The 144,179-nt window shown below is 45.1% G+C and overlaps 1 protein-coding gene across 1 annotated transcript; it reads left to right on the top strand.

Annotated features, from left to right (window-relative positions):
• Positions 1-49,290: 49,290 nt before the first annotated feature.
• Positions 49,291-114,088, top strand: LOC148056556 (uncharacterized). The gene is made up of 6 exons (XM_087750322.1): positions 49,291-49,561; positions 100,128-100,280; positions 104,978-105,051; positions 107,875-107,999; positions 109,188-109,289; positions 113,966-114,088. The coding sequence occupies exons 2-6, from the start codon at positions 100,246-100,248 to the stop codon at positions 114,086-114,088; spliced, it is 459 nt and encodes a 152-aa protein (XP_087606448.1). The 5' UTR covers positions 49,291-49,561; positions 100,128-100,245.
• The last annotated feature ends 30,091 nt before the right edge of the window (positions 114,089-144,179 follow it).

The following is a 144,179-nucleotide window of genomic DNA, read 5'->3' as shown; positions in this document are numbered from 1 at the left end:
CTTCATCCCTAACTCAAATTCTTGTCTTCTGTGAGAGGAGAAGCAGACAGTTTTATTGTTCAATCATCTTCAACGAAGACCCGCCAGGGCAAAGCAGAACAGGATAGTAGTTTGGTTTCTTGCCAAAGGAGTCACCTATAGATTTCTTGTGCACAACTTTTTTTTTTCCTTCTCTTAGCTGCTCAAAGCACGTCCTTAAAACAGGCTCAAGAGATCTTTAAGTCTAAACAATAAAAGACCTATTACTTACCCAGGAGACCAACAACAGCTCTCAAGGGTAAACCTGCATTAATTATGTATTTGTGCATTTGTACGTTATGCATTTAGACAGCATATGCGTTATTTGCTGAATAGCTGGTAATGGCTGTGAAGGAGTTGTGATGATCTAGGGTAAATATGGATGTCTGAGGATTTGAGGTGAAGTGGGCGACACAGAAGCTGGTGACGGAGCACCAGGCATCTCACCTCCCTCGCCTGGCTGAATTGTGCCCGCTGATATTTTGTCAGCCTCAGGGTGGTGTAATCATGAATGGTGGTAACAGAAAGCCACATGCTTTTGCTGTTAAGGTCCTCAGATTGTTTTGTAGCCAGAATCTGCCCTTTCAAACCCAATAAACTGTATTTAGTTTGGTGGTTGCAAAAGAAAGGAAGGCTTGTTTGCGTGTGAGTCCCTGGAAGATAGAAGCTCTTGAAAATTCAGACTTTTTCTTCCTTATAACCACAAATGTAAATTCTCTTCAAAAAAAAAAACAAAACACCAACCCAAAGCATATATAGTGCTCCTGTCTGAATGCAGTGCTTCCCCTTTATAGAAACAACAGAATTTCACAAAGGATTACTATCAAATGTTGCTATCTCCTGTGCCACCAACCTGCATGCCAGAACCAGAAATCGAACCCAAACCCCAGCCCGGTGCCATCAGCTGTGTTGCTGCTGTCACAAATCTGGATTCAGCAGAGAATCTCAGAGAGAAACCATCCCTCTGCAAATCCACCTCTTCCTCAGGGGCCCAGTGGTGGGCAGAGAGGTGCATTTTGGCCAGTCCTTCCTCCCTTCATTTTGCACTAAAAGGTGTTTCCAACAGAGATGCTTGCTTCCTGCGTGCCTCTTTTACTAATATTTATTCAAATGCAGTCTTGTAAATATGAACTAGATGGTTTTATGTGGATAACTTTCATTAGTGACTATGCGCAGCTATTATATCAGGTAGCAGTAAAATAGAACAAGCAAATCTGAAAAAATTAAGATCCGTCAAGCATTTTCATTGATTCTCTTCTGGAATCAAATTTGCTGAAGCTACATAAAAGTGGGTTATTACTTTTCTTGAATAGTGTGTGTGTATGTATCTCTTCCTACCTTTCTTACAGCTGGAAGCAGTTCCTTGTTTTCAATAAAGCTCTAACTTAACGAGTTACAGTCATTAATGATCACATTTATCATCCCTATTTCTCTCTATGGACCTGATACTCTTCCCATTAGAGCCAGTGAGCATTTACACTTTTGTTTGCAGTTTTGACTCTGAGGAATTTTCACGGACGTAAGGGGTCTCATATCACAAGGGTTGCTTGTATGAGTTAAGCCTAATGCATTGCAGGATTGGGTCCAAAGATGAGACGTGTTCTCTGAAGTCCTGAATCAAGAAAGTATTTCCCTTAGAGAGGCACTGAAACATATGTCAACATGTCCCTGCAATCAGTGGGATTTAAAAGTGCTTAAAATTAAGAATCAGCTCAAATATGGATGGGTTTCAGGCTGTTCTTAAATGCTTTCTTGAACTGCGGTTTGGATCTGCGAAGCTTTACACTGAACTCATAAAAAATAATTTTGGTATATTCAACACAAAATGCAGTCAGCTGAACACGTTCACCAAGTCTGCGGCTGCAATTCCCTATTTCTGTAGGAAGAGTATTTGGTTTGTTTTAACTTGCAGGGTATCAGGTTTGGTTTTGTTTTTAAATCTTAGTCTAGGCGCTTCAAAATGAAAAAGTTCAAATTATACAACTGTGCAAACAGCATTACTATAATCTGCATAAAGATGGGTCCGGAAGAGCTGTGGTATTAGCAATTCATTAATATGCAATGAAAAGCTTATTTGCACTTTGTCTAAAAGTAACAGTAACTTCAGTTTTTGTCTCATTTGCATAAATGATAGAGCACAAGACTAAGCCACTCCAATAATAGTCCTTAATAGGATAATACTTTAAAGATTTTACGTATAGGCTACTGAACTGTCCATTTAGGCACATTTAAGTTAACATACAATATACAGCTAGGAGGATCATGTTAAGGAATGTGCTAATTTACTGAATCTAGTTTCCCAGGCAGCGTTTACAGAGGTCATTTTTCATGAACTACTGTAGTCACTTAAATCATAATATTTCATAATAAACATCAAAGGCTACTGTACGGTGGGGATCATAAAAAGGCAACAAAGCTGCCCTGTGCTCGTACGTGCCTTCAGCCTGGACCGCTGCCTGGCTGGGGGAGCATCGTCCCTGCTTTTCAATCATGAGAATTTTAAACATATTTACAGCTTCATACCAGCAAAGCTCGACATATAATGGTGCTTGCTAAACCTGCATTAATGACCAAAATAGTCTTCCCTAGAGGTGCACTTGCCCTCTAGAAAATAAATCCTTTCCTCTAGTAGATAAACAGCCACATCTTTGCTCACAACAATCCTGCTGCTGAGAGTTGCAGCGTGGTTCTGGGAAAAGCAGCGTCCGAAAGCTGCTCCCCCTGTGCTTCTCCAGAGAGATATTTGTTTTTTCTTAAACTTGTGCTTATAATCCTTCAGTGCTTTTTGGGATCGGACCCACTGGGCTGCCAGCGCTGCCAGAATTGATCCCCTTCACCCAAACATTTAAGCGTTAAGCATTTAAGCAAAACATGCTTAATTTTAATTTTAAACCTGTCCTTAAGCCCAGCTGGCTTCACTGGGGCTGCTCGTTTGCCGAAATTGGAGCCCATCCCTGCTCCATGCTGGAATGGGAGAAGATGCTCAGGGTTGAAACGGGCTTTAGACAGGCAGCGGCCGTAGGGGGATGGATCGAGGACCTTCCCTTTTCCCTTTCTTTTTTAGCAGAAATCCCATCATATTTCAAGGCACACACCGACTGCTCCCCGATGGCTTTAGGCAGCTTAACCTGTGAATTGCCTGCTAGAAAGATCCTTGCCTTTTCCTCTGGTACTGGCCCCTGCGGCGGGTGCACCACGGGATCACAGCCCTTCTGCGCTTGCTCTGTTAGCGTGAAAACAAAGATCCTTGTAAATGAGACATCGGTAACAAAAGGAATCACACCGATCTTTCTCAGTGCCATTTCCCACGTGCATTTAAATGGTGGAACTTGAAGGAACTAAGCTGAAGGTGTTGCCTGTTGCAGATGCAGAGACAGTTGTGAACAGCCTGTTCCAAAAGCGTAGCAGCTCCATCTTCCCTCCTTGCCTTCCCTTCCCTTGGTCCAGCAACATTTCAGCTTCAGAGCTTGATCCTGAGCCGTGCTGGCCACCCATTAATGTCAGAGGCTTCGGAGCTGCTGATGGGTATGGTTATGTCCTTTTAAGCAAGGTTTTCCTCTCAGAGGGGATTTTTACTGATACAAATCCATTGATTTTTGTGTGTTTGGCTGCCGAGTTGCATGTGAGAGCCTAATCAAGCCTAAACGTCTCTACCTTTTATAATACTAGCAACCTCTCCGTAGATGAACTCTGATCTGAAATATTCATTTTGGTGGCACATCTTAATTGCATTGCAATTATTTCTGAAGTTACTCTGAGTGCTTTTCCTTTGCTGCCTCTACATTTTCCATAGACTCTTACAGCATTCTTTAAATCAAACGGTGCTCAGATACCATGGTGATGGTTGACCTTATTATTATGGGTGACCTCTTTCTTTTGGCCTCGGACAGCAATGGCTGACAATAGAGAAGAGCATTTGCTGTTTCTGTGTCAGGATATGTGGGTGTTTTACAGTCCGCATGCGAGATGGTGGGCGCAGATTAAACTGTGGATTTTAAATCATAAAGCCTGAAGAATAAAAAAGTCAAATGTGCAAATGCCATTATCAGAGGCTCAGCTGATTTCTTGACACTGCCATCAGCATCCCTGACATCACGAATTCCAGTTACAGGGAAAACAGATTACACCATTTTTGCAGGGGTGGAATATGTATCTGCGGAGAAAGCGATGTGATTTTCTGCCTTGGCTTTGTGTGTGTGCAAGCACGTACTGGGTGGGGAAGGGTTAGATATTCAAATCTTTTGCCTCTGTAGCATAAACGTCTTGATTTAGTCTTGTATAAAAAAAATAGGGTAGGAAATTCAGCCTGCAAACGTGATCTCATAGGGGTGCCTGTCAATTCATTTTTCAAAATAATATATGTATGTGTACACACACATGCAAACACAGGGAGATGTTTCCCTTTGGACTCCAAGATTTTCCTTACTTTATGCACAACATCCCTGGTCAAGCTCAGGAGAATAAATTGTAAAATGCTATAGTGTGGATGGATCTATAAACCAAAAAATCCTTATTAGAAACAAAACAAAAAAATAATAAACTGAGTCAAATTTCTGATGATTTTATTTCACCACGGGTAGGGTTTGGAATTTGCAGCCTGAACCTTAGAGACTCTGAGCTGGAGAGCAACTGCTAAGCTGGCTACCCAGCAGCCAGTTACACTCCTGCTTTGAATGTTTAAAGATCCTCAAAACAGAATGAATTTTTCATCTATCACTTCGGCAAACAATCTGGCTCCTGTGTGCTGAGGGGATGAATAGCCACGCGTGTGGGATCTTAATGGAAAAAGACAAGAAAGCATGAAGTGATGCTTTTTAAAGAGCGTGAGAGGAGCCCACCTCACTTGCGTTTCAGGAGTTAGATGTCAAGAATTGCGTTTTGCAACAGCATGACTTAATAAATTTTTCCTTTGCCGCCTTCTGTGATGTTGTCTCCTGCCCCAACAAAGGGCTTTTCACTCGGCGTAGTTTTAGGTTGCGGGATTTTTCTTTGGGTTTTGGAAGATCACACCTGATTTAAAGAGGCTGTGACAACGCCTATTGAGCTACTGCTCCCCTGGCTCGTCTTTCATGCGCTGCAGGAGGCTTTGATAGAGCACGTCAGCTCGTATCTTCCTGGCTGCAAGGCTGCGAGGAAGGTGTCCAAAAGATGGACCATCTCCCAACTCCCTTCTGTTGCAGAAACACAGGCAAGAGAGGATATTTATAGAAAAGAAAGAGGCTCTCTACAGTCCCCGCCACATTTCCTACTTCTTTGTAATCTTTGTTCTCCATATTGTTGACCACGTATCAGCTTGGCTTCTATTTGTAGCACTCCGATTGCTTGTAAAAATAGCACATTTCCTATTATATTTCTTTTATTTTTCTATTTCTGTTTTATCTTTATGCTGTCAAGGTTTTAAAATTAATTTCCTGCTCCTAGCACACTAAGTATTTAAAGAAATATTGCTAGATCAATGTGACTCTTCAAATCTGATCTGTTTGTTGTCCTGATTCAGAAGTTCTGCACACACACACTGGTCCTTAGCCTGTAGTCAGCCTCTTTAATATGGTTTCAGGAGTCTTGTTATGAGAAGCTATTGAGACTAGAAGTAGTGAAGCTCACAATCACTGATAACGCATTTAGAGGTAGGACAAATGTGCCACTCAAAAAAAAAAAAAGTTATCAAGGGAAAAACATGTGGGCTAGAATTAACTGAAAATGAGTTATTTGTACATTACATTTTAGGGGAAAAATCTTTTTAAAAATTTATGCAAAAATATTTCAGCTTTGCATTTTTTTTCCCCTTTGCTGTTCAGGAAAAAAGGGATTCAGAGGAAAATGAGAATTCGGGGTGAAAAATTCAGAAACTGAAATATTGTGAAAATTTTTCATTCAAAACTGGCTTTTGGAGAAGACTGCTTCCTTTAGAAAAGGCCATACAGGAGACATTTTAGCACCTTTAATTTATGTGCCACTCCCCTGGAAACAGATTTGGGGCTAATCAAGCCCTGGTCAGCGGTGCCAGAGCTGACAGTATTGAAATGTTGATTCTCGCACTGATGTGGTCAAAGACAACAGTAGTTTTCAGGGTTTTACTCTGTACAACTGTTCAAAATATAACTTTAAAATATTTTTTACCGAGTACAAGGACGAGGAAGAAGAGACACCTGCGAGCCTTATGGGTGTTTCACATGGTGCTCTGTCTTATGGATGTCCATGCAGGAACGCTCAGTCCCACCATCACACCATCCCCAGCCATTTGTGCCCAGTACAGCACATAGTCTGAGGCAAAGAGAGAGGAACTGGTGTAAGGCACAGGGAGTGATGGTTATTTTGATTGATTATATAGCGTTGGTCCAACCCCAGCACTGCCTACAATCTCATCATCTTGGCTGCCCTCATGCGCTCGACATAAGGTGTCCACGGCCTCGATCAGCCCGTGCCTCCAGGGAGATGTGGCTCTGCCTTCCTCAGGGAGATACTTTTGTGGATAAGAGACTTCAGCTTGCCTGCAGAGCCCAGGTTCCCAGAGGTTTGCGCTTGGAAATTATGATGGCAGCGTTGCATACCCCTTTGTATTCAAAACCCCGAGTGAAGTTGCAACTCATGCCACTGGTTCAAAAAAAAAAAAAAAGTTTTAGACTCTAACCTGAAAAATTTGAGTTGTTTTGAGTTTATTTTTTGGGGTTTGAGCCATAGGGCCACTTTTTGGAATAGTTTGTAAGGCCTAGGGAGCAACTTGGCTGTTTTTAATAAAGCTGGAAAGCTGAGATTCTCCCATAACACCTTTCCAGGAGCTGAAGTCTGGAGAGTATTGCGTGATGGTATTTTGCAAGAAAATCTTGACCATCTTCAGCAACGAATTGGCCCTAACTGTACTGCTGGAGTCACATATACACACACGCAGGATGGTCACTCGATCATATTATAGCTGATTGCAAACTTGACCACAGATTGAGCAATTAAAAGTGTTTTGAGGCGGAGTTAACGTTGTCACTGTCCTTCTCCTTGTATGTAGTGCAGGTCTGCTCAGTGGAGACACCTTGTGCTGAAGTCTCCACTGTGGATGAAGTTATCTAGGGACAGATGTCCCCCACCAGCAAGATGAGACTTGCTGGGAGACAAGGGAAAGAGAGGTAATAGCAAGCCTTCAGCTCTACCTCCCTCAAAACCCCCAAATATTTAACAATATCTCAGTACCCGGGACAACCTTGGACATTGCTGTCTCACCATGAAATTTCCAAAGGTAACAAGACAGGATAGCTCAGAAACAACTGTTGTATGTGTTTGCTGCTATTTCCCTGAGAGTTTTGTTTTGGCAAGAGGGGCACGGCAAGCTCATCATCATGAAGATGACGGAGACATAGTCTCTGGCTTGCCCGGTCTGGAGAAGGTGCTTGGACGCAGTGCATGGGGTTTGAACCCCAGCTGATGTAGGCAAGGGTTTGGTCCAGTAAGGCCCCAGGGCTGACAAAGCCCTGTGAAGAATTTGCCCATTACAGAAATACTGTAGGACCATGGTTGCATGCTAATCTCCAGAGTAAAAACAACTGAGAGAGAGTTGGGGCTGGAAGAAACATGTTAGTAAAGAGGGGAGGTAAGCCCCAGAGCATGCTGTGACTGGCGTGGTGGTGGGTACCGGAGCAGGGATAGTGATTCATTTAATTACCAGCAGCCTCTCTGGCTGCTCTGGCTTACGCCAGCGGCTGTAGAGAGCTACTTGGGGCAGTAAAAGTTAATGGTACATGTGGCTGTGCAGGATGGGGCTTCTGGAGCAGCTTTTCTTGGGAAAGCTTGCTTTTACGCATATGTTTCTGCCCTCACTGTTTTAGTCTCAACGCTTGGAAAACAATTTGTATATTAAAAGCTCATGCTGCAAAAATACACCCAAAAAAACAAGTGTGAGGCATTAGTATCCCCTTGTCATTGCGTTTTTATGGTTTCACAAATATACGCTGCCAGTCTTTAATTGCAGATAACACACTGCAAAGCAAGGAGGGATATCCTTGGTATGTAATAGCTGGCCAGAATTAGGCAATAGCTTTGCCCCACCCGCAGCACCCTCGGTGATTTCCTACAGTACTCAGTACAGTCGTCGGTATGTGTGGTGCATTAGTTAAGTTAATTACAACAGCACAGAGATTCATTGCAAATTGTTCCTAGTTAAAACTGAAAATTCACTGGAACAAGGAGTGCTAATTATATTCCACTTGTTACTGCTGTGTCTAGTTAATATTCCAACAGCTGCTTTGGCAAGATAATGATGGCTCCAGCAGAAATTACCGAACAAATAGATTTTTAAATCAGTAACAACATATTTACCAGGATTTTTTTTTCCCTCTTCATACACAAAGTTAAGCCCTGCCAGAGTTGAGCATTCATATTCACTGAAAAGTAGAGATAAAAAAAATCAACATTGCCATTATTGTGTTAATTTGGCACACTTCAAAAAAAAAAAAGCTAAGCAAGAAAATATTATTGATAAATAAAGGTTTCTGTCCTCTTATAGGGGTATAGCGCTCTTCTCGGGTTCACAAAACCCAGTGTAGCTTTTTGGTTGACCACATGCATTGCAGAAGGCAGCGTCGAGAACAGCACGAGTGCTGGAACCTCACGGCGGACCGTTGCAGTGCGGCACGGCGGGGATTTGGCTGCCGCTCGCCCAGGGCTGCTGCCCACTTTGTCACTGCTGAAATGCGCAAATGGATTTTTAAATTGCAATAGTGGCAACGTGGCTCTCTTACTGCTCTTACTAATGGAGTTTAGGCATTCAACAGGGACTTGGGAGAGATGGTTTCCAATGCCTGCTTCTAGCGCAAAGTTTCTTGAGTAACCTAGAGCAAAGTCTTTCTTATCCCGTGGACCTTTACAAAGCATGCAGACTCGCTGCACAAATCATCGTGCAGATCTTGCTCTTCCTCCACAGTCTGAGTAATGAAGTTAAATGCTTGTGAGACCTTGTGAGGCAGAGCAATCCTTCCATTAAAGCTGCAGAACCATGACATGGTAAAGGCAGGAGCCACCTTCTCTGCTGGGGAGGAGCAGCGGAGGTTGCTTGGGCTTTGCTTTGCGTGCAGTCATCTTAACCCACAGCTACACTCTTTTAGGCAAAAGTTTCAGGTTGCATCTAACACAGTAACACTTTTGACCTGAAACAAATCATTTCTGTGTCTGAGACAGCAGAGAGTTTCAGGACTTTTGAGTGTCGACACCTCTGCCTGTAGAGGAGCTCCAAGCCTCCTGCAACTGGACTCACAAATTGCCCGTGTGCTGCAGCTCGGACTGGCGCTGCATCCAAGCAGTGAAGCACAGCTGCGTTTCAGCAGGACACGTGCACACGATCAGCCAGCTTCTGTGCCTGGCTATACCCAAGACAACTCATCTCCAAAGTTTCCAGATTTTTATCAGTAGAAAAGCATCTGCCTTACAGAGGCGTGTAAGACACCACCACCTCCATCCTGCCCTCTGAGCAGCTGAGACACAGCAAGGTGGAGAGAACCACCTAACCTCACACTAAGGCAGTCACCTAACCGAGGGGAGAGCTCGGGTTTTGTCACTCCGCCCATCTTGTGCATTTATCGCTGGGTACACATAGTAGCCTCCGCATATGAAAAGATGCAGGACATTTTTAATGAGTCGTGAACAAGTTCAGCTGGTGCTGAATGTTTAAAATCAGAGGCAAAACAAACATGCTAGAGTGTCTGGGGTTCTTTTTAATGGATAGCACAGCTTCTGGTTTATTATTACGGCTATTACAGTTTGCAGCTGCAAAATGATCTGAAATTTCAATAGCAGCATGCCTCTTCATGCTGCTACAGGAACGTATATGCTCCGTTGTATAAATCGACATGCACCTCTCATCCAACCAGGCTGGAGCTCTGGATCACACCATTTTATAATTCATCTCCCGAAAAGGGGAAGAGATGCGCTTTAACACCTCGGCTAACAAGGGGGAATGTTTAGCAATGCTACCACTGAGCGAGCCTCTACTTTTCGAGGGAGAGCATGCAGCAGGGCTGTCCTGCTGGAATTACTTACATTTTCAATTAGTTTTCTTCAGAGAGAGGATTTTCTTCCCACTTAGTCATAACACCAAGATGTGTTAAATAAATTCACTCTGGGTTGTTCCTTGTCTGGCAAAATAATTTGTGAATCAAGGTGGGGGGAAAAAAAATCTAGTTAGCAGCAATTGAACATACAAAGTGGGGTGACCAGTAACTGCTGCTGAGCCAACATTGATATATGTCCTATGGTGTCTTATGGGAGGTTTCTAATTGCAATATGAGTTTGGTATAGTAACCTACTGGGAGAAGGGGAGAACGCAATTGCTTATCAGTTTATCATTACAACCTTTTATTAAGGTTTTTTTTTAATTAAAATGGAGCGACAAATGTACACTCTTATCCCTATAAGCAATCTTATCTAGTGTGACTGCTGCTATATTAGTGAACTAAATCCTCTTGATTACATTGGATGTGATCTTATGAAGTATGACAGGTTTACATATTAATAACAGGAACTGTCTGAATAGGCTGTCGCATGACCCTCTTCTCTGTGGCTCTCCACCAGCACAGTTTTAATCTATTTATCTCAGTTGCTTTCCTCGATAAGCTGTCATACTCTCAGGAAAGTGCAGTTGTCCCCATTTCACAGACGGGGAGTGGAAGCAGAGTCCAGGAAAGAGCTAGGACCAAATCCCCAGCTCCAGGACTTTGACCACAGCCCCTTTGTCCCAGGAGCTCCAGCTCGATCCCTCCCTCCTTTAGCGGTGCGGAGCAGGAGGGACCTTTTTTATTCTCCTGATCTCAGACTGAATCTCCTGGTGTTCCCAGCATCAAATTTCTGCTTGCATGAGATGAGCAACCACTTTTGTGTAGTCACCTCTGCAGCACCAGGAGCGAGGGGGCTATTCTCCTGGGTGACTTGCCTGTGCAAAGGTGTGCCTAAAATGGGTGTGCAACCGAGTTTGTGGGCCCGGGTAGCTACATGCATACAACTGAGATGACAAAATGAGAAAGGGTGCCTAAGTAATGGGACTGAAAGGGTACACTATATATCCAACTTTATCATCATGAACATGGGTTTTGTATTACGTAGCTACAGGCTCTTTATTGAAATATTTTTGACTAGCATTGCTCTGACAGAAGAAAATGAAGGTCTGTGGCATGATGAGACTGTTGAAGGATGAAGAGGGCTCTTGTTTGCTAGCTCGTTTGCTCGCCTGCTTTTCCTAACTCTGAATTAGGATCCCCTTTAGGCCAAGGGAAACCGGAGTTGCTCCACAGCCACTCAGGTGCTATAAATCCGTGCAACTCCAGAGGTGCGGAGGTGTAAGAGCCATTCGCTTCCAGCTTAGCTTTACAGCAAAAAACCACATACTATCCTACTGTTTCCAGTCAGTGGCCCAAATTCTGCTCCCCGCAGCGTCGGTGCGGCGTGCTGAAGTTAACAGAGTTGTTCCAGATTTGCTGCAGCGCGGGATGGAGCGGCGTGCTCCTGCGGAGCTGGCTCTGCTGCTCTCGGGAAGCTCTTAACATCTGCGCCTTTTATGACAAGCCAGCAGAATCCCTCCAGAGCTGGTGGGCTTTTATGGCAGACAAAAAATCAAAGCATTCTCTGTGGGTTAAAATTCAGAAAATCTGGAGATACAAATGAATGAAAAGGAGGCATGGGATGTGCGATGCAGTTTAACTATCATAGTGCCCTCAAATCATAAATGCAGCTAGAACCGATCTCTGAAATCCTGTAGACCAACATCAAGCCAAAGAGAGTCCCAGGCACTTAGGGCTTCTGTGATTGTGTCTAAATTGGAGTCTGAATGTCTCTTCCCACTCACAACTCCGCACTGCAGAATTGTTCCATTAATGCTCGATTTCCGTGTCATAGAAAGTTTGGGGGAGGTTGTGTTCTGTTTTACCCTTGCAGGTAGTGCTACCTTGCTTTGTAACTTCCATTTACTTCTCTTCATTGCATTTAGAAGGTCAGTTAATTACTATTTCTGCTTTAATTCTGTTTTGTTATTTCAAACTTCACCTCCTTAACAGGAGGCACCTGCCTTAATAACGATGTTTCATTAACTACAAGCAACTAAAAGAAATAGCCTTATTTCCCTAGAAATTCCCTAGCTATTACAATGGTTCTCCACACATGTTTATATGACTTTTATAATTCCTTTCAACTGGGCTAGTGCAGAGGACCCATGGGGTACCTGGAGGACCAGCATTGGTCTTTGTAGTCTAAAATACATAAGCAGTGAGGTTTGCTTCCTGTGCAAGGAAAAAGATGCACAAGAAAATGTCCCAGAGAGTCCAGAGGAGAAAAAATAAATCCGTTCCCCAGGGAAACTGAAAACACTGGTGCCCAATGGCTCATCCAGGTCTTGGTGGGGGGGTTCAGATGGTGCAGCTTGACCATGGTGTTTGTTATCTACTCGCACCAATGATGCATCTTACCAGTTGCCAAACATTTGGACACCTGGGAAGTATAGCTGCTTAGATAGTTGGTCTAATATATGGTTTTAGAAAGAATCTAGTTATGGAAAAGTGGGTGTTAAATAAATCTAACAATAAATCTTCTGTACTGAGATTTGAAAATATGTCTCTACCTGTGATAAAAAGCATCAAAATATAAAGATCATTATAAATAATCAAGTTCAAATGAATGTTTTCTATACTTGGCATAAAGTTAATGCAGAACTGAGGCTGTTTCCTTCCATGATACCTCCTTCACTTTAACAAATAACCACCAAACGATTAATCTAAAGGGCCTCAGATGCCCCAGCCAAACAGTTGACGTGAATAATGGTTATGGCCTCACGTAATACACAAGGATCATAAACAGTTAATCTTCACCAAAAGGGAGAGTGAAATATTGTTTGATATCATTTTTAATAAAGAGAATAAATTAGGCTTTAAATATCATAGCACATCTTTAAACGCTGGTTACAGCTCCTGCACGCAGAGCGAATTAGCAACTGAATAAGTGTGTCAGGGGTTATCGGCTGAATTATTACCTCCCAGTCCACTTTGCATTATACTGGCCGTTGTGTCCATGGTAGCTAGCAAGCTGGCCACCTGCTTACGATGGCTGTACAGATAACCAGCTTTGTCTGATGAATTAAAATGGTGGCTTTAATCTTGTAGTTAATTCCTAATTCCACTAGTAACATCAGTCACGTGAGAGAGGAACGCATTGTTCTCCTCTGTTTACTTATTGATATTTTAGGTTTTGATGATGTCCAGTCTTCCCGCAATGGCAAATTTAACTCTTCAGGTCTGGCCTGGAAATGCAATAGCCGCGGTGTTTTATTATTCACCGTAAATCCAATGTTGGCAAACAAAAAAGGAAAGGGTTAAAGTGAAATGCAGTGCACGCGTCCCTTCCCTCTGGCTGTGCATCAGATTGAATTCTAAGAAAGATTGATGGTGGGCTTTAAAATTAATTGCAAGTACAATTGTTATTATTAATACACATGCATATAGATCTAACAGCACTACGCGAGTCTTAGGAACAACTGTGCTATGAGAAGGTAAATCAGATGTAAATGCATTGTTTGGTTCGATTTATCAAATAATGCCCACCTTTGTTATAATACCACCTTGAAGAGCAAGAAATAGTCATTAGAGCAGTGGATGCAATGAGGCTGATTATGTTGGGGTTTACGGCAATCCGTGAGATTGCACAACAGCAGTTGTGAGAAGCGGTGTCGTTCCTCCTTGCACAGGATTGTGATTTGTCGTACTCTGATCTATCCTCCTGCTTTAGGATCTCCGCCGTCCCTGTGAGCAACCTCTGTCAGCACTGCTAGAGACTTACAGTGCCTTGGTTTCCCTCTTTATAAAACAGAGTACTTCATGATCTCACCTGGCAACCAGTGGCCACCAAGCCATATACGAACTAATATATAACTCAAACTAATGTTAAAACTATAAAGATATTTTCCCCCTTCTTTTCTAAAGAGAAGGACAAACACTGCTGGTATAAACCCAGATATCCTGGTATAAACCCAGAATGTCCCTGTGGAGGCCACTGGTAGCGTGATTCATTGCTATGACCAAGGATAAACCACAGCGTGGTGCAGAGCCCCCGGCGTGGCTGTGTCTGAGCCGCCTCTGGATTCAGGAGCATCGCCGTGCCCAGGCAGCATCATAGCTCGAGCATGTCACACTGTGAACACAACCGTCCTGCTGCTGGGAGTCAGGCTCACAATTCTCCACGGCATTTCTGTGCACGGTTCAGGTACAGCCACTTGGCAGTAGGACAGGGATCCCCGCACCGTGTCCGTGACTTGCTCCAAACCCAGCATCCTCCCTGCCTTGTCCTCTGCGAAAAAGCCCATGAGTGAGGGGGGACTCCACCATCATCCAAGTTGTACTGGCACTGAAGGCAAATCAGTTCCTATATTTCTAATTCCTGCTGTTCACATGCCTTATTAATTACACCACCTAAAGCATATTTCCAGAAATATACACATTTCTCTTTTGAAAAGAATCCTACATTTTGCTCTGCATGGTTAAAAAAGGGGAAGAACTTGAGCATATCAGGAAAAAATAGAACCGGAATGGTTTTCTTTGTCAAGAATTATTTGATCTTTTTATTTTTGAGGGGGAGGAGGGAAATCCTAAACTTTGCATTTCAATGGATTTTTTTATTATTATAAATCCATCTGTGCACACACACACACACACACAAAAAGTCTTTTCTGTTCTGTACAAGGCACAATTTAAGGCAGCTTTCAGAAATAAAAGGCAGAACAAATGTTATTGTTATTCCCAATATACAGATGTTTATTCTTATCTTTTTCCCCCCTTTTCCTTTCTTTATTTCTACTACTGTCTTTTCGGTGACATCATAAGTAGGACTTGTCTCTTTATCATCTTGCAAAGACTTTTGTTTTCTGGGACAGGAGCCTATTATGTCGTCACACGCTGGAACAGTAATAATCTCCCCCCTCGCTTGGAAGTCTTAATAGAAGACAATGAAAGAAACCATATTGTTTTCTGCTGGCACTAAATAAAGGAAGCAAGGGAATCTGAAAGGGGGAAAAATTACACGAGAGAGGCAGTCACTCTGGCATTTTGCTTTCTAAATTAATGTTTGGGGTAAAGAGGGAGAGGGTTTCCACACTTAATAGACAAGGAAGGACATCTTAATTGCTAGGTCAGACACCAGGCTGAATGGCACGTCAGGTGAGAGGACCTGATCCTGGAAGGAGCTGGGCACCTTTGGGGAAATGAGCTCTGCTCCTTGCTTTGCGGCATCCAGCCGCTACGGTTTGCCTTCAGCACAAGGTGACACTTTGTAGACAGAGTTCATGCAGCCTCAGCTATCCAGATGCTGAAGCACTTGAACAGCTCCAGTGCTGGCCTGTCCTCTCCAGCTGTGCTCCACCTCCTCGCAGCTGGATGAGTGGGCTTTCAGAAAGGTGGAGGCTCTTCTTGTTGCTTTCCAGGTCCTTTCCTGAAGCAAGAGAGCTGACACAACCTTGCCCCTTGCTTTTCTCTCAACAGCCAGTGTCCAAGGGAACATCTGAAAAACTCAGAAATATTTTGCCTGTACCTTTCTCACGGTCACAGACACATACCTTCATCTGAATCTGATGTTATTCCTACTACAGGGCCTAAACCTCCTCTCCAGTTTCTGGGATGCTCTCCTCTTTGACTTTCCTTTAAGGAATAAGGGAGGGCTCAGACCCTCAGGGTAGGAACAAGCCCTGGAAGATGCACCAGCTCCAAAGGGCGATGTCCATCTAAAGGCTTATTACCCTGCAAAGGAGACGCTTGTGTAAGTTATGATGATGAACATCTGGGTCATTGCCTAGCTTGCTCTACCTTCTCCTTTCTCCCTTTGGTTAGACAGAGATGCTTTCTTGAGAAAAGAGGGTGATGCTGCAGGGGGAGAGTATTTTGAATAGGCAGGACTTTGTCTTCCTGTGGGCAAACAGACTAGAACTACTGAAACAAAAGCAAATCTTTTTATTTTTTCTTTTTTTCTGTTCCTCATCTATGTATTAGGAGACAAGCAGATAATCCCCTTACTTACTGTAACACGGTGCAGCAAAGAAGGCAATATAATAATATCATATGGGAATTCAATGTTCTTCACACCATGGCTGCCTCTTTGGGAGTTACTGTGTCTAATGTGTTATCTCTTTCCATCTCTGGTTTTCAGACATATTGAAGTGCTTGAAAGGAAGGATAATGTATACAAAATAAATGTACGTTAAATTAATATTGTGACACAAGAGTGAGCCTTGAATTCCCCTTCATGAAATAAAAGCCATAGGAAGAAAGTTAGCATGTATGGGGCCAGATTTTCTAGGATAGGTTTTGCTCCAGCTGGAGAGACCTTGTTGTGAGTAGGGCACCAGCTGGGAAGGAGAGAGGTCTGTTCTCTATTTCTGTTCCTGCCATTGACCTGCTCTATGACCTTACCTCGCTTCTTTATTTTCTCTCTCTGGCTAAAAATATCGGTTCACCTAAAAAGCAGCTTTTGCTTCTTGTTCTTTTGGAGCACAGCTGGGCCGTTGGCCCTCAGAGCTCTCTACTCCCATATAAACCCCTGAGCAATAATTAAATTCCCTGGTTTCACCAAGTCTGGGGCTTTTACATGGGAAAAACTAGGCAGTGCTTCTGTTCTCCTCAGTCATAGATTGCAAGGGTTGGAAAACAGCAGCACAGAGCATTGTCAACCCTATCACTGGCAATCCTGCTTCAAAAGGGAAACCTGTCCATGACCTGCAACTCCCAAAGTACTATTTTTTTTTTTTTTTAAATCTAATGAATCACTCATATCTATAGATTGCATTGAAAATATCCTCCCAGGCAGCCCCATCAACACTGAAACTCATCCCTTTAAGAAAAGTGCTCCCAGAGGAATTTTTAAGGTGCTATCTAAAGTAACGTAGCACTCTGATAAATGAGCAGAGTAACATTTTCCATTGAGGTAAATATTTTCCAGTAAGTTTGCTGTGTACATTCCTGTATCAAATAATGTTTTCATGCAAAGCTCTTAGAGAAAGCAAGGTCTTTTATCTTAGAAAGGTAATCTCTTCTAAATTGGCCCTAGCTCTGCTAAGACTGTGAACGATAACAGTTGCAAACCTTATGACTCGGAGCGTGTTGCGTGGGCTGGATAGAGTCACAGTGCACATTTCTGGCTGGGAGAAGATGGTCACAGGTGCTTTTCCAGAGGCAAAGCTGCATGGAACAAGGCCTCTCTCTTTATTCACAAAATGCCTTCCTCCCCTGTCTCCCTTCCTCCCCAACAAGCGACATTTTTCATCCTCTTCGTGCCTCCAGCTTGAATTCTGAGCACTTTTCTCAAGGGGTTGGCTTCCACTTGCAGTGCTGGGCAGCTTTCTCTCTCCTGTGATGCCATTGCTTCAGCCTGTTCCTACCCCAGTGCTCAGAAATCCTCCTTCTCCTGGTAATGCTATGGGAAAGGCACTGTTCCTTTGAATCCAGAAAAGGTAGAAATCCTTGTGACATTTCAGTAAAGCCCTCTCTGAGAAGGTTTGTTAACGCAAGACTGTCCAGCTCTGCCATCTCAGAAGCTGAGAAGTTGTCAAATAAGTGGTAAATCCCACACAGGGAGAAAAAGGCATTCTGGTCGCGAAGTCCAGTGATACAAAAGCATGGATGCGTTTAGTAATCTGCGTGTGGTGTCTTCATCAGATATCCCCAGAACGGTACATGTCACAGGCTTGTCCCTTTTGCAGGTAAAGCCCACTCATTGCTTTGTGCGTGCACACACATTGCAAGCAGTGACAGCAGAAGTCAACTCAATTGCTCTTAAAAGAAGTCCTTTATAGTTGGTGGCACAAATACACAAGGCATTCATTGACTTTCAGACATGTTTTCTCATAAAAGAAGTCCGCATACCCTGTCTGAACACTGCCCTGCCTTATTAACTGTCTGCAATATCCATGCAGGATTGCAGTTTCAAGCACTTGTGATCTAGGTCAGAACTGCAGAAAAGTCCAGCTCCAGATCTGATGCATTGATAATAATCTGATTTTTCCAGACGACTTCCTGGCATCTAACACACTCCTAGTGAAGTGCCCGCTCTGTAACCGGCACCCAGCCTGCTGAGTGCTGCTGAAAAGCTGGATCTGCTGATACACACCACATTTATTTGAACACCTGGCGATCTGTGACTCTTAAATTTTATAAAGACTCTCTGACACTCCATCAGTGTCCTCATTCATTTTGTCTTTTCAGTTTACTAACCAAGCATCTGTTTCTCCATCCTCTTTTCATCTCTAAAACCTGCCCCTCAGAGAGAGGTTCTTATAGACAAGAAGGTCCTGGGTCAAAACACCTTGAAATGGTGTACGTTGGACAGACAGAAAGTTAAGAGGCATTTTGGGTTCAGAAGAGATAGAAGGTGTTTTACTGGACTTTGCAGAAAGCGTTGTATTTAGCCTGACTGAGGTTTGAGATATATTTGCCTTTTCTGAAGTGGTTCAGTCGCTCATTTCTGTCAACTACCAACTGTGTCCTTAATTCCACTGAAGTAGAAAAGATGTTGCTAAGATCAGCTTTTGGTCTGTATCATTAAAGCTTTTTTAAAAGCAATTAAATTGCATACTATTGTGAAAAAAGGTGTAGAGCAGAAATCACCCCGTAGTGTTGTCGTGGCAGAATGATTAATGATTAACGGTTCCTTCCCTCTGCCTCTTTAAAGTGGTGCTGACTTTCGAAAGGGTGGGTTTTAGGCTGAGAAAAAATATTGTCAAAGGTCTCAGCACTGGCAGCGGCATTAGCATCTTGTTAAATTGCCAATAACATTTCAGCCAGGCTCTTCTTTTGATTTGCTTCTGGTCAGCAGAGAAATGAGTGCGAGGTGCAAAGTTTAGGCAATGCTGCCTGTTGGGTGGTGGAGGCATGGGGAGATGGGGGTCGGTGTGCCTGGAAATCCCACCTCGGTGCGTCCAAGTGCTGGCTGTCACCTCACACCCCTGTAATCAGATATTACCCGGATCACACTGATGTCACCAGAAAGTTGAAATGAGCGTAAGACCAGAATTGCTGCTTTGTAGATCTTGTGCCTCTTTTCTCCTCAAATATACAATTTCTTAGTTACATTTAGCTAATATGAGCAAGCTACGCATGTTAACATACTGGTGAAGACAAAATAAATTATAGATCAGGGAGATCACGATCTCCCAACCTCATTTAAAACTTGCTGCCTTGACTTCTCTAGTTTTACCTTAGAAACCACAAACTCGCCTTTTTTCCACGCTCCATATTCCAGTCTCACGTTCAGGTCAGTGCTAACCCCAGACCTGAGCTCAAATAAATAATCTCTGTTCTTGTAGATGTGATCCAGTGGAGACTGTGACATTTAACTTTTCGTTATGGTAACTAAGGAAACTCCCACAAGCTGATGTCCTACCAACTGCCTTTTGTGCTCGTGCAGTGACAGCCTTGGCTCTGGGATAAGAACATTCCACCCTCGTCTTCAACTTCAGAGCCAGCTTGGGTGGCTTTCAGGGCAACACGTGGTTTCCAGATGCGTCTGTTCCAATCTGAACAGCTAGAAGGGACTGACATTTGATTTTAAATTGGGCGTTTGCCGAAACAAAGAGCAGAAAAATCGCTGTCCAGATCTAGCTCCAGAGTAGAGTTGTGACCTTCTTATATATCAGCTCGATCTGCCTGGAAACAGCCGTGTTTTTCTACTCCTGCCTCTTTCCAGAAAGCCAATTTGTGGATAAATTATGCACCAGGATCAGGACATAACCCTTGGCTACTGTTTCAGACATTTATCCTCTCCCAGATCAAGTGATGCTACTCAAAGACATTAACTTTCCCCAGCTGTCTATTACCAGCCCTGCGGGTAGGAGTGATGGTATGTGCACTCCCTAATCCACTTCGGGCAAAATCAACCAGGTTAGTTTAAACTGCCAGCGACTGCAGGTAGGAGATGGATGACCGCGTGGAACTGATTAGGGAGCACTCACACACTGTTGGCAGGAAGGAAGGAAAAGCTGGAGGCTGGTAAAATCTTCAATCAGTTCTGCAGTTTGCAAAGAAATATCTTTTTGTGCTCTTAACTTGCGCTCTCAGCTATTTTGGAAACGTTCTTGCATGAGGATGAAGTGGTGCATGGAGCCCGATGCTAACTGCACAAACACAGCCTTGTGATAGCCGGTGTCTGTAAATACGTGAATGGGGCTTTCCAGGAAAACTCCCTGCAGTGAGCACTTCTCAGAATCATTTTACCTTCTCTCTCTTTTGATTTTGTTCTTGAAATTAGAGAGGATATCTCAAGGACAGTCTCTGAAATGAGAATGAGGAGGAATTTTTTTGTACGGGGAATATGGAAGGAACTATCAGGAGAATGATATCGGGGTTTAAAGTGGGGTTAATGATGGGTATTTTGCTGTGGATGGTGGCGGCCAAGAAAAGCTATTCATGGGAGAGCAAGGACACACAAAATATCTGACTATTAGTGTAAGATCAAAGGAAAATAAAAAGCTTAGAGAGGAAAATCTTTGTCTGGAAATGATATATGGGCCTGTGGATGAAGGCTGGCCTCCAGAGGTAAATGTGCAGGGAGCTGATGGGGATTATCAAAACCTGGGGAAAGATATCAAAAAAGATGGAGAAAAGCATTGCCAGCTAATGGTAGAGATTTATGGATCTGTTATGAATCACATTGACCTTATGAACCACCTTTCTCTCTCCCCAGCACCTCCTTTGCCCTTCCTCTTGATGTCCCTTCATTATTAAAAATGCGTGTTTCCATCCTCAATTTCATACATGGGAACACAGTGACAATCAGTCCCATTAGTCTTTGGAGCTCCAAAGACGTCGGCTGAAGGTTTGAACAATGAGCAGAGGATGCCAGAATCCTTTCTTTGTCCAGATTGCAGCCATCACTGCAATCCTAGGAACATTGTCCTTGAGCACTTGCTTAGTTCCTGGCCCTAAGGAAGGTAAAAACCCAGCCTGAAATACAGCCCAGTCTGGGAGAGCAGGCATTTATGTGACTGCGGAGGGATGCCAGCCTGGGAGTTATTATCCCCTGCCCATCCCTCCACTTGCAGATTTTTTGCATTTTCCCAAACGTCAGGTTGGTTGACAGTCCTGGAGAACAAGGGACAGAGAAGGTGTTCCCTGTTGGAAAAAGGGAGAACAGAAAATGTGAGAACAAATTCACAGTGTCAAGAAGTAGGAGGAAGGCAGGGATAAGGAAATGCCTAGGATCTTCCAGGGACGTAGGGAGGTACAGCAGAAAACTCTCTTCCAGCTGCTTTCCGTCAGGCAGGTAAAATATGGGGAATCTCCTATTCCAGCACAGGTTTTTGAATTGCCTGTTGAGTAAATTGTGGTTTTCCATCCCCATTACTCTACTGGTAGCTATCACTCATAACACAAATATACAAAATAAATTAATTAAAAAAAAAAACTTGTAATGATTTTTCCCTGCTTAAGTTTTCAATTACATCAGCTATCTCATACTCATTAGAAAGACATGAGCCCATATTCATTAAATGCAAAACTAACTTTCCAACAGCAAAAAGGCTTGGGTGAAGAGGGTAATGATTTAATTTTCTTCATTTCAGAGAATTACATCTCTTATCCTGGGGCAATAAGTCTGTAAATGCAGACAAAGTGCTGTTTCAGACTCAGTTTAAGTTCCTAATTTGGTGGAGCTACTTGGTAGGAAAGCATGAGTAAGGTCCAGGCCCCCATTTTGTCTTTTACACTCGACCAAAGCAAAATAAATGTTAAAATTTTTCAGGATTCCAGATAATATTTTCAAAAGCGACCATCTTCAGAAGAGTATTTGTCTATATTCTTCTATATTCATCCCTAGAAATATTAGACCATGTTTGTAAAGATTCTTCTCTGCCTGAAAATTCATATAAATGTCTAGTGCAACGTTCAAAACTTGTGGCATTTATCTGCTGTTAAAGAAGACATTCAAGAGCTTTCAAAAATCACAGTGTTCCCCTATGCACCTTCAGGTGCCCAGATATTTCTAATATTGCAGTAAAAATTAATCTCTGAGTGTGTAGATGTGGTTAGTCCCTGTCTGTTGGAGAAGGAAGGACTTCAGCCACAAGTAAAACTTTAAAAACTATAATAACGATTTCTTTAACTTGCCTGAGTACATCAGGTATTTAATTCTCTTTCGGTTTTAGTGTAAACTGCATCTAGATCTGTGAGACTTTAAAAAAAAAACCTCAGTACTAGGGGACAAGAAAAAACAGCTGTTTTTTCTTCTAAAGATCTGCAAAATCACATACTAGCTTCCGCATGTAAATAACTGAAATGGAAAGTTTGCAACTGGCAGAATTTTGCCCATGAGAATAAAAAAAAGCACAAATCAGACGGCATGGTTATGCATCCCCTGAAGGCTCCCTGTCCTGGCAGTTTCATGAACACAGACTGTGTGATAAGACACACTTGCATTTCACCTGCAAAGTTGCCAGTGAAACTGGCTTTCGTTAAAACAGAAATATCAAAATACAACAACAAATTTCAGATATGTATCTACCTTTATGGAAAGATACTATCTCAAAGCAAAAAATCATTAGCTGTGTACTTGGTCTTTTACATAGTATATGTGAGCAAATGTGTGCTGCTCCTTCCCTGCGTCTCATTTTGAACCATCTGAACTGGAGCAAACAGGGAGGGTATTTTCAGTTCTAGTGCAGTCGCTTTGCAATGACCATTAGTATCGTTCATTAAGAGGTGAAAGTGGTCATACAGTGCACCAAGGAGAAATGTCAAAAAAACCTACTCATTTTGCCTTTGATAAATCTTGCCCCAAGTCTTGAGCATGAATCTCTGTCTTCTGGATGTCAGTAGGGCAAAGTCCCTTGGACTTGACTTAGGAAATTATTTGGGGAAAAAAAACAACAACAACAAAAAAATCCTAGAAATACATGTCTCTAAGACATCTAATATGTTAGAAAACTAATTTGTTGATTGACTAAAAACAGAAGTTAATTTCTAACATGTGCACTTAATTGTGTATGTTGCTTTTTATCATCATGGATATTCAAGGTATAGAAAAATAGTTCTGGAACCATTGCCCTAGCCTGCTCACCTCATACATTATGGTCACATAGGAGGACTGAACAATTGCATTCCTAGAAAATATGTTTTTATCAGTAACCACTGATAAAATGGATGCAAGAAACACTGATTAAGTGTAGGCCATGCCCCAGAGTCCCAAAACTTATAACCTACACAAAGTATATGCTTCTTCTGTATTTAGTCATCAGATATCTTTGATAACGTGAGACCAGAGGAGACATATTTGTTGTTTACTAGGTTAACGCTGTTTTCTAACACCACTTACACCCATACACATCTTTGGCACGATTGTTGTTGCTCCGTTTTATAGAAACTGTGGTGAAAAAGTTTACCAGTTTATAAAAGGCCTCTAAACCAGTACTGGCCAAGCCTACATGCCTTGGCTCAGCTGTGCCGTAGCATGCAGTCCTTCGTAACCCCTCTAAGCTAACATCTTCCCTGTTTGTGGGTCCTCAGAGATACAACTGTGACGTTCCTGTTTGCCTAGTGCTTGCTATAGCTGGTCAAATTACTGGGAAAACCCAGAATTTCCAAAATTCTTACTGGTTTTAAATATTTTTTCATGTATTTCTTCAAAGTTGTGTGTGACTTTTATGAGATATATCGGAAAGCTTGCTGATTTTTTTATGGACTGAATCAAATCATGAGTTGAAATGAAAAATTTTGATGGAAATGTCACAATTGTTTCGGCAAGAAAAATGTGGCCAATGCCAAAATTCCAGGCTGAAAAGCCATTTGTGTTCAAACAAAAAAATCTTTCCTTAGAGCCATTCTGGGCAGCTCCCCGGATCAGGTTCTTCCCACCTGACTTCCTCTGTAGCTCTCCAATTTTTTTCCATTCCCTGTCCAAACTAATGAAACAGCTGCATTTTTATCAACTGCTCTCTCCACCCCAGAGACAGCTGCATTTCACTGGAGGGAGAAGCAATTTTTATATACAGTGCCACTTAGAGAGCCTTGCTATAGCATGTGATGTGGGGGCACCACCTAAATGCAAGCTCAGGACAGCAGCACGAGCTGTATTTCGACAAGCCTCTATATTGCAGTAACTTGCCGAACAACATCTAAGTGCAGATATTGCTTTCAAGCTAAGTTTTTCTCTCTTGAAGTTTTCCACTCTGTTTAATAAAGGAGCAGCGTCAGGTTTCTCATTTCTCTTTTGTTGGTGGTGGCTACAGGGCTCTGCAGGCAGAGCGATCGAGAGAGCAAAATGTTCTGAGCAGCAGCTCAAAAGAGATGTGAGTTTTCTTCTAAAATCTGGGTCCGTGTTAATGCATAAAGATCAGCTCTAGTTCCAAAATAGCTACACGGGGCTTTGTGAAAGTCGGCAAGCTCCGGCTGTGAAGTCAGCCGCCCAGCATGGACCGAGTTAGAGAGGGGTACGTGGAGCATTTGATCATTTGGCCTTTTTCTTATGTAGCCATAAAGATAAAATACCCTCACACCGCTCTAAGCCTATCACAGGGCAAACTAAGCTGGGCAGCTGGGGCAGGATTTGCTTCAGTTTGCAGAAACCTTTGCAAACAAGAGAATTAAAACCTTGTTCGCATCCCAAGTGCGTGGCCTGGGCTTCACCCATTCAATGCCGTTAAACCTGCAATTTGCAGCTTAAACGAGGCAGTTTCTGTGCAGAGGTGACTTCTTCAAAGCGGGGCAGGACACTCCTCAAGGAGGACCTCTTTGATATGATTTCCTGAATGAATTTTTTGAAGTTGTTTTTAGGCAGGATTGTGTTCAAATTTAGAGGTCAGATTCTGAGTTTCAGCAAACTGCCTGGGTTTGGTTCTCTGGGGGGGGGGAATTGCTCAGTGGAGGATGTTGTCCCACGTGGGGATGAGGATGAAGGATGTCCTGAGGGGCAGAGAAATAGCTCGAGAGACCTCAGGCTAAACTCCCTGCTCTGTCATAGCCTCCCCAATGGCCTCAACTCCCCTGTGGAGACCCAGGTCACAGCTCCAATAACTTGGGGTATTGGAAAACACCTCCCTGGAAGGCTTTGTTAGGGGAACCACAACTGAATTTTTGGGCTGTTTGCTCTTCCAGCAAAATGAAAATAGTGAGGGTTGCAAAGCAGAGTCCATATAAAAGTCTGCCAAAGAGCCACCTCCAAAAATGGTGGGAGTTCAGAAAAGTGGGTTTTGTGGAAATAGTGCAACAAGTGAGTCACCTCCGTCCTCCCCAAGAGAAGAGACTAGTGCGGGTCTAGATGAAGGCAGCAATCGCAGCCCAAACCACCTGCCCTTGGCTCACGGTGATGAACATGGGACCATTTTGTGCCCTCCTTTCTAATGAGAACGACAACCTCCGCCTTCCTTTCCTGAACACAAGCCATTCTCCCAAACCAGTTTACAAACCTCCTCCTTTCCCTCATGCAGCTTTACACAGCACTGAGTGTGGATGTTTTGCAGCTCCCCCAAGCATCTCCTGATTTCTGCGGGAGAGGACAAGGGCGCAGCGGGATGGGAGGGAGGGAGGGAGGGAAAGAGGGAGGACCGCCAGCCGCAATTCGAATCTCATTTCCAGCTTCTTGCTGGCAGTATCCCGTGAGTTCCACATCACGGCAATCTTGACATAACCTTGGAGGAGAGTCAAGCGAGAAATCCCAAGGCAGCCTGTAAACACTGGGGGAGAAGGAAGGGGTGGAGGGGAGGAAAGAGGACGCAGCCTTGCAGCTCTGTTCTCTGCCTCTCCGCATTGGAGACGTTCGTCCTGGGTTTGAGAAATGAAACGGTGCTGGGAAGGGGGGAAAGCAGTGGTTGTAACTTCTTTAAAAGTTATTTTGTATGATTCAGGGTAGTTGGTTGTCATTTATTGTAGCCTAAAGCATGAAATGAATTTTGGGATATAGGCCTGTGACTAGAGGATGGGCTATTTCTCCTTGTTAGAAACATATCCTTATGTCTGCAGTAACATTTTTTTCCTCTGAACGACTGTATGCTGGTTGTAAATCTCAGCAGAAGTAGTGCAAGTCGGAAAAGAGCAGTAGCGAGTCCATTTTGTTGCTGCATTTTGGAATTAAGACCAAATTTCAGTTGTGCTTATTTTGGATCGTTACTGTGCAGTAGAGCGGGGGGAGGCAGGATTTCCCGGGAAGTCCTGCAGGACCAGAGCAAAGCAGCCTCCAAATGACTGCCAGAGTCTGAATTGTGCTATTTAATTCCAAGTAACTTCATTTCCTTCACCAAACTGACTCCTGAGCTAGCTTCTAAAGAACACCTGAGATATTTAAGAATATATATTGTAAGTCCTGGATCTTGCAACTGATAGCAAACAGGAAAGCTGCCATCTGACTCTGGAAACCCAAAGGGTATCCCCAGATGTCAGCTGGACCCCACAGCGCTGCATTTGCCAGCAGCCACAGGGTATCCCAGATTAATACTGTAACACGAGCACAGGAGCTACGGGAACATGTTGCATTGTCACATTGGGCTAGCTTTGCAGAAACATCTTTCTTTCAGACTCATCCGAAGTCTCCACACTATGTGATTTTAAGTATGATGATTTTTCTGTCAAAAATAAACTTTGCTCTCAAAATAATTAGCACATCATCAGATGGAAATAAGCCTCATCTTGAGTGAAAGAATGGAGTTATGTGGGTTATTTTTAAATAGCACAACAATATATGCTAGAGAAAAAAATCGCTTAAATTATTTACATTATTTACACTATTCTCCTGAATGGCATCTTCAAAAACATGTTTTTAAAAAATGGCATTATTAATTGAAGGGTTTATTTGAAGAGTATTTTTTGAAGTTTTTGGAGAGCTGGTTAAATACTGAAAATTACCTCAAAACATATCACAGAATTATTTGTCGTTTTACTGGGTTTTAGATCCTGTGTAGAGTTTGGACCAGTGTAAGCTCCTTCCCGGGGTGGGCGAGCATCTCCTCATGACAGCGGATCCAGGGCAGTCAGACTTCAATAATGTGGGGAATCAACCATCTGGCCCCAAACAAATCGACTTACAGCCTGATCCCCCAGCCCTTCCTGGGTGTTGTTTTACCCGTGAGTAGCCCCAATGCATCTACTCGTGCGTGTAGGAAGGTGCCCCACGCGCAAGGAGGTCACACTGGAAAACATTGCGCTTGGAGATGGAGACTGGGTGAGGGACAGTGTTAAACCAGACGGTGTTTCACGCCGTGGCTTATGCCCATCAGCAGGGTGTGGAGGCTTCAGCACGAGGTTTGCTGGCAAAAACAATCATTTCAATACTCAAAGCTTGTCCCCTCGGTTTATAAACCAAAACTCCCCCGTGTATCCCTGGGACAGACGCGGGGCTTTGGGGGGTACCTCCATCTGCGTCAGCCCACTTCGCAGCGAAGGACGAGCAAGACGGGGTAAGATCAGGCCTGAGCTCTGCGCCGAAGCCTGACCCTTTGTTTCGGCGGTGTCTCTGTTGGTGACAGATGGTGATGCTGTCCTGGTGAATTTGTTACCTTCTCGATGACATGCAATATGTCTGCATCCTGACAGTGAGAGGAGAGACTCCAGCTGTCCCTCCAGTAATTGACAGCAAGGAGCTGTTTTCACTTTTGACAGAGCTAAGAAGCATTAGCATCATATTGGCTACTAGGAGGGGTTTTATTATTATGTTTATCATCTGAGAAAAGTCATTGTGATGTGGGACTGGGTGGTTTGTTTTTTTTTACAACTTTGCTCCTGCAGCCGCCCAGTCCTCCCATTGCAAACTGTCGCATGCTCCAGCGGAAAAGAAAGGGAAGGAAATGTGGGCTCCAGCCACCTCGTCCCCAAATGAGCCCCGCTCCTCTCACGCTGATGGAAATGACAAAATCCCACCTCCTTTCTTCAGAAGCAGTGGGGGAGGCAGGAGAGGAAGGACTATTTTAGGATAATCAAAGTGCAGAAACTAGGTTGCCGAGGTTAGTCGGGAAGAGGTCCTGTACCGTTTCTTGCATGGCTGATGCTTGCTGAAGTCGCTACTCTCTGTCAGAGTTTGAGTCAGATCCTCTGCTCTTTGGAAAAGAGAAAGAAAATAATCTTGCTTTTCCGTGGGTTTTAGGCTCTGCTGGATGGCATTCTGGATGATTTATGTTCGGTTTGCTTCCCTTTCGCTCTTCCTATCTCGCATACATACCCCCCGCTAGCAATAAAGGGCACCTCTCCCATACTCTCATGGACTCTGCAGCAGTCTTCACTCTATAATAAGTCCTTAATAAGATTGGGGGAGTAAAATCAACTCTGAGCACATAAGTCACAAAGACATCCATACAACAAAGATTCCTCCCTAAATTAGATTGGAGCTGACCTAAAACAAAGGTTGAGTCTCACTGCAGATCTAGCAATAGCAAGCTACTGAGACAAGCAGTCACTTCAGAAAGAGCTGAATATTTCCCATTGGTCCTACCAGATGTAGTTTTCTGCGTGGAAACCACGCGTTGTTACACTGCTGAAATGATATCGGAGCAAATAAGCCATTGCCATGAAATTTATTCAGGGTATTCACACGATCATATCTATTGTCCTCTCGGTGTCTTCTAAACAGAGAGGTAAGGGTCACCCATGCTTTGGGCCACTCTTATGTCTTCTGTGTTCATCTAGCACCTATAGCCATGGGACACTGGTCCTGTACTGGAGGGTGCTGATATCAGAGACTGGTGTTTCATGCTGGATTAATGAAAATCTAAGCATGAGAAAGCAACACAGCCCAGCTAAAGCGATCTCAAAAAGCAAGGTTTCACCTGGCACGGTGACCAGCCCAGAGCTGCTTGTGTATTTTCTGGTCCGTGGAGCGGGGTGTTAGCACGGAGAGTGCACTCACTGTAATGAGGAAGGCAGGAGTAATGAATGGTACATGCTGCACGAGCAAATTTACCTCTGCAGGAGGAACCAGAACTTCAGCTATCTCTCAGTGTTCATTCAGTTCTCATTTCAAACTATTTCAAGACTGGCTATGATATTTGAATATTATAATCCCACTATTTTCACTGCATATGTGGCTTTGGAAATTCCCAGGGAATTTTTAAAATCTCCAAAGTGACTTCTGTGATTTCTGAAGAAAAAATAGTACAAACAAATAAGATACACGGGTTCTGCCAGGTTTACAAAAAGTCTTTTAAAGTTTATTGAATTGTAATGCTGAATCTTTCTTTAAAGAAACATGTCTTCAACTCTCTTGTCCACAACCAGGTCCTTTGTGAAAACAAATCCACAAAGTAAAAAATGCAAGAAGTATTTGTCAACTCTGATTTGTTATTAATCCAGGCATTTTAACAATAGTTGCTACAATACTTTGCCAGTTTCTTCAAATGAGGATTGATTTTTAAGTCTCATTGAATACCTTTGTTGAAAGGTCCTCTTCCCAGATAGCTTTAATTATGCAAGGATAGCACTCTGATGCGAGGCTGTTTGTGCTGACTAAATTCTGAACTTATCGATCTGAAAGCATGGCACTGACCTCAGAAATTAGCTGGCTTGGGAGCAACATCAAACTCCTAAACTCGTATTGGTGTTGACACGAGTGCGTGACAAAAACCCAAGCCAAGTTAGTGCTACACAGTAAACCCAATTGCTGGTCCTGATTTGGGGCCAAAAGCTTGACTCATACCTTGGACCAGAGTTTGGAGGAGGGTAAATTTTACTTTCCAGCCTTTTCATTCAGTAATTCCTGAGATCCAAAGCTTGATGCAAAAGAAATGCACGTATCCATATCTGTACACGCCGGGATGAATGACTGCTGCTCTGCATTTGGGTTTAGGGGCCAGGACCAGGACCCACCCAGGGGTGCAGAGCCCCTGGAAAGCCCGCTGCCTTGTTTAAGAGTGAAGTAGGTGGTTTAAAAGTGAAGTAGGTGGTTTAAGAGTGAAGTAGATGGATGCCATGGAAGCCCCATGCTATCTGTCATGTGCCTTTAAGAGCTGGTATTAAATTATTCCTATTCCTTTCCATACCATGAGATGTACTGCACCTTCCTGGTTCCAGTTGTGAAAGAGAGTGAGGGAGAGGGCACGGGACCAAGAGCAAGGGGGGAATCCTCTGTGTAACCAGTATTTGTCAGAAATGGGAGTAATTGCTGCTCTTTGGTGTGATTTATTGAGGTAACAAAGGTTAATAACAATGCCACTCAGTCAGTTTATTCTATTCATTTTCATGTCATTACAATGTATCAGGCACGGTGCATGTTGCAGCTGGGGTAAGGACTGCGTCTCTCCCGGAGAGATGCTCCTTTCTTCCCCCTGTCCACCAAAGCCCGTTGCCGGGGTGGGCTGGGGGCTTGGAGCCTGGAGCCGACCTGGAGCATATCCGCACAGCGTGGTCATCACAGGTGTCGAAGGACTCTCTCACTCTTCACATCTCAGAGGCCTGAAATTTTAAACAAATTATGGAAGGAGCTAGCATGAGTAGAAGTTAACGTGGGGCCGACGTATCAGAGCGATGCTTTGCTGGAAGCACGTAGGAGTGAGGGCAAGAGTGGGCAGTGAGGGGGTGGAAAGCAGCCTGCGACAGCAGATATCCCCACGGGATGCCCGAGGGATGGACGGGGCTTCTGTGGGAAGAGGTGGATAATGCAAAGGAGCCGTCTGTCATGCTAATGTGGTAGCGAGAGGAGTATTCCTGGGTGAGCTTCCCGGTCTGCTCCGAGGGAGCGGGAAAGGCTTTACAGTGGGATGCTGCTGCCCCGGCCCCTGGGGCTCTGCTGGGGAAGCCTCTTGCAAGGGGAGAAGAAGGAGGGGCAGGAAGGTGGGCAGGGCAGGTTGGGATTACTTCGTTGTTTTGTTTAGGATTTGGCAAAAGCCAAAAGCCACAACTGAGAAGTCTGGAAGTGAAGGAAGCTGGCACTTCAAACTAAAGAGATTCTTTGTCTGTTGGTGAGGCTGCCACGACCCAAACCCTCACCCCCTCTGCCCCCGCCTACACAAATTTGTATTTATGGTGTAGGGATTTAAAACACACTCCAAGCTGAGCCTTCATTTATCAGCAGCTTTCACTGAAACCTTGTTCTTACCACAATCTTTTATTACAAAGAGCTATTTTAGGTGGTCACAGTATCTTCTCTGGGCTTGCAGAAAGAATTCATCAAGGCTTGGAAACTTAATGGCAGTGTGATTCCCTGCTTTTCAGGAGTGGGGGCTTGCTGCTGAGTTGTGTGCAAAGTACTGCAGGAGATGCAAAGGGCCAGAGTTTCCAGAGTTGCTCAACAACCACAGGTCCCAGCAAACTCAAGCATTTCCACAAATCAAGTCAGTGCTGTAAGAAATCCATCAGACCTTTTTTCCCCCAGCACTGAGTACCAGTGTCCACATGTGGTCTGGCCACATACACAACCGTGAGCTTAGCCTGGGTCCATCCTTCAGTTAACCTGTGCTCAAATGTTTGCGGTCTTTAAATCTCCACGTCTCCACCCCAGATGAATGGGTGCATGGGCTGCTCTTTGTGTGAGAGAGGGTTAAAGAAAACCCAACATCTTGCTACAGATCATCCCTCCCTTCCACCCACTTCGACGCTGGCAATCTCACTCTGTTCTTTCATCCAAGTGGGCATCAGCACCAGCCCCATATTCATAAGTGTCAAGAGGTGTTGATGCACACTGCATACGGCAGTCGGCTGCTTTTGCCCACCCCGGAGACTAAATGCCTCGCACCTCCACTCGGCTGCTGGGACTTGGCTGGCTTTCAGATTTTAATTTTTAGAAGGACTTTGAAATTTTTCCAGCTCGCGCTCTGCTGTTTTTCACCGCTTGCTCAGTGAGGTACCTGGGCTGCTTTGTTCTCAGAAATGCATTGATAAATTAGCAGCCGCAAGCTGTGGCAAACGCTGCTTTTCTACATTGTTTTGACCAATCTTAGCTCCTGTTATAAGGTATGAGATGGACAGCAAAGGACAGCAATGCCTCAAAGTGCTACAGAAGTGTCCATCTAATTGTCCCTGCTACAGTTTAGGGGAGAGGACATGGATAGAGTTAGCTGGAAAACAGCAAAGAGAAAGACAAACCTTCACCCACCGTGGTCAAAGTCCTAATGCCAATGGTGGAACATCCAGCTCAGGTGTCAGCTCAGCCCCCAGCTGTTCGAGAGAGGTGGTCTCGCTCAGAAATCCGCCTGCTGCAGGTTTTCAAAAGGGTCCTGTGACAGTTTTTGGTATTGAAAGAATTTTTGGTGTGGATGAAAGTTTCTTCAAACATTTTTGGAATGCTTTGGAAGTCCTTGAGTATTTTCTTGATGTTTTCTAACCCTTTGGGGACAGGCCATCAGAGTGCATGTTTGTTGATATCTCACAGACATGACAGCAACCCATGGAGGAATACTGGAGCTAGTTAGCGCTGCCTGACTTGGGACTGAGATCAGAGCAGTAAGAGCTGTATGCAGATCCAAAACTCAGCCAGGAGTAGTTTGGCATATCACGCAGTACAGAGAACTGTGTTTTTACAGGTATCTAAGCTAGCTCATTTAAATCGTGGTCTGTAAGTCTTTGCTTCTTTGGGGTACTGGCAGCACTTCATGACTAGATCCAAAGTTGTCTGGAGAATCAAGTTTTTACTCTTCCAAAAAAAAAAGTCTCGCAGTAGTTTCCAAATGTATTGGGTTGTGAAAGGCTAGGACACAGTCCAGGGTTTGCAGCACTAACCCATGAGGCTCTAGCACCTGAGATCTCTAGAGAGGAAAGCAGAAATCTGCTGACAAACCTCTTGCTCACCCATCAGCCCAAAGCAGGTCCATGAACTCATGCTGTTGCAGAGTCCCAACCTGTGCTGATACCATCAGGCCTATGGTGACTTTCTATAATGCCACTAAACCAGCCTGTGACACGCTGGGTGGGATTCAGTTGCCTGAACATAGGTGTCTCTTGGGGTTGGAGGTGCCCTGAAGTGTCACCAACTGCAGTTCTGATGGGTGAAGGTTACTCATGGCTCCTGTGTCGTATTTGCCAGTCCCTCGAGGACGACTTGGTTATGCCACAGAGTATAAAATAGCCCTAAACCTCCATGTTTGGAAGGCTGAATGCAATTGAAGGAGCACAGGGGGCCATGGGGGTGGCAGGGTGGGGGTCAAGGGGAGGAAGGTCCTTGGAGCCAGAGCATGCCGCTTGCTTTGCTTTGGTGTAGCTGTGTTGGTCTCATCCATCATCATCCTCACATTTGAGGCAGATGCCTCTCAATCCTGAGCCTCTCCCACTGTCACGCCGGCCATTTGGGCCCCACTGCTGCATCTCCTGTTAATCCCTCAGCATTTGAAACCCTCTTGTCCTTCTCTCCATTTCCAAAGCTGTTATTTGCAGTGCTGTTGCAGCCTCTTCGCACCACTCCTGCTCTGCCCCACTCTCCCCATCAGTCCTCAGATATCACCCCCTGTTTTGCTGCAGTTCAAGGCAGAATTACTCGTTTTCAGCATGGGACCCATTGCTGGATCAAGGCTCAGCGCCTGTCTGGGGAGCTGGGGCTCTGCCGGGTTTCAGGACAAGAGATGTTTGTTGCACAAACCCATCCCTCACTTCAGGTGCTACACGGCACCTCCAGTCACTGCTTTCAGTCGAGAAGCCCAAGGGCTGAATGGACATAAGGAAGCATAAACTGAGGGTGGTTTTGATCCTTTCCAACATTGCTTTGCTTTTGGATCTTTGTATGTCCATTTCCCTTCTGCAGTACTGTGAAACTTTTGCCTTCAGATACCCCCCAGTTCTCCAGAGAAAGGAGAAATACTTTTTCTTTAACCTCATGGAAACTCTCAGCCTCTAAAACATACCCATGGACATATGTTTGTCTTTCCTTTAGTAGGGAAGAAAATAATTTCTCTCTCCCCCTCCAGGTCCCGTAGCTCTTGCATTTGAGCAAGACCTTGGGCTGGAGCAGGATGAGTCCCACTGACCCAAGCTCAGCTCACAAATCGCTGGGTTCCTCCCAGCCCTCCCCCATCTTGTAACATCAAGGTCTTTCTTCTTTGTAGCAAGGTTAGGCTCTATATGTCTTAACCATATGCCCCAAGTGAGGAATTCATTAGCATTCATTATGCATTCATAAGAAACAAATGGGCAGAGGAGTGGGAGGTATTGCAATTCGTCTCAGCTGCTCCTTCACACCCGGCCTGGCGGGAGGGGCACCCGCCGAGCGCGGGCGCTGGGCCCCCGCCAGCCCCACCTGCCCCCACCGCGCCGGCCCTTGCTCCGCTGCACGCACGCGCGCACAACCAGCCACCCGCCCTGGCACACCCGCCCTTGCACACCCACCCTTGCATGCCGCCCGCCCTTGCACACGCTTCTCACACCGGCGGGTGATTTACAAGTTCTCAGCTGACAAGCCCCGTCCGCCTGCATGAGTTCCCGATCGGTTCATTTAACTCTACAACATAAGCTGATTACAGAGGGAAATGGCTGAAACATAAATCTGGCTTCTTTCTTTTTTCCTCTCCTTCCCCCCGCCCCCCCCCCCCCCCCCCGTGGTGGTAACACCTCACTTCCCTCCCCTGCTTCATTTCCCATTTGTTCCCCACGCAGGGAAGCCAAGGCAGACGGCTACGGGCACTGCCATCCCCCGGGTCCTGAGACATCCTTGCATGGAGGGAAGAAAAGAAAATATTGGTGGTTTTAAACAGTAACGAGCGTTTTTCACTGTCTCAGAGACACAGGGAGCGAGTCAGCTCAATCCATAGGTGTAATCAGTATCTGGGTGAGAGTCTGGGTCAAAATAGAGTTAAACAAATACATTGTCATAGGGTAATGTCCTAGGGCACGGTGCATGGTGCAGGAGAGCCCTTCGCCCAGCTCTCAGCTCGCGCTGGTGCAAAGAAGCCCTTGCTTCAAAGGCACCAATGGCAATAGCAGTTGTGGGTTATTTTTTATTTTATACCTTCTTTACACTTGGGAATGACAAAAAGGTTTCAGCTACCTGTGAGAGCACAGCTTGAAAACACAGGTAATAGCCAGGAGAATGGTGAAATGAGCTCTGGGTCATGTCTAAGCAGCTCCAGGATCGGGTCCAGCATCTTGCTGCAGGTCTCCCTTAAATGTGATGGGGAACACCCACCCAACCCGGGAAAAACTGTCTGAAGGGAGAGATGGTTTCCAAAAAGCTCCTAAAGAGAAACACAACGCGCTCTGTCTCTGTCCAGGATTTGGGCTCCCAGCTCACTCAGGAGGAGGTTTTTGAACGTGCCTGGGTTTCGGCTCGTCATTTCAGAGTAATATGGACCCATTTCGGTCTCCTTTGACAAAGCCCATCCCCTGGAGCAGGAAAACGCCGCTAACGCTGCCACCTGCTACTCTGACATTTTTTCAGTGCATCTACTGAGCAAATCTAGAATCCAACCCAGGGAAAAATTTATAAGTCTCATCTGATGTGTTCAGAGATAAATTCCTCGTGTCTTTGGCACCCGAGCATCATCTGGGACCCCTCCATGGTGAAAGACAGCTCTTGGCTAGAGCCGTTTCCGCTCTTTGCTGTGCTGCTGTGAAGCCCAACTTGCCTCCTGGTGGAAGGTCTCATTACAACAAGGATGGTTTCCAGCTCCAGGAGCTATCAGAAAAAGCAGGACATGAGCTGCAAACGCCTTCAGACGAGCCTGACAGGGAGGCGGGTGACTGGCATGGTGCTAAACCCATGGGTTTTTAGCTGGTGGCCCAGCTCCATGCACACCATTGCGGCAGTGCATGCTGCAGGAATGAGACGTCCACGTCACGTACACTGGCATGGGGGTCTCCTAACCCAGCAGACCCCAAAAGCAAAGCAAACAGAATGAAAGAGCCCACAGCCCTGGGAACTAGTACGTCTGCTATGCTAGCGATGCTGCGGTTCTCCCCACAAGCTCTCCTTTAGACAATAGAATATTACAAAATATGTCTTACAACAGCAAAAAAAAAAAACGTATTTATGGGCCTTTATCCTGCTGAATGAGGGCAGTAGCCAAGCACACAGGTTCTGAGGAAGACTGCGTTAATGCAGCTCAGTGCCCAGCTGAACTTACAGATGCCTCACACAAAGGTTCACATGATGTTCCACCAGGTGAGAGGGCTTTGAAGTGTATTTTATTCTGTAATCGGAGTAGAGGTTTTCCTTCCTGAATCACAGTGACACAGGCATAGCCGCGCACCCCTCCTCCCGTCCTTGTTGGTGATTCCCCTCGGTTTGCCAAATCACTCTTCTCCTAACCAGCACCTTTAAATTGCCTTAGACATCACTGCCACGTACACCCCTGTCCTTCAAAGGTGGTAGACAGCTGTAAGCCAGAAACGTGTTAGAAATGCTTCTGTGATGAGTGCTTGTGCTCCCCTTGTGCACGGGCATTTTTAAAGCAAGGAGCTGCCAATGAGCAGAGATCCTCGGAGGGTTTCAGAAGTGCAGGTAATGAGTGGAAATTTCAAGCTATTGAAAATCCCAGCAGGTCTCTGTGCGTCTCCCACCTCCCACCCCCAGGCTCTCCACGCTCCCGCCCGTCCGTGGCTTGGATGAGCCTGCGCAGGCATCCAGAGCCACATTTGACTGCTCCCTGCACGGATCACTTACGCCGCACGTACAACCTCCAGCACAGCATCTCTGCCATAGCTAAAAACTCATCTTTCTCTTTTTCCCCAGCTCTGCTGTCAGAGCGGTATGTCTTCAGACTATAACCTAGAAATAGCTGTATCTCAGCCGCTCTCTTCTTGCAGGCAGGTCTTCCCTTGTTTGCTTTTTTTTTTTGCATGAAACAAACTTCATCTTTGACCTGGAGGGAGCTTTAAAGGGTTGGTAACTGCTCATATCTATAAACTTCTAACCAGTACACGGCTCTGGCTGTCTACCTGACTCTCCATCCCTGAAAGGGCATAAAGGCAGGGAACAAGCATTTGCTTTGCAGCGAGCAGAGCTACTCTCCAAACAAACACCGAATCAGAGCTGTGTGGCCCCCTCATTAGCAGTCTAACATCAAGGACTTTCATGCAGCAAAATTAACTATTTTTTGTAGGATGTTTAACAAAAGAAGAGATACTAATGAGGTTAGTTAAAGGGTGGCCCTCTTTCATTAGCTCTGCTGGGCTAAGTCTGCCAGTGAGGAACTATCAAGAAGATTGCTTTTTTTAATTACTCTGTTAATTGATATAAAACAAAAAGGACGCAGATTAGTTGCATGCAATTAGCAAATTAATTCTTGGCAATTACAGACTTAATAATGGAGTACTTTTGCTGCTGTGTGTTGGATTCCGTGGCCTATATTCATTGCCTGTATCAGCTGAATAATTTATTTTTTATTTATTTTTAAAAAGGAACAAGAGTTAAATATAGACATGCAAACGTTTCTTTGGAATTCTCTCAATAGCACGATGAGGAAGATAAAGGGCATTTTTCACCTTTGACCCAGCGGGAGCATCTGTATCGCCTTGTGAACACCGAAGCCTAAGGTGATGGGTAACACAGCACTGCCAGATAGATGCCTCCCTGCCTAATTCTGACTCCTGTGCTTATGACTTCAGTGAGACAAGAAGTTAGGCACAAGTTTTAGTTTCTTTCTGAATGGGGCCGACAGGCAGGAATATTGGAAATCAGGTCCTTAGAGTCTAAGCTCAATCTAGGACTCTTCCCAGGCTGCAGCACTCTGGCAGAGCAAGTAGGCTGAAAAATACCCCAGTTCTCCTTGAAAAGTCACAGTTTTGGGGTGATTGCTCTTGAATGATTACAGCAGAATAATGACAGTGGCAAATTCCCTGTGTGATACACAATCACCTGGCAGTTGGATGCTCTTCTCTTTCCTGGACACCGCAGGAGGAGGAGGAGAGCTGGCAGACAGTGAAGGCGTCTGGTAGTGCTTCTCCATTGACCTTGGGTGGGCAAGACGTTGGGATGGAGAGACAACGGTATGTCCCCACGCGAGGAGTGAATCAGCACTGAGACTGAAATACCTCACTGTGTTTGACTCCAGACTGGGTGAATTTTATGTTATTTAGCATTCAGACTGAAGGTCTTGTTGGGTTACAGTATTTTGGAAGAGAAGGAGAAAGCAAAGCAGGTGCGAATACCTCCCCTGAAATCTGCCCTGTTGCAGACAGGCTGGGCATTTCCATGAACCACAACGGCAGCAAGCCAGTTATCCCTGCCCGCGAGACTCTCCTTGGGCCTCCGCTTTCCTCCCTCTCTCTCCTCTGTTTTTTTTCCACCTGCGGCTTTTCTTTCCCAGTGAACTTGCGGAGAGGTCAACAGTCATGTCCATTGCTTTGCTCCTATTACTTTCCATTTTTCTTATTTTACTTGAGACTGAGCCCATGTATCTGCAGGCTGATCACAGGCAAGCAGGGATCAGGGGGAGAAAGGGTCTTGGCAGCAAGACACACACACAGAAACAGAGATGGACACATACACATGGGAAGGCTTAATCCACAGAAGTTTGGAGGAGGAGAAGGATTTTCTTTCAGATTTTAGTCTGCTGGGGATCATCGTTCTGGTCTGTATTCAGAGAGCACCTAGCACAGCAAAGGGCCATGGTGGGGGCTCCTGCTTCTTTTTTCAGTCAAATTAGGAGTAGCATTAATAATTCCTTTTTTGGATTGTAAAATGTCGGTGAGGCTGGCTGTGCAGCACAGGTAACAGAGAGGTGGCAAACAAAGGAGTTCATATCCAGTGTGATTAATTTACAAACTGAAATAGTGGTAGTATGTTCCGCGTTTCTCACTGACTCGTATCTTTACAGGGTGTATAATACAATTCAGCTCCTCTGGTCAGCTGTCAAATACTCAAAAATGTCCTTTCTGGCAGTTGAGAGACCATATTCTGCTGGGTAATTGCTTTGACTCCGTATATTAAAACAGTGAAAATAGTCACTGAAGAGGATATTAGTGCATCTATTTCTTACTGTACAAGCCCTTGTCTTGTAAATGAGGGGAGGAATGAAACCCTCTGCGGAGAAAGGACGTGCAGGTACGTGTGCAATGAGAAGTCATGGGGAATCTCTCATGGGAACAAACAGCCTTGCAAGGTTTCACTGCAAGAGCAGGAGGCTTTCTGCAGTCATGCGTCTCCCTTCAGCTATTTCAGAGCTTCCCAGGCTGAAATCTGCCTTTAAATCCTTATTTGGAGAATACCTGCTAATTTCATTGTTGCTTTTAAACTCATATTAACAGTGTTTTTTTTCTTTAACCCATTCCTTTTGCTGTTCGCTGCTGTCAGGAGCTTTTAGCCAAGAATATATAATTTTCATGCATATAAACAAGGCTGTATCCATCTTATTTCTTCTAAAAACCTTTTTAAAAGTAAAAATATCGGACACACTGTAAGTGACTCTCAGGCAAGCAAGATCTTCAGGTGTGTGCAGTGTTTTGCTTCACATGAATTCTCAGTATTGATAGGGAGGAAGAAACCTGCAAAGGGAACAGATAAGATTCACTCTTAGAGGACTCATAAGCAAGAAAATAACCCAGCAGCCAACAATTAGATAGTTTTCTTACAGCTTTCCAAGCCCAGAGTTTATTTCCAAAGCCTCACTTCCAAGTACCAGTTTCTCAAAGCGTTGTTTAGCAATGAATTGCTGATCAGTTCAAACTTAAAGCACTGGCACCACGAGCATTAACATACAAGATGGGCATGCCGAATGTAACCAAGCCAGTGAGCACCATGACTTCTCAGGAAGCATTGAGCTTCTCCATGTTTCGAAACAGTTGTAAAAATCAGAAAGCAAAAGCCTGAAAAGCTAGCTGTAAAATGAAGTCAGGGACTCCGTACCCAAGTGCTAAATGTTTGCATCGCTGCAAATCTGGAATTTTCTCCACATTAATTGTAGCAGCTATGAAGCTGGGCAGTAGGAATGCACTGAAGCGTCTGCAGAGAGCCAGTGGCTGGGAATTGTCAGCACAAATATGTGATTGCAGCTTGAGGGTCGGATCCTGCCTCATTTCCCGCTCCAGCCAATCTCTCTGACCTGGAGCAGGTTGTGACCCTCATAGTTTTGTTTTCCCCCAATGCAGGACCCCAGAGCAGAGGCTTTTAAAGTGCCCATAAAAACCCTCCACTGAAATTCAGCCCCTGTTTGAGGTGTAGGGAGAGCACAGGCAGGACTGAGCTGTGACCTGGCCCCAAAATGTTCTCATGGAAATTGCCATGGACCAGCCAGGGAGCTTGGCACCGAAATGAAGGCCATGGGGCCCATACCAGGCACCATGGTGGGGCTCTGCTTCAGGCAGAGCCACCAGTACCAGTACCCGGCATGTTTGTCCTCCCTCCAGCTGAAATGTCTTTTTTCCCCTCCACAAGGAAATCTGGACTTTGAAGGCTGCTTGGTAGAGGTTTTTGAGGAAGCAGCCACACGGGAAGGCAGCTTGCTGCGTTGTGCTTTAATTTTGTAGTGTTTTCTCTTTCCTCCTCTCACTTGTCTTTAGTACACGGCAAAGCCCAACTATTGTTTAGGATATATTCCTTCCCATTTATCCAAGCTTTTCAAGGGGAATTATTCCATGTAACATGTCCTCTTTTCACTCACTATTCCTTTCCTGCAAAAACATGTGCCTTGCTTTAAATTCTCTTCTTTTTTTTTTTTTTTTTAAATGAGACATCTTGTTTATTTTTTTCCCCTGTCTTTTCTCCCCCCTTACTGCGGCTGCTTCTCCTGCTGGTGCTGCATTGCTGGTTGCCAGAGAAATGTTTTTCTTTCACTTTTATTGTAATTTATTGATTTCTTTCCCCCTTATGGGCTCAGAACCTTTTGCTTCTACCAAATAAGGCACTAGGCATTAACAACATACTATACACAACTTATAGTTAAATTAAAATAATGAGGGCATGCTCATGTCAAACACAGTCAGTTAGAACATGAGACGATGCAAACCACATAACAGAAGCCAGCAGCATTATCTGTCTGACCTCTCCGTCTCTTCCCACACATCGAGGACATTTTTTCTCACACTTCTGAGGGGTTTCTGCCTTTCCTTTGGCTCCGTAGCCAGCAGTCCCGCCTGCTCCCCTCTCCATGTGCAAACGGGTTGTGATTTGCTGGATTCAATCACTGCTCCCTCTCCAGAGGCTCTAGGAAGGAAAGCCAAGAGCATTGACTTCAAGGAATTTGCCCCATCTCCTCTGTTTCTGATGTAACGCCCTCCCAGCCAACGCTCACATTCCTCCAGGAGAACTTCAGTTGTTATTTTCAGGGAACCTCTACAGAACTGGAGAAATTTCTTTCCTCTCCAGCCCTTGCTCAGTGTCCATGGAGCTGTACCCTGCCTCTCCTGGGCTGCTTTGATTTCCGCACCCTTTTGCAAAGCGTAATCCCCACATGTGCAAAGATCTCTATACGATGATCTAGGAAGGTACGATCTTCCCCATTGCAATTATTTTGGTCCTGATTATCTGAGATGATGCTCTCCCACAGATCCCATTGGCTTCAGAGTTGCATGGGCTGAGATCTTACAAAATGCAGATTTTTGGGGACTAACTTCCCCAAAATCTGTCCATTAGTATCTCTTCTGAGCTGACTCTGAGCTTTCAGAGACCTGTGTTCACATGGCACGTAGACTGGAAGCTAACTTACTACAATATACTTACTATATGTTTGGCATTAATTTAAATGAGAAACGCAAAGCTTAGTCAAAGATTTCTATGGATGGTGTCACCTTTCTACCCAGCCGCCAACCTGTAGATCCCTTCTGCTGCTCTTCCCTCTCACCTCCAGTCTCTTGACACAACAGCAGCTGTGTGTGCATCTGGTGGTGCCCAATAATGTTTAGGCCAAAACTCTTCCATAAGTAGTTTTTGTTTTTTTAAGCTGAGAAAAACACTTGTGGAACGGGGTGCTGCTCTGGGGTTGGGTCTCCTCAGCACTGTCATAGTAACAATTATTTATATGTTGGTTTTTCCAGATTTTTTTTTTCACTGACTGCAGCAGGACTAAAAAACAAAATCAGAAAACAAGCCAACATTCAAAGTATCAGCATCTTTTCTGCAGATTTTTTTTTCACGTACACAAACCTTCAGGGATAGAAAGATGCATTTGCCAGTTTGTTGAGATATACATTAGTCTTTGTAAGTATAGGTTCAAGAAGCTATGTCAGATCCTCCAAGTTTTTCTTACACCTACGACCATATTTCATCAATAAATTTGCTATCTAGACAGTACACAAAACTAAAATTGGACCAGCAGCTGACAGCCTGGGGACTGAGCTAGGGACTGTCAGAGCTGGCAGTGTCTGCTAATTGAGTTAAAGGAAAGACACCCTTTTTCTTAACCAGGAGAGTCTGAAACATTTTCTGGGGTCAGGCAAAATGGGATCCCCCCCAAACACTTACCAAAGGGTCTCTTTTTAAGCAGCAAGACAGGCTTGGATGCAGGTATCCAAAAGCTTGCATGGTTCAGACTGTGTTATTTGCTTTTTCACAGTCAATAGGCAATCGCACATGACAACAAAATATTGGATCTCGCCTGCAGCGCCGTATAGCCTTTTTCTTTAATGTGCCAGCACTGAGAAAGAAACTTCCACAAGTTGTGCTTGATTGTGTTCCACAATCACTGCTGGTCAAAAGAAAACTTCGCTGTAGCATGAAATGCGAAGTGGCACCTTAGATAAAACTAATGGAGCTATCATGGTCCTAAAAGTAACTCTCAGGGCACCTTAAAGGGATTCGTTTCTTCACATTCAGCCTTCCTGTCTTGCGGGGACATTTTTCATTGCTTGTCTCTCAGTCCCCATTTGGACTCGTTGTTAATCATCAGGCACCGGGACTTCCAGGCATGTAAGAGCATGCTTGGAGAAAGCTTGGACAATGCATCATTTCAGGTGAGGATAATACTGAGCTCATTATGACCTTGAATATACTGCGGATAAACATACTGTGCAGGAGGGTTTGGGGATCTGTTCTTGGAACAAGAGTTCAGCTCAGGCAAGATATCGGGAGTGCTGAAGGAGGCACCGCAGGCTTGCAAGATCCAGATGAGGACAACGGAGGTGTAAATCCAGTGCAGGTCAGCCTCTGCCTCTGAACCCAGCGCAGAGCTCACCCCTAAAGCTGCCTCTGCCAGGCCAGAGCAGAGGATGGAGTCCGGCCACGGTCCCACATCAAGGTCCAAACTGGTCCAACAATGGTGGATGTGGCTTGACTAGCTCACAGCTTATCTTTAATATGCCAGAAGCCCCTTCGTGAAGAGAAGAACCTGATTGTGGAAATGGAAGCGGAAACATCATTACATTTTCAGAGTAATGAGCTAGGCCCCCACCCTGTAGCTAATTAAAACTGTGGAAGTCTTATTTCAGCAGTAATCAACCTAAATCTTAGCTACAAGCATAGCAAATATATTTTTCAGTGTGTGTGGCTTTGCTTTTCTGTTAGTAAGTGAGCAGGGGAGGAGATAGTGTGTTTTCTTCCATGGCAGGAGAAGCTGATTTGAGCTTATTCCTTGACGGTGCAGGTGATGCGGTTCCTACAGGGGCAAACGCAGTCATTCTGCTCTTATTTAGGTACAGTCACCAAACATGGAGATATTTCGGTGCTTTGGGTTTTCAACCTGATCTAGGATGGGCAGATGCTTTAAAAATAATAATCAAAAAGATAGAAAAATAGGTAACTCATCCCTCTTGAGCTTCAAAAGTGGGTTGGTTCAAATTTTAGGTACCTTGTTTCTTACTTCATCTCTGTTGCCTGATCTCCCCAGCTGAGCCACATTAATGCAGAGGCTGAGATCCCCTTCCCAGTATTTCTAAATGGATGGAGGAATCCTCCTGAGGCACATGTGAGGTGAAGATGTGTAAGAAAAACCTCAGTTTTGTATTCTAATAAGAATTAGGCATCCAGATCTCTCAGACAGCTTTGTAATTTCAGACATGAAGCACAAAGGGATCTTCTCCCTGGCTCAGGGGCATGACACACTCTGTGGACCTGGCACAGAACTGTTCCGGTCTTCCCCACTCAGCAAATTATGGTTTTCTTCCTCAAAGGCTTAATTTTATTTATATCATGAAATATGGAGTTGTGGAAAAATCCCGATCCTTTAGAAAGCTGCAATACTGGCAGGCAGGCAGATGCTGCGTGTGCTAATAGGGAAAAGATAGAGCGACCTTTTTCTGCTAGCTTTTTTGGAAAAAAAAAAAAGGTATGTTCAAACCACTAAGCACACAAACGTCTACACACACAAACCCTCCAGCCTCTGCACATGCATTCACCAGGGGTTCAAATTAAACTCCAAATTGTGCAACTGTGATCTGTACAGATTAGAAGCGGGCTTAGATTGCAATTAAGTCAAGGGAAGTCAAGAGCTTAGATAACAATTATCGTTTTTTCCTATTTGGAAGAACCAATTGGTAAAAAAAAAAAAAAAAAAAGAAAGAAAAAGAAGATTAAAATACGCTATATCTGTGCATATACGCTAGTAAATAGTCATTAAACAGTTCCATCCTTATTGTACAAATGGCGATACTATGAAATATTTGTAATTAGGAACACAATTTATTAAAGCTACACTGTCTTGGCTTGGTGCTGTTTCACAATCAAATGCAGTTCGGGATTTTGCAGCCAACCATTTTTAATCACCGGAGCACTTCATTTTTAGTAAATCCAACCCTAATTTTTGTTATCCCCTGCTGGGCTTTACTTGAAAAAAAGTTTAATTTGGTTGAGATCCCCTCAAAATCATCTCTGCTTAATGCCTTCCAGCCTTCTGCAGTCTGTCTGCCCGTTTTGCACAAAACATACAAGCAAGCAGTAATCAGCAACTATACCCAAGTCTTGCATTAAATGTCAGTTTTGTGCTTTGAGATTTTTCATGTGCTTTTTGCAAAGTGTGTAGCAGGATGCAGCCCACATAAAAAGAGAGATACAGCAGAAAAATAGTGTTCATTATTGGAGAGAAGTAAGTAAATGATAAGAGATGATTTAGAGATCCTGAATGTAAAATGCATGATCCAAACGTTCAGAAATGGACTGCTCCTAGACTATTAGGAGTTGAAGGTCATGCCACATGTCATTGGAAAGGTAATTTTCTCTAGATTTTGAAATAGGATCTCAGATTTGACCTATGCCCTCTGTGTCAAGAACATCTGGGCGTCCTTAATACATCTATTCCTTTTACTTTTTTCCTTTTTCCTTTGTTCCCAATGCTGGAGGACAGACTCTGGGTTTGAAGAAAGAGAAAAAGAACTACTGAGTTTCAGTTTTAGCATTGCCATGGACTGTCTGTGACCCTGGACAAGATATTTCATGCCTTTTAGTCCCCCCTTGTCATTAAGATTCGTTTGGTATAGAATAGAAAGCTCATGTTTAGGTCTCAGTACTTGATTAATTAATGCTCCTAAGACATTTTGTCATCCTCACATGAAATAAGTTACTCACAGTGCATTCAGAAGTGCTTCCATTGGTTTAACAGGTTTGGGAATGAAATTTGTTTCCCATAAATAAAACAACTTTTTTTCCTATCAGTAGGAATTGAAGTGTGATCCCACAGGGTGCAAAATAGTATGAATAATTGGAAATACTTTTATCGGATACTTTGCTCTACCTTTGGAAACCAGAATTAAAACGGTCTTCTCTTAAAACTTCTGCTCTTGTTGAGCTCAGCTAGAAATACAGATGTTTACTGCATCTGGAAGCCAGGCCATCATTTGCTGAAGTCAAGCATGCAAAAATGTAGTTCCCTTTGAAAAATATAGGTGCCTATGTGCTTCATTTTCCCTCACCTTTAGATAGGGAAAAGTGAGTTTTATCTATACAGACTATAGGGTGAAAGGAGGAAGAGAAAGCAGAAAAGCTTCCAGGCAGTCCCTGCAGACACCTTTCCCCAATATTTTGAGACACCCTCTCCACATAAGTCACAATTTCTGCTTCTGTGCAAAAATCCAGCTCTTCACAGTACTTGGGTTCCTGATTTCCAATGAAGTCTTCAAGAACTAGAGGCCAAAGTTGCTCCAAGGCTTGAATTAAAATCCTTTACCTTCAAAAAGATCTCCCTTCACACCATTAGCAGTGCTGCAGTGTAAAGAGGGCAAACATCCATAAAATAAATGTTTTTGCAAGAGTAACAGCAGTGTTTGAAGAGGGGGGAGCTTACTCTGCTGGTGTTGGGCATTTGCACTGTGGTTGCTGAATGAAATCAGGGGAGCACTGCACTGCTGATCAGCCCTAAAATCATCAGTGCTTCATTTTTGCTTTAGCATCAGCCTTGTCAGAGTCCCGTCTGAACCGGCACGAGCCTGGAGAAGTGCCAAAGCAGAGCCTCTGCTCCTCCGGGGATGCCCTTCCCAACAGCCTGGCCGTCACTGGGCTCCTCTCCTCAGCTGCTGCCCCTTCAGTTCTTGTTTCTGTTTATCTTCTCCTTATGAATGGAGCCGAGCTAATCAGCTCGATGGCCAGGATGCGTGTCGGAAAACACATAAAAGGATTTAAATCCCTTTCCCTTCCTTCAGGAAAGCTTTTCCCTGCAGTGGGAAAGGGGTTGGTGCTTCTGACTGCTCCCGTGGTGCAGGAGAGCAGGGGGATCGGATCGGTCGTGATACTCGGGGGCAGAGCAGCTATTTGCAGACACGGGCTTGGGGTTCATGACAAATTCCCAGCTAAACATCCTGTCTAAGGTGAACTTAAAAACAAAGTCATCTTGCAAATGGTTCCCCCAGCAGGTTGAGACATGCTGTTGAGGATAATGTTAACTCCCTGCAGTCTCAGAGAGACAGGGAGAAAGCAGCTTATTTCCATATCTTAATTAAAATTTCCATTAATCCCATCTGAGGCCTCATAACTTCAAAAACTTGGACAAAAAAAACCAACGCTTATTTCTGATAAATATTTTAGACTAATTGTTCTGAGGTAGCAGACATCTCTTGCTGGTGAATATCAACTAGCCATGGGTCTCGCGTACTATTTAAAGGTGAACCACAAGGGTTTTGTTTGTTTGTCCTCTGAAAATTACTGAACATCTTAAATGCCAAAGATAGGAGGCACAGAGAGCAAAAGCACTGGGCTGAGCTGCATAGCCGTAGCTCATGTAGGATTGCTGTCATTGCACAGAAACACAGTTCTGCAGTTTGGCGGCTGCTTTCATGTCTCGCAGGCGCCTTCCTGCAGGCTCCGAGCGCCGGTGCCTCCCGGACACAGGGAGCTGCCGGGCAAAGGAGCTGCTAGCTCAGGACAACATCTCTTCATGATGCTCTGTGCTATATCTTTATTCTCTAAGATAGAAGGGTGTTTGTATGAAAAGCAGATGAGAATCAGGGACTTGAAAGCAAACCACACAGTTTCCTCAGCCATTCAGCTCCCAAAGTACGAGCCCAGAGGAACTGCTTTTGGAGGGGAGGCGCGGGATTTGCCACGTGCATCAAGGTGGAGAAGCTTATGTCAGGGGAGGATTTGAGCACTTGGGATGGGACCTGGCATTGCCTTCGTCTTCTGCCCCATCCCAGGGGCCACGGGCTCCTGCTTTTCCTTACATGCAAAGCCTCCATGTGGGATGGAGAAGCCACCGCTCCCTTGGGCGTTTATCAGGAACCCAGATGAGATCAAGACTTTTCCCTCTGTGGAGGGAGAGAGGGTTTCTCCTCCTTTAAACCAAGATCACAAGCAATACCTAAACACCTTCTGCCTTAATTCCTCCAGTCTTTCTATCTTCCCATAGCTCCTGCAGCTTTTCCAGCAGTGATCCCAAACCTTCCTAAAGAGACAGAAGAAAGAGCACAATTAATGGCAGTTTCAGTCACTTGCCTGGCCACAGGAGATGGCTGAGAAATAGCAGCAAGATTTAGAATAGGTAAAAGAAAAAAAAAAAAAATCAAGGATTTTCCTTCGCTATTTAAAATCATGCTTCTGCCCTGTTCCCAGCTGACTGTTTTTAAAGTCTGGGTTAGAGAGGCTGGAGTAGCATTGCTGGTGCTTCTGATCAAAATGAAATCTAACATTTTGAATATTTTTTAATTATTATTCAGCGCACCCAAGCAAAGAATTGAAAACATTGGTTGGGGATTGCCTGACAGCAGGACTCTGCAGCCTCTGCACTTCAGGCAGGTCTATAATTAGAGCCTAATGGGGCAAAGGACCCCTTTACCCACCTCCAAGAGAGCAAAGTCTGCATGTGCTTAAGGGTTGCTTCTCCTGAGACCCGAGCCTACAGCTGGGCTGTTGAGTTCAAGCGTGGCTCTGGGATCTTCAAGGATGGGTGGTTTTCTGTTCGCATCTTTGTCGACGAGGAGGGGGAGAAAAGAAACAATACATTGTCCCCTGCAGCAAATTGGAGTTGTGCATCGTAATTATCTAAAAACTCTGCTTTACCAAAGAGAATCCAAGAATAATGGTTGTTTTACATATTAGCAAAATTTTCCATCCAGCTCATGACTGTAACTATCCCAGATCCAGCAGCCCTGGAGTCACAGCAGTGCCACAAAGAGTGTCTTTTTGCAGGGATTTGTTGTTACCCCCTCAAACTCCTTCAGAGGCAACTGGAAAGCTGCAAGTGAGGAGGAGACCCAGGGTCACCCTTTCTGCACCTCTGCCACCGCAGGCACTGCGGCAAATTGTCACTTGTGTGACAATCAGAGGAGCCTTCCTAATGCATTCACAGAAAGGCATCCAAACCGCTTCGGTAATGCAAAGAGATTTTTAGCGTTAAAGCACTGGCTTTGACGAAGTGGAGAGAAGCAGGCGAGGGGAGCAGAGTGCTGGGAGGCAGGGCCAGCGGGAGCCTGGGGGACGATCGCCAAGAGCCTCGACTGTCCCTTTTGCTCGGTGCTAACATCACCAGAGCCCAAAGCCCATCTTCCCCATTTCCCCCTCTGCTCGCTTTCCTCGCTGCCCAAAAGTGGGGCGCTGGTTTGGGATAAGAAAATATTGGTTTAGGCTTTGTGGAGTGCAGATAGGTTTGGGGATTGCACAAAAGTGGGCATCAGTTGTGTTGGGTTTGGGCTCTTTCCCACATACAACTCAGCCTTGTAGACAGCTTAACAAATTAATTTAATGATCTTCCACTTAAAATTAAGTTATTAAATATTAATGTATTAATTAATTTAATCCATGGAAAGAAGCATTTATTAGTGTTTGAATGCATGCAGTAGTAAGCAAAATGTATTTGGTTTCTGTTGGGCGCCAGAGTGTATTTGGAGATGCACAGAGAGGGCTCTCCATCCACGGCACTTTGCTGCACAGCATTTAAGAGGTTTAATGGCTTTTCTGATACCTAGGTGAGAAATGAACCAGGTAACTCAGCTGAAGCTGAAAGCTGCAGTGGGAAGGATGGGGATCTTCTACTGGGGCAAGACTGGGAATTTGTGTGTAACCTCCCATACGGCATGGCTGTTGGCGTATGGAAATGTGAAAGGGAAGAGCTCCTCTCCGGCTTTGCACTTATCGTGTAAGTGGCAGCCAAGGAGAAGAGCAGCCATAATTAAACCGTGATGTTGAGCCCTGGTGCCCCGGAGGTAACATCCTCGAAATGAACTGAACATTGAGAATGGCAAACTGCAAGGGACGTAGTGACAGATTCTCCGTGGTCGTAGATCACCTCTGAGTGACAGAAAATTGGACAGAGATCACGAGGAAGGCAGGAGAGAGCATTGGGGACGGGGGAGGAAGTGGAGAAAACAACCATTCCTAAAACGAGCCTAAAATCTGCCTGGTTGCTAGGGAAGTCGGACTCCTGGTAAGTAATTTCAATTTGTACCTATATTTATAACAGTATGAAGATACGTTTTATAATCTGTGTAATAAAGAACCTCATCAGCAACTTCTCAAAGAAACTTGTTATTACGGAGAATGACACTCTAATTGCCTCCAGACATTTAGCTTGTCTAGTGAGTGAAGTAACCTGATAAGCTATTGAGCTATTAAGTGATGTAGAATCAATTAATGTAGTTAGATAAGAAAGTAATACCCTACCTAGGTAAACTAAGTAATATGTGTCAAACTAGTCACTATTAATTCAGGTCCAGAAAACCATAGTAGACCAGTATAATTCCCAGTAGCCTTCATAAAATTGAGGAGGTTGTATTTTGACCAAAGAAAAGTAGTTTTCAAAAGATCATTGATGAAAAAAATAAAGACAAATACGGAATTCATTACCATGCTTATTTTCTCAAGAATATTTTCCATATCTTTAAGACATAAACAACTGAATAACAGCATTGCAGAGATAGTTAAATTATAGACACTGACTTCCCAAGTCTTGGAAAAAGAGAGAGACATGGGGAAAACACACTGTGAGTTTCCACGCCTGCACGGGAATGCACGCAGGACTCAGATAACCGGGTGTGCAATTGCCTGCATCCCCTCTTGCACGTGCAGGCTTGCACGCACGGCAGTGGAGAACAGCTTACACATAACCGTTAATGTCTCAATACCCTTTTAGCTTAACAGCAGAGTAGGCTTGCATGACGTGGTGAAGTTGGGCTGTTAGCTAGTACGGCTGACATACGGACAAGGTGACAGATGGGGAAGGGTCACAGTGCCTTGTGTAGATACAAGCAAGAAACGTGTGAGGACCTAGTTCTAGTCCCAGTTAATTTTGTCCCTGTCTGATCTAGCTTCAGGTGTGATTATCTGGAGTGTGTTAGAGCGGAGGAAAGGAGAATGGGTGAGAAATTATCATCCTGTCTGTCTCGCTGCTGCTGCAGGTTTCCTGTCCTGATATATTGTCTCTCTAGTTGGGGAGTGCAAAGGGAGGTTAATGAATCTTAAAACATTTGCAAGTGGCACAACGTAGCTCCAAGCAAGCCAGGGTATGTGGGAAAGCGAGCGCGAGTCCCCAGGTCTGCATCACTGTGCTAATGTGCTCAACGAGAGCTAATTAGCCCTACCTGGGAGCGTACAGCACCGTGGGGATGCTGCAGCACTACCGACTCCGGGGCTAGCTGCCCTGCCTCCAGCCCCGCTGTCTCCACACCCCTGTTTTGGGGGCTTTCCTTCCATCTTCTCAAGTTTTCAGAAAGAGATGTTTTCGGCTATAAAATTACGATCTGATCTAGGTCTTGCTGTAGGGATTTGTTCTCATCCAATTCTCCAGCCTGCCTAGTTATGTGCAGCATTATATACCCTGCTGCAGTACTTGGAGACCCCTGCAGTGCGTGGGCCAGGGTTTAGGGCTGAGTCTAGGAACATTTTGAGACTTTCTCCCAAGATCAGGTCCATTAAGGAAAGAGCGTTGCTATGCATGTCTTGTTTGTACAGACTTTTTGCTCCGCTGAAGGACTCAAGGCAGTGTGTCAGAGGTGGGGGAACACCTCCAGGTCCTGATGGGACAGCTGGCATTAGTACAACCTGCCGTGGTTAGGTACCAACCTTGCTTAAAGCTCTTCAAAAATCCTCGGAATGGCTGTTTGCAACTTTGGAAACTCACAGTCCTTTGGAAATCTGAGCCCAAAACTGTGGGGGAAATTGCAAGCTCTTGCTGGAAGCTTTATTGTGTGACTCGATGATCTTAAGGGTCTTTTCCAACCTAAATGATTCTGATTCCATGATTCTGTGCTGTGGATGATCTTATGACGGAAGAATATTTGGGGAAAAAGCAACATTAACATCCCTAAAATGTCTTCCTTCCAGCCCATTACATGAGTTCCAGTTACATTACATGTAACCACATGGTAAACTTGATATTCCTTTTGTTTGAGATCTTCTGTAAAGGACCACAGCAGTTCCCTATGGACCACAGGGCAGCAGTAAAACACCGATCAGCTGTGTTAAATGCAGTAGAATAAAAATAACAATAGTGAATATTTTAGTGCTTCAGCTCTAGCATTTAGATGTGCTACAGGATTTGAAATTTTGTTTCTGATCTTCTTTAAACAAGAACAACTCAGAGCCATCTGAACTGATTTGCTTAATGTGCTGTTCAGCATTCACGGCGTAAATTGAATTGTTAGCCTCTCTGCCTTTGCATTTGAATGTTTTGTTTCTAATATTACCAGCAGAGCAACCGTCCCTAACTGAATTGTTCTCACAAGTAATGTTGATGCTTTGCACTCCCACTCACTTGATGTCATTGTGGCCACTGACAAGAAGGTGCCTGTTAGAGCGAACGGGTTGAGACCAGATAAGAGGAGAGAGAGTGACAAATCAGAAATATCTCATTTTTCATCAGAGATGTTCTTTATTTCAGAAAATTCTTTTTGCCAATTCCCAGTTACTCGCTTCCTGCGCTTCCGACAGAAACGGGCTTGAGGTTGCTTTACACAGCTTGTGTGCTACCCCTCCCTGAAGCCATATGAGAACCAGCCCAGTCAGATCGCTGACCTAAAGCTGGTGGGGACCTAGCCTGGATGCGTCTGCACCTTTGCATGCAGTGTAGAAATGTCCATCATGAAGTTTTCTCGCAGCTGAGCATCAGCCCCCATGGCGCTCGTGTGTCCGCACAGTCTTTGTGTGCAGTACTGGGAGGGAAACCAGCTCACCCCGTGCCAGCTGGTGCAGATTGTCCACGCTGCTGGAAACCAGTATCTTCTGGGGTGGGTGAGCTTCTCCCAGGTCATCTCGGGGCCCATATGGAGCCACTATAGCTCCGATATATATATAAATATATATATAAAAATATATATATAAATTTTTATATATCTATATATATAAATAAATATTATAAATAAATATTACTGTTTTTCTGTACATTGGACCTGAAATAACAGAGGAACATGCAGCAGCTTGAGAGCTGTGGACTTCTGGAGAGTAAAGGCAGGAGTTCTTTGGGGAGTCTGAGCCTGCAAGAACTTGTGGGGCTGGTGTTTTAGTGCTGCTGTGGGCAGAGGGATTTCAGAGCGTGTCTCTGATGCAGACATTAGCAAACAGCTGGTGCCTGGGTCCCTGTAAGCTGGATCTTGGTCACAAACCAGCATGGGTGCAGCAGAGCCCATCAGGGACCAGAGCCTGGGGATGGAGAAGGGGGTAGTCCCAGTGACGGTACAACCATACCTGTCAAGAGCTGAGAAGCAAAAGGAGGGGCTTTGCAAGGTAAATGTAAAAGCTGTAGGAAACAGCGAGGAAGACTGAGTACAGGATTTTGGATATAACAGAACTGAATTTGTCACTACTAGATCTCAGCGAAGTTTCAGAGAACTATTACCAGAGAAAGGGAAAGGTAAGACTTGGCTCTGGGATCCTTTGAATATGAGTAACTGTTGTGACCTACGTGGTGTTCGGCCCTTTCCAGAGTTTGATGTTTCATACGTAGACAGTTGCCAGGGGAAATTTTGCTTACACCGTAATTTTCCATTTGCTGCTAGACTTCAAACAGATGAGTGCAAACTGTTCTTTCTGCAACTCAGGAGATAATTTTGCAGTCAGTGTGAACACTGCGAACCTTCTATTTTTTTTCTCTAATAACAGTTTGGCAAATCAAAGTGTCTGTTCAGTTAGTCAGTAAAAACACCTAGGAACCATGCAAAAAAATATGCAGGCGTAGAGATGAACTCTGAGCTGGCTGTGTCTCAGATTAGATATTCTCAGTGATTGGGGGTATTGACCATTTTTTAATTTATCTTGTCTGCATTGAAACAGAAGTGTCAAAGATGACTACAGAGGAAAGAAAGTCACACACACATATTTTCTAAGTACTTTTATTTACACAAATTCCTTTGCCATATTTTCTGACATGGTAAGGCAATGGTCACCAAGATAAATTCAGAAATCTAGCCGCTACTGAAAGGAGGTCAAATGGGGAAAAAAAATGAGAAAGAGAATATTTGTGCTTTGTAGGGTAGAAGTTAGGGAGACATGATTGCATTTCTTGCCTTTCAATTAATTTCCATTTTAAACCAACAACCCTGATGGTGGGACAGCAAGTAGGAGGTAAGGATTTTCCCAGTGAAAGATTTTTAATTAGTTAAAAAAACTGGTAAATTTTCAGACAGTCACCCAGATTGGTATATCCACAGTAAATAATAGCAATGAACTCTCCCCCTCTAGTTATGTCTTGCATATATACAAGCACATGCAAGCCCAGGTTAGCAAAACCACACTTTCTTTTGTTCTCTTTGTTCCCTTTGTTCACCATGCAGTAATGAAAAATGACAGCCATATTTATTGTAACATTCCTCCAGGAATGCAGAGATAATTACCTGCCCTTAGCATGGGAGAGGAGAACGAGTGTGATCTCCGTCTCCTTCCAGCTCCCTGGAATCCAACCGATGCGCTGGCATGAAATGCGAAGTGGAGGATGTCGGGAGCAGAGGAGATCTGCTACCTTGAGAGGTTGTTTTTAGGGTTCAGATTTTTGTCGTTTGCAAAAGAGCACCTGAGAAGAGCTCAAAAGCCTCTGTTAAAACGTGACTGCTTTGAATTCCACCAATATCCTCACCCGTTTCTAAAGAATAGGTCTCTGCGTGTTCATTTGAAGTAGTCTTGACTTTATCGATGATGCCCCTGTTTTCATGTGGACTCTTGCAGGGTCTGCCCAGGCAGATCTGACTTCAGCCCTGGCCATTTGAGCAGTGAGCGAGTCATTCCACTTTCCATTAAAGAAAACCCAAACTTCATCCTATGTGCTATTAAGAGGGGTTGTGGTGTTTCTGAAAAGTACTAGATGAATAAGCATTGGAACTGAAAACCTCTGATCTAACCAAAAATAAAATCATTTTGGTGCTGTAAGAGTATGTGTGACCTGGTTCCTGTTCACCCCTCTGGGGGGTGTGGTGGCAGTGAGCTCAATGATAATGCTACAGCCTGTGCATAGGAAGGATGGGGGACCCGAGCGTGCTTCCCTTCCCACCGTGCAGATGGCCAACCTCTCCCTGCGGTGGGAGCCCCGGTGTCAGGAGAGCTCCTGCTTCCCTCTCTGCTTCTGCTTGTTTGGGGAAACACCCCTGGACGAGCATTTCCCCATAGCTAAGATCCAGTGCAGAGACTCGGGGGGGACTATCACTTTTTCTCTTTTGTTCAGCCCTGTAGGAACAAGGACAACCTATCCCAGTGAGGTCCACTCAGGTGACTAGGTGCCTCCCTGTGGTTTTTAATGATTGTTTTCTAATATGTGTTCCTGTTTAATGGGAATTTAAAAACAAGACCTATTTAGCCTTTAATAAGAGAAATCTTTTCATATCTTAATATTTTTGTCCTCTGCATTTATTTCCTCACTAGCTGGGATTTTTCAGGCTGATTATGTTTTAAGGTATTAAAAATATAATCCATATGATATATTAAAATATAATTAAAAGTGTTATCATATTTTCAGCAGTGTGTTATGCCTAGGGAGATTTTACAAGTGTGAATACGTTTTTGCATCACCTGCACTAGTGAGGGAGACCAACTGACCATTGCTAACCCTTCTTACTGATAGGGAAACAGAAACAAAAAAAGAGGGGAAGGATTTTTGATGTTTCCAGGTGTTTCACCTTCAAACTGTTTTCTTTCTGATCCAGAATGTCTCCCAGTGGTACAGCAAAAGGAGATAAGGATTAAGTTCATAGCCTGGATTGCCACGTTTTTCAGGTTGTGATAAAGTTGTGGCATGGATGCGTGATGGGGATATGGGTGGCCCAGGGATGTGGAGCGGGAGCTGTTTCGCATGGCCTAATCCCCTGCCTGCAGGAGAACAGCGTAGCCTGTCCGTGGCAGAGCAGCTACTTTTGGTGGTGGCTCGGGGAGCAGAAAATGGTTGCAACACAGCCCTGCATGTGGGAATGCACGGCTTAGCGGGGCTGCGCATTCAAGAGAGTCCTTCTGGAGACCTTTCTGTGCTCAAAAGGACCCCTTTACCCTTGATATGAGACCCAACACTCTACCGTCCCAAACTGGGGTGGGAAGTTACTGGAGAAGCCCTGATCTTGGGTGTTTGTTGTGATTGCGCCCTCATGGCCAGCTGTAGGCTGGATCACTTTGCAGGGAGTGGTGGTTTGCAGGGTACGTAGCATAAGCCAGGCAGAATGGACATGAATTCTGGGACTTGCAGCTGAACTCCCCAGATCCCTGCCCATCCCTCCTCTCCATCTCTTGGCTCTCCAGTGCCATTTTTCAACCATTGGATGAGACGGGGCGGTTTGCAGAAGGCTGATATTCGTGATGCATAGCAGTGAGTGGGAATGCTGGTGACATGTGGCTGCAGGGAGGCAGGTGGGCATTCACTGCTGAGAGGGTCCAGCAGTAAATTTTCTTCGTGGGGAGGAAATGGGAGGAATCGCAGTTCACAAGTGAGTCTTGAGCTGGAGGTATGTTGGTGCAAACGAGATTGAATGGCTAATAGGACTGTTTCAGTGGAAGGCCCTCAATCTCTCATCTTCTCTCTCCCATACCCAGAAGGCATTGCCCTGGGAATGCTGCAAACCAATTTATTTCTGAGCTGCCTACAAAGAGATGGAGGGTTCGGAAATGGAGGATTTGATGGCTGAAGGATGAGTTGGGGGGTGGCATCACAAATGACACTGGTGCAGTCAAAGAGTTAAGCTGTTGTGGGAAACTCTGCTCACATGAGAGTTAGCAATGGGAAAGTAATTAAAAATAAATATAATCAAGGTGTCCAAGTGTTTTAGGAACCTGATTCTCTTTATTCCTCCTCTCCTCTTTTTCTCTGTACCCCCAGGAACTACTTATGTTCCTACAGCTCATATTTTCAACAATCTTTAAACAAGTGTTTAATGGGATTTATAAAAGCACCTGAGCAGGTTAGACAGGTTATAATTCCCACTGATTTCACTGACCTCTCTGTAAATGGGACACAGGCTCCTATATCACACAGGCTTATTTGAAAATATTACTCAAAGTATGCCGGAAAATGTTAGTCATATTAGATTTGTGGTTTAAGTTCTGGGAGGTGCTATCAGAGTTGGACTGATGCATAGAAATATAAACAAACATAAGGGTGTCTGGGTGCCTGCCTGTGCGTGTGTGTGTATAGTCTTTATTGGAGACTGAAAACCTACTGCCTGCTCTTTGGTTTTCCATTTTAGCTGGCCTATTATCAGAGATTTCTGGAGTGTTAGTTTCATAAGTAGAGGTTATGATACATTGCAGGCCATCTCTCCTGCTGGGGAGCAAAATGAAGGTTTGATAATGAGATCGCCCAAAGGCAGATAAGAGCTCTAGCTTGCTGAACAGTCCCTCAAGGTTTCCTGTGATGGCAAAAAGGAGGGAATGCAATTTATTATCCTTCCCTCCTTGTACCTTCCCATTGTTTGAGAAGTGAAAGCAACAAACTACACGCGTTCAAAATAAATAAATTAATAACCAGAGCAGGAGACCTGGTGCGTTGTTGTTTTGCTCTGAAGAAGGTCTGTGATTTACTCTAACACCATGAAGGAAGTCTCTGAACTCCAAATCCTGAAATCCCACTTAAAGGACAGGCTCTCTCCCCCTCTCCTCCCTCCCTCTCCCCGCTAGGATGGATACTCTAAAATTGAGTCAAGTGCTTTATCTTGATAGAGGATGGAGGATGGCTCCGTAACCGCTGCCGATAACCTCCCCATCTCCAATTCTGTTTGCTCTTCTTTCATGCTAAACGTTACAAAGTGCATTACAGTAAAGTGAAAGGTCAGATTTAAGCTGTAAAACACGGAAGATTCAGAGCTGAAGTTGCCACATCATTAAGCCACAGCATCTTCATGCTTATGTTTTCTAGCACATATGGTATATAAAATCACCTAGTGTTTCACAACCCTCTTAAATAATTAGGCACAACAGGGTTTGCTGGGTGACCACCTGGATAAAGTCAAAACAGTGGCATCTGCATCAACCAGATGGGAGTCTGCTCCTCGCTGCCATCAGGAAATGGACAGCCGACTTCCACTCGAGTGAACCAAAAGCTGCCGTCTTCCAGATAAGAAAGCGAAAGGAGCATTTAGGAGAGAGCAATAAATGTGTCTTCCTTCAATTTTCAGGTTAGCGAGTCTCTACTGAAACCAAAAGGAAGAGATCCTCTTCCCCAGCCTGAGAAGCAGCAGGGAGGAGGCAAGGTAAATTTGTACCTACTCAGCAAACCACGTACCTGGCAATGGTATTTTGAAGGCAGGTTGAACAAAGGCTTGTATTTTTATTTTTTTCTGTCATTTAAAAGAAAAAAGTGGGGAAGGGAGAATATTAGCAATTTAGGGCGAGGCTCCATTAGATCAAATCAGTGCCAATGATAGTCACTTATTTCCTCCATTTCATAATGATTTACTCTATAAATTAATGTCCGCCTATTTAAACACACTCAGTGATTCAGTTCTGGGTACCATGGCAATCTGTGACAGGGAATAGGGCTGAACCCACCAGTCATATGGCTCTCCGTGCTGTCATTATGCTATATGTGCGCCGACACTATGGTAATGGGGGGCTATGTGAGAACGTAGACAGATATTATGCAAACATATACTGACTTAAGTATCAATCTGTCACTGGTGTAACTCATTGTAATGGCTCCACCAAAGTCATTACAGAGTAATATGCATTACAGCATGTTAAACATCTATCATGGGTGGAGGTTCAGAGAAGCCATGAAGAAGCTATAAGAAGCTACCAACATCCAGATCTGGAAGATATTCATATGTCAGGTTTCAGTTCAGCAAATCCTTAGCAGAGCGTTTCTTTCCCCCCCCCCCTCTTTCCACTCCAAAAAGATGAATCTGAAATAACTAGCTTACAGCTTTAAGAAGAAAAAAAAAAAGAAAATCCTCTTGAGCTTGTATGTATGAAGCACATGCAAGTGAACTGCAGCAGTTAAATTCAAATCTCTCTCTCTTTCGTAGACATACGCACAGGCAAAAATAGGGTTTGATAGTGGGAAACCTTTAGCCTGACTGTGCTGCACAGCGGTTTTAGGATGTGATCCCTTCCCCTGTTACCTTTAGAGTCACTCAGCCCAATTTTGTGGTAGAAAACCTACAGCATGAAGTACACACCTGGGACAGACATATTACTGTTCTCTGGAAGGGTTAATTCTGTCCAGATCCAGGCTAGTCAATCTGAACCTGTGTCCCTCTTCAGCTGATCCACGTCCTCTGCCCGCCCCCACCTGGATGGTGTATTGGCACATCCATAACCTACATCAGTCCTTTCTCCAACACAAAATTATCCCTGTTAATAACCACCAGGACTCTTCAGTCCCAGGTTTTGCAGTGGGTCATTCCTCTTTCTGATGAGCAAGATCCTGTTCAGGACCAAAGAGGATAAGATACCTCTTGGATAACGCTAGTGACTTAGGGCAAGCTCTTCCCCTACTCTGCATTTTTTGGTTGCTTTTCGAAGAGCGATGCTGCAGCACTGGCTCAGCGATCTAAGGCGGAGAGAGCGTCTGGCATGGGCAGGTGGGGGTATTTCATTGTTCAGTGCAGACTTGGCTATTTTACTAGCATAATATACGTTCTTCAGCCAATCCAATGGATTGGAAAAGCACTCTATTTAAAGGTTAAATAGTTGATGCTCCATCAACATGTATGGGAAGTGACACACAAATCCAAAGTGATCCAAAGCGATTGGCTCAGTCTCCAGCCAGCTTGGTGGTGTAGCCAAGGATAAATGCAAGTGCACTGATTTCTAAAGTGAGTTTACCCACTGCTTACTGCTCAGCCTGGGCGCTCAGCAGTGCATTTACTCACTTTTTTGTGTACTAAAGCAGTACTGATACAGCTCACAGCATCCTCAAGCAGTTGTATAGAGGGTCAGGAAAGAGGCTTAATAGACTGAAGGTGCCTGAATGCAGTGTTACAGTAAGTAACCGACTCTCTTAAAAAGAGAGACTGGTAAAAGAAAAAGCCCAGGGAACAAACACTGGATCTGTTGTGCTGTTACCATTTAACCTGCATTCACTGCCAATTGAAATGCACTTTACATTACTTCAGTCAGATACTTCAAAGGAAATCCTGGAGATGGGAGCACTTAAGCAAGAGCACTTCTGGTGGTAATGTGTGTATTTGAAAGCCTGGCAATTGGGAAGGTTGTGAATGCAGCAACGTATCCAAATATAGCTGTAGCTTGTTATATGTAAACGACGAGACTCATTCTGATATTCCTGCTCCTATCCTGCCCTTCTGTCCTGCAAAACGGTGTGATTTCTCCATCTGTCAGCATCTCCAGTATTTGTGTTTGCATGTAACAATGTTCGCCTGTGCACATTATCCCACACAGCAGCTCGGTGAGAATAGCTGATGTAGTACCAGGTTATAAAAAGCCCAAAGGAGACATTCAGGAAAGGCTCTTTGAGGAAAGTATTGCTACTTCTGCAGTACTGCCTGAGCCTTACAGGCCCACGGGGGAAGGCAGAAGTGGCAGGCAAAGCCATGCATGCAGCTGAGGGCAGGCAGAGGATATGCAGGGTTGGTGCCAGCTTTGGACTTGTTGGGTCAAGCATAACCAAGAAGATTATCAGGTAAAGGTGTATAGCTAGAGCAGGTGAAACCCTTGTATGGAGGTGCTCAGCTCACAGTAGTTAAATCCTCCTGAATGAGAGTACTCACATGGAGGTCTAACGTGTTTTAATTTGTGTGTGCTGGGCATTGAGTCCATGTAGCTTCACCATGTCCTGCAATGTGAGATGTGGGGTTTTCCACCCTCAGACCTTTGTGCCCTGACACTTGCACAGGGACTGAAGAGCAGGCAGTATCTGCATCTGCAACGAACAGACTTTTGCAGAGTTTGCTGGGACATAACCTCTCCCATTTTCTACCATGCGTTGGTGCATGCTCAGACTGGAGCACGTGGCCAGGTGTGCACATGAATGTGCAAGGTGATACTAGTCAGTCTCAAAGAACTCCCTGTTATTGAAACATTATTATAGGGTAGATCTGCTGCAGCTTACTGTGAGACATAAAAGACACAGGACCAAGAGGGACATACAGAGCACATCATATGGCAAGGGCAGTCTGTGAAATGTCGGACAGCATATGGACAAATCCCAATGACCCAGGGAAAAATGTATCAGCCAAACTTTTCTGGTTAACTTTCTTGGAGAAAGATGTTGCTCCGTTGCCTTCTGCCTTTGTATACAACCTACTCTCTATCTTTGTCGTCATGGTGGACGAGAGTTTAAAAGATAATTTCCTTTCAGGTTCTTGGTAAGAAACGTCTCTTTATGGAGTGGGTTCATAAAAGGTAGTTCAGAATACCTGACTATAGGATAAGAGAGTGCGATACCTTGGAGCTGGGGAGAAGAGCCACAGCTGCTCTCTTTTCCCCAACACAAATGGGAAGACTGTGAGAACACATTGACCTTTATTCAGCACAATTAAATGCCATACAAATAAACAGCTAATTCTGTTTAGCAGCGTGGCTGCTTTTATCTCCCTGTGGCCATAACCAGGTAAAATTCCCCTTTGCTGATCTGACCATGTGTTGACACGTTTAGGGCTGTGGCACGCGAAGCAAAGGACCTGTTTGCTCTGTCCCTGAGCAAGGACATCTTCTCCTCGCTCCAAACTCTCATGTAAGGTTTGGAAAGGCAGCTGAAGGGCAGGCGTTGCTGCCTTTCCAAAAGGCAGGGAGTGGGCAGGGTGGGAGGAAAGCTTGTGTGCCACCACAATATCTGGGATGGTTCCTGCTTTGCAGGTGGAAAATCGGAGCAGTGACTGCCCCAACAATGCACACAAGAAACCTCCCCCCAATAAGGGACATGTTCAGAGAGCAGCATCTCAAAATGTATTGCAGGCAGTCTGGTAGCTCCACCTCCTATTAATTTTGCTTGACTTGCAAAGACGGTTGTAAAGACTCTGGTTCAGTATCTACTGATAGTATCTGTGGGGTTTGAAAGTATAATGACATCTTTTTTGTGCCATTCACATGTTCATCCATAGGGCTGAAATCTTCCTCTTCTTGAAAAAGCCCTCCCCATCCCGCATTTCACATTGACGTCCCGTGCTGGAGTATGATCAGCCTGTGGTTATGGCACAGCTCCAAGCTACTCAGGTGATTCTCTAGAGATTTTAGCTGCTAAAAATCAAAAAAAGTCTCTACTGAGCACGTGCAAATAGTAATTTCACAAATGCATTTAGCACAGCCAAATTTGAACAGATTTTCATGGGAACTTCAAAAGGCAAAAGACATATTCCCAGCATAAAATCCCTCTGCATCCCCCTGTAATAGTAAAAAATTTAACAGAGCAGATTGCCGTTCACTTTTTAGCATGGGAAAAAAGACTTGTTTTCTTTTCTTTTTCCCCTCAGAAATATCTGATCTATATTACTTGATTTTTTTCAGAATTCACCTTCACGAAATTTCAGGCCAAACCATAAATTCCCAATAAAAGCAACTACGAAGGTAGTCCTGGATTTAAGACAGTTGTCTCCAAAGACCTGGATGATATACCCATTTCTACCTCTCTCACAGAGTTCCTACACCGTGTGCTAACATTTCTGGAGTCATTAGTAGATGCGAGCTGCTCATGTTGGGGTACCACGCTGGCCTTAGAGGGGTGCTGAGCTCCCCCAGTCGCATCCAGGCAGCGTAACAAAGAAAGCAACCTGGAGCGTGAAATACCCAGTTCTGCGTCATCAAAAATTGGGTACTGCAAATCAGTGCATTTTGGTGAACTTTTTGTTTGTGACTCAGCACTTTCTTCTGTAAAGTGGCAATAATGTCACCCTTCTCCCAAATTAATGCTAAACTGATGAATGCCATAGACAAGCCTAAGAGAAAATTAGTCATTGCCTCCAGAACAGTGTTTGAGTAGTTTACTGGAAAGAAAATCTTGAATAGGTGCTCTTTAAAGGAGCTCTGTACTTTGCGCACATGGACGGTTTGGGAAAAAATGGCATGTGAACATTTAGCTCAAAGATAATGTAACCATGTATACGCCCAAAAGAATCAAATTAAGATTGTTCAGGTAAATATAATTTGACATTTCCAGGCTATGTATTACACAAAGATTGCATACATAATATCTTTATGCTCCATGGTCGCCCTGAATTCCAGATTTTGGGATCATAACCTCAGAAAGGACAGTCTCCTGGTGGTATTATATTGCTCCAGGAACACCTACCCATCTTCATGGTCCTCCCTCCTTGTCGGACCAAGCTGCCAACTGGAGCATGCTCTTGGGAGAGTTTTGTATTAAAACCAATCAAAGGGATACCTTCGACTCTAGCCCTTTCCGATGCTATGATAAGCACAAGGCTCATTCACTAGGTTTATCATTTTTCCCTCCTTCCACAATCTGAGCTTCAAAGATTCAGTTCATCCTTATCTCGGACCAAAGGGCTGCACTGAGCCTGGCTTGCTCCCTGTGCCTAGGGCCAGCCCAGCCACAAGTCTTTCTTTCTAGCTGACCCCAGAGGCTGTGGTTTGAGTGTGGCCAACATCAGATGCCTTTGCTGCTCTTCCCACCACCCTTTGCCTTCTCTTCCTCTGCATTTCTGCACCGTGCCGTGGCTGGATGTGCTCTGCTTGTCACGTGCAGGCTCGGGGGGTAATTTTATGCAGGCAGCCACGGCAGTTGTTAAGTGCTCGGCAACTTCCCACAGCCTGCCATGAACGGTTGTTATCAGCGCTAATTAGTCCATGGAGGTATTAATTGCAAGAAGAAATGCTTACTGGAAAAGCGCACTTGTCTCCTACCCTTTTCAGTAGCAGCTTCTTGAGATCCTTACTCGGGACCTGTGAATAGCCACCAGGAGCAGGCAGATGGAGAAATGAATTTAGTAGCTCCTCTGCAAAGCTGATAAATAGCCCTGAATTAATCTAACCCTTAAAGATAGAAAAATATATACACATACGTGTTTAAGAGCCCTGTGATGAGATGTGCGGCTTTTGCCAAGTCCTTTCATGCCTCCAGCAGTCCAGGATCTCAGTCTTCAGGGTCTGTGTTGCTGAGACCTTCCTGACATCACCCAGACCTATGTTTGCCTCTCTGAAATGGAAACCTGGCTATTCCTTGCTGTCTGGGGTGGCATCTCACAGTCAGTCTGGTTTTCTCCCTCTCCCTCATGCTCGTTTTGCTCGTCCCATATGCACTCTCCTGATCCAGCATAGCCAGTGATCCTGACCTGGAATCCTACCGCTGGCTGAAAGGTGAAAGCAATCATGCAAAATCTCTTTAGGGTGCTCAGGACTGTGATTCGAGTTCATGTTTTAGAGTTGAACTTCTGGAGTAAAAATGCTGGCCCAGTGAACCAAGAACTCAGGAAACTAGATATTTTTGGTAATTAAAATATACTGGAAAAAGACATGCAAATTCCCTTGTTGAGATTTGTTCCTACCACACAAGCAAAGTAGCTTTGTTGCCATTTTATTTATCATTTCAACAGATACAACCTATTAATTATTTGTAGCACGTTCGAGAGTAAACACGCACTCCGGGAAGTGAAGCGAAGGCTTTTTAAGTTCAGCTGTTTCTGGTTCCCTTCTCCTGCACACAAATGTCCTGAACACCACAGGCAGGGCCACAGGGCGAACAAGAATCTGTGTTCGTTTCTTCTTTTATCACCAGTTTATACGTAAAGGCACTTTTTCAGTCCATCATCAGATATTCCATGCTCAAAGTAAGAAAAGCAGGAAAATGCTTCTACCTTGGCAGCATCGTCTCTGCACGGGTCTCTCGACTTTGCTAGCGATCAGCAGGGACAAATAGATGGGCAGAATTCCTCCTTGTTCTCGTCTCCAAACCCACAAAACTCTTGAATTAATTTTATTTTTAATTTCATAAAATAAAGTTAATGCTTCAAGTAGGAAACATTTGAGGACAAGTTTCAGCTCTGAGTACTTTATTGTGGCTGAGTTTTAATCCTCGGTCCATAAGAAGGATTATGCTGAGAACACTGACATCACCTTAAATATAGCAGCATGAATATGCCACTGTAATAAATCTTTTCAGCTTTTAATTTCAATTCAAGAAAAACGTTGGTTGAAAATATCTTCTTTCCCAGGAACCTTCCCCTGTCTCAAACGTGCCCACACTCCCAGACACCATCTGACGCGGCCTTGTCAGTCAGAAGGGTGAAGAGGTGCTATCTCCACCCGACACAGCAGGCCTCGAAAAAACCTGCGGATCCAGATATAGCAGCAAAATGCTGATTTTACCTGTTGCAATTGCCATCTGGGGAGAAGGGGTGATAAAGCATCTTGTTAAGCCGTAACAAAAAAAGTTTGACCAGTAAACCTGAGCTCACACTGGGAAAATTGCCCCCTTACAACTTTTTTGGGGAGACGTGATGAAGGTGGAGGTGGCCTCGGTGCGTGGCTGTGCTCAGCAGGAGTTTGCTCCTGCGGCTCAGGAGGGGGATGGGACCCAGCGAAGTATCCAGGAAGGGGAAATTTGATTTATAAGTGAAGCATCAGCAGATGTCTTAAAAGGTCTCCTGAGAGTTTGTAATACTCTGGAAGAGCCGAGAGTAATAAAATGGAATAAAATCGATTACAGAGCCAAGTTTCTATCCCAACCGCCACACCTAGAGGAAAATGAGCATTGCTTCTACCAGGCAGAAGGGACTCTGCAGCCGGGGTCTGAATGCTTTCCGCCCCCAGAGGCGAGAAGTTGGGAACGGTCTAGCTCAAGCTGAGGTCTGACGACCTTCAGCACCAGGGCATATGCTTCACCAGGTATAGGAAACGTCCTCCCGACCGTGCCAGTATCGCTTGGCACTCTTGTGATTACCCAGGGAGTTTAATTGTCTCTTTTGTCTTCAAGATATCCTGGGACTGCAGATAAGTTTGGAGGTTTGCATGGTGACTAGAGTGACGATAATATCTAGGTTTCTTGCAGAAATGTCAGATGTTGAGAAGTTGGTCTATAAATAACACAATTTTGTGCTCACAGAATATATGCTGGTTGCTTTTTATGAATCGACATTACAGTTATCGTAAATGGAGTGCTATAGAGCCAGTTACTACGGTACATAGATATCACCAGTTTTGGCCTGCAAGTGATGTGCTAGTAGTATCCTCTCTGGCAAGCGATGTGAAATGTTACAGCACTCATTCTGCTAGCAAAAAAAAAAAAAATCCCAGCTACAATATCATCCATCTTTTACTGCATATGAAGTATTATCACCAACTGTCGATGGGAGCACCCGAAGCTTTAAGGCTGGCCTGATAACACACCTACCATCCAAGATATGTGCAAGACAAACATGTGGAACAGCGCTGCTGATCACTACTTCGGCAGCCAGCGTTAATGGTATGGTTTCATGGAAAAGCGCAATTCACAGCATTTGTGGGTGAACATATGCAAATCAGCATATAAATCAGGCTGATGAAGCTGCAGCAGCCACCACAAACCAAAAATAAGTGTCTCTTTTCCCTTTAGGCTAACACTAGCACTAGCTGAAGTAGCAGCTGCACGAGCCTGATGAGGCCCAAGAAGGCCATTAGAGTCTCGATCTGTGGTTTCGAGCATAGTGGACTGAATGCAAAACCTTCTTTGCAAATTTGCGGTCCGACTAATTTTTTTTTGTTAGTTTGATCAGCATTGTGCTGTTGCATATGTTTTCCCAAAAGGGTCTGTACTGAGCTGTTACACGGTGGGGAAAAAATGACTTTTTGCGTTATAATTCCTAGCTTGAAATAAACATTGCAGTCATTTAAAACAGGCTTGGTTTAGAGTTGGTAAAACCTTTGGTGCAGCCTGATCTGTCTCCTTTAAGGCTGTCAAACTGAAATGAATTAAAATGCAGAGAAAATTATTTAGAAAAGAAAATGCAACTTTGCAATTTAACTTTGCTACAGGGATGAAGTTTTAAGAAATGATTAGCAGTTTGGGTGTCTTTCGTCTTGGGAGCCTGAGGTTGGACTCATTAAAGAGAAACAATTTTCAGAAAATATTGAACGCCCACCTTTGGAAAATCTGTTCTCTGCAGGTAGCTAAAGATGGGCCCTAAACTCACTGGTCTGTTTGAAAGGCTCAGCTTAGCCATAAATAAAATGAAAAAAAAATTAAACCAGGTACAATGGAATAACTGTGATACTCCACACGCAGGAAGGCAAAAAGATGCTTTGACAAAGGGAAGCACCAGTGTAAAGGCAGCCGTGATGCTCGTGTTAGGAGACGAGGTGGAAATAAACCTTATTCTGGGCTCGTAACAGTAGGCACAGGGTAGTGGTAGGACAAGAGGGAAGGGTGGCCAATCTTCATCAGTTCTGTAGACAGAAACCATGAGGTCTCTAGGATCTTGGGACTTGTTGCTGCTGGTTCTGAAATAATGTAAATTCGAGGACCTCTGTTTGTATTTTTAAAGGGATCTGGCTGGTAGACTTCCTTTCAAGATGATCATTTTGATGATGTTGGGATTCTGCTGCTTTAAGAAAGACGAATTAGGGAATTTGAAGTCTTAGATGTGCATCTCATCTTTTAATTTAAATTTAAATAAATAAATAGCTGGGAGTAAAACCAGAGTGATTTGGTGTCACTTCCAGAGCTGAATAAAATGCTGAACCTAACTAAAACCCACCAGTGGTGAAAAATAAGCTAGAAGTTTAAAATTAATCCCATTATTGTGCCATAAAACATTATTAATAGGTGTAGAGGTTTAGGCAAATCCTGTTATTTTAATACTATCCTTTCTCCTAAATATTTCATAGCCAGTTTTTATTTCTTTTATTAAATAGTCCCTTTAGAAGAAAGATAAACTCCCTATTAGTGAAGTTCAGAAGCACACGACCTGCAGGGTCTAGCGATGAAGATTTTTAAAAGGATCTGTAGGAATTAGCAGTGGTAGCAAAGGGTTGAAGAGGAATTGCTGTGCACGAGTGGTCCTTCAGGCTGGGCACCGCTGCCTCACCCCATCTCTGTGCAGGCCCAGCACATGGCTACGTGTTACTGCAGTATGATAATATTGCATTTGCAGGATGATAATATCATGCTGATCAATTCAGAACCACAGAAGACCATATTCTGTAATCCCTGTGTGCACAGAATAATAACCACACTTTGCAAGTAGTCCCATTCATTCCAGTGGGACTCTCTTGTAATCAATATATTTGTTTCCAAATTATAGTGTTATTGGTCCAACTTGATCTTTATTCCCGTTAACCAATTGCATGTGCAGAAGGCCTGGAAACGATGCCACAGCGAGGGCTGCTCTCGTCCCACTCCCATTGTTCCAGGACTCCAGTCCTCAGAGTTATTGTTCAAGCTGCCAGTTATCTCCGAGTGCTCCCAGCAGATGTTGGGGGGAGGGGGCAATGTGGTTTGTTTTTTTTTTAAGAAGTTTGCCTCTTTAAGGACCAGCCCCGATGAGAGATTAATTCTGTTTGCTCTCCCCTGCACTGTGTTTTGTCTCTTTAAGTTGGAAAATATTTAGAGAGGAAAATGTGTTTTCTTGCTGTTCAAAATAATAATAATTTGCCAGTGGAAATTTATTACTGACTTCAAAGGGAGCCCTAAATTTGCTGATAGTAAATAAGGGGCAATCCTGCTTTCACTACAGTAAGTGTAGCTACTCCTGCGGGGTTTCGTGGGCACTGATTTGAATGCAGAGCTGTCCACAATACGATATTTCCATTCTGTGAGCATCCTCCAAAGTTCAGCATTTATTTTTGTCTGTGGTGGAACAAAAAAAAAGAATTTTGGGCTGTTTTTTGAAGATGTAGGATTGTATCAAAATATTAGTTTTCAAATCAAAAGCTAGCTATCGTAAGAAGGTTTCTTAGATTTGGGATTGTTGGATTATCTTAAATAGAAGAGTCTTCTGGGCTATCACCTGATCTCTGGGGTGGTGGTCTTAGTCATAAAAGATGGAAGGTTGAAGCTCCTTCTCAAGAAGAGCTTTTCACTCTACATCTTCTTCTTGATGACCCACTCCACCCCAAATCAAGTGATGGAGTAGGACAGCTCTCTCTTTTCTGCTCTCTCTTATGCGTATATGAGGAATAAACAGGGAAGCCCACAGGAAAGCTGGTTGATATGGATTTATCTCCATGGCGCATTCTTGCTTTAATGATCCATCCTCTTTTGGTGACATTTCATGAAGATGACGATGTCCCAGCCAGTTCTGCTTCAGTGAAGGTGAAGATGTAGAGCACCTCAACGAATGAAGCCTACAGGAGAGCTCATCTCCTACACTTGGAAGTTCACATCCCAGCCAAAGGGACCTTCCTGGCTTAGCTCCCTTCCTAGCCCTAACCTTATTGCTGAATATTGAACCAGAAACAAAACAAAAAAAATTAATCCATGCCATGCCTTGATTAGGGATTAGAAATGTTAACCGGCCAGTGCCTTTTTCTGCAAGGGTATGCAGCCCCTATACCTTTAATTAGAGTAGCCTGTGGTACTTGCCATAAAGCTGATAAGTAATAAATAGCTGCCTTTGTCACATGCAAGTTCAGCATTGTGAAACGGCACACGGACGGCTTTAAAAAGCCTTTGATTAAACCCAGCACTACAGTAAATCTACAAACACAGAGGAAAGAAAAGAAGCTATTTAGTCTGTGCCAGTTCCTGGCATTAAGTATGCAAATTTCTCAGTGTCTTCAGCTCCCAAGAACAGCAGGCGCTGAATGCAGCAGCAGCAGCAAGCGGCACGACATCATTCATTTCAATCATTAAAACAAAAGCGGGATAAATCGCTACCTAATTTGTAAAATATGCTTATCATATAGGCTCTTTGGTCTTTAAGAAAAGCACCAGCTGAATGAGAATCACTGAATTATTTTGGAAAAAAAAAAATGCTTGAATCAATTCTGGTTTTCCCCCTTCTCCCAATGATTGTTCTTTTCTTTCTTTTTCCTTTCTTTCCCTTTCTTTTCCTTTCTTATTCTTTCCCTTCCCCTCCTCTCCTTTCTCTTTTCCCTTTTCCTTGTTTTTCTTCCCTTTTCCCTTTCCCTTTCCCTTCCCAATTTCAGGTGAAACCAATCTGTAGACTTCCCTCAAGCTCCCACCCCAAGCCACAGGAAAACCAGAGTCTTTTTTCCTGAACACACACAACTCAACATTCCCAGGTCTGTCTTTTCTCTCCCTCTTTCAAAAAAAAAAAAAAGAAGGGTAACACCAACCGAAGTCCAGCCACGAGCTCTGCGCTGAGCATCACCCATCACCCTGCTTCCACTGCGCCATCCAGCAGCCCCTGCTGCCATCCTTGTGCAGTAGATCAGCAATCTCCATTCCTCCTTGCATGGCAAAATGTATACCCAAATGCCTGATCCTGCAACCTGCCGGGGGCTGCCTGCCGAGGGAGCCCCCCTGGGTGGTGCTCATCACCCCTGCACCGAGGGACGAGGCTGTCTCTGGCCTCTTTCCCTGTTCCCGGGTGCTCAGCTCAGACACCATCGCTCTTTTACAAACAGCAGCAGTGAGGATTATTGGTACACAGGGAGCATCATCACTGGGTCTCTAAAAAGGTTACATTCTACCCCATCTGAATTCATGGTGGCCTGCAGGTAACTTATTTTTCCAGTTAGACTGTTCCTTTCACATGAACCAGTTCACCACCTTCTCTTCGGCTTGTGGCTACTCGGGGTGCAGGGGACACGAACACTCTCGCTGAGGCTGCCCCTATAACACGTCGTTGCTTACGTGGCTCCTCTGCCTCCGCTCCACGACATGTGTCCGAGAAGAAGCGGGGCCAACAACCCTGCTCTTCTATGAAAAGTGTCCTTCGATGATTTACCAGCTGTTCAGCCATTCGGCTGTTAAAGGATAGTGCCTCTGGCAGTACAGCTCCCCACTGTTGTTATGCTGGGGCGTCAGCAGATGGAGCATATCATGGTTATTGAAGTTGGATACAGTGACTGTCAGAAGCCTTACATTGCCTGGCATATGCAAATAGATCCCAGGCATCTGGTTGTGTCTTGGGCTGGCCACATGAAAAAATATTAAAAGAAATCCATTGGTTAGGGAGACCCACCGGTCGTAGCTTGGATGTTACCATGCAATAGCTACCGCGCGATTCATGACGTGGTAGATAAGCCAGGGATGGAGGAGTTTTCAATAGTAGTAGGTGTATGACTGGCTGTGCAAAATGCACACCCAATGGTAGACCAAAGGCTGCTGGGACTGGATGGGTGTGATAGCACAGCCACGGCTGGGTACAGCACCCACACACCGCCACAGCGCCTGAAGGGTGTTATCAGAACAGGGGTTCAGATGAAATATTTGATGCACCTCGGATGCTTGTGCCACCTTTTACTTCACTATGGTATCGATTTAGTTCATCATTGGCAGAACACTCAAGAAAGGGGAATTAAATGCTAGCTGATCTCCAGTGTTCTTCAGGGTGGCGGCACGTCTCCCATCCAGTGAGCAGATGAACAAGCCAAGTGCATGAAAAATCCAGCCCAAATTGGTGCAGTTTGCTTTGGAGTGTGAAGTCCCTGCCTCTGTACATGGAGCTCATAGTCCTGCCACAACTTCTACCAATTTCATGCAGTCTTCTACAGCCAGGCCTTATATCTTTCCAGTTGAGTCTGAGAAAGGATTTTCAGCCCCAGCGTCTGTAGGATGGTGACTCTTAACACTGATATATTGAACAGCATCGGAGATGTTCTTGCATCAAACAGCATCATTGCAAACTTCCTAAAAAACACAGCTTGATGCTAGAGCATTGCACTCGGATATAAGATAAGGGACCACGGAGATTAAATATTGCGATGTACAGGTATCCCAGGTGTCAGTGCCCCGGAGCTATCCCGTGACTTGGCAGAGACAGCAGAGTGTAACCCCACTCTTCTTCCATGGGGCAAGTTGAGAAAATGATGTTTTCTTTCCTTCCCTGGCAACGCCTGGCATTACAGAACAGCTACCCAGAGAGTTTTCTTTGCTTCTCCTCTGGAGATGAAACATGTTCTCCTCTCCTCCCGTCTGCTCTGCTTCGTCCTGGCTCTGTGGAGGGTGTGAGTGGAACCACAGCGTCCCAGCGGGCTGCGCAGCGAAGGGATGTCTCGGGCTCGCGCACATCAAATCTCCCCTCCTCGGCCCGGCAGTCTCCTGGCACTCTCTGCCATGCAAATGCCTTTCCTAGCTGCTGCCTGCTCCTATGCTTCATCCTTGGCTCCTTTTGCAACATCAGAGGAACAAAAAATGGGGGAAGGGAAGAGAAATAACATCCTGAATATTGTGCCTTCTAATTAAGCTGGCAGTGATCAAACAGCTTTTCAGGAGCACACTGTGTTAGGCTTGCTGGCACGGGGCTTTCCAGCCACGTGGGTTATTTCTAGGGGAAAAGCAAGCTCCATCCTCATGGAAGCGCCCGCGATATTCTGGGGGCACAGAGCAGCTTTAACTGATCCAGAAAGACCTGGAGAAAGAAGTTGAAATCCAGATTCCTTCTCCGTCTTTGGTTGCGGTGTCCTTACCGTAAAGGGACTTGTAGAAACTTCAGCAGCACAAGCTGTTCCTGGATGTTGTTGTATAAATATGTTTTATGTATAAATATGCATTTGAATCCGTGTTTGGACTCAAACCTGTCTGTTCATCCAGCTGTCGAGTAACCTCTGCAAACAGCAGGGTCCTTCGTGACAGATTGAAACCAAGAAAACCACTGCCTGTTCTGCAAAACATACTTAATTTGTTAAAGAGATGAGAACTTTGTTGAATTAATAAGATGTGCTAGAGAAGGGAGCTGCTCTCCGAAGAGCTGAATCCTGGTTACAAGTGCAGTTTGCAGCTTGCTGGTAATCCTGCAATTAAAGCTACAGTACCAGCGTATCACAAAAATGGGATTTGCATAATTTGAAATTTGAGGAAAATCTCTAAATACTTTAATTTTGATAGAAACTGTTTCCACTGCTGACATGTGTCTACACCTATAATTTCAGTTGATAAATTGCTGTAATTTCTCCTCCATTTCATGTTCTTTCTAACATTAATTGTCAGTTGTAGAGTAAAACAGTAGAAAGAGAGAGAGAGGGAGAGAATAATGTCATTGTGCTTTTGTGGTGTGAATAGCCTTCTGAGGAATGATTATCTTCCACACAGATGCAAATTAAAAAAAAGAGAGAGAGAGAGACCTCTTGGCTTGCACAAAACCCCCATGGTGGGCATCAGTGTCCCACAGCAAGATAGGGAAGCAAGGGGTTAAAGGCACGTAAAGGTACCTGGGAGTGGATGTGGCCATTTCCCAGGCTGCTGGAAAGAAAGAGGGACTTTCCACTGGGATGCAGAGCTGTGGAGGCTGCACGTGATGCGCAGCTGGGCAGGAGGAGGCCTGAGCTGCAGGGTCCCAGGGCTTGAACCCTCTGGTCCAGCCATCTCCTGCCCCAAGGAAGACCCTCGCAGAGCCATCAGCAGCGATGGACTCACCTGGTCGGGTTTCCCCAGCCAGGCGGTGAGAAGGAGGTCACCCAGATCGAGGGGGATAAAGGCAAGCGGAGGGTCCCTGCACGGTGCAGCCTTGCAGAGCCTCCTCCACCCTGGGTCTGCTCCCTGTGCCACCTCCCCAAACGCCACTTTTCAAGCTACTTTTAAATAAAATACCCTTTCAAACAGAGGGCTAGTGGTACTAAATTATTCTATTAATTTATTATTCATGATGAAAAATTATTCTAATAAACGGTGAAAAATTATTCTAATAACATTCTATCCTATTAATATTCTGCAGCCGAGCAGTTAAACTCACTTCCTGTGGCTGCTCCCCTCCTTAGCGCTGATCTATTTCTTACAGAGTTTATTGAAATTAAAATCTGCTTCTTTGGAAATGTGCTGCATTTAACAAAACCAGTGGGGGGAGATGAGCTGGGAGTGAGGAGAGAACCGGGCACTGATTTTTCCCTGCTGCTGACAGAGCAAGGCGTTGCACGGGGCGGTGCGAGCAGAGCGAATCCGTACAGCAGCAGGCAGGAGACGGTCCAGCCTGGGTCATTTGGGTGCTGTCACCCTGTAGACCATTAATTTTTAGCACCCGGTATTGCTAGTCCAGTGTCTCCCTACATTTCTCAGTGCAGGGAGAGGGCTCCTTGGCTGTCCCCTTCCCGTGGCCGGTGCCCTGCAAGCTCCACTCCTGCACCTACCTCGAAACCCCGAGCTCGCATCTCTTCTCAAGCCCGTTCCTCGCCGCAGGAACCTCCCTAAGGCCCAAGGAGCTGCGCCGCCGTAGCCTGGACATCAGCCTCCACGGGAATGAGTGGAGCTGGTAGCCAAATCAAGGATGAGGCTGGAGACCCTGCTGTCACCTGGACCTCGGGGCCAGTCCCGGCAGCATCCTGCCGCCCCTCCTCCCCACAGCCTCCCCATGCACTGGCACCATGCGCTTGCCAGGCTTCGTGCCAGAGATATTTTCCTAATGGTTCCTCTGCCTGCTTTGCTTGCTGCTCTCCTCGCCTGCCAGCTGGCTGGTGTGGTCCTGCGCCGTTGCAGGCAGCTGGGGAGGGGTTTCATGGGTATGCGGGGCTTGGGAGCCCTGCGTACAGGTGGCAGAGCATCCCCGGCAAGGTCCCCCAGGAGCCCACTGCTCCCCAGCAGGACCCAGGACATTTTCTGGGTGCCCCCTGAGGGCAAGGGATGTGGGAGGCTGTGACAGGGGAATTCCTAGTCCCCAAAACTTGCAAGTCCACACAGCTGTCAGAGATGCATTGAGGAAAGATCCTACAGAGCCATTGCAGAGAGGTGTCTCAGGGGCTGTGGATAACTCAGGGTTTCTCTTGCAACTGGATGCACTGTTTGAATGATTTTGGAGAGTGGACAGCAGATAAGCAGGTACCACTGGGCACTTCTGAACCTGCCTGACCGGCCACTAAGGGGCCATGTCATCTGGCTTTGCGCTCCCTGCCATCCATACAACTTAGAGGAAAAACATCTCTTACCTTGCAAAGAAGGAGCTTGTCCATGTCTGTGGGTCTGTTGGCCATAGGTGTTGCTTTCCCCAAAGCTTCTCTGGTCATCCTTGGTTCTGTCTGCACAATATCTTCTCCATGCAGGAGCCAGACCTTCTTCTGACCTTTTCTTTTTCCCATCATTCTTCTGATTGTCTCTACAAACCTAATAATTCCTTGCACAAATATATTGGCCCCTACCTGCACCTCCACAGCTGGCACAGGTAGTTATGCCAATTGCACGGCAAATTAGATGCACAAGCGTGTGTTAAATGTTCCTGTGACTCTAAGTCCTAATAAAAAAGCTAACCTCCAGGTGACATTATTACAGCTTTAACAAGTAGAGTGCCTTAGTAAAAGGACTTCATCTCAAAGGACTTTCACTGAAGCCATCTTCTTCTTTGTGTGTTCCTCCCTCGCAGCATGGGTAATTAAAGGACTGGCCACAGCTCAGAAGATTCCTTAGCTTTTGCGTTTGAGGATATCTTTCACTTTATTTTTTCCCTCTTCTGTGATGGCATATTAGATCAAGCCATTAAGCAACACCCTCTGTTTCTCCTGAGAATATTCATCAATAATAATGAATAGTACTTGCTCCAGGGCTGCCCCCTCCTTGCCCAGGAATATCGCTGGCACATGATACAACCCTGTTGGAATAACTCTGGCATTTGTTTTTATTTCTGAGATTCATTTAATGTGTAATTTTTTTTCTCTCTCTGGGACTGTGGAGGCCCTGCTTTGTTCTGGGTTTGGAAGCAGTCGGCTGAAGCTGAGATTTTATCTGATCCAGTGGGGAAAAGGGTTTACATCAAAGTAATACACAAGTGGAAACTCCTTAATACCGATTGACTGCGCCGGTGTACAACTGCCTTACCTTAATTACATGTGGACTCAGCTGTATCGATGCATTTCTCTTTTTCCCCAGTACAATATACTTATTTAGCGGGCTTGCATGGCAGCAGAACAAAACCGAAATATTTCGAACAAAGTTTCTTATATAAGGGGTTATTTGTCCTAAACGCAGATGGCAATCTCAGAGCCACACACTGCGCAGCCTGTAAAGGGGCTTCTCCGAGGGATTGCCCTGCTCCTGGTCGACAGATGATGGCTGAAACCCTGAAATAATAATTCAGTGAATAAAATAAAGGATTGAGTTCTGGAGCACTCCAGAATTAGGAACAGGAGCACACATCTAGAGCCTCTCTGTGCACCAGAGAAGCTTGCGCTGGTCTAACTCTCTTTGTGCACACCAATCTTCTTTGCCCTGGTAATTTCCTAGATTCAGTCAAACTATGAGCAATGTAAATCCTGCTTTGCACCCCTCCAGCATGCCTGTTGCATAAGGGATTTTCAAGGAAGTAACTACATCAGTTACACAAAGGGAAATTATTGTAGGCAGTACCTTAAGCTCTATTTGCCTCATACTGCTTATTTATTCCTTCTCCAAGAAGTTAATCAAGAAATTTAATTCATTGATGTTGGTAGAGTTTTTCAGACGACCCAGAACATGTGCAGCCACCCAGTCCTGCCCCGCTCCATCACTGGGCCGGTCCACGTTACTCGTGGACTCGAAGGCACGAGGGTTGCAGGAACTGCCTCAAACCCAGTCAAAACCTGCTTGTGCGTGTAACTAAGAAGCTCTTGCTCCTGAGCTCCCATGTTCATCCCGGCCCCTCTTTGCCCCTGGTAATGCATGAGCAATTGTTGCAAACACGCGACTCCACCACTCCCAGCCTCATTTGATAACCGGGATCAGGCACCTTGGGCTCTCTGGGTTTTTGTTAGGTTGCTGTTCTGGCGTTATTTTTTTTCAAGCATGATTTTAACTTTTGCAAGGTGAGCACTTGTCCCTGAGACGATTATCGCAGCGGCGAAGGGCAGAACCCCCCTTTGGTGCTGGAGGCTCCCTCGCTGCTCCGGAGAGCCTTTGCGCATCCCTCCTTGCTGTACCGCTTTCATGCAGCACGGTGCCTCTTGATGTGGGGATGTTTATCTTCTCTCAGTTCTTACCCATTGGTGCGTCTCTCAGATAAAGTGCTTTTACTCAGATTGTGAAACCCACTGTAGTCCTGTCTTTGTTAAGAAGATAAGCTACAGCAGGAAAGCAGCAGCAGCAAAAAAAAAATTCCTCGAGTGTGTTATATCTTTCTCTCCCAAGGAATATCACACAACTTGGACAGCTACTGTAATGCTAATATACAAATCAAAACTCTGAGAAGCAAAATAGAAACATCCAACCATATTAAATAAGTTTTTTTGTGTGTTTGAAAGCTCACAAAAATCTAGATATTAAATTGATGTCCTGGCACTTGCGCAGTGTAACAGGCAGATTCAATTAAAAGAAGAAAATATGTCCAGCCAGTAGTGTGGGCTAAGCAGCAATAAAAAGCAAATCAATTTTTCAGGAGTTTCAAAGCCTGGTGCAGATTTCCAGAAGGCAGAAGCCAAAAATATATTTATTAAAAAAGACCCTAGGGGCTCAACAGTGTCATTTTAACCAAACTACTGCACCTTCAATATGATGAACTGTCACTATATTTTGAGAAATACTTTGTAAATAATCCATTTATATGTATAGATATAACATGTTATATACGTATAGATAAATGCATATGCTTATGTTGCATATATTCAATGTCATTGATTATTTGATAGAGGTGCAATGGTATACTGCAAAAAACCACAGATCAAGCTAAGTTACAGTCATTTGTGTTCTCAGCTACCCAGTGTAACAGTAGCGTGCGGCTTTCTATAGAGCATTAAATTAGGGAATTGTATATGTATATATACATATATATGTGTGAGTGCGTGTGCGTAGTATATATATATCTGTCTATATGTGTATATATATGTATGCACGCACATACATTTAGACACATGTGTTGATGGATTATTTGCAGAATACTCCATGTGTAACGACACCAAACCTCCTGGTTTGGGGTTCTTAGATTTGCCATCATTGTTTTCATTAAGTGGAAGGCGCATACGGTGCTGCTCAACGTGCAGGGCTGAAACCAGAGTTTATCCAGCCAGTCCAGTGCAGAACCCAGAATGGCAGCTCCAGCTTCCCTGCTTTCCTCCAGCCATACACAGTCATCTTTAGAAATCTAGGGGTAGGGGAGTCCTCACCTCCCTTTTACTTTTTAATCGTATTCCAGCAAGATGTCCACAGCTAAAGCACAGTTGTGACCCCATTGAAATCAACTGCGAAACTCCTGGGTGAATAGAAGAAGGATCCCCACCAAAAAAATTATTTTAAGGGATCCATTTGAGCTTTTGGTCACTAGTTAGCTGGAACAAATCTAGAAATCAAGAATAGCAAATCCTGCTGCCAGCCATGAACTCAACCTGCTTCTGGTTAATCCCTAACAACTTCTTCTGCACGTTCATCTGTCCATTGCGACAACAGGGAAGCTCCGCCATCCAGCCAGCTTCTAACACTTGCATGAGGGATTTTTACTGTCTCTTTTCTTTCCTCCTTTGTTTTTTGTCACCGTTGTTGCTAGAAACAGGTGATCATAAAATGTTGCACTGTGTTCAGGCAGCAAACTGAGAAAAAATAATTTTCTCTTGTTACACTGAGCCACCGATTTATTTCCCTGAAGGAACCCAAGTGTGACTGCAAAGATAAAAAAAAAAAAAAAAAAAAAAAAAAGAGGGGTAAGCAGCATGGTGGTGATGATGATTAAGGTGCCCTTCCAAGAAATAAATAAATAACCCCAACCTCCTGGCACCTTTGCGTAGGTCTGCATTGCACCCGGTGTCATTCCACCGACTCTCTGTATAATCAAGACAGGAAAGAGCTCAGCAGAGTGAGGACCTCCCATTTCAGACCCTCAGTGCTAGAGACAATATATACCCAGCTGGCAGGATGGATGTGTTTTTTATTTAAAACACAGACAAACACGCACACAGAGGGAAAGAAACCCTGCAAAGCCAAATTTGTTTCTAAATCTATTTACGTTTTGCGAGACTCAAGATCACCTTGAACCATCTTTGCTGTTTCCTTTTTCCTTTGAAGTTGCAAGTTCTACATAAGCCCTTAAAAAAAAAGAAAAGAAAAAGAAAAAAAAAAAAGGCAAAAAAAAGGAAAAAAAAAAAGGAAGTGTATAAAGAAGCTATTTGTGATATGTATTTTTTAATACTGACATTTTAAAAGGTTGAAGTGTTATGGCATCTTTTGCAAAGTTATGCCATTTAAACAAGATAACATGGCATTTTACCATTAAAGAAAAGACCCTCTTTTTCACTCGTACCTTTGAACAGTTTATCATTTTGCAATAATATCCTTCAGCTATGTAGCTCTCTGTTCTTTTTCAAATGGAGGACAACATCTCTTCTAATTGTGCTTATGATACCAATTAGCATTGGGGTTTTCTGCTTTTATTAATAAACAGCCTTTCTAAGAGCACCATGGCTGTCCTAAATATTTTTTCTCCTATATGGGATTCAGGAAGAAATTGTAATTAATTCTTCTCTCAGTAAAAAAGCAAAGCTATTTTTAAATTGCATGCCTGATTGAATTAACAAAGTGTTAGACAATTAACAGTCTTTCTTTTTATTTTTATGTTATTTAAAATGCAGATTCAATTTAATACTGTTTTCCCCTTCATCCTTTTCATGTGTCCTAATTGTTAGCTAAGTAGTGTCAGGACTGCGTGTTATCGGCCAAGGCAGGTGTCAGGTTTAATATTATTAAAGATGCAATTACTCCTTTCTCAAGCACAGCTTGTCAGTTTAGCTCATCAATGTATATATCAATACATTTTTAAATGAAAAAAAAAAAAAAAAAAAATCTCTGTTTCCCGTCCATAATTATCTCCTTGGTATCTTGCCCCTTGTTTTGGAAATGTCTCTCTAACCTTAGTACGCAGGAGTCCTGGGGAATATAATGAGGTCTGACAGTCCTAAGGAGCTGCACAGACAAATTCTCCAACTTAGCGTCATAGAATCATTTAGGCTGGAAAAGACCTTAAGATCATCCCAAAACCCAGCCTGCGAAACTGCAAGGACGCGTTCTTCTGCATCATCTCCCTGGGCCACCACTTTGAACGAGGGTACACAGGAAAGCTTGGAGGGAAAAAACCAATAACTGAGGAGGTAACTGATCTCTTGACATTGCACCCGCAGCATGCAAGGGTGCTAGGAAAGTCATGAGGGAAAATGCTGTTTTATGGTGCCAACACCCATAAAAGAGACGAGAATGAAGGACTGGGAGTTCACTTGCTGCGGAGCAGAGCTCCGAGTATCTGCTCTGGAAGCATTGCAGGGGAAACCCTCCGAGTTACCTGGAGCTAGGAGTTGAATTCCTTCTCCTCTGTCCTTGGAAAGCCAGCGGGTTCAAAATGCCACCGTCCCCAGTTGCGACTTTTGTGTTTGGGATTTTGTCCAATCACCGTCACAACCGACTCTCCCAGAAAATGCACTGGATGGATGGTTTAGTCGCTAAAAATCAGATTCAGCGTTAATCAAAACTGTTCACTAAGTATGGCTTGAATTCATAAATAATTTTAGCTGGCAAAGGTGAAAACATTGAAATAGGACATTTTTTTAGAATTTTTCTAAATTATATACTTGCAAAATTTCAAAATCATGTTTTCTTTTCAGCTCTGGCTAAATTTTGTTTTAAAGGAACGTTTAGGAATCAGACGTTTCATTTTGATTTGAACAATGTGCTCCATTTGACCCAAAATGAATTACAGATGCACACATCCCTGCAATTTGGCCACCATTCAAAAAATCTATTATCCTCAAAGCTTACACTGTGCCCCTTGAGGGAAATTGTTCTCTGACCATTCCTGGTCAGATGAACCATGTCCTGAAGGGTATATAAGCCATGAACAGATAACAGTTTAACAGATCAAGTTATGGTTTATTCACACATCTTCTTCCAGCATCAGCACACCAGAGGTATTTTCAATCTGATGCTTTCCTTCCCTATTAGTCTTTTTCAAGCTCTTTTTCAAGATGGGTGCCCAGAAAATCCACAGCTCATATTTACGACCATCCCGACTTGCATCGTCCAGACTGGTCATTTCAGCATGAGGATGATGCATGTTGCCAAGCCAGCTTTCATTTATTCTGGAAATTTGTAGATATTCTCTGCTGCGGGACCTAATCTGCAGCCAAAGAGCTTCCCAGCAAACCCAGCTGAGAGTTCTCCAGTTTAGAAAAATATATAAAATGCAATGGGCTGTTTTACTGAAGTATAAACTTTTATGGAAAATATATGCTCCTTCACTGTTTTCTCTCAGAATGTCATGATCAAAAAGCATTTTCAACAAGGAAACTTTGAAAATAATTGGCCAAATGTGTGAAAAAACAGCTAATGTCCCTCTCCTCCCCCAACTCTTTTTTCTTTCCGCTGATGATAACTAAAGTGCAAAATCCTCCCCTGGCATGATGCTGCTTCGGCATGTGCCGTTCCCTCAACCCTGGTAACGCCACGACAGGTTTTGGTGCCATAGCTGGAAATCCGCTCATCTGCTTGGCCGTGTTGCACATCAGCTGGCTGCTTTTGGGCTGGAAGCAGACCGGGAACAGAGGGGCTCAGGTTTGTGATCGTCACTCAGTTATTTCCGGGTATCCTTGATTAATGACAGTGGTTCCCTGCTCCGGTGGGTCATGCGTGTCCTCGCGTGGGCTCTCCACGCTCCTGCAAGCGTGCCGGTGGCTGCACGGGAGCCGGGTCGCTCCCAGAGCAGCCGCAAGATCCTCCGGCTGCCGGCTCAGCGGTGCGTGGCTGGAGACTGACAACTAATGGTTAGTTTGCAAATAGCTGCATAAAAGATTAGAGGATAATGTGCGAGGGGCGGGGAAAGGAGAAGGAAGGAAGGGGAATGACTGGTAGTACTTAAAAGAAATTGATTCCTGTTTAATTTTTATTTAGTTTGATATTAGTATTCAACAATAGGGTTCTTAACACAGAATTTCGCCCAGCTTTCACGCTGTATCAGGATCTGGTGGGGTGGTAGAAACTGTGACTGTAACTAAGAGGGACACATATTCGTCTCAAACTTAACTTCTCCAGGCTTAATCCTCTTCTCAAGGCAGGACAAATCAGAAATAATTTCATTTCCGTTAATACATTTCCCAATCGTGTGAAGCTGATGGAACAGCACGGCCCTTCAAGTCCTCCATCCCCTGTTAAAGAGAAGACCTTATGTGTGCCATGGCATTACTGAGAATAGGAAATATGAGGTCATGAGATCGAAGTGATGGAGCTTTCTCTTTTAAGTTTTTGAGAGAGAGAATAAGGAAAAAAGAGAGAGAGTGACCCTTTTAATGAGAGCCTTTTAAAGACCAGGCAACTTGGGAAAATTTACCTTTGTGCAAGTAAAAACTCTGATCGGTTCTCATATTGTTATAGACGAGAAGGGAAGAAAAGGGAAGAGCGGGAGGTCTCCAAGGGGAGGTCTCCATGGCTCCTCGCACGCTGCCCGGGACGTGAGAGCAGCTGTGTGCCCTCACAGGTTGGCCAGGTCCTTCAAGCCTGTCACCTACCACCCCTTCCCCAGAGATGCGGCAGGAAAAGCTCCTACCGGTGCCATGGCCTGGCCACCTCCCAGGAGGTCACATCTGACCACCTGCATCTGCAGGCGGCAGTTGGGAGAGGGTGGAGGGTCTCCAGTGTGAAAGCTTGTAAAATGGGACTTCTGGGAGAGCGTAGGTCATTTGGGGAACACAGGGCAGGAGGAACAACAGGTCCTGTGTCCGTGGGCTGGTAACAGAGACTCTGTGTCCAGGGAGGGTAATGGAGAGGTTAGAAAAGGGGGGATCTGCTGCCTGGAGACCCTCCGAGCTTCTGCACCGGAGGCTGAGAACAACAGCCCTATGAGTACTGCAAGCAGATCGTGGAGAAGGAGGAGGCTCTGAGACACTGAAAGCATTCAATTCTGTAGGAGCTACCTGGCTACATCCTTTCCTCACCTTTGAAATTCGCCACCCGTGAATTTTAGCTCTGAAATTTGCTGTCATGAGGCAGTCGTGTTACTGCTCTGCTATAAGACCCTTTGCGTTATATTGGCAATAGCATTTGATTGTTGCACTTTGATATAACTGAATAGGTAATCAGACCACTCTTTATTTTAGCCTGAGGATATGCCTTTGATTTGTAGAGGTTGGCCATTTCTTATCTGAGTTTGAAAATGGGATTATTTAAATGTGTATTGATGTTTTTCATGTGGTCTAACTGTGCAGTTCAACACGGTAATTCAACTCATAGCTATACCAGATTGTTATCTAATCTGATAAGATATGAACAGCACAAAGCCGAGATGATGAAACAATCAGGATTGTTGACTCACTGGGGTCCTGCTAAATCCAGTCTGCTTTCATACTTAATTATCCTGTCAAGTTCCTCGAATCTTAGCTCCTCCAGCACTGCGATGGCGAGAACGGTGGTAGTGACACCGCTTGGTGAATGCATAAGTTGATCAAAATAATTTCAGCAGATACAATGGCTATTTATGCCTCAACCACAATATGAAAAGCTACTGATTCAAATACCCTAGACTGCAAAATTGGCCCTCTTAGCATTTCTAGGATCACTGAAGGCCGTTATTAAAGGCCTCTGGAAGTTAATGTTTTGCTAACATGAGCTGCCACCTGACTATCTGATACCAGAGGGGGAAAAGAACAGTGAAAACTCAGCCTTCCTAATTTTCTTCCTAAACTGGCCTTTTCTAGCTATCTACACCAGGCACTTCACCTGACCCTGAAAACTTTGCTGGAAATCTACAGCCCATTTCTCCTGAAGCTGCTTACATCATATTTTATTCTTATTATGACTGCCACTTTTATTAAAAGATAATTAAGCTATATTAATTAGATCTAACAGATAAATTTTAAAGGCTTCCCCCACCACTTGCGAATAGCTCATATTTTCAGTCTGGTTTTCTTGATCATCTATGGGAGTGCTCACAAGAGTAAGTATTGTATCACAAGAGGTGATGGCAGAGGTAATGGCAGGTATAGCAGGTGAAAACAGGTATTTCGGGTATTCAAGAAAACAAGCATTAAGGGTCAAGCAGAAGCAGTGGAAATATTTTAATGGTCTGAATTGAAACAGTGTTCCTGTAAGTTTTACAGGGGTCTTTTTTTTGCTGTTAATTTGAGGTCAGCATTTTGCTGTCAGGCAGTATTTATTTGTAATCTGGGTATGAAGGAGGCCCGTTGATAGTGGTGTTTTAAATGGTCAGAGAAGGGAAAAAGGCCCATAAATGTTCACAGAAATCCCAAAGCAAAATATCACTGTGTCAAGCATCTTTTGCTGATTAACTCACTGGCAGATTCACCTGTGGATGTGTCTGGAAGAATCATTAAGAGCTTTGCTACGGTATAGAGCAGCCAGTCAAGCATCCTTGTATTTAAAATCGGCACTAAAAAAGATCCAGATATTGAAAGACGCTGCTTTATCTACAAGGTGTATTTTAAAGGGAAAACTACTGCTTCAGTTAAAAGCATTATCAACTGTGAGACTGAGGGATTTAAATCAAAGCTGTTAATGTTCCCTTTGAGAGGTGGCACCAGGTAAAAATACCTGATTTTCAGAGAGCTGAGCACCTCGCCACGAGGATCGGTACTACCACACTTCCCAGCATCTAGACTGTGGAAACTTCTGGCCACAGATGGTGCGGGAGCCACTCAATCCTTTCATGTTGGTCCTCTTGAAAATTGTAGCTATTATGTTTAAATTAATTATGCTATTTTCTGTTGAAATTGCAGAGTGCTGTGCGAGACAGCCTTGCCCAGCCCCGGTACACACAGGGTGACAGGAGGCCCTGCCCTGGTCTTTCAGAAAGGCTGTAATTAGCATGGAAAGGAAAGACCAACTGTTGTTTGAAAATGTTAATGCTAAAGGTCTCGTTTAAGCTGGTGTCTCTCATAGAAGCCCATGTCTCTCATATAAGCTGATGGAAAAAAATGTTACTTTTCTGCTCTGGCTTTTTCCTTCCCCCCTGTGGGGAACTGTGCCGTTCAGGGGCTCTTGGAGGTGGGTTCAAGCATGCCCTCCCGCTCAGCCCCCTCCCTGGCTCCATCCATACCATTTCTCCAGCTTTCCCAGGCCATTTCCATGCAGCCGCAATGCCGGGAGCTTTTCCCAGCTCCTGCTGCTCTTCCATCCCTTCTTCAGTCCCGCTTCATCCTTCCACCGAGACACCCCACCAGTGAAGGATGCAGCTTAAAGCCAAGCCAGTCTCATGGGAAAATTAATGGGGATTGATTGATAGCTGCTCTGTAAAAAAATAAGGTGATGGGGAAATGTCCCTGCCTGGGCACATTTTGAAGCTGTGAGCCACCCCCTCTCCTGCACTCCTCCGCTTGAGACTGTCACCACTGACAGGACCCCAAACTTGTTTGCCTGTAAAGCTATAAACATGCATTCAACACCACAGACAGACAGAGAGCAGAGCAGACAGATGCCACAGCTGCAGAAGAGGGTTTTTTCTCTGTGCTGTCTCTAGGGATTACAGCCTAAAAAGCCCAGTTACGTGCACGTATATGACAAGGTTTCTGAACTAGATCAGCAAAGGTGTGTGAGGGGACAGGGTTAGCGACATGCTTTTCTCTGCTTGTCCATGGTTTTTGCGTAGAGTTCAGGGTTTGAAAGCTGGGGGTTTTTCAGTGCAGAATCCAGGTCCTTAAATATTTTTTCATGTACCAGAGCTATGCGAGCTCATACCCCTGGATCATTCATCCCTTACACCTTCCCGGCTTGCAGATAGATGCAGAGCATCAGACCTCGGGATCCACATTAGTGTTCAGGATGACCAAACCTTGCTTATTTGGGAAAATGTTGAGTATTTATTTTCCTCTTTGTAAATATAAGCCCTCTCCTCATCGGACTCGTCTTCCACCCAAGAGCTCCTTTGCGTGGCTGCCGCCTCCCAGGGCTGCTGTCACGTCCCCCCCATGCACATGGACCTGGTGGTGACCCTCATTCCCAACCACACCTGGGCTCGCTGATGAGGTTCAGAATGCCTTAAAATAGGTTAATTTGTAGGAAAGTGACAGAAATAAATTGCTGGCACTTTTGTGTGCTGATAAGTTTAACCTTTTTTTTTCCCTGAGCAGCTAAATTGCCAATCATCCGGAAACACACTGGAGTTCACCCATTACATAAAGGAAGCTGTTAGTCTCATTTAAAACAATATTGACCTTTTTCCCGTCCTTTCCATTTTGACTAAATTACAGGGTACATTTTTTGAAATGTGCCTTTTGTCTGACTGTAACCAGGTGACCCTGATTTTTCCTCTTTTCTTTTTTTCTCACTTACAGCTTTCAACCTTTCCTTTCTACTTCTAACGCAGTTCTTAGTTTAACCACTGAGATTTTCAAATCCAGAGATATCTAAAAAAAGAGTTTGCATGATACATATATTTTCCAATTACAAAATCTATACCTGGAAACTAAAAAAAGCTTAGCTGGTGCACACTGAAATACATGGTGTGGGGGTAGCAGGGGGCATTGTGAAAATGATTGAGAAGTGTCTCTGTTCTTCCAAATTCAGATCAGGGAGTGTGTATGAGCTTTCAGTTTCACTCAAAATTAATTTCAGAGGCAGCATTACCAACAGATTATCTTCTGGGAGCAAAAATATTCCTGCTAGCAAATAATTGGGTTTTTTCCTTGTTTTTATCTTTAAATCAGACTGTGAGTACGTATGGCTCCATGTAAAACCAATGTAACTCATTCTGAGAGATTTTTTTCCTGCACAGAAACATTTTTTAGCTCACCTGGGGCCTTGGGCTGAGCCTCCGATGTCAGCTTCTGAGGACATTACAATATGAAAGTGGAGCCTGAATTGTTTTTCTTGTACCCAAGCCCTCTGATAGCAGCGTGGCCTTACAGATGTATTCTACTTACATTGCCTTTGTTATTTCCTGAAGAAATACAAAAAGACAAAGTCTCCCTGCTCCAGCTTCCTTCCCTCCCAATTAGTGCCTAGTGGCCACTTGGCATCAACAGTATTTCCATAGACTGAGCTGAAGCCTCAGCTGGGATTTACATCCCTGTATCTCCATTGCAACAAATGATGGAGGCTTAGTTACATCAGCTGAGGATCTGAACCATCCTCCTGTACATTCATGAATGTGCTTATGGCATTTGTTTCCTGTATTAACTTTTCCTGGATAAAACCTAAAAATATTCCTATGTACGTTCTGCCAGCTCTTGGCTTATATAGAAATGTGTCTTCTAATTAATACAAGCATTTTTTTAATTCAGACGTATGTTGGTTCATTATATTATTTTTTCTAAATCACTGAAGTGTGGTTTTTTCCCCCAGTCAGTCCTATTTCAGTAGTTCCAGTGCTTTTTGCAGGAATCCTGAGATGCAGGAAGCTTTAGGAAGTGTTAGAATTCCCTGGCAAGGGAAGCATTGGTATTTCCATTAAACTTAGGAAATATAGGCCTCTTCTGTGGGGGCATTTATCCCACAGGTTTGATGCCACAATACTGAGAGCCCAAAGAGAACACGGTATCTTCCAGCTTTAACCCCATCGCTTCAATATATGATTAATCTGAATCAGTGGCATTGAAAATGGCTTGAAATGTTTAATCGTCTTCTCTAGGAAAGAGATATTCAGAAGCTAGAGTGCCTTTCAAATCAAACTGCCAACAGAGAAAATAATTTCTTCATATTGCTTACTGGTACAATGTTCAATCCATCTGTGAAAATATTTGGGTTGCATTGCTGGGATTTGATTGACTCTCCTACCAACACCAAAATTTTAATAAGCTATGGAGGGACAAATTATTCCAACCACTGTATCTACGTTTTGTGACCGGGCTTTGGGAGGAGAGTGAAACGCTTGCACTTGATTGCAGGTGCAAGCGTGTCACTGCGACGGCTACGTGGGCTGCAGGCAAACAAGTTCCCGGGTTAACCAGCGCATGCTCCTGCGGTGTGTCCATGCCTCCGCTTCTCCTCCTCTCTCTCCTCGCTGGGAGAAGAGCAGCCCAAACCCTCCTCCTTCCTCCGCAGGGCAGAAGCATTACATTTTCCCTTTGGGCTGGCAGAGCTGCAAAGATGCTGCCTTGCCACCGTTTCGGGGTTTGCATTTAATTCTAGTAATGCTGGTAGAGCAGTTTCTTATCTTTCGGTTCTACTTTAGAGCATAGGATCCAAAAATTCCTCTATAAGCCGGCGATGCAATGATGTGCACACCGGACTTGCACAGTGATAGGAATAAAAAAAATCCTACCTGCTGTATACAGCCTTTAGATTACCCGGTTTTACTCAGCATTAGTATGTGCCTGCGTGTAAAATTGCCCCGCACAATTATTCAATCTCATGACAACTATTCAGTTTGCAAAGCAAAAATAATCATGTGATTACCCTGTAATTAGCTGATAGTTGCTAATCAATTACATCTGCAGAGTTTGCCTTCCACTGAGGAGGTGCGTTGTGGTGATTTATGGGGAAGGTACGGTGCCTGCCCCGAGCAGCTTACAGGCGTCCAGATTTGCTTTGCTTTGCTTAACGGCTGAGCAGTTGCTGGAGCTGGAGGAAGAAATACAGGACTAAACTCTTCATCAGAGCTGAATGGCAGGAGTCAGGCATCTCACGTCCCAGCTACAGCGTCGGCAGGGGCCGGGTAGGACGTGTTAATCTCGTTGTGGGGGGATTAATGCTGAACAGGTTGGCAGCAGAAGTGTGTTTGAATGAGGCCTGAGTGAAGAAAGCAAATGCATTCCCCAAACATTTGGATATTCCTCTTGTCACTTGTCTTCTCCAGGCTTAGCACAGCCAGGGCTGCTTCATTCACTGGGGTGGTTTGACACTGCTGCAATAAAAATAAGCACAAAGTAAGGTGTATTCTACAAGTATTTATTTACCTTGATATTCCTTCTTTCCTGAAAGGATGACTGTTATGGTCTACACACAGGCAAAAAGTAAATTTTAGCGTGTACATTGGCAGTGTGGGTTTGTTCTTCTGGTGTGCAGCTGGAAACAAGCCCACTGGGCTTACCTGTCCCTTCCCCACTTAGCGACAGCATCTGAGTCTGGAATATTTGCAACTGGCGAGAAAACGGTATTAGGAAATACCTTCGAATAGCAACAAAAATCAGGCAGAGTCCCTAATCTCTGGACACGCAGTCACGAAACTCTCCCAGAACATCCTTGGCTCGAGCTTGAACGTTCAGGGCCATTCGGCGCATGGAGGAAGGGATGATTTTGAAATATCCAAGGAGCAGTGCTGGGAAAACTGAAGGGAGAAGTGAAACTAGTGGCAAGTTTGAAGAACAGTTTAATAAATATTTCTGCTGTGAAAGAAGGACATAAGAGACAACAAGAACAGAGATGTGTCCATGAGAAGTCGGGCGGGAGTTTAAAGGGAAAGCTGAAAAGCTTGAGCTTGCTGCTGCAGGGGTGAAGCTTATTTTTGAGAGAGATGGGGGATAAAGGTGAAAATATGATGGAAGAGGGAGAGGGACAAGCCCTGAGGTTACAAATCAAGGAAAGCCATGCTCGAGGGAGCAAGAGGGGGGAGGCTTGAGGACCTGTGGGCAGAAAAATGTGTAGTCAGGTGCAAAGACATGTCACCTGCCCAGCCAGTCATGAAGCCTGGCAGGACTGTGCCGTGGTCCCATGGCTCTGATCCCGGGCGGCTGCTTCCAGCGCGGTTCTGCCAACGCCAAGGACCACGCTCCGGCTGGGAAGAGCCTCGCCGCTGGGGAGCGGGGCTGGATGCGTGCACACCGGTCCCTCGCACCTGCACGGCATGGGGGAAATTCATCCTCTTCACCAGTGCATTTCTCCCTCCCTTTCTATCATCCAAACCTCCTATTAAGAAAGATCTGGACAACACCATTAAAATGTCTTGCGTCGATTGAAAATTCATTGTTCGCTAAAAGCTAATCAAAGCGCGGGTAAACACAATGGCCCCTTTTCCCCCAGCCTGACGTTTCATTTACACAAGAGCTCAAGCCTTCGCACCGGCGCTCTGCCATGCAGCCGTCAAGCATTGATTGTGCTATTCAGCAGGATGGCTCAATAATTACAGCCCCGGATCTCCAAACCACACCAAAGAGCAGGCTTACCACTGCTAGCCTTTGTTACTAATTGTCCTTCAGGATACTTGAGATGAATTACCGTGGCTTACATTTTCCTGTTTTTCCTTTCTCTTCTATTGGGTTAAAAAAAAAAGAGAAATCTTTCCACTTAGCGGAGCTGGACGGATCAGACAAGTGTAGCGTTGACTGTTGACAGCACTTCATAAGAAAACCCTCTGACTGCAAACTGTCTCATTGATATGTTCAGCTTGACATGTCGGATTGATTTTTGATTACTTTACAAAGCTCACTTGTGCATGTTTTCATTATCAAGGCTGGGCAGTTTTCATACTAACACTTACAAAATGTTAGAGCTATTAATATAATTTGATATCATCTATACTGCATCTAATTGTAACAAGTAATCCAACAAATTAAGCCTCTTTCACCAAAGCTCTCCAAAATGGATTGCACTTCTGATTATTCTTTTCGTTTGTTTTGCTTGGGGGTGCTTGAAACAGTAGCAAAATTATTTTAGTTCTAACTTTTTAATCCTGCTAGTTGTGAAGACAGAATTAGGGCTGAAAGTTTTAAATTCAAGACAGGCGAATGCGATCGATGCCAAATCCATGCTTATTCCCAGCGACTTCATCGGGAACTGGATCAGCTCCCATGCAAACTGCCGGGCTGCGGTTTGGGAGGCGATGGCACACTCAGGGAAAGGACACTGTCAAACATTCCCCACACATATGGACCGGTTGGATTGATATTTGTCCTTCATTTATTAAATCTGCTGTCCCCAACCATCCCTGCAGTCACCCTCATGATCCCATTCCCTATGCCCAGCCTCCAGGCTTAGATCCACCCTTTTCCTTGCTCTTCCTCATCTTTCTCCGATGATGCTAGCTCATCGTAAGCCTCTCTGATCCTCCAGAAATCCCACAACAAAGCTGTGATGTTGCTTGGTCTTTCCCATACAACCATTGTGCTCCTGCTGATGACCCCAATGAGAGGTTTTGCACAGCAGTGGCCTGGAGCCGATCCGAACTCCCCTAGAAATTTAGGAGGAACTTTCCTTCCTCCTAAGACAGATTAAAGACATGGGTTATGCTTGAGTAACGCAACTGCTGTGGGTAGCTGGCCCACAGAGAGAATAAGCTCCTTCTGCTAGTCCTGTTTAGCAGTTATCCCTTGGAAAAAAATACTGCCTGCACTGTCTTTTTTTAAATGCGATATGTAAAAAGGAGGAATGAAACCATCTAAGCCGAATTTTAGAAGCCAGAGGCCCACAGTCCATATGCAAAACTGCAACAGGTTTTGCTCCTGCGTTCGCTTTATCTGTGTGCGCCGCCGGCACGATCACCCACTCGGGGAGCCGAGCAATGCACAGTGACCAAGCGTCCTATATTTCACAAGCTTGTCCTTTTTTCTCCAATCACAGGAGAAAAAAAAATCATTTCCCATCACTTTCCCCCCTTTTTTCCCCCAATAAATGAAATTCAATATGCCTCGGTGCCACACATCGTTTTTCTAAGCCCGAGATGCAACTACCCCAGTTTCCATCAGCTGGGCAGGGGCTGGGAATTTCCGCTCGTGAACAAATGCCCTTCTTGGTTTTCTTTTTATAAAAAAGCATGGCCCTAAATAGTGTGTAAGCACTCTCCTGCGACTGTGCACTCTCTTCATAACCCTTCCACTCGAACAAAGTGATTGTCTGAACAGAAATCGCTTCACTGAGATGATTAAATTAGTTCCTACATGCCAGAGATGTACAGAGGTCTTGACATTTATATTTGGGTACTACAGTCTGACATTCAAATGTATTCGTGTTTGAAAACAGTGTAATTTTAAAAGTAGCATAAAATCCATTAATATAATAAGGAGAGAGGGCGATGCTTTGGTTTGTTTGGGGCTGTGTGAAATGATCGTTGCCGGGGTTGCAGCCAGGGCAGACCCGCGCTGGCTGGGCTGGGGCAGGCAGGGGAGATGCGCTCTCCCCAGCGTCCCCCAGACACACCAACACCCCATGTGCTGCCGTGAAATATTAAACCCACAGAAGCCAGGGTAAAATCAACCTTGGTCTGCACATGGCTGAGATGTCTCTAATTGCAACAGGTTTATTTTGACATGATATAATCCACTATTTCTTCCTGCGTCTTGGAGTACACCTGCGGCTAGGCTGTCAAACCAACAAGCACACACAAGGTAAATCTCCAAAAAGGCAAAACAAACAATTAATGATGTTCTCAGTGATCCCAGCGAGGGAAAAGCAACAGCACATATGCAAGCAGCTTATTCCAAATTCAGCTGGCACCCCTAGAAAGAGAATCTCACCCAACATTTAGTTCTCTATTATGTGACAAGGATGCTGTAGGCTGTTGGTTGCCATTATTTAGAAACCAAAATTATATGTGTTTTTTAATAGTCTTTAGTCCAATGATACACTTATTTAACATGTATATTAAAGATCTCTATCAGAATCCCAATCCCCTTGTTTTATCATGGCTTGGATACCCAAGCAGACACTCTCTTTTGCCTGGAAGTATGATTTTTAACTTTAACACAGAGCAGCATTGCTGCTTTCCAATGTTATTTTGAATGAGTGAATGCAAATTACATTATTCAATTTGCAGAAGCGGTTTCATTCATGATGTGACATTAGCATCTGGTACCTAAAGGAAACATTCTTCACCAACTAAAATAAAAAAAGTCTGATTGATAAATTCCTGAGAGCAAATTCCCCACTGCGCCAGCAGTGAAACAGTCCAGTAGTTTCATTCTTTTGCATCAAAACATAACTCTGTTGGGATATTCATCTTTTTCCCAGGATATCCCTCAAATGTGTAAGGAAAAAGAACTTTAAAGATCTAGGCTGGAGCACATGAGCGTGCACGACCCAGCGGAAAGGAAGGAGCCTGTGATAAACGTGCGTGCCCACGTTTTGCTGGCCTGTGTCTGCACGTATTTATTATTCTCATCTCCAATATTGATGACCAAGGACCGATCTCACTGCACATGCGTCTTTCCCCCCGCATCCCTTTTCCTTGACTTGCGCAGCTGAAAAACGCTTGGATGTTTTTGTTGCTGTTTTGTTTTTACGCAGTGAACAAAATGCCCTGATGTTAATGCCAATTCATTTTCCCAAGCGGGAAAAAAAAAAAAAAAAGGCAGGAAAAGAAACAAATCAAAACAGCAAACAGAGGAATCGGGGCAGGCCATTGCAATCAATAGCGAACAGGGCTGGAGACGTTGTTTTGGCTGTTGGGAGCAGGTCAGTAGAGGGGAATACATTGTGAGTGCTAAATATGAGGATTTTATTATGCAGGGGAACCCTCATTTTAAAGAGGCAGGATGAAACCGCATTCAGGATCAAGATCAGTCTTCAAAATAGTGAAAATTACTCACATGGCTAGGACGACTGGTATCTCTTTTTTGGAAAAATTACTCTTAATTAATTGGGAAAAAATTGGCACAAGAATAAGTGAGGATATACATATGTATACATGGGTGTGCGTACATATACATAATACACTTATTTATTATGCACGTGCTGGAGTGTGTATATGAGTGTGTGTACGTATGATAAGAATAATGAGCTATAACAAAAATGAGGGGACAATTATTCTGATCTTTTGTAACCCATCTCGGCTGCGCAAATTATCATTTTGAGCAGTCTGAAAACAGAAAACTAAGCATAATAGACTATAGGGAGGCATATTTAAAAAATAAATTAAGGAATAAAATGCACAGAGACAGAATGCCATGTTTTGTTATGTCATTCCCTGCCTGCCTTTCTTCAGGAGAGAGATTTCAAATTAAATTCAAAGAGTCTACTTTTAAATAAACAATGAAAATTGAAAATAGGCTTCCTTGTTAAAATATATATCTCTCTATTTCCTCTCCTTTTTTTTAAAGTAATGCAGTACGGTGCAATGGTACAAAAAAAGAAGAAAAAAAAGGAGGGCATTAGGTATTAGGATTCCAAACGGGATAGTACATCTTTAATGATACATATGATAATTAAAGAATACAATAAACACAATTAGCATATGTTTTAAACAGTTTATTAGTGAAGCTTACCATAAAATCAGAATATATAGAGCTCCAGGGTTTGTTGGGATAACAGCTTCTAATCCTTAGAGTCATAAAATCCCTGGCTTGGAAGAAATGGGCATCTTTAAAATGATTGAATCAGCAGGCCTCGAGTGAAAACACACAAATTAGCAAACTCCAGCAGTTGGGCACTGTGCAATGCTGCAATGCACGGAGGTGAAGTCATCGCTGACACTGCCCAGCAGCTCTGATAGAGCACAGCGGGGATGTGGTGCTGCTGTGGACATCTGAGGAGATAATTACTTTAACTCCTTCCAGACCAGGGATACCCAAAAAATAAAATAGTAATAAATAAAAAGAATATTCGCCTTTATTTTGCAAGTAGTTATCACGGGGAGAAACGAATGTCTGAGTAAGTGATAGGTATAAAGGAGATTGCGGACTTCGAAAGAGAAGGGGGGTTTGCTCGGTTTGGGCTGCCCTCCCTCCCTCCCAGCCCTCCAACGCATCCCTGAAAGCCAGGGCCCAGCGCGACGGAGGGGGCCCGCAGGTGGGTGGCCTCCACCCAGGTCTCTGTGGGCAGCTGGAACCCAGGGGACCCGCTGCAGGAATTACCAGGAGTTTAAAAGTTGAATAATCTAGTTAACCAGTCTGGACAGGGCTCTAACGGCGCTCTCACACAGCAGACAAATAATACTCTTGGCCATGGCACTTTGTATTTCTCGCTCTTGCCTTTTTTCTTTTCCCAATGTCCATATTCTCCCTTTCTCTCTCCCTTTCATTCCTTCTGACTTCAGGGCCGTGTGAGCAGTTGGGATTTTTTTTTATGCGAATGATTAACATACAAGCTCTTTACATTCATCGTCCTATTGTAGAGATAATTTCTTCCCTCTTTTGTTATTTGTTTGTTTGTTTGGAGGAGGCGAGGATGAGTTTAATCCTGCAGCTTGGATATATTTTAGGTTTCTTAAGAGCAGCAGGGAAGGCTTCAGATGAGAGTCGGTGTGGGCTGAAAGGAACGAAGCTCTGCTGAGGTTTTTTGAAGGGAAGGGGCAAATTGTCAACTTTATAATGAATCCTCATCAGACGTGATGACTTCCCAGCTCAGCAGCAAGGGAGAAGAATAGCAGTCAAGCGGTGTTTGAACACATTCTTATGGGGAAATTGGAGTGTTTGGATCCTGAAATTAGATCTGAAGACAGCCAAACATCTCCATAAAAATGGGAGCTTCGCTCAAATGAAGGCATTTCAAGTTTGCTCAGCTCCCGGTCTAATCTGAACAAATTCAATCACAGCTCAGCACAGAGCAAGCGTTTTGCTTTTCCTGCTGCATGGCAGAATTGGTGGGCACAGTGCTGCTTTGCATGAAATAGGCTGTGTGCTAATTTGGGTGGTCGGGAAGAAATTCTTCTGAGTCATCTTAGACATGCAAGGAATACTGAAAACATACGGCACGTGTGCATGCATGGAGACAGTACGTTCCTTTACATTTATCCCATAGCTTGGAATATTTGTGGTAATATCATCTTCCTTAACTTCTGCCTGAGACCTCAAGTTCAGGAGATGGATCCACTATGTTAGCAGCAATGCAAACACACAGCATGAGACACGTTTTGCCCCATAGGTATTAGTCTGGTTTTGCCCTATATTAGTCTAAATACAAAAGAAAGGAGCTGGAGGAGGAATGAAGGTCCAAAAAGATGAAGTGACTTCCCCAAGGTCAAACAGCAGGACGGTGGCAAAGGCAGGAATATAAACATGAATTATATTGTCACTCTGCTAGAGGAGAAGGTTGAAATGCAGCTCATTTTTTTCCTGTAGTTTAGACCCAGCTTGACGTATTTGACCTCTATGCAGCTGGCCAAGGTCCAGGGAAAGAAATATGAAGAATAGGATTCTCTGTCTACTCTGGGGAAAGACATGAAAGTGAACTGGCGTGTGTCATGGGTTAACTCAACGGCAGTACCTGGTTTAAGCAAGGCAAGGGGTAAGTCAGGGTGTAGTCAAGTGGGTTTTCTGTTGACTTCATTGGTTTTCAGTTGCATTTGAAGGGATTAAGAAATTTGGCCCAGCAACAAAGGAGGAGGGGAGGAAATGTAACTGCACCCATTTTTTATTGTAATGTTTCGGTATTGACATTCCCACACTGATGAATAGCCGGCGGCGCTCAGCAGGCGCGAGAGTCAGCACAGTACAAGGAGGTTTGATCGCAAGACCTGAATTTTAGCTCCATCTCCAGTTTTTAGCGGAGGAATTCAGCATCTAGTGGAGCATTCACAGCAAATTGACAGGGAAGTGCAGAGCAAAAGCAGCTTGTCCTTCTGCTTAGTGGCTATTCCAGCCTGTAAAACCCTCACCCAGGGCTTGCCCTTACCTGGAAGAAGGTCCTGCAGACCTTCATCCCTGCCTTGGCTTTACACGCTCCTTTCGGGGAAGAGTTTATCATCTGGGAGGTGTAACGCTGTGTGTAGCTGTCTGATTACGGCACATAAAGCCTACTGGCACACGCGTGTTAAAGAATAATGTATGTGCCAGATGTAACTCAACCGGAGCTGGCTGCGCTGGAGGGTACCAGTCACTGCTCCGTTGTGCCAGTTGCCCGCCCATGTCCCCTGCGATGGGTAAAGGGGCACTAGGGCAAAATTGCAATACTCGGGAGCAGAATATCCTCCACAAATGAGCAGTTGTATCGGTAAGACTGAATCTGGATCAAAATCAGAAGCAAAATTTAGTGTCAGCTACCCCTCTCTGCTTTCGCCATTATAGAGAAGGCCCTAACATCTTCGAAACCTGAGATTTTAAAGAAAATATTTTAAATAACGTGGGCACTGTTCTGTTTTTCATTCAGGTGTAAGCATTAACGCACTTTATTTTTTTTAACCAACTAAACATGTGGCACAAGCATTTTTGCATTTTGAATATAAGGTCAATTTAGCATATGCAGAATATTTTCCTGTTCACTTTCCGTTAGCATTTTACATTTATTAGTGAGAAACTCAGAAATGGTGGCTGCTGAATTCAGATAAAAAATAATTCTGCACTGAGTATTTGACTAAGGCATTGACTTTAAACTGTGTTAGTTATTTTTATAGGTATTCTAAAAATAGTACCATAGGGTTTATTACCTAACCCATATCACACATAATTTGACATTTAAATGTTGAGGGCTCACACATGTGTTAAAACAGTGAGAAAATATACACAGAAATTTTTCAAGACTTCTTTAAAATAAAAATTAAAAAATCAGAAATGTATTATGTGCCCCAACTACATTGCAAATTGAAAAACTGACAGTGGTGTGTAGCCTGTACACCGACATTTATGAGCTTGGTTCCTCTGCACAGACTTTTAGGATGCTCCATCACGGATTAATGTCTCTCAGCAAAGAACATGCTATAAAAAAATAGGGAATGCAGCTGATAAAATTAATGAAACAAATCATTGTTGAAAGCATTTGGTGAGGTGTGAATTTGAAAGCTAGTTTCCTAATACAATATTTGTAAAATAAACAGAAATTAATATCCATTAATATTAACATAATTATCTTAACTGGGAATGTTGAACTGTTGCCTGTTTTGTTCTTTTCAACTGCAGCATCTCACTACAACTGTTTTTGTAGCTGGGGAATAATCTGTACACTGTAATGACACAAGAAATAAAACGTAATAAAAGGAATAAAATCTGAATTCCCATCTCTGCAAAGAGTAATTCCACAATCCATATATTTTTTGGTGGCTTTCCTATAAGGTGAATACTTCTGCATGGCTTTATTTCCTAGACCCATTTTCACTGCCACCTTGAGTCAGGCTCACATGAGAAACTTATTCTGCTTAATACAAAAACCTTTCCCCAGATCTTAAAATGGCTCTGAGTGATCCTAAATTTCCTAAAGCCCCCGGGGAGCGGGGTGCGTGGGCACGAACACGCGCTGGCCCTGATCCCCTCCTTCCAGCCGGGCTCAGGAGCTGCGAGCTCCAGCTGCAGCGGTGGCCTCCCCGTGGGACAGCCCCTTCTCTTGGCCTTTCCCACCAAGGAGGATGGGTTTCCAGGTGGGCATCCCAACTTTTGCATGCGCATCAGAAGCAAACTTCAGATCTTCACAGCTCTGTGCATAGCTGCCTTTCGGACCAGCTAAAATGTGAAAAATATGACATTTTCCATGAGAAATGGCTTATTTTTAGTTCTGCAGATACCGCAGTGGCTTGCGAGTGAAACCAGGCACTATATGGACTGAAGTAAAAATACCGATACCTTACAAAGTTAAACCACGGACAGAAAAAAGGGAATTTGTTCTTTTAATCACAAAAACAGTATGACACACCTTCACATCCCAATAGTTTGTTAGGTTGTAATTTGCCGAATGCAAACAATGTGGCGCCAGATGGTGCTGATGGGTGAAGGGACAAGGGGTCTCGGGCAGCCCGGAAGGCAGGACAAGCCGAATCCATCCCTTTGAATTTCAGTGTTCTCGGTGCTAAAATCAGAGAGAAGCCAGCTTTGTCGCAAGGAAGCCTCAGCAGGCAGGATGGGAGAGTTTTAGCTTTGGCTTCAGTAAGACTTCAGCTCTAATTTGCTGTTTGTTAGGTCCCACGTTAGTGTTTGCATGCCTGCCCACACAAAGAGTGTAACATATGTTTTAGATGGGATCCTTTCTTTGAAGCAAAATGAAACGCTAAAGATTTTCTTAGCAAATATCTCCTTTTGAAAACCTCTCCTCGTCCATCTCAGGCAGACATGAGTTAGCGTCTGTCCACCGCATCGCCACTAACCCTTACGTAAAGTGTCCATCAGGTCGGGTCCGGAGGGACTGGAGTTATGGGAATAACTGACTTTTCAACTCATTGGCTCAGCAACCTCATTAATTTGGCCTTAATCAAAATATTTCATCCAATCTGAAAAAAGAATTATGTTTTACTTAGGCATTTCTTAACCACCTCTAATATTACTATCAAGATTTTAAATGTTGTTTTGAGGAAAAAATGCTCTGAAACATTTCTTTTTGGAAGTGTGGAAGTGAAACTTTTTTTAGTCTCTTTTCCAGCCTGCCACGTTGCCATATTTACCACCGCGCTAACAGTTGTCAGAGATTATCTGGCTGAGTCACAGCTTTTATGGGCTCAACTCCGGTACTAGAGACGCGAAGCAGCTCCTCTGCAACCCAAGGTTTATGTTGGCATAAGCGAGATCAGAATTCGCCCTTCTGTTTACCATTTAGCTGAATCACCCCATCACAGACCAACTGTCATCTGTCACTCCATACTTTTAATGGTACATTGCACTGATGTTGTCTATTTTTTCCCCTTCCTAGCAGCCCTGTCACTCTGGTATGTGCTAATCTCTTCTTCCAGGCTTCTGTTGGATCTCTTAATGACGATGCCACTGCAATTTAGTTGTCGGGTTTTTTTTAAAAAAAAGGCAAGAGAGACTTTGGGGAGCTAGAGGCAGAATCAGATTTGTCCTGGAACTCAGGCTGCAGACTAAACAGACCTTGATCTTTTGGGAAGTGCCTCCCAAGATGCGCTTTCTCCGTGCAGTCCCAGGCATCGCTTTCGCTGGGGAGCGGAGGAGGTACCCCTCCCACGGTCAGAACGGGGCTGCATCTCTCCGGCTAAGTGCGTTGCAGAGAATTAATTAATTTTAAAATTACATTCTCTTCTTAATGCTAGGGACTCACTGCAGCTCTGTATTCCCATGGCCAGTGGACCAGAAATCTTTACCCAGTGCTTGGCTTCCTTGGGGCCCCGGTGGTGACAGCGCTTCAGTGCTTATTAACCCCTGCGGTGACAAAGGACTCGCATGGCCCTGGCCAGCGCCTTCGCACAACATCTAGTGCCCGGTTCGCATCTCCAGATGGGGAGGTGCTTTTCTAACATCTGCAAGATGAATCACATATTGTTTTTGTATCGCAATAAACAAAACAGGGAGAGCAGTGCCTTGAAAAGGCAGTTCAGCTGTGGGAGGAACTGCCCGCCCAGGGCAATGTGAAATATTTCAGTTGTTGAATCTTATTTCCAGCCCTCACAGGGGTGTATGTGGGTGTGGGTGTAGCGGGGAATTTAAGCTACAATAATCTTCAGCGAGTTTTTCTACCCATTTTCCATTTGTATAGTTAGATTGTTCATCTAAGAATTTTAGCTTTTTTTTTATTTTTGCAAACATCTACAAAAAATTCCAAAGTTTGTTAGTGACCTCTCCAAAATTACCCATATGTATGTGAAACAAGCATTAACACCGAGCAGTGAATTTAGTGTGAACTATCACTTAGCTATTGCGGGTAGCGCCTGTGAATATTAACCCATTTGGGGGTCCACATGTTTTTATGTTGGCGAAGGTTTTTTGTCCCTGCAAAATATGAGTTAACATATGCACCATTTTGATGAGTCCAAGTTCAGGATAAAAATCGGTTGGCTAGTTCAATTGCTATATGTATGCGGCATATAGTATACATAACTCGTAGAGGTCCATCTGGTAAGAGAAATAATACTGTGTCATTGCATAATATGTGTCTGGGTGTGCGTGTATTTCTCAGTACTCCTTCTTTGTCGTGATTCCACGGTTTAATTTAAATACGTGTTTCACTTCTCTCCATATTTCAGGTTTATTACAGAGTATGAAAATCAGGAAGCTTTTTGTTCACTTCATACATCTCTTCCAACAAAGCCAGACATCAGAACCCAGCACAGACTCCAGAGTGATTATTGTTACACATGATCTATGGAGCAGATAAATTACAGCTTGATTTTTATAAGGTATGTTGAGCCTGCAGGCTTCAGCAGAAACAAAAACAAAACAAAACACAAAACCTTGGTTTAACTAGTAATTTGAGGAAATATGACAAACCTGACATGGAAGTCACAGAGCAAATAAATATGCACATCCATCATTTTGTAAAATAATGCCTTCGCTAGAGAGACCTCTGCTTGCTGCAGTTTGCAGTGTAAAATTTCTTTGTGGTTTACTAGTCTCAGATCCTGCTACGTGAAGAATCAAGTTAGTTATAGTTGAAAGAAACAATTGTATGTATAAGAAAACCGGTGCCATACAGTAAAACAGTGCAAATATCAATTCGTGTGAGTCAAAACTAAGTTGATTTTAGGACATATTATAATATTCCTGGAATGTTTAGATGTGGTTTTTCTTCATAATATGATTGCTAAAATACCGGTCGGAGAGTCTTTTCTTTTATTGTAAAATAATCTAGTTCCTAGAAATAAAATCACCTGGTGGTTATTGCAGATATAAAATCCTACTGCACACAAAATACAACAAAAGGCATTTTCAGAGTCATCTTCTGAGCACAATAGTTTTGTTGGTGCACTGGAAAGAAATTATGTGTGAAATTCTCACTTCAGGAATCAGCTTTTGGTACCTACTATTTTTTGCAGCTTGCCAGTATTTGGAAGGTTTTATGTGATGCTGAGGAACACCATCAGTGCCCTTTGTGTGAGATCTGCCTCGTGAACAGTCCCATCCCTGCGGAGTCAGGGAACGGCAGTTATCACTGAGCTGGAGTTCACAACGCAGCAAAATGTGCCTGCTCAAAGAGGAGGCTGTGGTATGGGCGCCGATGGGGATGTCGCCCTTGACATTGGGAGGAGGGGTTTACTCAGTTTAAGGGCTAAATCTAACATTTTATGTCAAAACGCCTCTGGATAAAGCACAAAACAGAACCAAATGCTCCACTCCTAAGGAAGCGTCTTCATCAAAACCACGACCCCTTTCATGCTCCATTCCTGATCCAATGAGTCCTTAGGTTTTTCTTTATTTGCAGGGATGCTTCTTGAACAGGCAGGATGGAGAGGAGCCAGATCACCACCACACATACACACGCACATGTCCAAAATTCCTGCCAACCTAGAGAAGGAGACGCTGTGCCACGTGCAGGGAGGTGGGTCTGGGTCCTCCCAGGCAGTGGCAGGACGTGGATCTCCAGCGCCCTGTGCCTGGTCTCCACCACGTTCAGAGAAACCCCAGCGGATGGTGCCTGGAAGAGAGTGGAGGAATTCCCAATGGGGCAGAAGTACAAACACAAACTGAGTAGCTCAGCCATGTCAAAACTGCCATAACTCTGAGAATATACAGAATTAATGAGCTCTAACATCCAAAGCTGGAGTGCCAAAAAGTAAAGGATTTCAGGTTAATAGGTCGGGAAGTAGGGCTGAAATCCCTTCTGAGGTGTTTGCCTCCTTTATTAGATATGATCCTCATAGCCTGGCTGGGAGGTCTGCAGAAAACTGTCTAAATTGGACTACGAGCCTCATATCTTCCACTCTTAACCACAAGACCATCCCACATATACAGCAAAGGGGGTGGTCAGAAAAATAAGTCTAAGTTTGACCTCTACAAACAGCTGTTTTGGTCTGATCTTGGCGGTTTTGGTCCATAGGTACGATCTTATGTTTTGGTCTGATCCTGCAGTTCTTGGTCAGGCAAACCTTACCTGAGCCACCTGGAGTGTGGCTTATGTGAAGAGTCTATGATCTACTCCACTGCCTCTTCCAAGTCGCATCTTGCAATTTAAAACCAAAATGCATGTTCACTACTCTTAGCATTGCAAAACCAAAATAACTGGTTTGTGCTTCATCCATAAAATTGCCAGCTACATTTTCATTCTGGAATCATTACGCCAGGTGTTTGTCAAGGAAGATGTACAAAGCAGACAGAACATGTTTAGCATTTCATATACCAGTTTGAGCTGCGGGAGTGACAGGTTGAAAAATCTTGTTTGGACTCATAGACTGAAACCGTTTAATGTAGAAGTCACTGGTGGACTATAAATATGGAAAACCAATGTGCCATATTTTTATAGAATCCCCATTCTGCATGTCTTTTAAACATATTAGTACTTCCAAGAAGCTGTAGAATCTAAACTCACCAATTTTTGCTGTGAACATCTACAGTTCGTCAATGGGTGAACCTTCAGAAGCCCAAATATCTGCACAATATACAATTCCTTTGAATGTGCACTCATATTAACTGACCCCGCAAAAGCCAACTGTGTTCTTTTAGGCTAGGAATTACCCAATTTGCTCACATAATCTCAGCAATTACATGTTCATCTTGTTTAAATATCAGACCTATGGTGTCATTTACGTAGTATCTGATCTTTCTACTTAACCTCAAAGATATTAATCTTTATTAAAGGGGGTCAGAGGCAAAGAGAGGGAAGAGATGCTGGTGACAGATATTCTGACAGCTAGGAAAAGTCATTTATAAAGTGAACATCAGTAAACATTAGGGGTGACATATTGATATCAGCAGCAAGTAAACAGATGGCCAAGCTAGGATGAGGTATTACACCTTAAATTGTGGCAACCATTTTTTTTCCCAAGGTTGATCTTTCGTATTTTTTAAAGAGAAATTTACTATTATGCCTCCTGCTTCCCCTATGGTAAAATGCCAGAAATTTGACTGAGATTTACTTAAAGTGACAGCAATGCCCCATTTTGTCCAAGAGAGATGATCACTAAATGTCACGTCTATCTACTCTCATGTGGATCACTTATTTGACATGTTCGTGTCTAAGCTTCGTGGTGGTTTGCAACATGTTTTCTGGTGCTCTAAGGCAATTTGAAATCTTGGTGGTGAAAATGTGAGCTGGCCAACAGCAGTTCATTCAAATAAATAAATAATAAATTTGGGATTTGTTCCTCTCCATCCCAAGGGTGTCAGGCCAGAAGTAGGCAAAAAAAGCCCTTACAAAACCAGACCAAGAGCATATGCTTCTGGTCAGGCTGCGAGAAGGCCATTGCTGGTGGGATGCTCTTGCCATCTTAGCTGAAGTCAAAGCACGCCAAAAAGAGAACAACCTCTACAATTTCCTCCCTTTATTTTTTCTAGAAATCTGTGAAATGGTACAAAAATCTGAAATAGGGAAGAGCGTGGGTTCTCCCACTTTGCTGCAGAACCGGCTTCTTTTTTCCCCACTTTGCTCAGTTCCTGGAGGGGGAGATGTGAAACCCAGCTGGGTACAAAAAAACCGGCTGAGTCAAGAGCACAGGCTCCTGCCGTGGGGAGTCCATTTACATCTCCTGCTTTGCTGAGCCTTGGAAGTGACCTAAGGAAAGCAAAATGGAAAGCAAGGTAGAAGGCTTTTTGCACAAAATGGAACAGTAGTCATGAATAATTACTGGCTTTCTACCTTCTTTGCTATTTTAGCTTCTCTTTCTTAGTAGTTATTGCCTTCCAGTCTGAAAGTGTGTCTGTAGATTGATGAACTAATTCATGCATGTTTTGGAGACCATAATGCAGCAGGCTGAAGAGTCAAGAATTAAGGTGTGTGCTGGAGATGCGGCCTCCCACCAGACCCAGCTTTCTTCAGCGGTCCCCGTGGTCCGGAGCGAGGGAACGCTCTCACAAGAACCAGGCTCTGGGACCCTCTTAGCAAGGCCAAGTGCTCTTTTTCCCATCCTCTTTTAAAAATTTCTATCAGTCCTGTTGAAATACAGTGGTTAATAATAAAAGAGAGGGCTTAAGTTCTGAATGCAAGGACATAAAGACATCTAATGAGTCTTAATGAGACTTTGCATTTGTTTTCACACCAGAGATTCAGCCAATCTGCACAGGTGCCCAAATACTTATGAATTTTGAGGTGGAAATACTACAGTCACAAAATATAGTGACAATGTTGAGTAATGGCCTATCCTGTTGACTGCCCCGTGCTATCTGTGCAGTCATAACCTCGGTCATATTTGCATGACCAGGCTATCCCAGACTAATGGCAGCTCTATAAAATTTTAAGTTTTTTCCTGCAGATATTCCTTTAGATGCCCAGTTGCCAGCTCACACTTCGGAGTCACAGTTTAACTCCTAGAAAACCTGCAGGAGCAACAAAACCAGCTCTCAATGTATCCTGTGTAATATGAAAAGAGGGGGTTTTTTTACCGTATGGTGGAAGATTAAAGCCATTCTAAATGAAAGTAGAATGTGTAACTGGATACAAGATTTCTAAATAGGTGGCACATGTCAGCAGGCATTACAGCAGTGTCTTTAGGTGAGCCTTTGATATAGACTGCTGAATAGTTCAGTGAGATAGATGCGACCATGAGAGAGTTTCACAGCCTTGATTTGTTTTCCAGCTAAAATAAATCTGAATAGAATAGAGTTAAATTACCTGTGATTTTTCTGTCTTTAAAAGGACACATAAAAGCTCATGAGATCACTGCGCTCCCTGGGAAAAAAAGGGAAAGAAAAAAAAAATCCAGGAAAACTATGAAAGATTCATTTTAATGGAATCCAGGTTTAGCTGTTTCATATTTAATAATGTTTAATATTTCATTTACTACTGGGGACTCACCTTTTTCAGAAGAATGTAAGATTCAAGGCACTATCATGCATTAACACTTTATGTCTGACTGTAGCAATATTGTTGGGGTTGGCATTGGAGCTGCTGAAGCCTGATGCAGAGAGCCTGGAAGCAACAAGGTTTCCTTCTTTTTTCCTACAGCCAAAATAGGAGCCGAAGCCCTGGAAAGCGGTGGGGTATAGCTGTGAATCCTAGCAACAGGCGGAGAGAGAACTGTACGTTTCTTCACGTCCTCCAAGTGTTGGTGCCTTCTGGTACATAATTTACAGGGAGCAACAGAGACCTTGGAAAGGCCCTTTGTGCCGTTGGATGAAGAAAGGGCACGAAAGGACAGTTTTTCCAGGGGGGTGGGTGAGTTATTACAGTTTGGGGGGAAAAGCAAACAAAGCAACACTCCAGAGTTCATACTGTTGTTGCTATTGCACTTTCCTTCATCACAATGCCCTGCCTATTGGTGTGGGTTTTTTTTTTTTCAATTTTCTGTGCTTTTAATCTTTTTTAAGCCCTTCTCAGTGATAATGTGGGCTTTTCTTTTCGAGCAAATGCTGAAAATTTACACTGAAAAGTGTGAGCATAGGGCTCTGCAAGAAAAATCCATAATTCTGCAGTCTGCAATGAAGCCATGAGCGTTAAAACCTATCACCTGCATTTCACAGAAAGGAAACTGAGACCTGAGCACATAGTTCCTGGAAGAAGAGGCTCCTTTTAAATATGCAGCAGGTCTTGTCTTGCCAATATTAAACTAGCTGTTCTTCCTGGAGAGTCTGTCAATACAGTTTGACCTCTCTCTATGGATATTCTTCAGAGCCTGAAGCACTCAAATAATCTAAAAGGGTCCCCTGACACCATCCTAGGAAGGTGGTTTTCAGTCAACTGGCTTCCACGGAGCCTGGGACAAAGAGCAAGATGGGACCTCCAGACTCCTTGGTCCCATCACCCCATTCAGACATGTACCATTTCCCAGCTGATGCCAGTTTGTTAATTTTTGCCACCAGTTTTCCCACTGGGAGAAGCTTGCAGACTCTTAGGAGTTTTGCCTGGATGCAAACTGTGGGAAGAGGGGCATTGAGAAGAGCTGGGACGGAGGGCATTTTGTCGTGCAAAGAGGCTGCTGCTTCTATTAAAAGATTAATTTTGTAATAAGTAGCACTAGCGGGTTGTTGCCTTGGACTGGACCAGCTGCTGCAAAGACGAAGCACAGACTCAGACAGAAGGTTGCAGCAGAAAAGAAGGATTTGGCTCCCAGCTAGCACCAAAGCTGAAGAAGGGTCTTACGAGCCCTTTTGTCTGGGGGGGCATGTTCAAAATGCACTCCCCTCCTGGAGCAGCTACCTTCAAGATTTTCTAAAAGGATTTATTGCTAGGAGAGGGCAAGGGTTTTTTTTTGCTAGCAATTTCAGTTTCAGCTCTCATCGAGGGGCTCTGGCATTTGCATAACTTCCCACGGAAACTGAATCAATGTTTGACATCATGGAACAGAATCTCAGGCGTGATTTAGCATTAGTAAGCCACTAGTCATCAGCATACTGTCATTCCCCTATATCTGACATCTTAATATAGTCGGCCCCATGCACACACATGTTCATCAGCAGCAAATTCTTATGCTCTCACCATGCATGAGTTGTTTAACATGTGCTTGCACATAAGAACATCCAAAAGACACTGGTCCAATATGATCAATTTTCAGTGCTCAAAATGCATTTTCTTTTTAGGTAAGAAGGGAATTTTAAGACCTCTTAAATAATTGAAGATACTACTGATACAATCAAAAGTCAAGCTCCCCAGGATGAAAATGTCTAGATGATGAATAAGTTAATGGAACTAAAATCCCAGTCGTAGCTGATTAGGGGACCAGGAGAGTTTATCAGAGATGGGAATGTACAAGCCCAGTCACAGCCTGACCTTGTAACGAATGAGAGCTGAAAAGCAATTAATTGAGAAATTATCAGGGAAAAGCGAAGTTGTATGGTTGGTTAGGTAAAGCAATATGTCAATGGGCCAGGGATTGATTTGGCTAGAATACCTCAAGGTCTCTGTTCTGATGATTCAGGACTTGAAGGAACCGGCCCGAGCCAAGCAATAAAAATAAAACAGGGTTGGCAGAGGGAGTCATCAGTCAGCACGGTGGATCAGTGTTCATGTATTATTTAGCTGATAGTTAAAGGAAGTTATCAAACAAGAGCAGTCTTTAAACCCAACTTCTGTCCCCCGGCAAGGGGAAATGAAGGGAGAGAAAAGAAAATGCTCCATTGTGCCAACGCTCACTGTCCTCAGCCAAAACACTGAGCTAGGAGATGGGTCCTGGGAGCAAGGGTTGCCATGAGTGTGTGTTCACGGCGAGGGATGGTCGGTCCGGCTTGGGGCTGCAGCGAGGCAGTGACAAAGACCCACTGACTCAGTCCAACTCTCCGTGCACAGCCACTGAACCCCAGAAGTCAGCACTGCACCAGCTTCTTCCCTTGGCTTTTCCTTCCTCCCTTTGCCTGCCAGCTGACTTTCTGGTGTGCATTAGAGCACAGGCAAATCTAGATGCAGTTATTCAGCCTCTGCTCTGCTTTGGTTTGACAGTAGGTATCATTTTCTGCTGTGATATTGTCTTCCTTCCTGCTGCCAACAGGCTGCACAGGACTTCTGCTCCCATCTGCAGCAGATACCAGTACCTCTCCCAGGCCACCAAACTAGCAGAGACCTCCTGCCCCCTTGTATCTTGATTAGATCAACTCATCCACACATCAGCCCTCAACGTCCTACACATTTGGGAAGCTATTGCTGAGACCAAGACTTTGGCATGTTGATCTGAGCTGCAAAACATGGCTGGAAACACAGTTCTTCTCCTTCACAAGATGCTTTAGGATCTGAATATGGAACAACCTGAATGAGAACATAGTATCCTGTAGCTCAGGAGAACAGCAAAGCAAAACAAATGATATATAAAGTCTTCTAGAAAGATCAGTGGGTTGGGTGAGAATAGCTGTCTCTTTGCTTGTCTTGTGACAATTCACTAAATAACACTAAACTATGTCTCTCTCTCTCTGAAGACAGGAGAAAACCCCCGCAGAACCAGCCGGCACATGTTTCGTGGCAGGATCAGGGCCTCAGACACCACAAACTGTTTCTTTTTGGGATCAAGATCCTGAGATGTTGCAGAAAATTTGGGCTGGAGGTTTGTTGGAAAACTACAGCTAGCTTTCCCATCAGGACAATATTTTAAGTTATGTTTTTTTGGAGAAAGGCTTTCTAAATATTTCAGATTTGATACTGGGTCGTTTTGTCATTTCCTTGACAAAACCTAAATGACAGCCGCCTCTGTGGCTGAAAATAGGAACGTCATTAACATCATAGCTATAGTGGGGCAAGAGACAAAGTTTTGGCAGATAAATATAAAATGTCCGGTGACGCAGATATAGGATGGGTGCTTTAAAGTCAAGGCTACGGAGTGCTGCCTGGAAATAACAAAATAAGGAAAGATTATAGCACGAAGAGAGACTTGCATATCCCCATCACAGCAGAGATGAGTTGCACTGGGCTCTGCTCTTTGCTCAGCAAGGGTGTGGGTGGGGAGGGCGGCCGAGATGCGTGTGGGCCTGGTTTGGTTGTGGGTGTCTTGTGAAGGGGGACCCTGAATGGGGAGTTGAAGGAATGGAAGGAAACTAAACTGCTCCCACGGGAAAGCAGTTCCCTTTCTGAGACTGGTCTCTGACTGCAAGGAAAGGTCAGAGTCCAAGAACACTGGAGATGGGGAGTTAAAAACCCCACTCATCCAAATTAGAACAAAGCTGTGATTTTAGCTTGTTAAAGCTCAATATGTAATAAATACAAGAAACTCCCATATTTCACTGCAAATAGCCATTGCTGCTGCAAACACAGGTTTTTAGAAGGAAATCCCAGCAGCAGCTTGGAGATAAAGGAACGACTTTATCCCACTGCCTATGGACATATCTCAACACGCACTCATTTCTGGGACTCACAGTATGTCACGCTCCATGTAATGCATTTTCCATTTGTCCTGACCCGAGAGCTTTGCATTCAAGGAGCAGATCCCCCAAGTGAATTCATCAGGAGGAATAATAACCAATGCATGAGCTTGGAGTTGCTGGGCCAGCAGATCCATCCTGCAGTTGTCAGTGTGCTGAATTTCAGGGTAGCATAAATGCAGTCTCCCTTACTTAGGGACCAGAAGGACACAGCAATATTTTTCCAGCCTATTTTATTGAAATGAGAGAGAAAGAATAAACATGAAGTCTAAGCAGCAGCAACCAAGACTAGCTAGCAGTACCCAGCAAGGGGGTCGTTAAACAGAATATCTTTTGTGAATAAAGGAAAAAGGGTTAAATGGTTTCTCCCATTCCAGCAGATCGCCTCGATGCTGCACAGGACAGCAGACGTGATCTGCGCGGGGCATCTGGAGACGCCTGGCATGGGATCCTCAGTCTGGTCGCATGGGATGGGACAGGTACCCATCATGTTCTTTCATTTTTTCTGACTTTGGGAGCTGTGTGCATTCTTGGCTGTGTAAGTCAGAAAAGTTTCCTTGGATTTGTACCATTTTATGCCAGGATAGCATTCAGTCTGATGACCAACTTGGGATAAATGTATGCCCTTTCTAGAGTGATTTACTACCTTACCTCGCTGAGCATTTCCGCATAGGTGAATAAGACAGGCTCAGAGCCACTACTTACTATTAATAGTGGATCACTCTGAGAAAGGAAAATGGGATTTGCCCCACTATGAGCAACATCGTCTTTTCTCCTTTGTTTTCTTTTGGGGATTGCGTCATTCCTCTCCGCTGGGGCTGAGCTGCTGCACAGTCTCAGTACAGCATCTGAGAGAGTTATGAACTGGTAGTGGAAGTGCGGGCATGTCCCAGCACTAATCACATGTTATCACCTTATGATAATTATCAAAGCTGATTCCAAACGAATCCTCTTTGGAGAAGGTCCTTGGCCTGCCCTCTGCTCTGCAAAATGCACGAGGTACCGCTTGTGCAAGCACAACAATCACCAGCAGTAAAATCAGTGAAATCCAAAATGTGACATTACATTGCATGAAGCACCTAGCTAGATGTAATCCCTGAGACATAATAAATTCATGTTGTTATGGTAGAAATCAGGAAACATTTGTAGATACATACAAAAATTCTGTCTGAAAGAATTCTGTGATCCTCTGACGGTTTGCATGTACACTTTATAGTTGGTGGCATGATCTTGCTAATATGGGTTTGTGCATTTGCAAGCTGTGCAGCTGCAAAAACCTAGAGACCAATTCCTTGCATGATTTTTTTTAACTTAAAGGTACTGATACCTGAAATTCTTTTGTACTCCAAATACCACTAGAAATGAGACAGCAAAGGCAAAGCAGAGGTACCCTCGTACGAACAGAAGATTCATGGCTTTTGAAGCACCCTGCTCCACAGAAGATGTGCTGGAGTGCACTCTGATCTCACATAGCTGGGATGACATTCACAGATTTGGCCCCTTTATTTTCTTTATTTTTTTCACTGATGGTCAAAGACTTTTAGTATAAAGGCTGTGATGCGCTAAGATTGTCACAACATGGAAGGGCAGGAAAGTGCCCAGTCTGGAGTTTGATGCAGTTTCCATTATAAACTAAATGAAGAAAGCCCATCAAATGCATGGGACGCTTCACACCAGTAGCAGACTGGTGTGTACTTGTGTGTGCACGAGACCACCAAGGGAGGGAAGGTTGATCAGGTACTACTGACCCGTATCTAGGACTCATTAAGTGCGATGTGCTCCTAACTCTCCCATAGATTTCTTATACAGGTTCAGACAAACCATTCAGCTCCTCTTTTTCCTTCAAGTCTTGTAAAATGTGAAATCATTATCTTTTCATTCCTAGCATCTGCCAAAGCCCCGATGGAGGGTGGAATGACGATCCCAGGCACAACTGGAGTGGGGGTCTCTGGGACCGCTGGTGGTTTTGCCCCCCATATTTGTAACAAATCAATTTAAATTTATGATTCTCTAAGGAGAAGGAAATCATTCAAGCAGGCAGGCTCTAGGTGTCAAAGGGGACCCTCATTTCAAAATATTGTGTATTAGACTCAAATGGAGCTTGGTATGAGAGACAGGCTTAGTTAAATCTGTAAATCTCCCATTTGGGCTTGTTGTTGTTGCAAAGGGTTAACAGACACTGCAAAACATTTCTAGGATGAAGTGCTAAGATTTAGTGTACTGAATTAATTCTTAAATTAGAACAGGGGATTTGCACATGATTTCTAAGGGAAATTATCTTCTGGGTAAAATTAATACAGGAGATGTTTCAACATCTGGGATGGCATTATTATGAGCAATGATTACCCAGACATTGCCAAAGAAAGAGATCAGAGTAGACTCTTTCTTTTCCTAACCAAAATAAGCTACTCACCCTGAAGGAAGAAGACTATTTGCAAAAGCACTGGCTTATTTGGAAATGCACAAAAAGAAGTAAATTCTATATGAAAAAAAGCTGCATGCTTTGCTAATGGGCGGTTGGGAAACAGAACGGCAGACAGTGACGGTACCCTTTTATACACGGGCTTCAGGCGTCAGTCTGCCTCGCCTTTGAGCTCTTCATCAAAAAAAGGTGCTTAATGCAGTGCTACAGCTGTCCAGGTGTTTAATGTTCAGAGGTTAAAGAGGAAACGGACTGGCAGATGTGACCTGGAAAACACAAAAAGGGATGGTTGGTCTGTCCACTCCCCACCCAGAGACCACCATGTTCATCCAAATGCCTCATCTTCCTCCAGCCTGTAGAGGGCTGGTTTTTCCTTGCTTAAAATTTAAATAAGGCAGAGAGTAAAGCCAACGCAAGACCTGCTCGAGTTGTTTTGTCAAAACAATCACACACCAGGAGGAGCTTATAAATATTTATTTTGCTTCAGAGTATTTCATTTTGTCAAGAAAAGAGGAGGGCGCTTGAGTGGGAAAAAGAAGACCGCTGGCATGCCGGCCCCTGCTCCTTTCATAGGAAAAACCACCGATGTTTAATTTAAAAGGGCATAAATATAAGAGAAATGCCTCTTTACTTTCATGTTAGTAGCTGGCTATTAAATTACATCACAAGTGCTACGTGTGGGACTAGGCAAGTGCATGGTTATTTCTGTCTTCTAAACCAGAGTGCAAGTCTCAAGGTAATTACTTTGGATCCAAGTGTAATTACCAACTGATCTGCAGGAACATACACAGTAGTGACATCCATTCGAGGCAGCATTAGAGCCTGATGATAACACAGCATCATTAACACAGCTTAGCACTTCCATATGTGGCTACAGGCCGTGGTTTGCCTCGGGAAAGGCCTCACGGTTTGGTGACCGAGTCTGGAGATCGCGTCAGAAGTCACCTGAGATCCTGTCCCCGGTCATCACGTCTGCGTGAGCGGGTCTGTGTGAACAAATCAGTGCAGACAACAGCAAACGTGATATCCTAGTCATGGGAAATTAAGCCGGAACAGACTTTTTTTTGAGATATCTCTCCATATTTTGGTATTTCTGCAATCTGTCCTTACATTTTTATTTTCCAAAGCATTGAACCCCCTGAGAAGAAGGAGGGTGCTGAGTCCTGCTGCCACCCCTGGGGTCACTACCTTTTTGTTTAGCTTTCCTCTGTTTTACTCTGCTTTAATGTGACAGCATCATGCTCAGATTTTGGAGTCTTTTCTCTTGAGCTCACACCTCATCTGTCTCCTTTTGGAAGACAGCAGGTATAGGGATTTTCTTTTCTTTATTCTTTTATCTTTTCTTTCCAAGGCTGCAAGCATCACAGTAAACAACCCATTTATTCTGATGGTCTTGAAAGCTTTCTCTACACCTCCAAGAAGGTCAGAGAAAAGCTTCAGAAAGAGAAAAGGAGAAAAAAATCCTCCTTTCTTTAGAAAATTGCCTGGTTTGTTACCAGGCCTTCCTAGCGATACAGTGCTCCGAAGACAATGCAGTAGACCAACGTTAAAAATTAACACGTATTAAAGAAAAACAAAATACATTTTTTTTAAGTTAGTGTTTTCAGATACCTTTAGTTGTGTCCGTTCTAGATTATAAACATAAACAAACGAAAAGATGACAAAACACAGCTTGACATAATTTCCCGTAAGAAGTATGGGACATAAAATTATACAAATAAGCAAGAAAATATCTCCCAGCTCCTGTGGGTAACAATACATTCGCACACAGCTCAGGTTCAGTGATGTTAAAGTGAGATTGACAGAGTAACTAACCCCTGAAGGAGGTTTTCCATTTTGGGCAGTTCTGCTAAACCATGCTTGATGAGCTCAGTTGCACAGAGATATCTTTTTCCCTGGTTTTCCTTATATGCTGGTTTTATCAGAGCAACTCCACAGATGTCAGTGAGACATTTTGTTTTCAGTTACATCAGTGTAAATCACAACTGATCTAGTGAACTCAGAGATACCCGCTTTACAGTGATACCTGTGACATTAAGAGTTTGGTGCCGTGGTATTATGACAGCTTAAAGCCCCTCCATGAAGAAACAAAGTCAGGCTCAGCACTGTCCTGGAATGCATTACAAAGCATGTTTGTTATTGCAAGAAGACAGCATTTGCCTTGGCTGTGAAAAAGAAAACGAGATCTGTAACAGCTAAGATTTCATCTCTACCATTTATCCAATGAGATTTCCAATCCTCTTGCACAGATACCCTGCTGCTAACATAGCAGTCAAGATCAGAGCACTTAATCAATCATTCACTGAGGACAAATATGCATAATCTGAATTAGAACAAACCAAGGCATATTTTATATGACAGCCATACAGATTTTTAAGAAAAAGCATTGGCAAGAAAATTTCATGAAAACAAAATTGTCTTGTGTTTATGCTTAAAGTGGTAGGTTTCCCAAAAGCTTCTGCGGAACTAGGTAGCCTGGAATATACAGGGGCAAATTCTGCTCTCCCTGCTTTCCCTTCCACATTTTCATTAATAAACTAGAGTTGCATTTGGCCCCTCTGGCTCTGAAACAGAAAGCCTGCTGCAGACCTCAATATGATGTAGAGTCCTTCTTAAAAACCTTTCATATTTTATGATCACTGTCAATTCTCTTATGATCAGTGTTGGTTCAGGCTCTCATGAATCAAAAATCAGCTCATGGCATGCATCTTAGAGCAACCTTTTTGTCTGCAGGTAGCAAAGGGAAGTGGCACTTTGAAGAAGAAAAACCCTCTGCCTTCAGAACGAAGCACGGGCTGCATGGGAGGCTGGAGCACGAGCCGGCAGCTTAGACCTCCTATTCAGGCTCAGCTCTAGGCATGCTGGGTGACCTTGTGTTCTCCCATTTTCCTCTGGGTGAGATATTATTTATCCATGATAATAAAATACAGGATTCTTCCACTACAACTCATGGTTTCATCTACTGTGTCAACTTGCACAAGCTCCCTTGGAAAAAAAATAAAATCAGAGGCATTAAAAGGAGCAAAAAACTAAGTATCTTTAACTGAAGCCACACAGCTTTTATCAGAGGTCAGGCCCTTGCTGCCCTGACTCTGCAGGGTGAGATCTCCATAGAGGAGCATCCCAGCGATGGCTTTTCAGAGCAGATGATAGTTACTGCACAGCCCACAGCGCCCATCAGTTTCAGATACCCTTCAACATTGGGTACAAACCCAACAAGCAGCAGGAGGGCTTGAGCCCAGCCAAGCCACTAGCAGGGCAGCCAGCACTGCCTCCCGAAAGGAGGACTTTTGCAAAAATGCTGAAAATATCTGTGCAAACATCCCTTTCCCACATCCCGCTGCAGAGTGGGCTCTAAATAGTTGTTCTCTCTTAGTTCTGCCTCTGCTTCTCTGGAAGGAGCAAACGCTCTCGCAAAAATTCACACATCACCAAAACCTCCCGTGGGGAGCGGACTGCAGTTTATTGCCAGGTTTGGGGACTTTTAAATAAGCATTTCAGTCCCTGCACGAAAGCAGGTCTGATCTGGAGTGCAGCAGGGCTCATTTTCTCTCCTCTGACTCCAGGTTTTGGAGGGACTTGTGAGGTTTTTCACGGACAGCCGCCAAGATGTCAAATTCTTCTACCAACCAGCTTGCTGAGGCAAGGCGTTGCCGTCAGTGCTGCTGACATTGGCAGGTTTGATCAAATTGGTTAGGGAGATGTTGGTGGAATCAATGACCCAACATCTCTTGAATTAAAGGCAATGGTGAATACCCCAGAAATGCCTGGAAAAACAAAGTCAGGGCAATGCTGAGGACTTTGGAAAACTTTATCTTGGGTGTCTAAGCAGGAATTTATATGCCTACTTATTTTTGCATCCAAAGGTCAGATATGGATTTTACTAAGATCTCCAAGCAGGAGAACTGAGTCTCAGCTTCAAACATCAGAGCTGAATGTCAAGTTGCTTTATGCTTAAGGACAAGACAGAGCCTTCATTTTTGTCTAAGTTCATCTCAGTGTTGAGAGAAACCCTTGCTTCTCTGAAGCCTCCGGGAGTTAAACCCCAAAGTGCAGATACCTCCCTGTTAGCACAGCCACACTCTGTAAAATGCAAAAGTCCTGCCTCTCTTTTGTCTCCAGTAAATGAAAGAAACTCTACCCCTTCCCATCCAAAACCCATATATATTTTTTAAAGTGCTGACTTCTTCCTTATTTGCAGCAGTTTCTGTCTGCCAGCTCTTGACAGCTCCAACAAAATTTCTGCCCAGAGCTAGATGGCCCAAGCTACTGGTATGGTTGAGGCACATAAGCGTTGAGGGCGGTTGCAGCGATACAGTTAGCATCACATCTTGGATTCCCCAGCCTCGTTTATTGGGTACCACTGACAGCCCAGGGGACTGGGGGATGCACCAGTCCAAACAGACACCATCTCCCCGGGGAAAAAAATCACCATGTCCTCGTCAGCATCGGGCCTTCGCCTTATTGTCCTCCCTCCATTTCATGGAGCGTTTATGCAGGCTGGAGCCAAGCATCCAAAGCAGAGAGGAAAAAAAAGGCTCTGCAGGTACCAGCGACCTGGGAGCAGAGCTCCCACTTTTCAGCACCCATACAATTTCCAGAAATCACTTTGAATTACATTTTAAACTTAGGTGCTCAGTTAATTCCCCCACGAATCCCTGCTAAAGCACCTCAATGCGTGGCCTGACTTATTTTTTTCACTTAGCTTTATTTTTTTTAACATCTCAAGTTTTGACTCAGTCACTTGAATGGGAGGCTGCTGTGTGAAGGTGGACGAGGATGGACTGGAGCATCTAAATGGAGGCCCCCAAACGTGAGCGTTTTTCCCTTAACCTTCCTGCACCATTGGGAATAATAATTCCTCGCAGGGCTGTTGCACAGCTTGATTCATTAAGGCTTATGAAGTGCTTTTAGCTTTGGCACTGGAAGGCTCTGCGCGAGTTATTTTGGACTGCTCAGGTGTTAGGAAGAGAGGCACACTGCAGAAGGAATACAAATAAATCAAGAAGAGAAACTGCCCCTTTCCTCCGTCCAGCCCCTGCCCCCCACTGTTCTCCATCACTGTTGGTGTCAAACAGTTAATTTACAAGCCCAGCACTTTACAAAGCCCCTGGAGCACCAATTGTCCCTTTCTCATGCAACATCAGCTCCTCAAAAAAGCCAGCTGAGTCTCCGGGGGTCATCCTGCTTCTGCCCTTCCCAAGGCAACTTGAGCCCCTATCCAAAACCGCCTGGATATTTATTTTCAGCCAAGTCAGATCCAGCATCTCCCCCTTGAAGCATGATGCTGAAAGCACTTAAATAGCCCTGGGGTGCAGGGTGGCTGCTGTTGGGGCTCTGAAATGTGCCATGTGCCTGGCCAGGGAGGCAATATTCAGCTGGTGAAGGTGACCCAGATATCCCAGCCAACCCGCCACCCATGAGGGCAGCATCCCCACGCACCGCGCCAGAGCCACGCAGGGACAGGGGAACGCTCAGCCTGGCAGGACAAACCAGGAGAGCAATAGGTAAAGAAACAAGCTTGTGGCTTGGGAAGGTAAAGGCGGTGGATCTCTCACATGGCTTTTTTTTTTTTCCCTCCCTCGCTCCATCTCCCTCCCCGCCTCCAGTCTGTTGCACGGGAGCTGGCGGCCATGCTGTTCCAGTTCAGGGGCTCCTGCAACAGAAAAGATCAGCTGTTGGAGAACCCATGGAAAGCCCTGGGGGAGAGCCATGGCCGCAAGGTAATCAGCAGGCAAAGTTATTACCATTATGCTGCTAATTAATTCCCAGCTCATTACGTTTCCTGTGGCTAATTTGTACTCGCCGCTGATTTGATTAAACTCATCTCTATGCTAATAAATGTGTTTTCCATTTGTTTTAGCGACTGTAGGAAGAGAGCCCGGTATTTACATATTTTGACGTTTATCAAATAAAATGTGGCGCCTGAATTAATTCTGATCTGATTTATAAGTGGGGGGGGAAGGGAGTAAGGGGATGCTGAGGGTCAGGCGTACATCGCGTGTGCGTGGCGGCGGGGAGGGGGCCGCGGGGATGGGTGATGCTCCTGGGCATTTCATCCCCACCAGCCCCATCCCGCCCAGCAACGGCTCCTGCAAGGTGTATGCCACCTCGCCGGCCGCTCCCCTGCCATTTATTTCCCCTTTCCAGCTAACTTTCGAGATGCGGGGCTTTGATTTGCAGGCATGTCGTACGGTTCACCAACACCTCGTCAGGTGGATTTTTCTTTGTCTTTCAGATCTTGCTCTAAATGAAGATTAGATTTACACTGCAGCACCTAATTATGAGCAGTGACTTTGTTTCCCAGTTCCCTTTGGCAGGACTCGCTACAGTAATATCGGACGGCTTGGATTTCTAATCAGATAGGGACGCACATACACCTTGCAATGCATACATAAATAAATATATTTTAGGCACGTGTTTTACCCTCTCTCCCCCTAGTAAATGGCAGGGCAGAAAGCTCTCTCTGGTCCTCGAGCAGCTGACTTTTAAACCCAAGACTAAATCTTTGGGGCAGATCTTCAGCAAGTGAAACTCCATTCAAAACAGTCGCCCTGTTTCCTGTAATTAACTGCTGCAGCATCAGCCTCCTCTTCATTTGGGGCAAATCCTAACAGAATAATACTCTGAGAGTGTAAGTTGGCAGTATTTGTGCTTTTACATCACTTAAAGGTTTGTGAAATCCAGCCTTTCCTTTTCCTAGGAAAACTGGCAATTGTCACCAAGCACATCCCCTATCTCTACGTGTGCGTGTTCGTATGTGTCGTGTTATATTGGTGCACATACGTATATATCACAGGGGGTGGAGGCCAGCCCCTCCGTACGCAGCATGGCTCAGGGCAGGCTGGGATGGGGGCAAAGCAGGGAAATGCCCCTTTTCTGGGGCAGGAAAAGGCGCGCCGGCTCCGCAGGGACGCCGGGGAGCCCAGGGTAGGTCTGACCCATCCCAGCCCTCCTCTCTGGTTTTGTCTGGAAGTTTGGCTCAAGCCGAGAGGGATTTTTTTCCCTCTGTGTGCTCACTGTCGGCTGGTTTCTCTGGTTTCTCTCCCAGGTGCTTCACGTTTGCACGTCACACCAGCGGCCCTGGGGCAGCCCACAGCCTTCATTCACACTCCCAGCAAAAGTTTCCCAGCAAAGAGGAGCCCCAATGATGCCACTTCTCACTCTGGCAATAAGACACCTTCCACCACTGCTGCTTCACCCCGGGCAATCTGGAAACAGCTTGATTGCTTAAGTAACAATTAACAGCCTTGTCTTTTGGGAGTGCTTCTGGTGTGCTGTGCATCCCCTGCTCCGGAGCCTGTGCTCTCCTGCAGTGTTACCCAAACTGCGGACATCCCCCAGCTCCTTCCCGCTCCTCATCCTTCCACGTGGAAGGGCGGTGGTGGGCTGCACTGTGCCACCGAGCCCACGCCCGGCTCACCCGCAGCCGTGGTGATGCTTTCGCAGCTTTTGCGCTTGCTCTGGGGCTGCGCGGACATCCCCGCGCTGCTGCCCGGGACGCGCAGGGTGAGGGTGTCCCGCTGGCGATGCAGCACAGGTCCCTCGTAGGGCCGGATCCAGCTGTGCTGCCAGACGTGGCAGCAGCTCCCTGGGTTGCTCCTAAACCAGGTCCTCAAAAAGGACGTGGAAGAGCCCTGTCTGGAGCGACACCGTGCTCGGCTCCAGGCGTGAGTCCCGGCGACGGGGCGATGCCGGATCCTGAGCACCGCCTTGGCTGCGCAGCCAGAGACCCCGGCGTTCCCCAGCATTGTCTCAGTATCACTAGAATAACCAGCTAAGCCATGCGGCGGTGCAGTTGCCGGACTTTTCTCTTCCTATAAAAGGTTTTAAGCCTTTGCAAAACCGGGAAGTATTACCGAGAAAAAAAACCCGCCTTGTTTCGCATTAACAGTCTTTGCTTTTCCTGGCGAAGGTGGGACAATAGCCACACGCTGCATGGTATCAGTGTCACAAAGAATGGACCCAAAAGGCTTCAGCTCAAGACAAATAAAAGTAACATTGATTCCTTTTTATTTTTTTTTTTTTCCAGCTGGTATCAATGCATTAAACAGCCACGCTGGAAAAGTGAAATTGATTCAAGGCCTTCAGTGCTCCCTGCCAAAAAAGCCTCCTGCAAGGATCTATTCTGTATTGAATTACAGTCTGGAAAAGTTCAATAGGTTATTGTACAAACAGAGAGCAAAAGCCCATCAACAATGGAGCCAAAGTGATTGTGCGGCTCCTTTGTGTTTGTCAGCCCCGTGCCCCTCGCAAGCTCGGATGTTAAATCAGTTTAATTAAAATGGTGGGCTTCAAATGCTTCACATTTTTTTAATGCACGTCCCTGTGTAAAGACATGTAGGCTGAGGTTGAAAGCTGCCTGCCTGTGCTGACAGCCCCTCGATCCCTTTCTTGGTCCCTAAATCGCAGCGGATTTTTACAGCTGCGGAGCACTGCTGGCAGGCGCTGGGTCTGAGCAGCACCCTTGGCCTCGGCCGCATCCAGAGCTGCCCGGTGCCGCCCTGCAGCCTGTCCCGCCAGGAGAGGCGGCCCCAGGGCTGGTCAGGTCTCCCTTCAGCAGAAGGTGGCGGTGACACGTGGCACCTGCGAGCGGGGGACACGCACCGGCTGGGCACCTGAGGTGTGTTACCCTTCGGCCAGCCCCTGGCTTTGCAGGCTGGAGCTGTGCTTCGGGGCAGTATCTGTGCAGGGGACTTGGCTGTGGGACCCTCCAGCACTGGTGTCCTCCCCGCAGGGACGGAGCGCTCCCCAGGACGCAGCAGGGTGAAGTCCCTGCGGCTGCAGCGGGTTTGTCACGGGTCCCACCACAGGGTCTCCTTCAAGCAGGCAGGAGACACTCACGGTGTTGTGCTACATCACGGTTTCTAAATCCCCCTCTCCATTGCTAATTAAGATTCAAATTGAGTATAGAAATCATGTGTAAGTAAGATGCTAATTATTAAAGCCATTGATCTCCCAGACAATAAAGCAGACTCGCTTTTCTGGCCTGCCCATGTTTTGAGGTAGCTCTGAGCCCTCGCAATCATAAACGCCCGGGATATCTGGAAGCCACGTTTGAGAAGTGTGTAAATGATTGATTTTGCAGGGAGGTGAAGTCCTCATCTTGCTTTGAACAAAACCTCTTTACGGCATCCTCAGCCCCAGCTGACCCTGGCCACACATCTGGCTCTCTTGGTAACTCAGATCCCCGTAATGACATGCACTGAACTTTCTTCCCCCGCCTTGCTGGACATCCGCCTGATGCCCTTGTCCATGCTGCACCGTTGCACTTATTTCTTCATTGGAGTAAACAGGATTTGCTACCCTGTGTGCACTCAGTGGCTTCTCATGCTGATTTCCCATGCTCCAGCTTGGGGCCACCCAGGAGGAGGGGTGCACTTATAGACAGTGCACGTGTGCGGCTGTGCACACACACCCCCAGCGCAGCGCTTTCTGGGGACACAGGACTCGCGCATGGAGCCTGCGCCCAGGGCCCCAGCACCCCGGGCTGTGGGCACTCACCCATCGGGCCGCCGTGCCCCCGCGGCTGGGTGCAGCTGCACGGGCAGCGGGCACACTCCTCCTGGGCAGGCGGGCAGATGGCAGCCAGTTCAGAGCTCCTGCTCCGACTGGACATCCCGCAGCCCTTCTCCTCTAGCCATAAAAACAGCCCTGGGAACAGAGCGTGGTTGGAGAGACCAGAGCTCAGCAGGCGTCCTTGCGAGGATGCTGTCTGTCCGTCCTCTCCACTCCCATGCTGTCCCCGCCAGCACAGTGAATGGTGGGAGCACGGCCTTGCCGGGCTCCAGGAGCAAGGCTGGGCGGGTTTCTTCATGAGCCATATAGCAAACCCACAGAGCAGGATGGTTTCATCCCCTTGGCCCCAAACTAAACAATCTTCACGGCTGAACAGCCTGCCTAAGAGTCATGGGAAAAAGGTGCACATAGTTTGAAAAAATACATGAAAGGATGGCTGAAAAATGACAGGGAGAGAAAATGATATGGAAAGCAGAGCACAACCAGTATGGGGCCAGGCTGCAAGGTGGGGTGGCAAAGCCACAAGCTGGGAGGATGAAGGTGGCCGGTGCTTTAGTGGCCGCAGCAAAGGCAGACTCGAGAAGGAAAAGGCTTGGGCTGCAGAAGAGAGGGATGCTAGCCTGGAAAGACAAAGTGCAGTACCACACTGCACCAAAGCGCTGGAATTAACATCAAAGCAATCCTGGAGCAAATGAGATTACAGTATGCATGTTAATGAGGCAGCAGCGCTAATCAGCAAGGCTGCCTCGCTGGGAGGGCTGCACTGCCAGCTCGTGATTTCTGTTGTCAGGCTGGACTGGGCTTCCATTTGCAGTGAAGATTTTGTTTCGTTTAAAAACCATCCGTCTTTTTGTGGGGTTTCTGGCAATCTCAGATTTGATTTGATTTCTTCAAGTAGATGTCTGGACCTCCAGGGTACAGAGAAAAACTTGGAAATGGGATTGAAGTGGTCCCCAGAGCCAAACTGAAAACGACTCCAAGCCAAGGAGCGGATGAAAGTTGCCCAAAATGTATTTTACTCTATTTTTAAACCTCATTATTTTTAAGCCAATCTCACCAGCTCGCAGAGAGCTGAATACACGGCTTTGCACAATAACAGGCAGTATATATGTGTGATAAGCTTTCCTACGGAATACGAAGCCACTCAAGATCCGAGGGGTCCAGCTCTGCTCGCACTTCTAGCAGGTTTTTTTCCGGTGCCACAATGCTGACGTCAGAGTTACACTTCATCACTGAGCTCCAAAACGGGAGCTTTTTAAAGTCAAGAGCCCTAAAAAAAGCACTTGCTTGGGAGTCATGTGGCTTCAGGCAAAAAGCTATAAAAGGGGCAGCCGGCCCCCCCCCCCGGGAGGTTTAGCTGGGCTGGGGAAAAGGATGGCGGGAAGGTCAGGGTAAGAAGGGCATCATGAAGAAGGAAAGGATTGAGATAAGGAAAGGCAGATAAGCTGCTCACAAGAATTAAAAGGGCAGGATCCACAGCAGAGGACAGGCCTGAGCCCTATCTCTGCTACCACCCAGCTGCCTGAAACCTGGGATGCTCCCAGAGGCCAGGGAGCAGATTCATCTTGGTCAGGGAGGCTTTGGAGCAGGGTCAGGAAAAGGGAAACCTTTCTGGAGCGTTTCATCTGTCTCTGTAGCAAACTAACCCCTTGGGAGCCAGAGGAAGGCGGAGAAACAGCCACACCAGGGGATGGGAACGCTGCGGCATGGGGTACGAAGGTGCAAACCGCCCAGGGAATCGGCCCCAGCCTCCTCAAGGTCCCTCTCAAACCCTTTTTAGGAAAAACACCATTCTGATCAACTCCCTTTGCAAGGAAACGAGGCTTGTTTTGATCTATTTTTCAAACAGCCTTTCTTCTTGATTGGAGAAATTGGCTTAAATGGGTCTCTTTCTCTTTTCTTAAGCAAGTCTGCAATTCATTTCTGCTTCCTTCTCTTTTCAGTGATAATCTTATTTGCTGAAATTGTGACTAAAACAGAATTTGAGTTATTTGAGTGTTTATAAAGCAGAACGATATGTTTTATGTTTAAGTTTGCCATGCAAATGTGTCTCTTCTGCAGGTGGCCCTGAGTAAGGTGCAACAGTGGGTGCCAGGAGAGCTGAGACTCAGTTCCCAGCTCTCGTCCAGCTCTAAGAAAACATTTTCTGTCTTTTCCTTTCCGAGAGGGCAGTGATGCGGCTCAGCTTTGCAGAAATCTTGCGTGCCTTAATGCAGAGGTGCTGCAGGAACGGGTTCCCAGAGCTGCATTTCACTCACTGCATCTACCAAGTGCATAGACCTGGGCAGAGCAGCAGAGGAACGGGAGGAACCAGACACGGCCCTGGGAAGGTGCAGATGTACCTCCCTTCTGCTGCAGATTTACATGGCTGGGAAAAGAAGCTGTTCAGTAGTGCTTTCCATGCCAGGGAAATCATTAACAAATTAATCATTTACTAATTAAACGGCATGATACCCATGTAAAGGGAGTGTGATTATCCTCTTTTGTAAGTCAGGAAACTAAATGGCGTTTCTGATTTTAGACCAAATTTGCCCTTCTTGCAACTCCACAGCTTCTGCTGCCACAACCTTTGCTCCGTGGCCAAAGCAGCTTCGTTAGAGCACCCGTCTCTGCACGCCGGTGGGAGAAACCACCCTGATTTGCACTGTGTGAGGCACCATTGCTGCCTGACGGCTGTTCCCAGGCTCCTTTTGGAAAGGGCTGGAGACTTGGTTGGTTTTTTTGCATGTCCCTTCAATATAGTGTGGATGCCAGAGGGCTGGAAGAGCCAGACAAGGAGATGCGGCTGCATCCTGGCTGGGCATCACGAAGGCTTGCTGGGTGCGCGCATGCCCTTCGCCACCCCTCCAGGTGAATCACAGACTGCCAAAATTATCTGCAGAGTCAGGAGAAGTGAGAGCAAAAGGAGAGCCAAAGTCTGATCTGCTTCTTTTCACTCTTCTGATTTTATTTAGATCACGCATGTGAGATTAAACCTCTGCTTTATCCCAAATGAGTAGCCTCTGGCAACAGGCGGGATAGGTGAAACTTCATCTGCGGCATATGAGCATAAATTTATTTAAAAAGTGAGAAAGGGTGAAATTAGGCAGGCAGAGCAGTGGCAGTGCTGTTCAATGAAGACCATGGAAGTACCTTCCTCATTGCCTGTTTGAAGCAAGTCTTTGGGATGCAGTGAAAGAAAATCTATAGTCAAAATGCCAAGCTATTGCATCGCAGGAATGTTTGTCCTTGCTAAGACCTCTCACACCGCCCCTACCGCAATGCCTTCCACTGAATTGCTCAGACATAGCAGAAACTCCCCAGAACTAAAGTCAAAGTGCTTCCCCTTACTTCGTGATCTGGAGGTGTCCAGCACACAACGGCCGACACAGCACGGCAGCCCGAGCCCTGGGCACCTACACGGAGTTGTCCTAGGTGTTTACTTTTGCGAAGTGCAGCTCATTATTATTGCCTCCTCTGGAGCTGTAGCACAATGAAAATTAATTCCCCACGGCCTTGCCCAATAACTTTTGGAATGATATATTTTCCAGTTTTCTTTACTTTGTGTTATGGTTTCATATACTCAAGCAGTTGCGGATGTCATACAGTGAAGTGGTCCTACCTGCTGCAGAGAGAAAAGCGCTCTGGACTTGGCTGTGCAGTTGTTTGCTTTGTGTTGTATACACAGAATAAAAGTTAATTCAGGAGCAGCTAGAAAAAAAACCCTGAGATGAGGAGCACAGAGATGTAATGGTCTGAAAACCAAAGCCTTGCTGACTCCGGGAAAATAAAAGACATCCAAGATGGTTCCTTTCCCCATCATAACTCAATACAAATACATAGAAGAAGGTGGATGGAAATGGAGTAAATTATTTCACTGCCTAGAGTGATAGATGAGCAAAACCAACTGGGCTGGCTTCTCCAGGCTTTCAACACTTTTGCACGCCTTAAAAAATGCCATATTCAGCCACCTGCTACTGACCCTCATGGTGGCTGTCCATCCAAAGCTTATAATATCCAGGCAGCCCAGTATGGGGTTCCAGCTTGATTTCTTCAGCAGGATTTTGTAGGGATAAGGTGACACAGGGGTGATGTCTGAGAGCCTCCTCTTCCTCACCCCTTCACTGCTCCTGGGTACACGAGAAGTTTTTATCCTTTGGGCACACCAGCAAAGCGCAGCTTGAGTTGCCCATAAGGAATCGGATTTGGGCTTTTCCTCCTTTCGGAGGCTCCTGCCTGCAGCCCGCCCTGCCGCCGAGTGCCTACGCACACCGAGGACTAGCCCCATTTTTCTAAGTCAAAGCACATCTCTAATTCAAACACAAAGTGAAAGGATGCTGGAAAGCCACTGGCCTTTATGGTTTATTAAGCTCTTTGTGCAGGCATAATTTTAGACTTCTTTTTTCTTAGACTAGACCATTTCACCTCTGTGTGGCACTGCACAAAATCCACCAAGCCAACACACCTCCTTTAAAATGATGGAAGAAATATTCGGAAAATCTCACCTTTGTTGCTGAAAGATTATGTGACTATTTTTTCAAAAAAGAATAACAGTCACATTTCTAAACAGCTCTGTATTAAACCATCCAAACATATCATCGGCACTGGAGGATGTAAGGGCTGACACCAGACAAAACCATCAGATTGCTCTGAGAAAATGCATTGGCTTGTCTTGACAATTTAGGACTCTGTGGAATACCCTGTTCATATTTGCTGTTGATTTTAAGACTGAAATTTGCAGTATGAAAACAGACATGTCCAAGAAAGCATTGCTCAGCTTAAACTTAAAAGGACAGAGATGCAAGATTACAGCAGAGAGATGTAGCTCCTGGCTCCCAGCCCTTTCTTAGGAACCAGCTTTCACTTTGCCTTGGGCTTTTGGTCTATCAGCATCTAATGAAAGATGACAGTGCAGGCTCCCTTAGGGGCTAACGTGGGCAATTTCAGTTCTGGCATTTTAATTTATCTGTAACCAGCAGTTTTCAAAAGGGTAGAGCTAAAAAAGAACTTGGCTTGGTCACACACACACAGACAAAAAAAGGGGGAGTTGTGACATAAAACGCATGAGGAGGTTTGCTTCATTTTAACTCCTTGGGATCCTGCTATGCAGACGCTGCGCGGCGGAGCCTGTCGCGATGGCTGCGGTCTCTTAGCATGTTGGCTCGATGCTATTAACCCTATACACCAGGTAGCTGGTTTTTCTTTAGGTGAAGTGGAGTCCTCCATGGTTTATGGCTGTTGGTTTTAGTGCCGGACACATCTACTATATTCCTGACAGTTAAGGTCCCGACTTTTCCCATTTATTAATCCCCAAAGTTGCATTCAGACACTGTAATGGCAAAAGATTAGCTTAGGATCAGTAGCAGCCATAAATCCATAACTAAAGGCTGCGGGTTCGTCTCCAACCCACCCCGTGGTGCCTCGGTGCCACGGGGGGTCAGAGCCGCCGCAAGCAGGCACGAGCACTCACACGCTCGTTGCACGTGTGCAGCTGCCCCTGCAGCACCGCGGGCAGCCCGGGGTGCTCAGCCCGTGCCCCAGGGAGAGAGGAGCAGCTCAGTCCTCCATCTGGGCTTCCCATAGCGTTTTCCTTGCCAGGTTTCCTGAGATCCCACGCGCCCGGGCGTGCACGCAGAACTGAAGGTTATCATGGCAAGCTCCGTGCTGACACAGCCCGACGCTGCGGTACTGCTGATGACAGCGCCTGGCACCGGTTCATATCCGAACCTCATCAGTAGCTTTTGACACTGCCATTTATTTGTTCCCTGGCACGTTCCGTACCCGCTCCAGGCACCTGGCTAACCGCAGGGCACCGATACCACCAGTGAGCTCCTGAAGGATGGGGCCAGTCCAGCCTCTGCCTGACCTGGGCTGGGGTTGCAAAAGCTTCAGTCAGGATTGAATGGGTTAAATTTTTTAATTTTTTTTTTTTTTTCCTTTAACTTCTTTCCATGGAAGAATTTCACTTTGCCTTTTTTCTCCCTGCTGCCTCTAGAGGACCAGGCGGTTCAAGGCACAACTCTAGCAGATGGTTTTGGCGATGTAAAGCACAAGGGGATCGCTCCCAAGGGCTGCTGAGGCAGTTAAGTCAGAAATGAACTGATGCGTGCAGCGTGCCACAGCCCTGTCCTGCCCGGCTTCAGACGCTTTCTTCCGCACAGGCAGCCCGTGCTGTCCCCACGGCCTCCGCAGCCATTTATACACAGCGCTTTCGCTCCGTCCGATCCAAAATCTGCTGGAAATGGTGGTCGGCCCTTTCCTAAGCACCTTGAGCCGGTTTGAGTCAGAGCAAATGGCATGTGCTGCTCAAACGCTCGCACGGCGAGCGAAACCCCGACCAGCGAGCCCTTTGCTGATCCTGCCGACCACCACATCGCACCGCACAACCCACCGCGAGAGCTGCCCCAGAGGCCGGGCACTGCCAGCTGCGGTCTTGCTGGGGATCAGGAGAAATTGTTTTGAATGTTTACATATTGTAACGTAACACCTTAACCTTTTGTCCACGGCAAATATTGCCAAAGTTGTTAGAGAATGAGAAAAGCAAATCCATATTTTGTCAATATTAGTCCGATAAACAAAATTTGAGAACTAAATGCATTCTGTGCTTAGCAAATGAAAATTAGTTTCTGATACGTGAGAACTGACTTTGTCTTAACAACACTCCCCTTTATTTAGTGAGATAATCTAGAGCTATATTAGGAAATACAAACATTTTTCAGAAGAACTATACATAATTTATAGAGAAGCAGATCTGAATTGGCTATAGCATTGCATTGAGCTTTACTACAGTCCATACATCTCTCGCCCCTAAAGCCCGGATCTCAGCTGCGCACAATGGATCCGCGCCGTCTCTCCGAGGAAACCCTCTCCCAGAAACAGTTAAACACAAGAAACCAGAAATGATCCATAAATTAGGTCTGGCTATAGGTTCAAAATCATAAGTTATGGCCTATTGACCTCATACTCTGAGGGGAAATCAGAAGCATTTTTCTAAAGAGCCACCACTGGAGGAAGGGAGCTTTAATATATGGCACAGCAGAGCACTGATGCAAATAAATACAGCGCTGCATAATTGCAGGGAAAATCAATACATAGCATGGTGGTTAAAATAAAGATATGCATATTGAGGTTTCTGGCTTATATGTGTGAATGGCCGCTTCCCGAGAAGCAGAGGAAGATTTTTTTCCTGCATAGAGCCTCTAAATATGACAAAGGCGAGGGCTCCTCCGCTGCCCCTTTTACCAGGAGCAAGTTTCAGCTATTGTCTTCCTCAGAGCCGCTATCTTGAGTCGTGATTATTAGCATAATTAATAAGTGCAGTTTGCTCATTTGAAAAATTCCGGCGACATTTGCCGCTCAGGCATCACGTCAGCGCAAGACACAAAAAATCGCTGTGACAACTGTTTTGCAAGTTAAGGTTTTATTGACGAACACCACAAAGAGATGAAGCCCAGAGCAAGTCCCTTTTCACTTTAATATTTAAACCTCTTTTAAGAGGACGTCAATATTAACTCTCGTAATTGATGCTGACAGTTGACTGTCTGACCATAAAAAAGACAAGCGATATAATTTAAAAAAACCTAATAACAGCAATTGCAATGTGCCGGCCACGGTAGCGAAGGACACTGGGACGAGGGGCTGAGGTCTCCTGCATCCCTGATGCTCTCGAAGCGGAGCTGGCAATGCCGCCCGGGAATGGATGGGAGCCTTCGGCTTCGGCTGATTGCATTTCCCCAGGCAAAGCCCTGGGTCTCCTGGATGAGAAACCCACCCTTGCTCAGCCTCGAGACTGGCCAATGCTTTTAATAAGTAAATACCATTGGTAGCTAGTTAACCTCAGGATTTCCAGCATTAAAGATATTTCCCACAGGAACCAGAGAGCTCTAGAGGAATGGATAAATGCAAAGTTCATGGAAGTCGACGGGAAAGAGCACACGGCCCTTTGCAAATCCTGACATGCGGGGAAAATACCCAGCAAGCGCACCGGGCGCCAGGCTCCAAAACCAGTTATTTATTGGACAGAGCTTTCTGATTTTTTCTGAGAAATGAGTCTATTGTTTGTGCTTAAACTTCGGGCTAAAAGTAGTCAAAATTTGAAACAATGTGAAACCGAATTTTAACGCAAAGTGCCAGGTAACCTGAAGGACGGTTATTGTCGCTGCTCAGTCTATAATACAACCAGAAGCAATTGCGCAGTAGATCACCGTCTCCATGTTTTGAGTGGAGGTATAGAGTAGCTTTGCTAGCTTTGAGTTCTACTAATATGCAGAATATGGCATAAAATCAAAACCAGAGAGATAATGTGGTTATTAAAGCTGATATACAGTATGTTGAATTTTGACTCTTTTTTAAACTTTTTGAAATTAAAGGCAGGGAGACAACTAAAATACCTTGTACACATTAAAAAAGTGAGCTGAGTTCAGTACAGGGAAAAATATCTCATGAATAGAGATTTGGGATTTCTAAAAGGTGAGGTTTAATAAAAAAATCATCGGCGACAATACTTCTCTTTTTCTCCCAATCAGGCCGGACGGCCGCACAGACAGAAATCTTTCTGAACAAACCCAACGCACTTCAGCTAAGCCGATTTAGGTACTTCCACTCTTACGTTCAGCCTTAAACTAAACCCAGCAAAACTCCTTCTTAGCAGCCTCTCCCAGCAAACCGGCTGCTGCTCTGGAGCTATTTAAGCAGGATGCCCCAGCCAGCTCTTTTCTTTATGTTCTTGATGGTTTTTCTCTCTGCATTGGGGTTCTCCAGGCAGTTTTTCCTCCTCACAGAGGAAGATGCACAACAGAGGAATCGGGATTAAAGAGACAATGAGAAATCCTAACCGCTGCCGTGCGGCAGAGAGCAGGTTACGGATTTAGCTCTAACAACAGAAAATAGGAGAGCTTTGTAGCAATTAAAGCCGGGCGAAACCCACCAAATGCTAGAGAAAATGAGGGGGGGGGAAAATCATTGCGGTATTGCGAGTCTAAAAAAAAAAAAATCAATATTCTTATTGTTCCCTGCAAGAGTCTCTACGAGGAGCGAAGAGCCATGCCCAAGTCTCAGGGCTGGCTGCAAAATAAAAGATTAGCGGTGAGATCCTTATCAAAAATGGCAATGGGAAGCTTTTGTTTAAAAGGTCTACTTAAAAGAAAGCTCTCCTGGCTGATCACTGTGTTTGTATTTAAAATAAAGACGACCATGAACTACCTGGCAGTAAATGAGTGTGTTTTAAATAATTATATTAGTTTCTACAACAAATAATACTAAGTCAAAACTGCATCTGTGTGCACACGTGCGTGTGAGCGTGCACACGCCTGTGCCGGCAGGTTTCACGTCAAGGAAAAAGGCTGCTGGAGAAAATTTGATCATAAATGCATCAGCTTCATCTTAGAGTTATTCTTTTCCATTCTGGCATCACAAATAAAATATCCTGTGTACTGTAAACTGCTCCTCTGTACAGTAATGCATTTGTTACCACTATGGCTCTTATTTAAGCATCTGACTACAGTAATTGTTTTATACATTAACTATACTCCCTGATGGTTGCTCTATTATCTTTTTTTTTTTTCCAAAATGGTGCTTGCAGATATTAGCAGCTCGATTACTTGTTTTATTAACAATTTCAACACTGTGTCAGTGTTGATTTGGGAAGCGGGGTGGTATTGTCGGCGACGCGGATGCGACGGCGGGTTTGAGTTTCTGCGGTGCTTTGTTACTCAGCTTGCTGATCCCCGCTGGCTGCCCTTACCCTGGCAAACCCGGCTCTGAAGCCGAGAGGAGTCTCGGTTTCGATTCGAGTTGCGTGTTGACGATCCATATGATCGAGACACTTCACTGCAGATAAGCATTTGCATTCAGCTGGCCATCAGGGCCAAAGCCATGCGAAAGTGATTTGCGAAAAACAGGCATAGAAGTGATGGATTAGAAAGGGGGAGAGGGATGCACAAAATCGCTGCAAGGCAGCAACACGCGCTGCCGTAAACGCTGTGCGTGCAAGCGCGCGTGTGTGCAGATCTCTGGGTGGGAGCTCAAAAAGGCAGGACCCAATGTTACGATTCTGTGCACCAGTGCCTTCTATACATGAGGAATTTCCACCGGCGAGTGGAAGGGGAGGGAGCCGCTGGATCAGGCCCTGGGAGGGGGCAGGCGAGGGTCCTGCAGTGCAAAGCATTCCCCTGCCTTCGCTCATGCGTCACTTCTGTCACCGAAAGGAAAATCAGAGTCTGATGCCAGTTATTAAATATCTTCATTATAAGGGCATTCCTTCCAGCTGACTTTCAATTTTGTTGTATCTAGGGGCCCTGTGTTAATAACTGCATGCTAAGGACAAGTGTTGTTAAAAAACACTAACTATTTAAATTCTGATAAATAATATGCAGCTTCCCGCTTCTGACTGATAGATATATTGTTCAGCCAAGCCACCATAAAGGCAATAAATATACGTACTGTTATGGGTCATGAGTCTAAAAATTAAATCAAATGCAGAAATTGAGTCTTGACAGAATCTGAAGGGATAATGTCTTAGCTTCTCCAATTACGCAGTTCAACATTTGGATAAATCATATGAAAGTAAGTATTTAGCCCCATTTTTCATAATCACTATTAATGAGAACAAAATGGGAGCTGAGGGCAGAGGGAGAGAGTTCTGACAAGATAAATAGCATATGGGGTGTGTTGTCAGCCACAGAACATCAAGGCTGTTTAAACCCCCTAAACAGCAGGAAGGAAAAATGCAGTTAGAAAAAAAAAAATAGAGAGAATAGTGGTCATGTGTTCTTATCAGCGACAGTCCCTGTGTCAGGGCGTTGGAGATCTGGCTTCCCAAACCCCACTTAGGGCACAGAAGTATCATCTAGAGCTCCCCAGGATGGTGCGAATGACTGATACCCAGAGCACGCCATTTAAATATTGCCTTTTTTCACTCTGTAAGCAGCACTTAAAACATTGCTAAAAAACTTCATTCAAAAAAGCACAGATTTTCCCCCTGGACTGGTCCCTGTGGGTCCAGGACAGGCGGCTATGCACACCTCCAGTGGCCATCTCTTTGTTTCAGGGCAATAAAAACATAGAAGAAATTGTTCCGTTTGCACCGCGGTTTTCTTCAGCTTTCATGCCGGGACACGCGCAGGATGTGCAGGGCTTAAGCGAAGGAGGGGAAGGTATAAATTCTGCAGTCATTTTCTATCATCTTCTCTGTCTTTCCTGCTTTTCATGTTGAAATTACTTTAAGCATTTGCAGCAGAATTATTCTTAGAGAGTCTCTCATGAAATTAGACGTTTCTGAATTGAATTCATTTCCACTCCATTTTGTCAGATGCTAACACAGTGAGAGCCAGATCCTGCTCTAATTGGCTTTGAGATGTGGTCCTCTTTTTGCCCACAGAAGTCGGGGCTTCAGGCTTGTGCCGCGTTTTTCCCCATCCTGAGCTCATGCCCTGCGGTTCGGTAGCTCAGGGAGCATCCATCGCTCTTGCTCGGATGCAGACAGCAGCTGAACCTGGTGTTAGACATCCTAACGACCCGCCAGGAACCAAATGATAGCAGAATATTCCTACAATATAAAGTACACGGTCACCTTTTGGCACGGAATTAGAGTTACAATATCCCCACTAAAGTCAACAGCAGTTTGTGCTATGAGACACACGTATGCGTCCTCTGCTGCTCTGAAAATGAGCATTATGCTGTAAACCTCTGCATTAAGCTATAAATACCCCAGCAATCCAGGGGAGAGGGGACCATTTCAATATCTCATGCAACATTAGCAGCTCACAGATTAAGCACGTGGGGCCTGGGAGATTATCTCCTTGAATCAATATAAAGCAGGGAAGCAAACAAACAGCTGGCCGGGTTCCCCCAAAATAAAAGCGTTTCATTGTGGCAAGCTTCAAAGCGACTGGTTGACACAAAATAGGTTGGGTGCCCTCCCCTGCCGTGCCCGAGGAGCGGAGGGTAGCGTGGAAATAAATAAACATATAAAAATTACTGCTTACTCCTCCCCCCGCCGACAAACCACCTCCCAGAGAAAACCAGGGAAGCGACGACAACCGCCCCAGAACATATGGCGGAATCAAGCGCGGGATCCCCCGTAGGTTTGGGATGTACAAGTAAATATGAATCTGGGGGGGATACTGGGGGCTGAGATCAAAAGAGCTGCTCCTGTTTCTATAGGGAAAAGGAGTGCTTTGATGTCACAGCGTCTTCCCTGCGCCGCCTAATGAACTGAAATTGTGACACAGTGACATCCTGCAAGGTTTGAAAGCACTTAGCACAATGACACATCTTTGGGGTTTGCTGCTCTCTTTTTCCATCAGCCTCCTTCGGGAGGCAGCCGGCGGCGGGGGGGAGAGGTCTGCGGCGAGGGTGGAATAGCGGCGGAGGAGGCGGAGGGGGCTTTGGGGAGCAAGAGGTGAGCGGTTCTCTCCCGGTTACACACGGGGAGAGCAAAAGGGGACTCACTCCATCGCAAGCCCGGCCGGGGAGTAGCAGGTAGAGATGCAAACGGGAGGGAAGTGGCGTGACGGGGTCTGCAGGAGGCGGAGGGCGAGGGAGCCCCCGTCCCCCCAGCCATCGCGTCCATCCAAGGCTGGCAGGGCCGGAGTCATCCTCGCGCTGCTCTTCATCCGCTCCGTCCTTCAGTGCCCAGCCCAGGTCACGGCATCGTCATGGGATGACGGGCATGAAAAGGGTTTCGGGAGGACGCAGAGTCAGGGCAGGATCAGCTCCTCACCTGGGTCCTGTGGAGGCAGAACCTCCCCTCGTTCACATGAGTCCTAGACAATATCCAGCAGGTAGAAAAACCATGGCTATAGGCATCTTCCTCACACAGGCTTTTCAGCCTGGTTTTGGCCAAAGGGCCTGAATATTTCAGCCAGGCTCGCAAGAGAAACCCACTGAAAGGAAACCCTGTGCCCCCACCCCGGGGAGGGCAGGGGAGAGCGGGGAAGCCTCGGCGGGATTTCGGATGGAGCCCCCTCCAGCTTCTCACCAGGAGGTGGCTGACCTGCCGTTGCCTGCAGGGCATGGGATGGTTTATTGGTCTTTTCTGGGAGCATCTCTTTACCCAACCCGTGGCTCCTGGCGAGGACACGGAGCGCAGCAGACCCCGGGCAACGCCGCCGGTCAGGGCTGCACACAGCCACTCAGCCAGCGCAGGGTTAAATCCACTTAATCCCAGGGATTTACCCCAGATTAACCCGGGGAATTGAGGGCAGTGTTTGGCCCTATGTAAAAGGGTCGGGTTTTCAATAGCAGGGGAACCCCAACAGCGTTACCCGCTCTGGGGGGGTCGCAGATCTGCGTAGGAGAGTTGCTGAGGCCAGAAGTTTGGAAATGCAATACAGCAAGACAGAGCTGCTGAACCAGGCGGGGAAAAGAAACTTTATTCAATCATCTGCTTTACTTATTTCATAGCTGAGGAAATTCATCTATTCCTTGGACTTGTTTGTGCTGTGAAAGCTCCGTGTTGTCATGAGGCAAAGAAACAGCTAGAGAGAATAAAAAGGGCGATGCTGAGCAACCTGCCTTAAAATGCTGCGCCTGGGTAGGAAGAATAAAACCTCAAATTAGGGAAGAGAGCCCCACGGCTTTTCCGAAGCCAAGGATGAGGCCTGATCACTCTTCACCGAGTCACTGGGATTAAGGCGGCATTAACGGGAATGACAACTTGATGGGTTTTAGCAAAGCGTCATGACACTGTGACATTGCCTTTCCAAAAAATACCGCGTTTGGGGGGGTGTGCGCAGAAAGACATGCACGGACACAGCCACACGCGCAGACGGGAAGCCTGTAAGGACTCAAGGTGTCATTAGAAAAGTGTGAGCATGGGATGAGCTGTCCCAGGAGGGGCTACAGAAATGCGCCTGCATCATTGCGTCGCCTCCAAGGTCCACGGAGGAGTTCGCTGTCGGGGTGCTGGGAGGACGCAGCAGTAGGGCTCGGTGGGAGCTGCGGCACCTCGAGCCACCCCTGCCCCCCAAATTTGCAGGGTGGTTCCCAGCACACATCCACCCCTGCAGGGAATAGTTTCTGGAGCAAGGGAAGGGATGGGTCACATGGAGCTGCTTTTACATGAAAAACTCGCTGCAGCGGCGAGAGGATTTGATTGCACAGAACAGACCAGGGCTGGATGCAGCTCCCAGATGCTGCTGTGTAGAAATTTTCAATAATAATAATAATAATAATAATAATAATAATAATAATAATAATAATAATAATAATAATAATAATAATAATGCAGTGGGAAAAGGCTCATCTTGAGCTGATCATTGAGGCAAATTAATGCAACTTTGATATAGCCTTGGGGTGAGCGGCTCCATGCAAGACCATATTGTGGCTTTATAGTGGCCAGGGCCAGGCAGCAGCACCCATGGGCAGCCCCTAGGGCCACCCGTCCCCCTCCTGCACCCTGCCTGCAGGCAGGGGGATGAGGGACAGGCCGAAAGCACTGAGCTGGGAAGCAATAAATAACTCACATCTCGCGGAGGGATGTTTCTGCATGTGAATTAGAGGCCTTGCTCGCTTCCAGCGAGATGCCCCTTACCAGCGTCGCCGCTCCTGTCCAGGGCAGGTTTCCCTTCAGAGATGCCATTCACCAAATCCCACTCAGCTGTGATTTCAGCTAAGCTGCATTTCATTTTTTTTCCCCCAAATCAGCCTTATGCAGATTCCACCCTCTGCTGGTTAACCCCCGCAGCGCCAGCACACCCCAAATATCTTTAAGGGCTTGGGGAGGTTTTTGGTCATGGGAATCCTAAAACTTTGTGGCACGACACAGTGCCTTGGTGAGACCATCTGGCAATCTGCTTAGAAAACCTACCGCGGAGCTCTGGGTGCCTTATCAGCCATTTTTCCCCTCTTTCTCTTATCGCAAAGCCTATACGAGTCGGATTAAAGAAATGCTCTTTGTACAGCATTCAGGGTGTTGTACTGGTCTGTACTAAGAGCGTAGATGTTTACCGCAATTTTCCTTAGCTCATAGCTGTATCTTACTAGTAAAGCGTGAGTTAACCAACACCCAGTTTATGCATGAACATCTTTAAGTAACTCACAGTTAGTTCATGTCTGAGTCAGGCTGATAGCAGCTGTGGCCATTCCCGTAGCTGGGCAGAGGGACGGACCAGGGCAACACCGATCTTTCCGTGAGCTTTTCCAGCTGTGTCGTGATGGATGCCCCGAAGCCTAAATTAAGGCTATGATGCTTAAATTAAAAGTTCAAAATGAGGATGGAGGAGGAAGTTAAGAAATGGTGAGAAGCAGGTTGCATCATTGGATCCCGCCAAGCCAATGCATCAGGCTTGGTTTAGAGATATTGAAGGTGATTAAGGCTTCTGAATGGGAATCCTATCTGCAAGCCCTGCTTCACTGCATGGATAACATGGGGGACTGCGGCCCATCACCAGCCAGCCCCAAATGACGGTCCTTCCACTGCCGTGACCATGGCAGGCAGAGACACGGGGCTGCTCCAGATGTGGGGCAAAACACCACCCACCTCCGGCTGACACGAGTGGGATGGGGGTGCAAAACTAACCCCGTGCAGCCGGGGCTCGCTCCAGGCCCTGGAATGGTGTTTTCCTGCGCAGGGCAGCCAGGAAGGGATGCTGGTTGCTGAGGCAGTGGGCTCAGCTCTGGTGTGGGAGGTGGGTGTCCTGCATGCTGCCTGCACCACCATCAGCCTGTGCACAGCCTGCACCCTGCCTGTGTGCTGCCTGCACCCAGACCGCAATCAGCCTGTGCACAGCCTGCACCCAGCCTGCAATCAGCCTGTGCACAGCCTGCACCCAGCCTGCAATCAGCCTGTGCACAGCCTGCACCCAGCCTGCAATCAGCATGCATCCTGCCAGCACGCTGCCTGCACCGTGCCTGCACCCAGACTGCAATCAGCCTCTGCACAGTCTGCACCCAGCCTGCAATCGGCGTGCACCCTACCTGCGTGCTGCCTGCCCCCTGCCTGTACCCATCCTGCAATCAGCCAGTGCACAGCCTGCACCCTGCCCGCACGCTGCCCGCACGCTGCCTGCCCCCGCGCGCACCCATCCCGTGCCCCCCCGCCGCCCCGGGCAGGCTCGTGCCGGTGCTGCCCCCTGCCGGCGCCGCCCGCCCCCTGCAGCCGGCCCGGGCCGCGGTTGCCGCGGCAACGGCGGGGGGGGCGATCCCGGCCCCGCTGGGGAGAGCCCCCTCCGCTATTATTATTATTATTATTATTATTATTATTATTATTATTATTATTATTATTATTATTATTATTATTATTGTTATTATTATTATTATTATTATTATTGTTGTTGTTGTTGTTGTTGTTGTTGTTGTTGTTGTTGTTGTTGTTGTTGTTGCTGCTGTTGTTATTATTATTATTATTATTATTATTATTATTATTATTATTATTATTATTATTATTATTATTATTATTATTATTATTATTTCACCCTTTCTGTGGGCAGAGGCGGGGCTGGGAGCAGATGCGCACCCCGCACTCCCATACAACCGGGCCGGCCGGGGATGCTGCCGGCGGGCGGGAAAAGCCCGCCGCTGCCCGGCGCTTGCTTCGCCGCTGCCCGGCGCTTGCTTCGCCGCGGCCGAGCCCCCCGTGCGGTTTCGCCGAGCCCCCCGCAGTGACGGGCTCGGGGTTGCCGCCGCTGCCACGTCCCAGTGTCCTGCGCCACCGCAGAGCGTGGGGAGCCCGATGCAAACTGGGGTTTGCGCTCCAGCGAGCGGCTGCCCCGTCCCCCTCGCCCAAAGCGGGGGCCTGCGGCCAGCAGCCCCCCTTGCCCGCTGCCTGATTAGGATTCACCTCGCATCCAGATGGAGGAAGGCTACGTATCCCGGCATGCACCCGCCCAAAATTGCAGACCATTGCTCGTGCTGCAGCGGCCATCTGGTTGGAAAACAAGAGGCCAAACAGTTTCAGCATCACGTCATGTATCCGCCAGCGGGGAGAAGGGGGGGGTGCAGAAATGCCAGCGAGAAGGAAGGTGGTTGGCGTGGTCGGACGTGCGGGAGCGGAAGGGATGGGAGCGGTGGTCCCGGCGAGGCCGCAGCCACGGGAGCGGTGGTCCCGGCAAGGCCGCAGCCACAGGAGCGGTGGTCGCGGCGAGGCCGCAGCCGTGTGCCGCAGCTCCCGACCCCGCTGTGCAGGGACGGCCGGCCCTGCCGGCAGGGTTCTGCTGGGGGAACGTCCCCCGCTCCCGTCGCTCACCGCAGAGAAGCATTATGGTCTGCAAGGATTTCCCCCTCATAAATTAGTATCTTCCAGCTGTTTCCTTCCACATAAAATCTCTTCTATTTCTTTTCTTATTGCTTTATATAAACAAACATGAGAGCGGCTCGTTCTAAATAAAGTTATTTGTCTACGTAAATTAATATATCATATTCTCTCCTGAAATATAGAGAGCTATTTGTCTCCAGAGAAATCATGTTAAGAGTGACATAGTATAACCCTATTCATTTGCATATGCAGATATGTCTAATTATTCAACTTGCAATTAAAGGCTTGTGTGTCAGCAAATGAGACTAATTAGATACATTTATCTATGATAATCAGCTTTATTACAAACAAAATAGATTTCCCTTCACTTCCCAGGCAAGTGAGACGGGTTGACTGGAGGTAGCTGGTCAAGGGCCCGTGACGGGGTTTCCGTCTGCATCAGACCGGGCAGAGGTGCGCGGTAGCGCGTTACTTTTTTGCGTCCAAAGCACAAACACATAATTTTTCAGCTTTTTTTTAACTCTCTTTTGAAAACATCCCACCGGTGCAATCTATTCTTTACCATAGTGCAGGCATAAATAATTGCTAGAAAACAAGGTCTGGCTTCTAAGTGATTTAGGCTCCTATGTTAGAATAACTCGTGTGTGTGCTCTCTGCGGGCTGAGACGGCAAGCGAGGGAGTAGCGAAGATGCGGACATAGCTGTCACCTTTCATTGAAGGCAGGTAAAAGATACTTGAGCTCCTTCAGGTTAGACGAAATGATTGCAGCCCTCATCCAAAGCACAGACTCATCCCACCGCTTTCAGCAAAGGGTTAGGGAGGCGTGGGCTGCGAAACGGCAGGCTCCGTGGGCTGGTACGAGGCAGAAAAGGCCAGAGGCGTTGAGGGGAAAGGTAGCGAGGATGGGCCAGAGAGCGGCTGAGCAAAGCCTGGTACTCGGGGCAGCAAGCAGGATGCTGTGGGCTGATTATTCCCCCAAGGGGCTCAGAGCTGCAAAGGCAGAACCTGGTTTCTCCTGGCAGAGTTCTGCTACTTTCAGGAAAACGTGATTTTTTTTTTTTATTTTTTATCTTTTCTGTGGGCTGAGCCAAAGACACAAAATAATATTTGAGTCCCCCATTTTTTGGCTAGTTGCTCAGATCAAGAGAACATGAAACACTCGATCCCAGTGGCTGCAATAGCGCTGTAACAAGTTATCCCCTTCCTTTCGTATAAGAACATTTCGACTGTTTTGTTAGATCGTCCACCTACTACAGAGCTGCTGTTTTTCACAGTCGCTTGGCCTACATGTGATCTATTGAAAATAGCATACAGCCTCTCCGGGCTGGGGTTGGAGCCAACGATCCACCCAAGGCTGGAGGGGGATTGAGAGACAACTTTTCTCTGAGCTCCCGCGGTTTGGTGCTGCAGGGTTTGTGCTCCCAGCCCCCTGCTCGTGGGCAGCGTTGGACACGGGCTGTCAGATGCGAAGGAGCAGGGCACGGAGCAGGTCCCGATTTCCTTGCTCATCTGCCAAATCAGGATTTTGGACATCTTTACACTCAAATAACATTAAAGAAGGCATCTCAGATAGTACTTGATAGTGCTTGGAGGGAAATGTGCACCGTGTCCTGACATTATAACACGAGGACGGATAACATGACAGAGATGCTTAAATGATGCAGTGCCCCCGAACTTTTTAATAGCCTTTTCCCAGTTTCCCAGTTACCTGAAGGAAGGCAGCGAGACACCTCCCACAAGCATCAGAGTCACTTCTGAACTGCAAAGAATGGTTGCAAAAAAGAGTTCAAAATCTGCCCTCGCTACTGACGTCCTCAAAAGCATCCTCGTGTCTCCCGCATTCGCAGCGGGACGTGGCCCACCACCACGGCAGCCTTTATCCGAGTCCTCCCCAGCCCTGGTGCCTGCAGGACCTGTGTCCCTCCCTCCTGCAATCCTCCCGGGTTACTCGTCCAAATCAGGAGAGGTGAATCCTGGAAATGTCTGAATTAGAAGCAAAACTGTTTGGTTTTGGCAATCGCTGAAACAAGACTTTTTGGCTTTTTCTTCAAAAATTCTGGCTAGACGTGTTATACTATGTTGGGAAGTAATCCTCAACTTGTTCATCGTATTGTTATTCACCGAATGATATGAATAACATTTATCATGGTCACTCAGGACAATGTTTTCACAATATGCACATAGCAAATCAAAATAAATGCATTTTCAGATAACTAGTTAATTTTTAAAACTGCATTAGTTCTGGCAGAGCCACAGACGATTTTTCACAGGTATAATGCAGAGTTACAAGCAGGAATTGTTTTTAGGAAAAGTCAAAATGATCTCGTTTTGATAATTTTCAAACCAATACCTTTTTCTTTTCTAATTTCAGACCTCCAGTGGGGGGGTTCCTCTCTGTAACTTCGGCCATTGAAAATGCAGACATCTCAGCTAGGTCCGACAAGCCGGGAGTGCAAACTGCGTATCCCTCCTTCGCATTTCTGACGACTACTTTCCAATGAGAGAAATTATTCTCTGGACGTGCCTCAATTTAATTTGAAAATAAAATGGGATTTAAAACAAAAGAAAGGGAAATGAAACAGTCTCATCAATGCAAAACGGTGGCTTGTTCCGTTCTTTGTTTTTCTTTCAGTGAAAGGAAAAGGAGAAGAAAGATAATTAATTCCTAGTTAATCCAAATATGTTGGAAATTTATTATATTTCTCTGCTGGGTGGAGAGAGAAACAGGAGGGGAGCAAGTGAGGGAAAACCCCATCTCTCTCCAGAAGCAGCTTCCTGAAAGTGTGTTTTATAATCATCATTTGGCATTTTCTATCTGTTCCAACATTTCAAGGGTGAAAAAGCACCAGCACAAAATTGTAGGAGCACTTTGTAGGCTCACAAATCTGGGTGAAAGAATTAGGGATCTTTACCTTCCCAAGAGACCTGAGATCCCTCTTAGGACCCTAAATAAGAGCGAGACTTTCACAGGAGCTCAAACTCATTCGCTCTTACCGTGATGCTGATGGCACCTTTCAAAGCCCAGCAACTCTGGGCGCTCGGGGGCCAGAAATGTCCTTTTTGTTCTGTGTTTCTTTATGACCCAGTTTAGTGGGATCTCATCCATCACTCGGGCTCTTACTGCTTTTACAGTAATAGCCGGCCTTTTCCCCCTTTAACACATATACTGTAAATTGAAATCATCAGGCCACAAACAGTAACGTTGGTCCTGGCCAGGCTCCTGTTGCCTTCTGCATCGTGCATCTGGCTGAAACACAGTGGGGTTAAGTAATTTTTAGCATCCAGGGATCACTGACAGGAGTAAATAAGTACTATATAACCTTCCCCAAAAAGCATAACAAAATAATAACGGGAAAATGAGGTTAAGTGGAACCATTTCAATAATGTTATAGGCCTGCTTTCAATCAATGAAAGCTGGGAAATTCAATGTCTTTAGAGGCTATCATTTCATTTTAGCTCCTTCCATTGCTGAACTTCTCTTTACAAAGCAATGAGTTAAAGACTTAGCAGCAGATTCATAATACATCTGAAATGTACTTTTTGTGTTTAATATTCACTGGAATGGTTGACTTTGCTGGGTTTGGTTATCGAGAGGAATAATAGTTTTCAGTTTCATTGAAGCATAAGATATAATTCCATTATCTTTTTTTTTTGATAAAATAATCTGGAAGAAGTAGAGCAAAATGGGAGAAGAAATGATTCTATAGACCCTGTTAATTATGTATCCATCATATAAAATAGCAATAATAGCATAATAATTTTTCATTAAATAGGACACGGGAATATTTGCAATCTCGTACTGTCAAGTAAGAAATGGCTTTAAAAAACTCCACTTACTCTGTTTCAATAATGCTAACTAATTTGGGGGCAATTAACACGAAATTTTGGTGCCTACTAAGTAGGAATCTGAAAATTTTGCAGTTCTGAATCAATTTGTGCAGTGCTCCATACACATGAAGCCCAAGTTCAGCCCCTGTAACGGCAGGGACTTAAAAGTTGGGCTCTCGCTCTGCATGAGGTGCCTGAACGAGCGGCTCCGTTCAGGGACGGGGACCTCAGGCTCACACCCGCCCCACAGCTTTGCCACCGAGCTGCTCTGTTTTCCAGCCTGTATCTGGATGCAGAACAACTGCATCACTGTACTTTAAATTAATATAATTGAAAGAGGTGTCGTTCTATTCTCCCTGCAGGGAGCAGCTGTTTCAGCATTGATCTTAATTTCAGGAGGTTCGGGATGGAAATGAACTAACTCCAAGAAATTGCCAGCATTTCATCTGAAATGCAAAGCTACGCTCCCGATGCCCGGTAAGCGATTTAGACAGCAGGTTCAGAGAGCAGCAGGACTCTACAGTGAGATGGATTATTTCCTTTGGTCTGCTTTCCTGTGCAATACGCCGGTTTTTGAAGATGCTCTCAGCTATAAAGACTAGCCGGTACTGGGTAACTCTGAGACACCTCGGCTTCTTCCCGTATATCCCACGTGTCTGTCAAGGAATGCCGTGCCTCCTGTTATGGGAAAATCCCCTTGCAGACACAGAGAGGTTTTTTTCCCCGTTCAGACGAAACCCAACAGTGGACAGCAGACCCATGCTGCAAAATGCAGAAGAAGAAGGTTTGATCCTTGCAGAGGCGCAATGTTAGAAAGGAAAACAGTCGCATGTTGAAAACACAGTTAATTGGATAAAGAGCATGAGAAGAAGGAAAAAAGCTGCTGCTGCTGCTGCTGCAGCTTTAAATTAAAATGCTGCATCAGCCAGTCCCTCAGGACTTGATAGAAATCTAATTAGTCAGACAATCTGGCACCAAATGTCCTAATTTCCCCAATCCATGTGGGATTTGGGTATTCTCTTATTCACTGCAGTTCTGAATTTCAACCTGAGCCTTTCTAACCCCTCTCTTTTTTCCATGCAGACATGGGACTCAAGAGAAGGTGATCCCTATCAAAACCTAATTGTTTTTCATAAACCTTTAATTAATTATACTCAGGCTCATGAAAGACACTTAAAATATTAACAATTTGTTTAGAGACAAGTGCTGGATGAGGACTGCTGCAGCGTCATATTTTCGTAAGAAACCCAAATGTAATTAACGTGCATGGGCGTACGCTCGGTGTGGGGTCCGGGAGGGCGGCTGAACTGGGAGGCCTCCCCCAAACGTACTGGGAGGAGAGCGAGGACCGCGGCTGGGCTGTGCCGTGGCCACCATCGCAGCCAGCTCAGACGGATGGATGCAGCCTGGGTCCTCTGCAGCCAAGGGTTGAGGGCAGCAGCAGCCCTGGGGTGGTGGGGTTTAAAAAAAAAAGCTCCAGAAAGGCGCTGGAGTCCCCCCAGGTTGGCTATAGAGGGCACACTGAGAACAGCAAACTCGTGAGGCAATTAGCCCTGTCCTAGGGGACCACGAGCTCCTGGAGCAAGGTGCTGAGTGCCTCTGAATCCCCCTGGCACTCTTGGAGAGTGAGGATCCCAGCTCACACAGGATTAAGCCACTCGGGAGTAACAGATTTGATTTTTTTTTTTTTCCCCCAGAGCGACTGTGACCTGTCATGTCAAAGCTTTTTATTAAAGTCTCTTAATCCCCAGATTATCACCACAATAGTTCCACAGGCCCATTCCAGATAAGGCAGGGCCCATTGTGGAGATGCACATTGGAGGAGTTTTAATCTGCAAATTATTGGCATGCAAGAGCATGAGGGGCTGCTTTGCTGGGTTGCCCGTTGCGTCAGGGGGAATTGAATATTTATAAAGAAGACTTCAAATGGGCCCTGCACCGTATTGCTCCCACACATGTGCAATCCCCATGCAGCAGAGGGGCCCTGCTGAAAGACAAAAAACTCTACCGTGCAGCCACGACACACACGTGGGCTTCCCCGAAGCCATCGTGGAAAGAAGGTGAGCAGGGCGAGGGGGAAGGGGTTGGGCCCCTCCTCCAAACACCCCATTTCAGCCACACGGGATGCACGATTTGATTTTTAAGAGAGAAACGATAAGAGCGGAAAGGCAGAGCTGGTGATGGAAACTCCATTTCTCTCTTGAATACCGAGGGAGGACAGCAAACAGATAAAGTCCCTGATAGGGATCCTTTGCTGACACAAAATATGCCATGTGGAGCGAAGGCTTACACTGTATACAAAACTAATTAGCAGTTACCTTCTAGATTAAGGAACGACTCAAGCATCTGTTTCACTGAAGTGTTTTAAAAAAAAAGAGCTGGCCCTCTTTAAAATAGCCTGACAGATTTGAAAAATGTCGTCCCTT

Source organism: Nipponia nippon, unplaced genomic scaffold, assembly GCF_047370975.1.
Source record: "Nipponia nippon isolate SJK-2023a ecotype South Korea unplaced genomic scaffold, ASM4737097v1 scaffold_13, whole genome shotgun sequence".
In the NCBI taxonomy this organism is placed as follows: domain Eukaryota; kingdom Metazoa; phylum Chordata; class Aves; order Pelecaniformes; family Threskiornithidae; genus Nipponia; species Nipponia nippon.
The sequence above is the reverse complement of the archived record's forward strand: the minus strand, read 5'-3'. Positions and strand labels throughout refer to the sequence as shown.

Bases quoted from the DNA above. Each gene is read 5' to 3' on its own strand.
- LOC148056556 (XM_087750322.1), top strand. From the start codon at position 100,246: ATGGAGCAGATAAATTACAGCTTGATTTTTATAAG. The intron at 108,000-109,187 runs GTTTGTTGGAAA...CTCCCATTCCAG, and splicing joins GCAGAAAATTTGGGCTGGAG to CAGATCGCCTCGATGCTGCA. The intron at 109,290-113,965 runs GTACCCATCATG...TTTTGTCTGCAG, and splicing joins GGTCGCATGGGATGGGACAG to GTAGCAAAGGGAAGTGGCAC.